General features: G+C 37.5%; 6 protein-coding genes and 1 long non-coding RNA gene across 20 annotated transcripts in view; 3 read left to right on the forward strand and 4 right to left on the reverse strand.

Annotated features, from left to right (window-relative positions):
- The window catches only part of LOC141432034 (transcription factor BCFI-like), a 70,544-nt gene extending 52,066 nt beyond the window's left edge, over positions 1–18,478 (reverse strand). For 4 of the 6 annotated variants that reach the window (XM_074093426.1, XM_074093418.1, XM_074093409.1 and 1 more), the window contains exon 1: positions 10,099–10,572. Coding sequence is in view for 1 of the 6 variants with exons in the window: in XM_074093465.1 (XP_073949566.1) it covers positions 18,218–18,260 (43 nt within the window). In the remaining 5 variants the exon portion in view is untranslated. Of the gene's footprint in view, positions 1–10,098; positions 10,573–18,217 lie in introns of those variants that run through there. The other 2 variants (XM_074093465.1, XM_074093473.1) reach the window with 2 other exon arrangements.
- A 6,554-nt stretch (positions 18,479–25,032) lies between these two features.
- On the forward strand, positions 25,033–48,732 carry LOC141432215 (thialysine N-epsilon-acetyltransferase-like). Of its 3 annotated transcripts, none has more exons than XM_074093736.1 (8): positions 25,033–25,266; positions 41,193–41,244; positions 41,724–41,929; positions 43,291–43,445; positions 43,754–43,898; positions 44,095–44,146; positions 45,207–45,403; positions 48,554–48,732. In XM_074093736.1, the coding sequence occupies exons 1-8, from the start codon at positions 25,192–25,194 to the stop codon at positions 48,728–48,730; spliced, it is 1,059 nt and encodes a 352-aa protein (XP_073949837.1). In that variant the 5' UTR covers positions 25,033–25,191; the 3' UTR covers positions 48,731–48,732. The 3 variants fall into 3 exon arrangements, with proteins under 3 accessions (XP_073949837.1, XP_073949845.1, XP_073949855.1); XM_074093744.1 differs by lacking the exon at positions 48,554–48,732 and adding an exon at positions 46,700–46,902; XM_074093754.1 differs by lacking the exon at positions 43,291–43,445 and having other exon boundaries at positions 41,767–41,929.
- Positions 48,733–49,224: 492 nt separating this feature from the next.
- Positions 49,225–65,304, reverse strand: LOC141441784 (uncharacterized; the record flags this gene model as incomplete). Its single annotated transcript, XM_074106965.1, has 12 exons — positions 49,225–49,522; positions 53,303–53,420; positions 53,505–53,656; positions 54,284–54,461; positions 54,571–55,028; positions 55,776–55,916; positions 56,001–56,172; positions 56,497–56,646; positions 56,882–57,175; positions 57,250–57,370; positions 57,668–59,052; positions 65,043–65,304. Coding segments are annotated over 12 exons (3,729 nt in total), but the record flags the coding sequence as incomplete, so codon positions are not given.
- A 4-nt stretch (positions 65,305–65,308) lies between these two features.
- LOC141432331 (uncharacterized) lies at positions 65,309–75,221 on the reverse strand. The gene is made up of 3 exons (XR_012451818.1): positions 74,972–75,221; positions 68,236–68,638; positions 65,309–65,396 (listed from the first exon to the last, which is right to left on the reverse strand). It is a non-coding gene; the product is annotated as an uncharacterized lncRNA (long non-coding RNA).
- A 4,496-nt stretch (positions 75,222–79,717) lies between these two features.
- LOC141432232 (uncharacterized) lies at positions 79,718–96,851 on the reverse strand. Of its 3 annotated transcripts, none has more exons than XM_074093782.1 (10): positions 96,678–96,851; positions 96,146–96,210; positions 95,621–95,690; positions 95,135–95,254; positions 94,298–94,442; positions 91,807–91,920; positions 83,215–83,321; positions 82,581–82,712; positions 80,698–80,756; positions 79,718–79,896 (listed from the first exon to the last, which is right to left on the reverse strand). In XM_074093782.1, exons 1-10 carry the CDS (start codon positions 96,686–96,688, stop codon positions 79,727–79,729), a joined length of 993 nt encoding a protein of 330 aa, XP_073949883.1. In that variant the 5' UTR covers positions 96,689–96,851; the 3' UTR covers positions 79,718–79,726. The 3 variants fall into 3 exon arrangements, with proteins under 3 accessions (XP_073949883.1, XP_073949875.1, XP_073949867.1); XM_074093774.1 differs by having other exon boundaries at positions 82,581–82,700; positions 83,215–83,336; XM_074093766.1 differs by having other exon boundaries at positions 83,215–83,336.
- Positions 96,852–104,033: 7,182 nt separating this feature from the next.
- LOC141432203 (proton-coupled amino acid transporter-like protein acs) lies at positions 104,034–117,404 on the forward strand. 2 transcript variants are annotated; one of them, XM_074093715.1, is made up of 8 exons: positions 104,034–104,231; positions 104,609–104,666; positions 104,751–104,901; positions 105,498–105,704; positions 107,709–107,984; positions 114,822–115,000; positions 115,394–115,557; positions 117,093–117,404. In XM_074093715.1, exons 1-8 carry the CDS (start codon positions 104,174–104,176, stop codon positions 117,341–117,343), a joined length of 1,344 nt encoding a protein of 447 aa, XP_073949816.1. In that variant the 5' UTR covers positions 104,034–104,173; the 3' UTR covers positions 117,344–117,404. The 2 variants fall into 2 exon arrangements, with proteins under 2 accessions (XP_073949816.1, XP_073949825.1); XM_074093724.1 differs by lacking the exon at positions 104,034–104,231 and having other exon boundaries at positions 104,615–104,686.
- Positions 117,405–125,469: 8,065 nt separating this feature from the next.
- The window catches only part of LOC141432187 (proton-coupled amino acid transporter-like protein acs), a 19,318-nt gene continuing 608 nt past the window's right edge, over positions 125,470–144,179 (forward strand). Inside the window, exons 1-9 of one of the 4 annotated variants that reach the window (XM_074093684.1) lie at positions 125,470–125,713; positions 132,391–132,457; positions 132,876–132,953; positions 133,168–133,318; positions 134,529–134,735; positions 136,629–136,898; positions 137,279–137,457; positions 139,779–139,966; positions 140,631–144,179. The exon at positions 140,631–144,179 is cut by the window's right edge and continues 608 nt beyond it. In XM_074093684.1, the coding sequence (XP_073949785.1) occupies positions 132,405–132,457; positions 132,876–132,953; positions 133,168–133,318; positions 134,529–134,735; positions 136,629–136,898; positions 137,279–137,457; positions 139,779–139,966; positions 140,631–140,908 (1,404 nt within the window). In that variant the 5' untranslated portion in view covers positions 125,470–125,713; positions 132,391–132,404 and the 3' untranslated portion in view covers positions 140,909–144,179. Of the gene's footprint in view, positions 125,714–132,173; positions 132,458–132,875; positions 132,954–133,167; positions 133,319–134,528; positions 134,736–136,628; positions 136,899–137,278; positions 137,458–139,778; positions 139,967–140,630 lie in introns of those variants that run through there. The other 3 variants (XM_074093703.1, XM_074093695.1, XM_074093677.1) reach the window with 3 other exon arrangements.

Here is a 144,179-nt window from a genome sequence, read left to right on the forward strand (position 1 = left end):
AAAAAACCAGTACAGGAAAGTACATTTATTTATTTGTTGTTCAGGTATCTAACGTCCACATACCAAAAAATTACGCAGTTTTTCAATAGGATTTGACTGAGGCGAAACTAATTTTGCTTCGCATTGTACACTAAGCATCATTATGGAGCTAAAAAAGTAAAAAACATAGTTCTTTAAAGCAATGAACAATGGGTGTACTAACCCGCTGGATACGACGGAAACGGATGTGACATACTCGTTTCTTGAGCCTGGGCTCTCTACACCCGCATTACAGTTTTGCTGCTTTTACCCAAATGACTAATGCAACAAACAAATGCCACATGTTACACGTCATCATAAGACAATGGCGATTTATTTCGAATTTGTGTAAAAAGCACTTCCGTGTTCTGTATGACGTCTACGACTACCTGAACCTTAAGGAGTAATAAGAGAGAATAAAGAGTTTGAATCGGTAAGTCGATTATAAATCCCCTTTTGTGGCTTTTGTTCCCCAATGTAAATTTATATGAGTAGGTAGGCACAAATAGTTAAAGTTAAATCCAACAAATAATTTGGTGCAATAGTGTAGCAATGAGCACATTTCGCGTGCGTCACGCTATATATCTTCAATTACTTATGTATAGCTCTATCTACTGGTTCCAGAGACGCCCATCAGGCTCGCTCGCTCAACGAGTGTGTGCTATCGTTCTATTTCTGGACGTTTATCTAAGGCTGCTCAATTGCTATGTTTAATTGCATGCTGTCATATCAATATTGTTAAGATATTGATTTAATCCAATTTTTTATTAATCATAGTATATTTATGTTAATAATTTTGAACTACAAAAAATGCGAATGGGCACATCTAACATCTTGTTAAATTCGGGAAAATAAATGTTGAAAGCTTTTTTTGTTTTTTCTTAGCAAAATAAATACTTAAAATAAAATTTTAATAGCCTTGCAACGTAGGTAGTATGAGCTAAACTATAAAATGTACCTTTTCATTTTAACATTTAAGACAAGTGGATACAATGTTAGGAAAAAATAGGCACATTTTCTGTTATTTTATGCCTTTCCATTTTACGTAATACTCAACATCATTTTAACATTAAACATAAGGCACATTTAGCCTACATGGGCCCTTTATTTTTAATATCACTGAAATGAACTTTTTTAACTAAGCATTTTTAACGATAGCCTCTTTGTTGCTTTAATAAATTTAAATATCTCGGGCAGTTGTGCCCTATAGGCTTATGGAACCTCCGAAAGGTTTTTACGTAGATGTCTAGAAAAAAACAGACAAATCCTGATTTTTCCTGATTCTGAATATACATTTAACTCAATTTCACAAAAAATGTTAGTTGTGTTTTCTTTTTGACGGCAGTAAAATAAAAGTGTGTGTTGTAATATATTTCAATTACAGTTTTTTTTAAACAAATTTATACGAAAGTATATGCGTTACTGATAAGAAAACAGCATATTTTTTAATTTTTTGTCTATTTGCCTTTTTGTTCTGGTTTATTTTCAAAGCATCGATTTTGACGGGACTTTCGCTGACATAGCTGATACTATAATCACAGGATATTTGTATATGAGAAAAAAACCGCTTCTCATATGCACCTGCGTCGTTAAATTCGCCTGAATAACATTTAGGTAACTGAATAATGTTTTGGTTCATTAATAGTTCGTGGATACACCTAAATAACCAATGAAAGTTGAAATCACATTACCTTCTCTTAAATAGAGCTCAGCTTAGGTTATAAATCGATCCTAAAAGGTTTTTTTTCTTTTATAAATAGAGTAAGTACACGACAAACTAGCAGACAACAGAGTAAAGTTACATTTTGCGACAGACTGAGAAAAAGACGAAATCACGGCATAGCTAGTTTAAATATTTATATATTAAACCTCTATTGATAAAACCTTTAGACCGAACCTAAACTAAAAGGTAGGTATTACGGAAACGATTGAATACCTAGTGCGTTTATTTTTAATAGATAATCTCGAAAACAAATACGAGTATTCATTGATTTTAAAATTTCTTTGGCTTATAGAAAGCAATATTATCAGCGAGGGGCATACATAACCTCTGTTTTATCCCGGGAATGTGTGAAGTTCCCACAGGACCCAGGGGAAGTTGTGGAAAAATACTGGTTAGTTTATAAAGAACGATGAATTCTTCTAAAAGTGCAAAACCCATGTTTCTGTTAACTTTAACTACTAAAAACCAATCTAGGTCGTTATAGTAAGAACGCTCAAGTATACCGATATTATTATGATCATCTTATCATAAATGAGATAAGAATGACAACAGTTTCTTGTCCAGGATCAGAGGGACGGATAAGGCGGTGGAGGGGATACCAGCGGGATGCCAGGGGGGGGACGCTCATATTTAAAATAAATACAGATACAAATATTTTTAAGCGCGGGGCCAGAGGTCGGCGGTCCAGCCGTTATCAACGCGCCGGCCCGCCCGCCTCGCCCCGCAATCCCCGCCAGCCAACATTTCATGCTGTGTGGAAAGTTACATATTAACTTGGCAACAGGCAGCCGCTACAAAGTACGCCATGTTTTGTTGGCTAGTGATCGTTACAAAATATTATCTTCGTAATAATTAGCTTGTGATATATTTATGATTGATTGATTGGTATTGGTAGATAGTGTCTAATTTTTTGGGTTTTGGAACCATAGAAGGAGACAACCAAATCCTTATAGGGTCATTGCGTGGCCCATCTGCCAAGGCTATTATCTTAATAAATACATAGTTAGGTACAAGTATCAAGTTAAATTTCACATCGAATAGTAGAGTAGGGCAGGGTAGGTCTCCTAAAACTGTAAATTATATTGAGTTTCTAATTTTACACGTGAGTATTACCACCAATCAAAACTTGAAGAGTATTTCCCATTAACTTACATAGTATTACTAGCTGTTGCCCGCGACTCCGTTCGCGTAGAAGTATGGAAAATAGTTTACGTCCTATTCTCAGACCTTCCAAATATACCTATATGTACAAAACATTTCATAAAAATCGGTCAAGCCGTTTCGGATGAGTTTGTTTAAAAACACTGCGACACGAGAATTTTATATTTTACACTAGCTGTTGCCCGCGACTCCTTCCGCGTAAACTTCGTTTATCGATAGCGATAAAAAAATAGCCCGCGGGAACTATGCAATTTTCCGGGATTAAATATTCCGATGTCCCTAGGGCTCAAATTTCATTTAAATCAGTTCTGCGGTTTAGACGTGAGGTAACAAACAAACAAACAGACTTACTCATCATCATCCCAGCCTATATACGTCCCACTGCTGGGCACAGGCCTCCTCTCAAAACAAGCGGGCTTGGGCCAGAGACTTACTGACTTTCGAATTTATATACATATTAGTGGGATGTAAAGAAACAAAACCGAATCGATCGAAAAATTCGTAAATCACGAATTGACGCCTGTGACGAGAAAGCTTTATATAATATGTCATTGTAGCTTTACTTTTACTATCTAAAATTCAATTTTCTCAAAAATGATACGTAAAGTCGCCATTACATCTTCAAAAAGTCTCCAGTAAGTTAATAATACCGGACGAAGATCACAAGTCTTCAGCAAGTAGAAAGGTTTTGAATTCAGAATGCAGAAGTGTCCAGTAAGTAGGTACGATACAAATCTCATAACATCATTGTACTCCTTGTAAAATATGTCATTTTTTTTAATAGCTACTGCACAGAGCCTCATCTTATGGTCATTAAAAAGGTTGAACAATAAAAGTATAATTGATTATAAATGTTATTATACCTTTAAGTATGATTTTATTAGAATTTATATTCTTTGAAACATAAATGTAAACAGATTAGTCGCAAATTCATTTAATTTAACAAATATTTATTCCAACTCTAAGAGGTAGACAGTATACGGAACGCTTTTATAAAAAAAAACAAGACCAGCGGCGTTCGTGCAACGAGGTTGCATACTTTATTAAAAAAGCGGGAAATTGTAACACACGTTTGGAAATGTTTTGCTGTTATGTAATTTAATATAAATTTTAATTTCACTATTATAATTAGCTTATTCATTATCAACATAGTTTTTTAATAATATCAATTTAATTTAAGATTGCAATCAACACAGTATTTTTTTTATTAGGTTGGTGTTATCATTGTTCTTGCGAATTAAAAAGTAAAAAAAAAGCTTAGAAAAAAGTAAATTAAGCGGGAATTTTGCTCATTACACATAGATTTTAAGTGAAATATTGTATTTTGTACCGAAATAAATTTTATTATTTATTTATTTATTTATTATTACGTTCGTCTTGTGTCATTTTCGAAATATTTTTATTAAGTGAATTTCTTATTAAGTAAAAATCTTATTAGGTAAGTGAATTGCCCAAGTATGAGCTCTGAAGATTCTGATATTGATATGGACGACACATCTGACATAAAAGCGGAGGCCGAATTAGCAAAAAACAACTTGCTGCTGCCTAAATCCAAAGAGAGATAAGTATATGAATTGTTATGAGAAATTTATCAAATGGAAACAACTAGCGGTTCGGCCATCAAACTTCTAGTCGTCCAGGATGGCTTACTTACTGGTCTCTGCAGTAATGTACTATTACGGACAGTGGCGTATTTACTAAGAGCGAATCTATAGACGACCACCACACGCTTCAATGATTACATTTTAAGTCTACTTTTTGCTTATGCAAAATTATTATAATCTATTGCAATGTCATAGGATCGCTAATCATGCACTACAAAATGAAGTTAAGTAAAAACCTTGTAAAAAAATAGCATCATGACAATGTGTGAAGCAAAAATTAAATGTAAGTTATAGTAATTTATAATTGATATTTTATTGACTTGGACACCCTCAACTTGCAATCGTTTGGTGTTGAGGGCCTCAACACCAGACGATTACAAATACATTACCAGCTTAAAAGGCTAAGGTAGAATACCGAATACCTCATGTTCAGGCAATTTCTTCGGTTTTCTTATTCTCCCCAGCAGCACAAACACTGCTTCTTGGTGGCAGGATTAGCATGCAAGATGGTGGGAGTAATCCGGAAGAACCTTGCACTGAACATGGTTCTACCACCTGTTTTAGTAAGGAAACCACAATTTTATGGTTCCGTCGCTTAAAAAAACGAAAACCTAAAGGATCACTCGTGTCAAAATTTTAAACACGGAAGCTACTATTGGGGTGCAGGTAAATTAAAAAAAAGTCAAACTATATCGTGTGATATGTGAATGGAAGAACGTGTAAATGTTATGTTTTTTATGACTTTCAGATAATTTATTTTAAAGTTACTAGGTACTGGCCCTGAAATTAAATGAAAAGAAAGGAAAAGTATAGAGTATTCAAAGTAAAATAGGAATTCCGTAATGTCTAAGAAAGTAAGCGGCCCTCCTCACGTGAGTTTTATTCACACTTGTCCGTTTATTTTCGGAAATCTGCCACAGTGTTTTAAAACAGTAATAACCTAAATTAATATACAAATAAACTTCCATTATAATTCAAACATGAAATTGTTTCATAGAACCAAAATAAAGACACCTTCATGCTCTCTTCGGATTCAGGCGGTAATGTGATTCAATACAATGTACTGAAATGCACAAGTGTACAACAGAACGTGCAGTGGCAGCGCGCGTGTCGCAATTCCACCGTCCGATCGATAACCGAGATCGACGTCACGTACCTATATGTTGGTGATTTAGAAATAAGCGCGTATGCAGCCATTGGCACGTTCGGAACAACGGCGACCGGCGACCACGCGACTTCACCAGAAGGTTCTAGCGTGCTAGCAATAGCCGCTGAGCGACGTCGACAATCATCATGGATAACACTAAACCAATTTTTCAAACTTTAGCGTATAACCAGTTTCGGTCTGAGAATAATATTTCATGACTTTCTTCTTTTGCTCTTGTTATACTTACTACAGATATTCAATAATTTTACATTTGTGTTTGTAAGTTACCGCGACCGCTTTTCCGTACTTGTACCTACTTAGAGGTAAAGTTGGGGTCGCGAAAAGCACTGTAGACAAGGAAATATGTTTTAATTTCTCTCTTTTTCTTCTTCTTCAACCTTGATCTACCCAATGCTGAGTAAAGGTCTCTTCCATTTTAGACCATTCTGTGCGGTCGTGAGTTTTCCGCATCCAGTCCTTCCCAGCCGCTCGCAACAAATCGTCCGTCCATTTAATTTATTGGGAGTCAATTTCAGAAAACGAGAGCTCGAAAACTACGATAGTAATCGCAATATCTGCGCATGGCTATGGAATGGTGGCCCGTTATAGTAGATTGTTGCACCAAGCCGAAAGTTATTTATTATTGCACCTAGTGCCGATTTGGAGCCCGAGCCTCTGCGAGGGCTTTAAAAAGCACGGGGGCAATATAAATTAAATTCCCTTGTTCCCCGTACATAACCAACTTCCATTACCAGCACTGGGAGAGGACAAAATATTCCTACTCCAAAACCGGGTATTGTACTATGAATTATTTTTCCTTGTAAAAAACCAACGTCATGGGCCGGTAATGTACGAGGAAAAATAATTCATAGTACAATACCCGGTTTTGGAGTAGGATTCTTTTACGCCTTGTACAGAACTGTACATTTTTACTGAAGCTTATTTTCACAATCGCGGTTTTCCCCAAGTTTAATCGACTCAGAAACATAGGTAGGTTTAGGTAATGTTACGTTTGCATCGGCCCGAAGGGCCAAAACTACACAAAAGCAGCTCCCGCGACAATGTTTCTGTGTCGATTAATATTGGGAAAAAACGCGATTGTAAAAATAAGCTTGAGTAATGCTTTTTTACTGAAGCTTGTTCTGTACAAGGCATTAAAGAATCCTACTCCAAAACCGGGTATTTCACTATGAATTATTTTTCCTCTTACATTACCGGCCATGACGTTGGTTTTGTACAAGGAAAAAAAATCCTACTCCAAAACCCGGTTTTGTAGTAGGAATTATTTGTCCTCTCCCAGTGCTGGTAGTGCAAGTTGGTTATGTACGGGGAACAAGGGTATAAATATAAATTACTTAATGCGAGGTGCAATCTACTTTTGTTCTAACTATTACATGAATAGTAGACGAAAAACCGGCCAATAGCATGTCGAACATGCCCAAAATAGGGTTCCGTAGCCATTACGAAAAAATTAAGTAATATTTTCTAAGGATTTCGTATTTTATTCGGAATCTTCCAAGTTTAGGTATATTTTATACCTTAGGCTGCTATTTACTCTTAAACTACTAATAATTATCAAGCAAACTTAGCCGTTATAGTTTTCCTTGAAAGTTTGATATTCTTACTACCATCCTGAATTTTTTCAAATTTTTCCACCCACCGGTTTAGATTTAAGAGGGGGGGGGACGCTCGATTTTAATGAAAATTTGCACTTTAAAGTTGAATATTTCGCAAAGAAATAAATGAATCGAAAAATCGTCTTAGCAAACCCCTAATGGTTTTAAAAGACCTATCCAACGATACCCCACACTATAGGTTTGGATGAGAAAAAAAAACACCCCCAATTTACGTCTATGGGAGGTACCCTAAATTTTTTTTTTAATTTTCTATTATACCATTTTGTCGGCATAGTTTATATATATTCGTGCAAAATTACAGCTTTCTAGCATTGATAGTCTCTGAGCAAAGCCGCGGACGGACAGGCAGACAGACAGACAGACTTGGCGAAACTATAAGGGTTCCGTTTTTGCTATTTTGGCTCCGGAACCCTAAAAAAGAGGTTTCGTACCTCATTTTCGGCTTCATTCTACTTCAGGAGTTAGAGAAATGTGGCACTCGATGATTCCATTTTTGTAAGTTTACGGAAAAATCGCAAGGTTCCCGCCTATTTCTCTTTTTTTTAATTTCTTACTTTTGTTTGGCAGGGTAGATTGCAGATATTTTTATCCGCGATCTGAAAAATTTCGGATGAGAGCCAGGTTGGCTAACCAAACACACTAAGCTTTTTTTAAAATATACAACTTCGAAAAAGGAAACTATTATTAAATCATCAGGATGTTTTTGGCGCTAAAACTCATTTTCTTCCAACTATGCTTTAATTTCACCATAACTGTACTAAATACCCAGAAAAAAGCGAGACTTTTTTGAGCTAGAGCAAAAAAATCAATTATTTATTATTCAATTTGTTTACACGGTATTATGAATAGTAGATATTGTACAACCAGAGCATAAAACGAGCCATTTTACCCAAGACGTTCATATAGCCACCCGAGCCGGTACGGCGAGGGTGGATAACATTTCGAGGGGAAAATGGGTTTAATTCTCGAGTTTTAAACTCTTCTTTTCACTTCGATTGCAAGGAAATGAAATAGGTAGCAACAGTGAAAAAAATTGTTCACTTACTATGTACCTTTTATTTTTCACGCACTGCTATAAAATTATATTTTTTTAGTTTTATTGATTTATTTTTAGTTTTATATAAATTAAAAATTATTAGAAAACATGTAGATTTTTTTTATTTGTGGCTGTTGCACCTGATTAGGTACCGTGGTCTTATAATCAGCCGCCTGGAAATTAAACATCCTCATTCGTTTTTAAGGTTTGAGTAGTGAAAATGTCAAAACAGGTTTCTAGTTATTTCGACTTGTCAGTCCACGGCTTACATAGCTTAGAGAGTCATATTATCTACATCCATACTAATATTATAAATGCGAAAGTGTGCGTGTTTGTATGTTTGTGTGTTTGCAAGTTTGTCCGTCTTTCACGTCGAAACGGAGCGACGGATCGACGTGATTTTTGGCATAGAGATAGTTTATCGGCCAGAGTGACATAGGCTACTTTTGATCCCGGAAAAATGCACAGTTTCTGAGGGAACAGTGCGTGATAACCGAGTTCCACTTGTAGTACATAATTTGACGTGAATTATACGAAGTTGGTAGTACGACAAAGCTCATTGTAAAATAAAAAGTGAATTTAGAGGGTACCTCGCCTTATTGACTTTATTTTGTTCTCAAATGCTTCGTAGCTCCATTACTCATATGAAGAACTTAAAAAGTTCTAGTTTCGACATTTGTGGTAACCACGTAAAATTCAATTGGTTATAAATATTTAAATGCACCTTATGTGCACTTTATTTCAACTAGGTTAAGCTAGACATGATATAAAATGAATACCTAATATCATTATTATTATACATAGTGTGCTAGCCGGAGCTGGCGGGCCGAGCGAGCGGGTGAGGAGAGGCGCGGGGCGGGAGGGGGTGATGGTGCGGCAGTGATCTCCGGGGTCAGCGCGGGCGCCGCTTATCGCTGAAGCGCCTGCTCCCCGCCACAGCCCCAACTGATCGACTAATAACAAACTCATATTATAAAAGTATAAAACAGTGTGCATAATCATTTCACGCGGTTGAACAAATCATTTTAAAACGTAGAATTTATTGCAGCTATTGCGGCGGGGGCACGAGCATATTATTACCATGGAAATTAACCTGTTATACGCAAATGCGTGTGCGTAATTCAAGGCCTGCCCTTACGCAGATTATTAGGTACCCTTATTACGCTAAATTTGGGATAAAATTAAAATCCTTTATTTCACAGCATCAAGCATCAAGCAAGCATTTAGGATTCTAAACACGATCTATTTATTTGTATGTACGTAGTATTAGTTTTGTTGAGTTATAAGAGCTTGATATGTTACTTTGTTCATAAAAACCTATTTAATTGGGTGATTGACTGAAGGTTTTTGACGATTTATTAGTATTTTATAGTTTCACCACTAATAGTTTAGTAGTTATATAATTATGGTGAAACTGTCCCAAGCAGCATCAGCTATCTTCAACATCGTTTAGATCGTTTGACATTACATATTTCAAATACAGTATATCGCAGTAACCACGAAATCAATAAAACCCATGTTATTATAGTTATTTAAAAAATGGACACTTAATTAATATTGTTATCGTTGGCTACCGGAAGCACCCGCGCTACTGCTCCCACATGCCGCATACCGCGAGACGGCCGCGTCGTCGTTGTTCAATATTGCTGCCACTGCCACGAGTCCACACCCTAATTCCACTAAGCAACTGACTGTGAATATTGGATATGTACACGTACCCTTATTTGGAATGTGTAAAGTTGCGTTTTCACGAATCACTTTCGCCTACTTACCCTTCAATAATATGCTGATGACGATAATTCCATGCTTTTTTAATGCATAACTTATGTGGTGAGAAAGTTACAACATTATAATTAAGATCATAGGAGTATTGTTTTGTGGCATTCGGTGTAAGTACTATTTATTTCATTTAATGTAAAATTTTCTTCTTGTTGGGGATTTCGTATGCACTCGTTTCCAGGCAGCGACAGCGCGAGCGGGCATTAACGCAGGTGGTACTGCAAAAAGCGGGTCAGCGGCACTAACGCGGTCAACATTCGCTAACAATAACAAGGAAGCTGGAGCTAGCTCGCGGCCGCCGCTGCAGCTCGCCAACCGGCCTCCGCATCATGTTCACGACATATCGAGCCATAGCTTAGGGTGCCCGTCGATTGGGGTGTGCCGGATGTTATGGCTAACTTGTCCGACACGGGAATCTGCGCACAAGAAGCGCGATGCGAACAGGGCGCGCGCGAGCCTACTGCCGTTTACTGAGTTTGAGCGATTTCGCTTTATCTAATCGCCGGATGATAAAACGCACTACTGCCGCCTGCTTTGCCACGCCTCTAGTCGAAGTCACCGTTGCTAACCTTAATTTCACACATTTTGATCACAGTGGAGGGTATATTTCTTCCCGCACAATTCAAAAAGCGAGGTGGACGTCGTGAACTCGAACTAGTGCACAGGATATAAAAATAGTATGCAAGCGTAGAGCGATAAGAAACCGCTGCTCGGAACGTATATAAGGGTACCGAAGGACGGCGTGCGAACGTGCACTCTGCGGCCCGTGCGCAGTGCAGAGGTCGGCGCGCATGGCCGCGGCGCTTGCGACCCTTCGGCCAGCGCGCTCCTGCGCAGGCACTAAAGTCGCACGCCCGTTAAACCTAGTCGTAATAAACCTAGACTTCGATGCAAACAATGAATTGCGTTTTCGTGCTCACCGCTCTTTCAGTTCAAACGAAGTGTAACTTTAAAGAAGGAACTGAATGCTTTATGCTGTATATAACTAAATTATAATATTTCATGCGAAAAACACAGCCCGATCTGATATACTGCTTTGACAAGAAATGGAAAAATTAAAAATATTTTTCTCCAATGTGCTCGAAAATGTCCGCCTAACTGTCACAAATATAGTACGCGCAGTTCTTCCTTAAAAAATGCCACAAATTAAAAAAAAAACCATTAACCTACTATATATACTTTTTATTTAAATGCACATTTTCACTACGATAAGTCAATCCAAACAACCAAATATTCGTGAAGATCAAATTCCCTTCTACAGATTTTTTCTTAAATTCCTAGGCAGAGATTTAATTTAGATATGTAAATTTAAATAATTATGCCAAATTTGAAGTCAGATCGACTGCAGTTACTGAAAGTGCGTCAAATTTAATTTGCAATTTTTGATCCGTACTATAAAAGTAAAAAAAGCGTAAAAGCTTGTAAAATGTGGTTATTACACTTATGATTCACACAATTAACAATAACAACGAAAAAAAATGCAACATAGATTTTGACCCGGTTCAATTCCCAGGTATGTAGAGTTAAATTATAGGTAATGGCATTTTTATAAAATCTAAGATCAAAGGCTCTCTCTAATAGTTTCGGACTTCTTCCTACTGACCCATTTGGATTGATCGTCAAACTGCTCATCCACGAATTTATTTTTCCCGGCCTCGGCGATAATGTATTATTTCTAAATATATAATTTGGGAACCCTTTATTTTCTTCATATTTTGACGCACTGACTGGAAGAATTCAACGCGCTCATTTAAGAAAAAAATCTGTGTATCTGTAAGCAGCTAAGATGTCTCACTCATATTAATCTGGAACTTTGCTATGTGGTCTAAGTTATCTAACTAAGAAAGGTATTTTTTTAGTCTCGCCATGTCCGGGCGTTTGTCTGTTTGTCCACGGCTTAGATCTTACACTGAGTACTAGAAAACTGATTTTGGCGTGCGTTTCAAAATTTGCAAACCATTTATTCGTAAATTGCCTAATGGAATACGTGTTGTATGTAATATGCTAAAATCAGCGTTTCAAATATCATATGCTAAAAAATGGTCCGCAAGAATTTTCAGAAAGTCATTTTTATAAATTAATTAACATAAAAATAAACTTATAAACGAACATTGAAATTTAAAAAAAGAATAATAACACAGCTTTATGAGTTAGTTAAAAACTAATCATACTATATTAGTTCAGTGGAAGTGTAGAATGCTTCCACCGTCATAAATTAATAAAAAAAAATGTAGTTTGAAATATACATTTCAGTCAAGTATAAACGCGTGCCTAAAAAAAAAATAAGCGGTTTTTTATTCAAGACTGAATTATAAACAGTCTATTTCTAGATTGCTACAGTCAAAGTGCCAAAAATATCGACGTTGTCATACAAGATTTTTTCAAAGTAAGTACGGTCCCAACCATTAACAGCCTTATTCAAAAAAGTTACAGCCTCCTTTAAGTCCATAAAGCCCGATGTAAAAACATATTTTTAAACTCTGGCCGCGCTAATCATCGATCCTCTGCTAATAACGATTTGTAGACCATCTTTATCTCTCTGCTAAAGTCACATAGGCCGCCACAATTAACACTTTTGACTAAGAAACCATAGGTTTCAAATCATTTATAGTAAGGCAGGCCGCAGATTAAAAAAACAGAAATTTTTTTCAGGAAGCGTTTCAAAATCCTCTAAATTACAACAATAAATATGAAAAAAAATAAGGATGATTAACATAATTATATTTTACAACATAAACATGGGATCTTACAAACATCTCACTTACTACCTGGAATGCTGTCACTGCTGTCAATTAAAAATGTAGTTCTGAAATATACATTTCAGGTCAAGTATAAACGCTAAATAAAAAAAAAATAACGCGCGTTTTTTAGTTCAAGTCTCGAACTACGAAACGCGTGCTATTTCGAGATTGCTAGCAGTTCATAAGTTCCCAAAAATCGACGTTGTCACTACTCTCCTCTGCCACAACTCTCCTCGGTCTTCCCTAACCATTAAGCTTTTGGATTCCGAAGGCAAGCTCACGTCTGCCGCCCCCAAAGTTAGCTCACACGCATTCATGCCATGCTCTGAAAGCAGAGCGGTACCGAGGGCATGGTACTGCTTCCGTTCCCATAAGCTCTATGGGATTTCGATGTTAAAAGTCAAACCGTAACTCAAAGGAAAGCCTCCTGTTAAGTCCGCATACGCATACCGTGACTGACGTTTCATCAGCCAAATATGTGGTCTACCAGCATAAAGTTGATAATCGTTTGCATTTAGGGCATTTTAGGCAAAGCTCTGCGCAGGGAGCGACACTAGCGCAAATCCACTTCAAAACCATGATAACGTCAGTTCTCTTTATATCTTGTCGCCATGACCAAAGAGTATTAGTACCTATAGAAATCGTGATATATTTATTAGTAACCGAATAACATGATATTTTACAACAATAGTAACGAAAGAAGTATATTACCAAAATTTTAATTGAAATAATACGATGTTATGGCATTTAAAATACAAAAAAAAACTATTCACGGTTTTGTGCTATTGCTGCACTCTGACGGGAGAAAATTTCAGTAATTGCCTGACCTTGTCTGTCAACTTGAATGTTCGACTGTAGCGACATATATTCATTTGCTGGGAACTTGTTTAAAAATCGATGGACCACTTATTTGGCTGATGGTACATTCAAGGGCATAAATATATGTACATTACCAAGGCGTCAAAAATATCTCTACACTTTTATGACACTAACCATAAGGTCGATGCATTGACGATATTGATGTATATTTGACGCTACGGCTGTAAAGATATCTATACCCTCGACTGTACGCGCGCGTAAACTATTCGATCTGGTAGTTATAATTGAAATTCCTGGATTTTACAAAATTCCCCTGGGAAATCCAAAAATTAATATCGTGATCTTCATTGAGGTTGTGTTAAGAACAACAACTGTACAAAATTTCATGACTCTAAACCCAGCGGTTGAAATTTCAAGATTGTATCCCTATCCCGTGGGAATATCGGAATACAAGTACCTAACCTATGTGTTATTCCAGACGTCCAGCTATCAACATACCAAATTTCATAACTCTAAGCCCAGCGATTGTTATTTCAAGATTTTATCCCTATCCCGTTGGAATATCGGGATAAAAAGTAGCCTTTGTGTTATTCCAGAAGTTCAGCTATCTACGTACCAAATTTCGCTCAAATGGGTTCAGCCGTTTTAGCGTGAAGGAGTAACAAACATACACACACACACACACACACACACACACAGACACACACACACACAAACTTTCGCATTTATAATATAAAGTATTAATAAAGGAGGAAGTAGGATTCCTAAAACGTCGCTAACCGAATTATTCGATACAAAAACTATGAACTCGAAAACGAAACGATTGCCATCTATTTAACGATATTTTTTGTTTTTGGTTGTTAATTAATTGATATAAATATATAATTGTAAATAAAATTAATAATTACCTTTTATAATATCCAATTTGGTGCTGTCGATGTCGTTCGGATGTTATGCGCGCGTACATACATTTCGGTGATTAATTTTTATTTATATAGAAGAGAAGATATATATATGTAAAAGAAGAAGATAGATATACCTAAGGCGTCCACGGACTGGGAGACGAGCTATCGGTAGGCCTCCAACAAGATGGAGCGACGACTTAGTTAAGATCGAGGGATCGCGGTGGATGCGGAAAGCACAAGACCGGTCTGAGTGGAGAACCTTCGTTAAATTGATCTTTGAGCAAAAACTATTTAAATCCATACTAATATTATAAATACGAAAGTGTGTGTTTGTGTGTTTGTATGTTTGTACGTCGGTCGCGTCGAAACGGCGTGACGGATCAACGTGCTTTTTGGCATAGAGATAGTTATCGGCCAGAGAGTGACCTAGGCTCTTTTTATCCCGAAAAAAGCACAGGTCTCGAGGGAACAGCGCGCGATAACCGAATTCCACGCTTATATTATGTACTTATATTATACTTATATTATGTTCCTGATCCACTTACTAAGTTGATAATAATAAAGTTTTGATATTAATATGTGTTAACTAGATAAACAATACAGTTCTAATATCTATATCTACTGTGAAACTTTTATTAAGAAAATACAAAATATCCATAGGACTAAAACTACTATTAAATTAAAATAACTAAAACTAAAACTTTAATTAAAAAAGAGAGGTGGGCCTCTTGGCATGGTGCCCATCACGCAGGCAGCATTCCCGCGTTGAACTGCGATTTAGATTGCAGAAAGCTGCCGGCGCGAGGGTTGCCTGTTGCCTACCTATAGCTGAGCTCCCTGTGTAGCTCCAGCGCACCCTTACCCCAAGGACCTAGAGTCTCGACGCCGAAAGCAAAGAAATGATATTGGGCGCCGAGACAGCTACAGTCAACTAGATTGTTTTAAGGATTTAAGACTTTTCTTATCTTATATTTATATACTAATATACTCGTACTTTTGGGCTTTTTAGTTCTGTAGTTGTTGATGATCCTTCAGATCTAACTAAAATGTTGTCACTTAGTATTTAATATTATTTTGTAATTTGCTAAAATAACGTATCTCGAATTGGTACCTATAGGTATTAGTTTTCAGGTTTGTACAAGTAGCACTGTTCTTGTGATTAGTTACTTATTCATTATTTACTTTCGTTTAGTTCAGAAAATGTGACTTCTTGTAACAGGTTTTTTTGGATGGATTGGATGTTAAATAAGTTAAATAACCTTACGTTTAAAATTTAAGTAGTCAGTTCATGTGAAAATAATCAGAAATTTAATTTATATTGAATCAAGTCGAACAAGTATGCATAATATTTGTAGTCACGTGTTGAAAAAATATGTACGGAAACGTGAAGAGCTACTTGTTTAAATGGTATTAGCATCGGTTTTGTTATTGAGCATAAAGCCAAATATTGGTAACATTCCCTCTTAAAAGTGAATTTGAAATCTCGCTTGAAGGTATTTTTTAAATTGTATAAAATTAAGATTATCTTTATCCGCGTCAACATGTTTGATTTCTTAACTTAAAAACAAAAGCCAAACTTAAACCTAGGCACAATCAGTTTTATTTTGAACTGGGAGAATGATCCCATGATAATCTCTAGCTGTACATTTCGTTTGAAGCTGCTCCCTGTATATTTTACCAAAACAACTTTCATGTACCTAGTAATACCGGTATTAGTTAAATGAGTCGGTATTAGCTGTACACAATTTATAAAATCCTCATCACAAGATTTAACGTAACGAAGAGTGTTTAATTCTAGTTTTTAAAACGCCATTTCATTTGCAATTTATTTATTTGTTTTCGTGCATGCGGAGAACCGAAAGTTTTGTTATAATCACTAAATTGAATTAATGAAAACCAAAATAATAACCAATGAACTAAAATAATTTCTTTGCTCATCCGCAAACTATTGAACAGGTACATTTAGTATCATCTCCCTTGCTACGGCTTGGGTCTAATTTCAGCAATAACAGTTAGGATTAATAAAACACGCCTTTACAGTAATTAAATAAAAAATCAAGGTAGTTTTATAATTATGACGATTAAAATATTATTAATATGTTCTGGGTAGTTTTGTTTGAGAAAAAATATAGGTGGGTTAAGGAGTAACAGTGACAAATTAAAACGTTTGTTGTGGTTTATTAGTCTAACATCTGGTAGTACGGTGTATGGTTGTATTGCTCTGAAGATGAGCTCTGATTGAGTTCAAAACGCGTCAGTGTATTGTGGTGGTGGTGATAGATGGGTTTGTGTGTGTTCTTACAGTGTGGAGGTGGAGGAACTGCATGAACATATCTTGCATATACTAAGCTATCAAAAGGTCACGGATGAGCAAAGAAATTCTTTTAGTTCATTGATATGGACTTCGCAAAGTAACGCCTTATTAAATAAATTATTTAAAAATAATAACCGACCACGGATTCATGTCAGCAAAATGTGGGCTAAGTAAACTTATATCACACATTACTGTACTGATTAGAATTTGGCTTCTCGCCAAATTTAGGTTTTAATAATCTCAGTTTTGGTCTGGTAACAGCAGTGCAGTGCCCCGCGTAAGGCTTGGTACCTTTAAACGGTTCCACGCGCTTGTAAAAACTGTACCTAGAGCGCTTTTTTCACAATTGCAGTACATCTATTTGAAAAATAGCCAGCAGCACTTTTCAAGTTTTTTTCTGTCATCGTATTTTGAGCCGTTGTTTTTGCGGTAGACGAATACGAGAGGCGAAATTATTTAACAAACGAAAGCAATCGCATTTGCTATCTTATTCTATCATTGTCCTGCACCGTTTGATAGAGAGAAATGGTGAATATCATTTCGAGCATGTTAGACAATATCTATAGTCATGGAAATAGGTACCTTATCTTCATTTGGCATTAAGAGACTTAATTTAAAGACATACCTATTGTCAATGGCTAGTTTTTATAAAAAGCAAAATAATAGTTGATCCTGTAGGTGTTCACTGTTACAAAAAATTTAAACCCGAACTTGCGGCTTATTGCTCAATACAATTCAATAGTCTTATCTCAGAATCTTTTGCGTAATGTTGTAGACCAATTATAATTAATGATGTTTAATTTTGACGCTACTCGTAGAGGAGAAGAATATTATGATGAAAAATAAAATTATTATCAAGTACTCGTCCATAGCTAAAAACAAAATAGGGAGAGGGTAAAGTGATTCGATTATAGTCGTGTATGAATACCAAAACTACGCCTTAATAAACGTGAAATGAAAATTGTTACTTTTATGATATGATTTATTACGCTATTACATATACATACAATTATCTTCTTTAGTTAAAGTGGATGTTTTGTTTAAAAGAAAAATGAAAACAAATACTTGTAACATGCCAGATCTCTTCTCGTTCTGTGTCGAATACCCCACCGTAGAGACACCGTAGCAGCAGGAGCGCTACGAATTCGCTACGCATCAATGAAATGTGCAACACGATGTCTTAAGGGAGGAACATTATGGGTTTCGAGTAGATCACACCATGTCATCGCCTATAGGTACTTACGAGCAAACACTGGATCACTGAGGTTCCATGAGAGTTTAGTCCCGTGAAGCCCAGGAGACCTTCTTAATAATAGTTTGAAATGAAACTTACCGAAGTGATATTCGTTTTTAGTGGTCGTCATAGTGTTTTCCATTTGCAGTAATAATTATCGTCAATGTCGCAGATGGTCGGTACGGGTGCGTGCGGTCCGTGTAGGGGCGTGTGACAGCATCACCGGATGGGTTGGGCGGGCGGCGCGTTGATGCGGTGTCCGAGCCGCATCACTCGAGAGCAGAGCGGAGTGTCGCTGCCGCCGTACGTCGGTTGGCGCGTGTGCGCGGCGGTCGTTAGCGCGCGAGTCCGCGCCGGCCGCCGCGCGCGCGCTGCCGCCGCCCCCGCGCCGCCCGCGCCCGCGCCTCGACCGCTGCCGCCGCCCGTTGCGCTGACGCAACCGAAGACGTCGCCGACACGCCTGACCCGCAGGCCCCGGCCCTGACTATGCCGCCCCACACGTTCCCTTCTCGCAATTCCCCACACCCTGATCTGATCGGCAGTCTAACGTCTTTCACAGACATATTATAGAGGCGTAAAGCGTTACATCGATTTCACTGCTTTCTCAATCAATTCTCAATTATATGCCCTTAATAGAAACAATTTAAAATTCAAGACTGCAATTTCTAATAAGTTAGAAGGCATCAAAAGTTTTTATATACCCAGTAAATTAATTCGAGCGAATGGGAAGTTTGAAAGTATTCGGAAGATAGCGTTTCATCACACTTGCACGTAAACAGCGCCTTAACACGCAGGCTCACTTTTCTGCAATGATCTGAAAACCTTTTTTATTTATATTTGTGGTATCAAATATTTAGTTCATGACAATATGCTGATTCAAGTTCAAAGACGTGGCTTACCTTAGCTCAAATTTAAACTCTTGCTTTTGTTATCGTTTTTACAGATTTTTTTGGTACGAATTAATAAATTTGAATTTATTTGTTTTACCTAAAAAACTTTTATGGTTGTTTGCAATGCTTTTATGCTGCGGCAACATTTTTTTATTTGCTTTAAGAAAGGCAATGGCATCAGATTCCTTCTTTCCATACATTCATTACGTGCAGACACTCCTCGTTGGTAACTTTTCCAATATTAGTTTATTTCCTCACAAATGAGATGAAAAACATTTGTTTTACGAGCAGTAAAGGAATTAGGAGGTCGACTTAGGAAGCCCTCAGTCTTCGACTTCGAGCTTCTGGGTAGTCTCATTCGTAATTCCTTTTTACCGCGCTTGAGACACAATGACGTACTATTATAGGTTGTTAGCGGGTACACTAGGAAGGATGACTATCCCAAGTTTTGACCTCGAGAACCCAATAATTTAAACTTGGGGCGACAATAGTACATTGTGTCTTAAGGGCGGTAAACAAGGAATTACGAACGAGAGTCTATTAGAAGCCCGAAGTCAAAGACTGAGGGCTTTAATGAGTCGATGTTCGTAATTCGACATGCAATGTTTTTCATCACATTTGCGAGTAAAATTGTGTGTTTGTAAAAGAAAAACGAATATTTTTTCAAAAATTGGCGATACCGCAGACTACGCTCTCTCTCTCATCTCATTTTGTAATCATGGGTAAAGTGGCTGAAAGGAAAACTGTCGCGTTCGCGTGACTGCGAAATATCCGGGAATGGACTGGACTCACAAGTGGACCAGGGATTTTCAACCGCGCCAAAGACCGAGAGAGATATGCGGCGTTGACCGCCAACCTGCACTAGTTGGAGAGACACTATATGAAGAAGAAGAAGATAAAGATTTTTAAAAACAGAGAGAAACGATTCCTATTCATTGAATGGAACAAGAGAAGACCAAGTAACTCCGTGCTATTCCCAAGAGCCCTCCTACTTCCATGTAGACGGAAACTCTTAATTTTATCGATAAACGATATTTAAAGATCTTAGTAAGTAGTGCCGAGGGACATATTTTACCTACCTAACAAGCAGTGGTCGAAGCACGTCTGTAAACAAAATTGCTTACTCGCAAACTTATACGGCGCTCACACCGTTAACCATAACGACGACTCAGCAAAAGGTGGAAATATTTATTCTGTGATCAGAAATTCTTAATGCACATAACCTCCTGACCGATGCACATAACCTCCTGCACTTCTTAATGCACATGACCTCCTGACCGATGCACATAACCTCCTGCACTTCTTAATGCACATAACCTCCTGACCGATGCACATAACGTCCTGCACTTCTGAATGCACATAACCTCCTGACCGATGCACAAAACCTCCTGCACTTCTTAATGCACATAATCTCCTGACCGATGCACATAACCTCCTGCACTTCTTAATGCACATAACCTCCTGACCGATGCACATAATGTCCTGCACTTCTTAATGCACATAACCTCCTGACCGATGCACATAACCTCCTGACCGATGCACATAACGTCCTGCACTTCTTAATGCACATAACCTCCTGACCGATGCACATAACCTCCTGCACTTCTTAATGCACATAACCTCCTGACCTGATTGATAGACTATCATAAACGACATAAAGTTCGATATTCTTAAATCAAAAATTTGACTTGGGCGTCAGGAGGTTAATCAATTTATTGTTACTGCACAAAGTTTTTACGAATTTAACCTAAGTTTTTACGAATATTTTTTAATACTTATTATATTATATTTTTCTACAATTGAAACGATGGAATGAAACAGAGCTTGATAGAGTCCAAAATAAGGTAATTACGTATTACGTATTGAAGTGGCAATGGGCAGGCCACATCGCTCGAAGAACAGATAACCGTTGGGGAAGAAAAGTCCTCGAGTGGCGACCACGAACCGGAAGACGAAGCGTTGGCAGGCCTCCCACCAGGTGGACTGACGACATCGTGAGAGTAGCGGGAAACCGGTGGATGCAAGTGGCAAGTTGTCGTTCATTGTGGCGTTCTAAGGGGGAGGCCTTTGTCCAGCAGTGGACGTCTTCGGGCTGATGATGATGATGATGACGTATTACGTCTAAAATAAGTATGTAATTTGAAATTTTGTTTGTTTGTAACTTTATGAATAAGGTAAATTGACAAAATCAGTTTTATTTCAATAGAAATCTAAACGAAGTAGAGTAATGATTCAGAGAAGAAGACAATCAATTTGAAAAACAAAAATATATGTATATGTAATATATTTTTCACACCTCTCCTTCAGAAAAGTAACTTTTCCTCCCTGACGAGAGGGAGCAAAGTGCAACTTTTCTGTTCAAGGCTTTTCTAATATATCCTTCGCTACATTCTGGATTCAATGTACGCCCTCGCCGTAAATACACCATTTTGCTCCCTTGTGACACAAATAACTATTTCATCCCACTTGCTCGTAAACAGTGTCGTAACATGCAGGCTACCTTGGTTGCAACCCCCCCAAATAAAACCCTCGACCTTAATGTGCTTGTCATGAAACCCGTGGTCAGTAAATGTCTATGCCCGTACTAATTTTCTTGTCATGAAGCTCAAGGTCGTTAAATGAGTTTTCTCAAACATGACATGAAATATTAACGTTGTGTTACAAATAATAGGCTGAGAAGTATCGCGCTGCAGGCGCTGTGGCTCAGCTGCGTGCGCGCGGTCACTCCAGCGGCCTGCAAAGAGAGAGCTGGCCGGCAATGCGACCGTCTTTTGTTTCAACGCGCGCTCTGCGACACGCACGCGGCCCACCCACAGCACGCATAGCAGCACCAACAGCAGCCAGCGCGACACGCGCGTACACTACAGGGCGACCAGACTAGCGTCCCGCCAGCTTCATTTCTTGTTTTTATTTTTATTTTATTTCATGTAATGTTTGAGAAAAGCACTATGCAAACCTCAACCGGAACCTGGGGTTGCCGGCCTCTACAGTAATGTACTATTGTTACTGCATGGTGTGCTGCAGCGCTTGCAGGCGCGCGGTGCGCGCACGTCGGGCACATGCTGCGGAGGAAGAGGACGGCGGGGAGCTAGCGCTGCCATGCAAGAGCGCAGTCAGCGGTATCGGCAATTTTTGAAAAAATATTAGTTTTTCTTTTACAAATTTACAATTTCACTCGCAAATATGATAAAAAAACATTGTTTGTCGCACGGGCGGCACTAGAATTACGAACATCGACTCATCAAAGCCCTCAGTCTTCGACTTCGGGCTTCTAATAGACATACAATTTCACAACTGAGAACAATCAAATTCTTGTAAGGGTCTTACTATATTGTATTCCAATCCAATTTATGACAAGCGTAAACAAAGACGCCATTAACCCAACCATAGACATTTAGTGATGTGAGAACCTAGAACCTATTGCAAAATAATAAATCTGTTCAGTAAATCGATTATTTATTAATTGAATAGATCAACGTATTTTTGCCAATTTATTATTTACATTACTTGATTTAATTCCAAAGACTGTTTATTCAAACATAAAAGCAGTTTTTTTTTTAATTTTAAGGAAAGTAAATAAAAATCGCTCATTCATCCGCACATTAATCGTTTTTTAAAATGTCAAATTTTCCACCATCTCTACGCTAGTCTATGCTACTACAGATTATACACATGTTTCAATCAAGAAATAACGTCAGATTTTGACGAATATTTTTCAAACGAAAAATAAATATTGAAATCATGTGATTATTTGTGAAAAAAGTGATTAGACATCTAGTTAAAAGACACGAATTATAGATAAATATGTTATTGATTTGATCTAGTGGGTGTTTATACAAGAATTTTGATGAAATCGGTTTGTTTACACTTTTAATAAATTGGATAGGCAGTATATTATGTGTTAGATAGAGTCATGTGGGGTAACCGTACACAGTGGGTATGTGTACGCAATCACATACCTAAGTTTCGGCGTACACAGCGTACGTTTACCTTACATACCTCTATTAGGTTAGAACGAACTTTCGGTGGTTATTATTATTACACCAGAGCCGCATCCCGTCGTCGGTGTGCGCAGGGATTATATTCGCCAACCAAATTGTACCAAAGCGCATGCCGCATCCCCGCACGGAGATAATATGGAGTCAGTGTGCCAGATATCCCTTTACCGTGTGGTTTTTGTGTAAAAATTATACTCCGATTAATTTAAGGTTTGAATTAACGGTCAACTTGTAACATACGTTTCTCGGTATTTCAAGGGTGAATTTAAAAAAGAATTCAAGGGTTTACTTAATTATTGACGACTCTGTCCAATAAATTTTACTGTTATGCCACACTTCTATCCGGGCAGGTGCGGCGGCCTCTGCTGCTGATGAATATCTCAAACGGCGCAAATATGTCTCTAGGGCAACCCTAGGCCCATGGGGTCCAGGCGCGAGCGCGAAGGAACTCGTAAAAGAGATTTCTTTCTGCCTGGTAAAGACGACTGGCGAAAGACGAATAGGCAGGCAGCTATTTCCGTCAACGTTTGGGCTTGGCTATTCAACGTGGAAACGCTGCCTGTCTCCTGGGAACTATGCCGTCGTCGGACATTTTTGAAGATAGTTTTTGTTTTTAATTGTTAAGTTTCAGTATTATTAGATAATACAATTGGTAGAAACTTGAGTGTTGTTAAAATGTTGATGGTCATTTATAATTTTAGAAAAAGAAGTTTGATTAAGTAGTTATTTTTATATATTAGAACCAAAATGTAACGTATAGGTCATAAGGTTCGAATTTTAGTGATCAGTAGTTTTAGTGGTTCCGTACAAATTTGAAGGTATAAATGGCTCTATCCATGAAAAAAACACTGTTAACAGAGCCTTTTGCTTCTAAGAAAAACGTACGCAGTGTGGATTCATTTTACGTTGGTTTGGTTGGTACTCTCCTTGAATTTTTCTTGTTTGCAGCATAGCGGCAGTAGAAATAAACAACATTTACGAGTATAAACGGAAAATGTGGCAACATAAATAAGTTCCGTTTGCCTCCCTTCGGGTACGGAACCGTAAAAAAAGAGAACTACAGCTAGGTACATTTATTTCACAAGTCAAAGTGTGGGTATTAGTCGATCAAAACTTAATATTGAATTATATACTGCACATTTTATACGTGATTTACACTGTGCAGGGTTTAATTTCTTAATTTCCTTCTCATATTTCATTTGCTATTTACAGAACTTGACCTTATGCTGCCATCTACATTTCACATCCCTAACTAGTAACGTATAGTCAGAGCATAACTTACTAGTCTGTGTGCTTGCGGTCGGCGACATACTGGTATGTAGTACTCCGTGGGTTCGCAGTATTTCCCTCAGATAGCGCTTGGAAAGCAAATACAGATTCGCGTTCTATTTAGGATTTGTTGTTATGTTTCGCGATAACTCTGTGATATTTAATTTTCGTATAACATAGGTGTCGCGTTTTAGCATTAATTAAAATCATGAGATAGGTATATAAATTCAGTGCTGCCATCCAACAAAATAGCGATGTGAATTAAGATAAATCGACTGTATGAGTAACTGAGAGCCAATCATACGTAGCTCAGCAGAGCCAGCTAACCGGTTTGTAGCTGGGAAGTGTACGCGTACAATCAGCGACAAAAAAATGCGGGGTCCAACAGTTACTTATTTAGCCTGTTTCCTTTTCATCTTTATTTGCCATTTACAGAAGTCGATGTAATACTGCCATCTACATTTCACATCCCTAACTAGTAGCGTATAGTCAGAGCATAATTTACTTTGTGTGCTTGCGGTCGGCGACTACTGGTTTGTAGTACTCCATCGGTTCACCGTATTTCCGACAGATAGCGCTTGGAAAGCAAAAACTGTTCACGCGTTCTATATTTCGGACCAATAACCTTGACTATTAGATAATTATTTATTTTTCGTGTCAATAACGTGGGTGTCGCTTTTTAGAATTATTTGAAATCAGGACATAAGTAAATTTAGTGTTGCCATCCGACAAAATAGCGACGTCAACTGAGGTAAAATAAAAGTGTATTGAGTAACTAAGAGCCAATCACAATCACACGCAGCTCAGCGGAGCCAGCTAACCTCTTTCCTCACTGAGTGACTGAGTAGTCCTCAGTCGCTTTGGTTTGTAGCTGGGAAGTGTTACGCGTGCAATAAGTGATATAAAACGAATAATAATGTCGGCGACTGACAGCATTACCGTTCGTTTGGGGCGCCCAGAGGATATGTCGGTCGTCTTCGAAATGATAAAAGTAAGAAGTATCTATATATCCATCTTTTTACAATCTTTCGTTTCGTCCATAATAACAACCCAACAGTAAGTTCAATTAAATTGAAGTTTACTTAAATTGACCTCTCGTCCTTAGAACAGGGAATGGCCATAACTATTATTTATTTAAAAATAAGTGTTATTTGTGACAACCAAGATAAGAGTGTTTTTTTCCGCATGCAAGTAGGTCCTTAATTTTAAAATCCATCAAATTCATCAGTAATCTGCAACGACGACGAATGATTAAAACAGGAACATGCCACTACAACAAACTTCCCGTTGAACAGGAAATTGACTCCTCTGCAGGGCTTCAAATACCGGTAAAAAGTTGGTAACGTTACCTCTGTCAAACAGATTTAACGTTAAACAATGTACCGTTACTTTTACTATTTTTACCGGTATAATTTTTTTTACGTTATAAGCTGTTCACATAAAGTTAACGTTAATTTAAAAGTATCGTAAAAAGATTACTTCTCACTTTTACATTATAGCGGCGTCCCTGGTCATCATTCTGCTAAATCAGAACATTTTTTTATGCTATTAAATCTACTCAACAACGATATGTGTGTGCTTGTATGTACTTACCTAATTGGTATCAAAAAAATAATTAAGACTTGCTATTTTTTTACGGATTATATTATGAATTCACGATTATAATTTTGATCTCGACGTTTTGAGTCCATTTCAAGTCTCATGATCACGGAAAAAGTTAAAACAAAAATTACCGATTGAAGTACTTAATGTTACTTTTTTAACGTATATAATAATGTGAATTGGGTAACATTAACAAGCCCTACTATTAGCTACTATGTAAAGAAAAATTACCGTTATCAAGTAACGTTAATTGGGTAACGTTATAATTGAATACCGGTACAAGGTATTTTTACGATTTTACCGTTACGTAACGTTACTTATAATGTGAACTTGGTAACGTAAACAAAGCCCTGCTCCTCTGTCTCTGTAATGTTGCCGTCACAAGTTTTCTCCTACTTTAACCTGTCCTCTCCCAGAGGCACATATGTATTTGTGCCCAAATTCCTTTGATCCTGTTATCCTGGGAGATGACAGATTAAGCTTCGCGCTTGACTACTACCTTCTTATTATGCAGTTTAACACTCCCACTAATATTCCCAGTCATGCATAATGCAGGGGCCGATTCTTAAAATCACATTCGCGAAAATACTATCCCATCAAAAACATTACTCGTAAAAAGCTGCAAGTCTATCAATGCAGTCCTTATATATATTGCTGAAAAGTTTTGAGAAGCAATGTTATATCAAGTCGGTTATTTTTGTCAGTACCGGGGGTTGTCCATAGAATTAGATTTCCACCATCTTGCTTATTTTAAAACCGTGGAGAAGTACAGTTTATGGTTCTCAAATAAAGAGTCAGCCAAATTATTTTCAATACTCGTACACACAAGTGACTTGGTAATCAAATTGTATGATATTCCATTACTGTGCAGAATTTTATTTTTTAAATTCACGTTTTGACTACGATAAGTCAGTCTAAATAGCCTGACGATCAAATTCCTTCTTCCTTTTTTCTTTTTAAGTCCTTGTCTAAGATTTAATTAAAGGCGTTCACGCTTTTTATTTAATTAGCATTAGCACTGTAATTTAGTCATACAAAGCTTCATTGCATTTCAATCATTATTATTTCTAATGCAATGGCATTATAATGAGTCGTTTCGTGTACCTATAAAAAAAACAATTATCGCGGGAAAGTATAAGGGCAACAACTTTAAATTTTGAAGCCGTGCCCGAGCATTTAATTTAATATTTGAATAATTTTGCTTTATTTCCTCGCATTATTGGAAATAAGCACTACACATATGTCTCAGCGGAACGGACAATTCGTGGATTCGTATTTATTGAAGGACTCAGCTTCGCTTCGTCCGTCAAGCTCTACTCATCTACGAATTGCTTTTTCCCGGCCTCTGCAATAATGTACTATTTCTCAAACATACGTTCGGAAATGTATACGTCAATGTCACGAAATGGAGACATGAAATTTCTCCTTTATGGCTCCCTACAACATTTCTTGTCTTATGGTCAAAAGGAATGTAGGTACCTATGAAAATCCATTATTGTTCGTTGCTCTAACTTTTGAAATTTGCTTACTAACATTAAACTGACAAAGGAAAAATTACAAACAGGCAACCACCATAGACTTTGTAACCATAGTTGCGACATTAAAATGAAAAAAAAAAAGAAAAAATCTTTTTAAAAACAAACTATTATTACTTGTAAATAAAAATAACTAAAATGTTAAAACCAGATAAGAAATATATACCTACCGTTTTATAGGTACATTGTATTAAATCTTTGCGTTTATATCAGTCCCAATCACGAACAAATAATAAGTCAGGAAGCGTAACTCAGAACAAATTCCACACAAAAAGTGGCCATACCTAAAACCAAAACGACTTATGATTCAAATACGAATCAATTTCAAGGTTGCAAATAGAAGTGCTTGTTGATTAGTTAAAATTCAGATACAAAGTAGGGATTGGTTGGCTCGCGCGATGCAATGTCAAATACACAAACTGCATCTAGGCAACTAGCGTTCAGACGGATCACTTCTCACATCTAACGTTTCAATGACGTATATATATTGATAATGACAGCCTGTTTTTTAACGACTTAAAGGAAAAGGATGGGGTTATCAATTCAGTTGTATTTTTTTGGCTGTTACCTCAGAACTCCGTCATTTCATTTATGAACCGAATTGAAAAAAAAAATTCGTTTGTTTATGAATACCTCTAATTAAGTCCCATAGGCACAAAATCAGGATCTGATGATTGGATCCTAAGGAAATCGAGGGAACTCTTCAAATATTGTAGGGACACCTATGGTAATTTGGATATATTTAGTAGTAACTCGTGCATTTGCTCTTGAAAACCATCATTTGATGAAGTAGAACTAATGATAAAGACAAGTGAAGACCACAGTTGACCACCGGAGTTAGGTGCTATTCAATAACAAGCATTTCACGGGCGTAATTTCAATTATTTTAACACAGATGATAAGCAATTTATGCTCCTCGTAATGTAATGCATATGGTGAAATAGAACGGGTGTTGAAGCACCAGGACTCTTGAATAATGAACGTCTCTGCATCGGAAAAGGCAATCCTTCGCAAAAGGTGATGAGCAGTTGACATTAAACTATTGTATCTTATATTATTCACACTAAAAATCGTGAAAAATATAAAGACTGGTTGTACCTATTGTTTGAGTGATACAGGAAAGAAGAAAGTATGAAGAGGGGTGAGGAAACTGTCATTTACATTATGTGAGCCATAGACCACAGACTTGATTTTGCATAATACTGACTATCTCCAACTGATAAAGTATTTGAACATTTTTGAATATAATTTTACGACTACTTAAAAGTGGAAAGTGATCCCTGGACATCTTAATTTTGCATTGTTCCCGCCCTATTTCATAACAGACGTTAGCATGATAATTTAGAGCTGTTCACAATCAAAATTGGAAAATTTGACGTGAGCTCACTAAACTTGCACAATAAATGTCAGTCAAAATTAAATGACGCGCATGCGCACTTAAGCACAGGACACATTTTCTATTTTTGAGCATTTCTAAAAAAGTTTGTACATTTGATTTGCGACTCCGATTTGGATACAAATTTGCAGGTATGTAGAAATGTCCCAATTGGTTTGTATGGAACACATTTCATGGACAGATTTCCTTTTTTGTTACCAAAACTCTATGGATTACACCACATTACACCATTACACCACATTACCTACATAATTATGTTTTAAATAATAATGTGACACTGGTATTTAAGTTCAAAACTCGTACACGGCGTTAACGCGTTAAAGTTGTCCTTTTTTTCAAATAAATGAAAAAAAATTTTTTGCGAGATACACACTACATTCATCTATTTGCAAATCTGTCAAGAAAACAGTGTTGCTATTCTAAAAAACTTTAAAAGGGCTTGCCAACATCAATGTTACTTTTGTACCGAGTACCGTAATTTTGTAGTATCGCTCATGGTAGTGACACAAAAACGACTAACAAACTTTATGTTGCTCAAAATCACAAATAGTCATTATTATTTATATTATTTATTTAGGTGTCTATGGGCGGTGGTAATCTCTTACCATCAGGTGACCCACTTGCTCGTTTGCCATCCAATCGAATAATAAAAAAAATATATATTTATATATTTTTTAAATTCATTTTATAGAACAAAGGTTAGTCTTGCATAATTGCTGTAATGTTTTGCTAAATAACATAACATTTCTTCGGAAAAAAACATTTTATTTCAAATTTCACCAATCTCACACTACACGGTCCGTGACATTTTGGACTTGAAAGTTTTTTTAAAAATATTTTTAAGTTTTGTATGTCAAAAATTATATTCAAAAATAATACTAGATGTAATTTGCTACGTGAATTATTATACAGTTTACTGATTTTCCTAAAAAATATACTCCATTCTTACAACTCGCACAAAAAAACGTAAGAATAAAAAATGCCCATCTACCTGCAAATTTTTACTCAAATCGGAGTCGCAAAACAAATGTAAAAACTTTTTAGAAATGCTCTTTTATGACGCAGTTACAATTCCTTACTTATTATTTATTCGTAGGGCTAACTGATTCTAAACGGGTCACGCTGTCATTTTGATTTTATCTCTTTCCGACATATAGCTTATGCCGTAAGGATCGGTTTCTTCACTCGCACCTGTGTAAGTCTATTTACGCTAGTATTATTACGTTCATAATATTGACCGTCTTTAATTTAAGCTTTATTTATCAAACAAAACAATAAATAAACGTGAAACTTAAGTCATATAACTGTTCAATATAACGCTTAATCGGTATAATGTACCTAGTACTGGTACAATCTGCACTATTTCTTACAACTATTATAACAACCTACCTTTTCAACCTTAAGGCAGGTCTCAGTTCAGGTCTATTTTTTAACTGACTTCAAAATAGGAGAAGGTTCTATGTTCCAATGTTTGTATTTTTTTTATGTATGTTCGCCGATTACTCAGTCAATTGTAGACCGATTTTCAAAATTATTTTTTTATTCAAAAGGGTATTCTTTTGAGGGGGTCTGTATTATTTCCCATAAAATTTAAACTCCGATTTTAACAATCCATAACGTTATTCATCATAATATTTGCAAGTCATTATTATCTTAATCATAAGTCATAACATTAAACAGTATAAAGTGAAGTTCCGATTTTTGCAGGTCATAATTATTGTGTCATAAAATTGGTTAGTTTAAACATTCGATGTCCATATTATAGTATAGCATTCCATAATATTAAAGGCAATATACTAGTTTATAATAACTGTTGTAAGGTCTTTTTTCGCAGGTCATAATGACTGATAGTCCCCTGATAAGTTAGTTATATTCAATAAAAACACTCATAATAATTATAAGAATGAATTCAAAAATAAAATACATAATATTTTAACGACCGAATGTGTACCTAACTGTAGTTGTATGCATAATAATCAAAGTTCATAATAAACAATTTTTATAGGAACATCGAGGATCATAAATCATTTGTGAAGAAATATTATCCGGACTGATATAAAAAAAAAACCTAACATCGAAGGCTAAGGCGGGAGCTACGCTCCGCTTCGCTCCCGCCTTAGCCTTCTAAACCTAACCTATCCGAGTCGCTTCTGCTCCGAAGCGTCTTGCTCGCTCGCTTCGCTCGCTCGCACAAATCAAATTGTTTTCAACATAATTTCTATTACTCATATTATCTAAAGTCGTAGTTAAATGAATTAGCACTTTCAAAGAAATTATCTATATGCCTATCAATATTATGGATTTGGTTTCTTAGACCTAGACGGTGAAGTACGGTGAAATATATGGCTAAAACTATTTCTGAATAATTATCATTAGATCTTGGAACGTTATAGTTAAAAATTTATGACTTTTGTGATTATAGAATTTAATATTATGTGCCATTAATATTAGAGCTAATAAGCAATATACTGAACAAAAATTATGACTAGTGATGTTTATGTTTATAAATTATATGGATATCAATTTCTGACCTTCGAAATTCGGAACAAAAAATGTATGGGAAACAAAGGGATCCCCCTTTGAGGTGGTTCCATTGTCATCAAATCAAGATCTGATGATGGGATCCTAGGGAAATCGAGGGCAAACCTCAAATTTTATAGGCAGACCTATGGCGATTTTTGCATTTTTAGCATTAAAATAAGCATTTACATTCAGAAAGTATCATTATTTTGGTAAACTGGACCTGATGAAGAAGACCGTAGATGACCAATGGAACTCGTCAAAGCTTAGTAATGCTTGCTCGTCATGAGACAAACCGAAACGATCATGATTAATAACCTAAGCGACTAAGAAGGAGCTTTATGTTAATGATTGTTTCGAACTGATCTGATGCTGAAGCCGGAAGGTAGGCAACGGAACTCTGTTATAAAACAGCGGAAGTAAGCCGTGTTTGGGCTTCATGGAATCGTTGTGACATGTACTTTGGCTTCGAATAACTAAAACGTGAGAAATAAAGATTTTTTTTTACAAAAAAGTAAAACCGACTCCAAAAAAAAAAAAATAACAAAAAATGGAACCGACTACAAAACCCCTGAAAATATTTTTCTAGGTAGGTACCTAGGTACTAGATCGAAGTCGGTGACTCAGCACGACCCAGCAGGTTCGATTGAAACCCATAGTACCTATGTGGGTGAGGTAGACGACTATTGTTCCATTCCTGCTGGCTCGTGCTGAGGCACCGACTTCGAGCTAGTAGGTACCTACCTAGAAAAATATTTTAAAGGGTTTTGTAGTCGGTTCCATTTTTTGTTATTTTTTTGGAGTCGGTTTTACTTTTTTGTTGTTGTTGTTGTTGTTGTTTCTTTAAAAAAATATGGCTCTGTCCCATCGGAGGACATTTTGCAGTGTCTAGTAGTTTTTGCCGTTGTACGGTAAAAAAATTCTAGAAAACGAAATATGAGAGGTAATGATGGATGAACGATGACCTACTTTTCTGTTAAAAAAAAATATTACGTGGAATTCTGACACTGACTGACTGACCTAGTGTTACTAGGCAAAATATATTTCCTGAAAATTTAAACGAGATAAAACAAAAACTAGGAAAGAGAAAGCACAAATTCCTTACTAAACATATTAAAATTTTAAATTATTAATAAATCATTAATTAATACGTAGTTAAAATATTTTTTTATCAAACCGTTTAGACGTAATAAATTATTTAACCCTTTTATGAGTCAAAAATAAATTTTCTCTGGTTTCGTTGCAATGATTGACATATATCGCAAACCTTCGGATCGGACTTAAATTATAATTAAGTAATAGTTAATTTGTAATGTTTGTAATCATTTGTGTTTGAGTTTCAATGTTTGCAATTTACAATTCCGTAGACAAGTACAATGGCCTGCATAAGTGGATGGACACCTTACGTTCTATAATCGCTTGAACACGAGAGTTGGCGATTTTGTTAGGTGTTCACAAGAAATGAACTAGATGGCGCTGTTAAACAGTTATTATGATATGATCGATATTTTATCCCGTAACAGTAATGTGCTGATAGCTGAGTTGATCGGCTGCTTAGATAAACTCGTTAATGATCATGAGTTCGTATCCTACATATCAGAATTGTTTTTTTGTTCATTTTTATATTTTATAAATTTTCTATTTTATTTTGTAGATAACTGATGGAAATTAAAAAAAAAACTCTGAAAAAGGATAACGTTGTAACAGAAAATAATACACGTTTGAAGTTTAAAACATAAAAATTTATTCCTAAAACAATATTCTATTCATTAAATATTGACGCAGTTATTAATGTTATACTATATATTAATTAAATAACTGAAAACCAGAAAGTAGTTTGTTCAGAATCCAGAGTGGAATCGATTACACTATGTTTTAAATCAGGTTGTGTTTGAGTTTTTAAATCCTTTTTTTATTGTGCCCAATCTAAATATTACGAATGCATACACCAATTAAATGTTTTAGGGATGTTTCATACCCTCTTAGATAATTTAATACCTACTGGCCGTTTTGCTTCAGTTTGGCTTTCTTCTAAATCTGGCATTAAAAATTACAACTGTAAAGTTAGAAATGAAGTAGAATTACTTACTGATTACGTAAAACATACAATTATTTTGGGAAATAATGAAGGTATTCGAAAATAAACGCAAACAACTAACTTAAAATAAAATGAAAAAATATTTTCTGGGTGTCGTGTGAGGTTTTCAGTTATTTAATTAGCACCTGACCAAAAGTTGTATTTTAACATTTTATTGAGGTATTAGCTTAAGTATTCATTTCCGATTCTGGAAAGAGGATTGAAGCTGAACCACAATAAAAAAATAGTATTTGAAAGTATTATACCCGAGACCGGGTTATCATAAGACTCGAAAGCGTTATAAATTATAATAATTGAAGTTTTCCAGTTTTAAACATTTACTTATCAATAATTGATGGCGTAGATCCACTGTAGTGTGTAATGTGTTACTGACAGTTATAATAAGATTACAGTCATATATTGAACTTTCACACTTATCTCACATAAGTAAACAAAACTATCAAGGTATATTAAATGTTTTGTTCATAATATAAAATAATTACTTTTCATAACAAAGTGATACCTACAGGATCATAAATAAAGATAAATATTTTGGTTTATATAATACAGTGAGCTAGAAAATCAGATGCGGATATTTTGAGGATCGATTATTTGCATCGTCGTTAATTGGTTTCAATTACTTAAATTAAATTTAAAAAATACAGTTAATGTTAATGCAAGGATGATTATTTTTGGACGGAATGGTATTTTTGTATGAAGCAAAAAAAATATTACCACACAATACTTAAATAATTTATGTGTCAATTATGATTCTTAGGTTATTAATTACATACCCTGAAAATATCTGCACCTTATATATTTTATTATAACATAATTGTTTCAGTATATAACCCGGTCTACACGTAACTATCAATTTTATTTTAATAACTGGTGTAACCACCATGATTGTCGATAACTGCTTGCAAAAAGAATCGCATCGATGCAACTAGATTTTCACACATATTAGAGCCGCGAATACTGTCCCTTATTATTACACAGTGGGCTTCTAACGTAACAGAGTTCGCTTATTTTGGTTATCCCAACGTTGGACATGGTTATAACACCCATAAATTTTCAATGGGATTTAAATCCGGTGATCTGGCAGGCCAAGGAACGACTTTAATATTATTTTTGTGTTGTTCAAACCAGTCTTACACAATACGCGACCGGTGTATTGGGCAGGTTATCTTGCACGAACGTTATGCACGGCACTTGTTCTTCTGGATAGACAATTCTAACAGTGGTCTACCCGATCTTTGACGATGCAGCAAAGATCCTTCGTCTTGATACCGTCGTACCATAATATAACTGTTTTTATCTGTAACAATATAAATAAACATAAAATAATATAACGTAGATATCATTTTAATGAAGAAGTTGGTAGGATGAACGTAAACAAAAAAAAAACTCACATTAACTCCAATTTCTCTAGAAATTTCCGATATATTTTTTCCTTCTTCATATAAATTAATAATTTCACATGTTTTAACCATTTAATATTGCGATGAGAACTCATTTTAAAGAATAATTACGATAATAAGCAGATTCAACTTGAAAAGACGATCAAACGATGTTGCAAGCAGCTGAACAAGTAGCAAAATCTTTGTAATAAAAACTTAGCCTGGTAGTTTGAAGATCTTCAGTCTACCCTCTTTAAGTTTCGTTAAACACGCATGACTTACCGATTAATTTTAAGACGACCCGATATAGATCCGATTTTCATCGCTTAAGATAACAGTACGATGGTCAAGTGGTTCTGAACTTCGTTCTTCGTTCGTATGTCACAAGTTCAAATCCCACCAGGCGGTAATATTGAGTTGTGTTTTTGTAAATTTACTGCTAGATTTGGAGATTACTAAAGTTGACACTAATTCGCAACATGGGTCTTCGTAAATAAAGAATTTCACTATCATCAGCATCCCAGCCTATAGATACTACACGTCCCACTGCTGGTTCACAGGCCTCCTCTCAGAATGAGAGGACTTGGGCCGTAGTTCCCACGCGGGCCCAGTGCGGATTGGGAACTTCACACACACCAAAGAATTTATCGTTGGAATATTTTGAAGGACAAAAACGATAGTAATGCGAATAATAATATTCTCCTTCTCTTACGACAAGTACGAAAGAGACAGAAAATTTGTCGAGATTACAAAAACTAGGCAGAGGCAGGATAATTTAGTTACTACGGCAGCGAAATATAAATTTCCAACATGAATATAAAATAATTTTTTTAAGGTCAGTGCCAGCGCCATCTATTTAACCTTTTAATCAAAAATAAATTTTCTCTGGTTTCGTTGCAATGATTGACATATATCGCAAACCTTCGGATCGGACTTAAATTATAATTAAGTAATAGTTAATTTGTAATGTTTGTAATCATTTGTGTTAGAGTTTCAATTTTTACAATTTACAATTCCGTAGACAAGGTACATAGCTACTAAGAAAAATTCGTTAAATATCATTCTTATATCAAAAAATATTAGTTATTCGGCTTTTGACTAGAATGTTTAAATGTGCTCGCTACTTTTTTACTCGATATTATCACAGGATCGAGATAAAATCTCGAAATCTCATCAGTTCGTTATAAAGTCATGAAATTTGGAACTGTTGTTTATAATGCAATATAAGTGAAAATCAAGATGTAATTCCCAAGGGAATTTTGTAAGAATTCCGGAATTTCAATTCAACTGCTGTATCTAATGATTAACGTATGCAAAGCCGTGGGTAAATCTAGTAATAAAGAGATTTAAAATAAAAAATGTTTAAGTATTATCTCTGAAACGTCAAAATTTGACATCTGCCAAAAATTCCACGGAATAAAAAAATAGGGTATAGCTACGACGATGATCGAAGCGAGGAGGAGTGTTAAGTAGAACTGCGACCCTACAGTCGAGCGAGCGACGCGAGCGTGCCGCGGCAGCAGCGGCCGGCGAAGCGCCATAGCCGACTTTTTTTAGATATTCACTTAAGGCGCTTCAACGCACGATGCTATGCAGACGTCATAATTTTTTATATCTTACAATACATAATACCATAAATAATAATAACAAACATTCATTAAATCCAGTAAACGTTATATCAATTATTTTATAAACCGATTAAACATTGTACACAATGAAATTATCAATTTTGTTCTTATACCAAAAATTTATTATGCCGCTTAAGTGATTATACTCCACGAAATTATAACAAAAGTTGTTGTATCCGTTGTAAATATAACAAAGTATACGGATCATTACATACCCAAGAAAAGTAGTAAAAAAAGCTATGGGGCTGGGGCTGGATGGTGAATCCATTGATTAGCGTTAACCGCCGGTTAAATGTGATGCCGTCTCCGTCTACTCGAACAAAACAAATAGAGACGGCATCACACCTAACCGCCAATTAACACTAATCAATGGATGGTGAAACAGCCCCTAAATGTAGAATAATTTACTACGTTACAGAGCTATTAAATAAAACGTTGGCTCCAAACAATATTATTACTTGGTAATACTTATTACGTCGATTTCAGGATCTAGCAGCCTACGAAGGCTTTCCTGACGGACCAAAATTAACCGCGGAGGGTGAGTTGATACGACGTTATTAGAAGTACCTAATTCATTACGTTTACGTTAATGCACGAGGAAAGAGAACAGAGTCGAAACGGGTACACATTACATTAACCTTCAACGTTACAAATGACTCGATTCTCGACGCATGAAAATGTTTTTTACTTCAATTTCAACATCAATAACTCGGCTCCAACAAAGATAAGCATGCAAATTGCTTACCAGGTCTCATTTACAGATCTAGTGGAAGATGGTTTCAATAGTAAGCACCCTTGGTTTTTCGTTCTGCTGGCGGAGAAAAACGGCGAAATCCTGGGATCGGCGTTATGCAACCGCGCCTACTCCAGTTGGTCACGGCGTGCCTTCTATATCGAGGACCTGTACGTGCTCCCTAAGGCCAGACGCATGGGCATTGGCCTGCTCCTCATGAAGGCATTGTGTAAAGTTAAGATTGCAGCACAATATTATTCATTCTTTAGTCTATTATAGTGCACCATAATCCAGAAAGCAGACGATAGTTGCAACTTTATTATTATAAGTCGTAGTTTGTAAGTTCCTTAATGAAAATATCATCACAGCACGCAATAAATCTTCTTCTATACCTACCTATAAAAGGGTGATGTGACTAAATGACTGACAGACACCGTACAACCTAAAAGACTAGAAGTAATTTGAAATTTGGCAGACATATTCCTTGAGTAACATAGAGGTGCACTTAGAAAGGACTTCTAGAAATTCCCGCAAAATAGACTGCTAGTTAAAAATGTTTTTATTATGGATATTTCTTAGGATGCAACACCTAACTTTTAATTTAAACAACCTTTATTGTCATCACTAACGTCAAGTAAAAAACCGGCCAAGAGCGTGTTGGACACGCCCAAGATAGGGTTCCGTAGCCATTACGAAAAAATAAAGTAATAATTTTCTAAGGATTCCGTATTGGGTACGGAATCTTCCAAGTTTAGGTATATTTTATACCTTAACTTAAGGTGCTATTTACTCTTAAACTAGTAATAATTCTTAAGCAATCTTAGCCGTTATAAATTTTCTTGTAAATTTGATATACTTACTACCACCCTGAATTTTTTAAAAATTTTCCACCTAACAGTTTAGATTTTAGAGGGGGGGAAACGCTCGATTTTTAATAAAAATTTGCACTTTATAGTTGAATATTTTGCAAATCAATTGAATTCAAAAATCGTCGTAGCAACCCCCTAATGGTATCAAACGATACCTCACACTATGGGGTTAGTCGAAGAAAAAACACCCCTACTACGTCTATGGCAGGACAGGTAACCAAATTTTTTATTTTTTATTTTACCGTTTTACCGGCGTGACTGATATGTATATTCATTCATGCCAAATTACAGTTTTCTTGTACATCAGCAGACCCACTTGCTCGTTTGCCATCCAATCGAATAAAAAAAAAACATACTAACGGTCTCTGAGCTTAGCCGCAAACAGACAGGCAGACAGACGGACCGATTTGGCGAAACTATATAAGGCGGTTCCTAGTTGACTACGGAACCCTAAAAAGGTACTAAAGTATTGCACTCCAATAAAGCTGAGACCCCCAGGCCGTTGGCAATGCGCAATTGATTGTTTCCGGTTGCAGGCGGCGGTTGAGGAGGGCGTGCATCGAATGGACTGGCACGTCCTGAAGAGCAATGCGTCTGCGCTCTCGTTCTACAACCACCTCGGCGCCCGCGACCTGCGCGTCACTGAAGGTCGCACAATGTTGCGGCTCGACCGGGATCGCATCGAAGCCTTAGCCAGCTAGACTTCAACTCTACAGATTACCGTACCAAGTATTTATGCACCTGATACTTAAACTTTGTATTTATAGGTACAGCCAACAACTATGTAGAGTTAAGTAGATCTTGTTTTAAATGTAATGCAATATTGTAAATACCTGTTTTTTTTAATTTTTATTACACTTTTAAGTTTATTCGAAGAAACAATGTAAAGCGAAATGCTTGATGTTTGTAGCGTCACAGGCGACGTCAGTTGTGTTCTAGATGGCGTACATTGATAGCAGTATTTAATTTGTATGAAAAAAGTAAAATTCAAAGACTCCATTATTTTTAAAAGTCGCTGAACGAATGTTGTTCAGTTTGACGAGGACGATCTATGTTTGAATTTTTTGCTCGTATTACAGGCCACACCCGGTATACCGATACACTTGAGTTTGTAAACCTCACTATAGCGTCATTAAAATGTTTTTTTAATTTGTTTGTTTGTAGCGTACCAGGCGAAGTCAATTGGGTTCTAGAATGACGTACATTGATATTACTATTTAATTGGTATGAAGTGGTTGAACAAAGGTTAATGCCGTTTGAGCAGTAAAATCTACGATTCCATTTTTTTGGTCCTATTAAAGGCCCCACCCGGCATATCATTAACTTATTTAATAGTCTGTAATTTATTTAGCAGCTATCCCTGTATTAAGTAGAGTCTATAAAGTAATTGCAAAATACCTATTTTCTGTTTGACAGTCCTAGGTAAACCTAGTTAGATTTTAATACGTTAAGTTAGTTTTATTAAGCGATTTTGTTTTGTTTAAGTGGCGTTGTTTTTATTACCGCATAATAAATTAAAGTTTTAACTTAAGATTTTTCATTTTCCATAAGTACCTTCTACTCGTACAACAGAAGTAATGCTTAATCTTTCAAAAAGCGAGTAGCAGTTCTGTGTTTGTTTATCGATATAATACGATTACTAAGCAAGTGAGCATAAGTTCCTTAGTTTTTCTCCTTGCAAGACAAGCTTTGGGCTCGGTTGACCTATAGATACTAAGGAGCTGTTATCCATAGGACACGCCTAATCTTGGAAAGGTCATGTTTTTTGCTGAGGTTTTAGCCAAGGAAGCGATGTGACTTGAAAGTTTAGTTCAGTTTGATATTTCAACAAAGGAACTGAAGGCGGTCAGGTATTCGATCTAAACTAGGTACGAGTCATTTCGCGGTTTCAAATTAATAGCGTTTAAGTAATACACGTATGAAATATTATGTAGGTACCTACCTACTAGTATCCTCTAGTCTTCTGCTATTTATTCTAATGACTCAGTTAGTAACAAATGGCCGAAAAATGCGTTATTGCGGAGATTTTGTTTCAAAATAGATTACATTTCATTGGTCAGTAGGTATGGTACAAACATTTAGCCAAACATTGAACTTACCAACTTACAAGTAGAAGCAGAACAGGCGAAAAAGCGGCGGCATTCAAAAAAAGCAATACCATGTTTATTAGGGTTCCGTACCCAAAGGGTGCCAACGGGACCCTATTACTAAGACTCCGCTATCTGTCTGTCTGTCTGTCCGTCCGTCTGTCTGTCACAAACCTCTATCTCTTAAGCCATAAAAGTTAGACACTTGAAATTTTCACAGATTATGTATTACTGTGGCCGCTATAACAACAAATACTAAAAATAAAATAAAGTTACAAATTAAAGGGGGTCGTCGTACAAGAAACTTGTTTTTTCAGCATTTTTTGGTTGCTACGCGTTGTTAGCCGTTGCTAGGTTGTCACCTAGCAACGGCCCTATGCCATTTGAATGTTTACCCTTAAGTTAGCGATTTTAATGATGTTTTATAAAAGCTTCTTTATTTATTTATTTATTTATTTATCATACAGTTTAAAATTTATTCTCACTAGTCAAGCTTCTTATTATTTAATTACACAACATACGAAGTCTGCCAAATTTCCCGCGAATTAACTGCGCTGACAGCCAATTTTTTTGAGCCGCGCGCGGCGTCGTCTATGGTTTCAGAAGCAAACAGCCAGAACTAAAGAGGATGAGAATTCAAGTTGTTTTTATTCGAAAAAGCCAGTTTGATATTTGTGCGGAGTGCAGAAAATTTAGCAGACCGCAGTAAAATACGTTTAAATTGTATTTAAGGTCTGACTAACCAGTAATTCTCAGTATTTATGATACTTAAGTTCTACAAGGATTTCAAACAAGTACCCACTGGTGATGGCGTCACATGTTTTGACAGCTAGTCCAACAGAGAATGGGATCAAAGTGCGCCAAGCTACCTCAAACAACATATTTTTTATTGAAAGCCTTATCAGAGTGGGTATTACAGTTAATTTTTAATGTGTTGTACGTCAGCTATTAGCAAAATACGTTCTGTACAAGAGATAAAAAAAAATGTACCTACTGTAATTATAGGAATTTTTTAATTCGAAATCCAGATGTAATTGTGTTTTTTCATAACGAATTACGACTATTTTCAGAAGACGGCCGATAATAACGGCGTCCATGGGCACGAGCATCTGACGATCCAAAGTAAGTGTGTCGACAAACATGACTTTCGTTATCAAATACACTAGCTCAATGATAAAATATTTGTCATTTTAATCACATCATAAAATATGCAGATTGGATTTCAATTTTGTATCACAAAATATGCATTCGGTTTGGTAGTTGTAGTTTTGGGACCAAACATATTTTGCTTCCTTACTTTTTTTGCATTAAATATCTATTATATAATTATAGAGTTCTTTCTATAGCAGTTGCAGCGCTCAGAGAAATCAACAGGTAATTAACACGCTGTGATGAAGACCAGACACAATAGACTATCTTTTGTTATGATTTCAATTAACGCGTAGAGTCAACATGTTAATCGGAAATTATCAAAGTTTATCCGTACCAATTTATTAATTTGCTACTAGCCAACGTTGCACAAAAACATCCACGCTGAATTTCATGTAGGTACTTATTTTATTTTAGTGACAGAAATCAAAATTAAATTATTAATTTATCAGAGTTGCTAGTGGACTTGTTTGAGTGCAAACCGTCCTGGTGCAGCGCGTTGGTGGCGGAGCAAGGCGGAGCGTCGCTGGGCGCGGCGGTGTACCGACGCGGCTACTGGTCCTGGAGCGGGCGCACCCTCGTACTGGTCGGCCTGTACGTGCGTCCGCCAGCGCGGGGGAAAGGGCTCGGCAGACGCCTGGTACTTGAGCTGTGTCGCGTAAGTTTGGAACATGGTATCTTGATTTACTGAAACAGGTGTTACTCTAACTTTGTGGTTCTTGCGTCTAATTTGAACAATAACAATAGAATTAATAAAACATGCCTAAATAGTAAATAAATAAAAAATAAGGTAGTTTTTTGTGACGATTGAATCCTACTAATATTAAAAATGCGAAAGTTTGTGAGTATGTTTGTTACTTCTTCACGCTGAAACGGCTGCACGGATTTGGATGGAATTTGGTATACAGTTAGTTTATTAACTGGATTAAAACAGGATACTTTTTATTCCGATATTCTTACGGGATAGGGATTAAATTTCTAAATAACAACCGCTGGGCTTAGAGTCATGAAATTGGGTATGTAGATAGCTGGACATCTGGAATAATGCATAGGCTACTTTTTATCCCGATATACCCACGGGATAGGGATAAAATCTCGAAATAACAACTGCTGTGCTTAGAGTCATGAAATTTAGCATGGGTGTTTTAATTTAACGCAATGAAAACCACGATGTAATTTTAGGGAATTCCCACGAGAATTTAACAAAATCCCAGAATTTCAATTCAACTGCTGTATCTAATGATTTACGCGTGCGAAGCCGCGGGTAAACGCTAGTCTTATATAAATGTTGTGTTAGTTTGTTTGAGAAAAATAAAGAGAGTATTGGGGATTTACAATAACAAATTAAACTGTTGGTTTTGGTTCTTCGTTTTACATATGGGAGCTTGGTGAACGGTTGTGTGTATAGGATGAATTCTAGTTAAGTTTGAAACGTGTCAGTGTAGTGTGGTGGTGGTGATAGTTGGTTGTATGTTCTTTCAGTGTGGAAGTGGAGGAGTTGCATGAATACACATTTGTTGCATAGTTATAGCTATCATAAGGTCCCGGATAAGCAAAGTAATTGTGTTTAAATACATACTTCATTGATATGGTCAGCACGACAAGAATCAATTTTCCCACGAAGCGGCACCGCAGACGTAGGTACTAAGGAAAGATTATCCTCCGTGATAGCGCAGTTACGTCATTCGCTACGATATCGGTACCTTAACTTCAAAGTTTGGAAGAACCTTGTTTGCAATACGTGTGTCGGGACGCCTCTTATATTAATATTAGTTGTTTATATTCATCATCATAGTAGTATATTTTTTTTAACGGTCCTTTTACTCTTACTTTACCACCCATCTACTATCTTCTTATTATGTATAGTTTTTACACAAATTAGGGTTAGTACCTAAACATTTTTTGGCGTTGACCAATGACCTTGTAGGTAGCAGCTGTCACTAACCACCCCGTGACTCATTTGCTAGTGGTCTTTCTTTGGGCATAAATAATAATACTTTTTCTTACTTGTTGCGTCAGTTGGCGCTAGCAGAACACGCGCAGTTGGACTGGCTGCAGCCACGAGATCCTACCGCATTAGGATTTTTCGCTCAATTCCGGCCTCATAACATTACACTTGATGATCACTGCACGATGAAAATGCGCGTTGATTCCATTACCTTGGCTGCTACTAGGTACTTAACTTAATTTTAATTCCAAGTCATGGATCTGTAACCTTTTATGTATTTGCATTTTTCGTATAGTTAGTATTTTTATTAATAATATTAATTTAATTTCTACTTCCTATTCATCAATAACGACATTTTTATTGAAAAACAGACTTATCATTTGTTTTAAAATAATAAAAAACCCACTTTCAATGTCGGATTAATTAGAAACTTGGCGTGATGAAAAATGAGATCGTTAACAATCTCAATATAATACTAATTTGTTTACTTATATCATAAACATAAAATTATTCGGTATTTTTTTTTACTTACAGAACTCCAGGAACTGATTGTGTTAGCTCAGAGAGACGCGATAGAAGCGACGTTGTCCACAACCAAAGCCCTGATGCAAATCAAAATATGGTCACAGCTCGCTTGGCGCTGCTAGATGACATGGCCGCCATAAGTGATATGATTAATGTGAGAAAAAGTGTCTAAATCTATTTAAATTAAATTATTAAATTAAGTATTTACTAAAGTATTTGAATGCATTTAAAGGTGTAAAGTATGCATACATTCTGTAGGTATCGCTTGTAGGAGATTGGACTGCCTTTTTCGCTGTATTGTTTTGTGGTATTCAAAATTAAGGTTTTGTAAGAAATGTTTATATTTTTAGGAGTTGGCTGTGTATCAAGAGCACCCTGACGGGCCTCAACTTTCTGTAAAAGGTATCAAAACGTTTATGTACCGCTTATGATTGTACCGTCAAGGATTTTAATTCACGAACCGCCATGGAAACCTTTTAAAGAAAAAGTCATTACGATTTTTCTCATTAATTAGTGTGATGTCACTATAATGTTTACTGTGAAATTGTTTCATAGTGGCTCATGAATTAAAGTCCTTGACCGTACATTAAGAAGTATTTTGTTATGTATAATAAAATGGTATCCTACTCTTCCCAGCACACTATGAGGTTTAAGAGAAGTTTCCCTGTCGGCTGCGCGGCCGCGTTAGGTATTCGTTTGGGATATTGCTGTCTTTATCGCTCGTGACATAAGCGCTCGTAGCCGTCCCCCCCATGCCTTCCTCAACGACGTCCGTAATTTATATCGAGATAGCTGTAGGCTTTTCAAGATTTGGGCGGTTGAATTTTGGGTTTCGTTGTCCTCATATTATACGAAAAGTATAGCACAGAAATCAATAATATTTTACAATCAAGGTTTTTTAGATTTTTGTAAAAATGCTTTATTAGTCTGCAGCTCTCGTGCAAATTGACATCTTTTTTTGTCGACTTTTGAGCTCCTGTAAATCTGATATCACACATTTATATGTGAAAATCTGAAAAACCACAGGCATAGATAATTACGAATCCATACTTAGTTTACAAAATTTCATCTATTTCTGTTGCCAAGTTTTAAAATGAGACCGGGACTACTTTTGTATGGAGAATGGAACGAAGAGACTTCTCTTAAGCGATAGCGGTTTTAATAGTTCCGTTGCACTTCTAATATCTTCACTTTCCAAAATAACCATTTTATTCACAGCAATGAGGGAAATGCGTACTTTTGATACTAAAAAGCTAAAGATTCTAAGCTAACTACAAGTATGATCAAGGCATAATGTTCTAGTTAAAATTGATCTCTAGCTTTTTGTTCTCTAAGTAAGTATATTGTATCATAAAAAAATACACATTTTTCAATTAATGTTTTCTTTTCGTTACAATATTACAAAAAACTTTCTCGGCTCTATGCAAGTGTCTCAGTCAACACATCGATTTACTGTTCACAGACTTAGAGGAGGACGGTTTCGGCTCTTCACCGTGGTTCTTCGCATTTGTGGCGGAACGTGACGGCGTCGCGGTGGGCATGGTGATGGGGAACCGCGACTGGGACGGCACCCGGGGGCACTATCTGCAGAGCCTGTACGTGCGGCCGTCCGCTCGTCGTTGCGGAGTTGCCGTTCTACTGATCAAGGAGTTTTGCAAGGTATGTACTTTATAAGTAATGTTAGCAAAGAGTAAACGATTGTCAAATTATCACACTACGGTTGTTTAATAAAAAAAAAAAAATTAAATTACGGACTGCTGTAATTTGGAACAGAAGACGTAGGATCCAAAAACTAATTTAAATGCTTTATAGCCACTGACATATAGTTGTATATTAGCTAAAGTAATGTAGATTATATGTTGTTATATCTGGATCTACTTTTGGGTAAAAAAACGGTTTTTTTCCACTTAATGGCAATTGAGTAAGTGGGTCTCCTGATGGTAAGAGATCACCACTGCCCGTAAACTGAAGTAGTTATCTCAACTATCACTTATCCATTTATGCAGAAGGAAATCAAATTCCCTTACACTAAATAGGTTACACGGAACTAAAAAAAGCTATAATTTGAAAAGCAATATATTACCTGTAAACGTAGGTAGGTACCTTTTGTACCATTCAGAAAGAACCAACTGTACAGCTTTGTTTTAGTGCTTTCAAGTAGACTACCTACCTACCAACACAGCGAAGAATGAGACATCAATGAGAACAACCGACTGATACCCATCTGTTTTACATTTGGCAAATAGACTATATTAAGCTGAGAGCCAAATATTTTTTTATTAGAGACGGTTCCAGTTATAGTTAGGTATATACGTTGATCGACTCTTCCAGCCTTGACATTTTTTATACACATCTCTACTCTCTTATTCAACTGAGTTATTTTTTAAATATGGCTTTGTGCATCAGAGGACAATTTGGCCAGTGTGTAGTATTTTGCCATTATTCCTTAAAGAAAAAACGAAATATGTTAGGTTAGACTCTCCCTATAATATAACAGAGGCCTTATTATCTAGTCTAACACACTGTGATCGCAATCGTTTTCATCACTTCTGTATGTCAAGCGCATTAAAAGACGATCTTGAACGTCAGCGCGTAAGACAATACGGTCTCAGATTTGTTCTTATGAACAATATTAAATTATATACATACCACGTATCCATTTTGTTTTTCAAATATTGCTCCACATAATAGGTACGTTAGAATAGTAGATTATTGTCGTGGCCTGAAAGTAGGCAATTGCTGGCTGCTAATACGAGGCCAGTTTGCTATTCCAGCCGAGACGAATATAAAGCTTTTCTCAAAAATAGTGAAGAAAAAAACAAAATTAGAATAAACCTTTTCTCAACAAAATATAATTTAATTTTATTACAATTTTTTTTTATGCTTTTCCGCCTTTTTTTAATAAAAAAAACAGCAGATGTTTTTTTCCACCAAAAACACCACATGCTGTTTCAGATCCAATAAAAGAAGTCTGGACTTCCAACATAATAACTGATAGCAGCACTGAGTTGGCTGTATTGGGAGGGTGCGAAGTACTAGGTGAGGGTAATGAAATCTATCGCAGCGCTCATGGTGGCCAAAAGAAGAAATAATCTAGGCTCTGTCATCTGTCATCCTCATATGAATCTGTCATTAACAAAGCAATTTGTATAGGCTTAAACTACCTAATTTAAGTAATAGGATGTTTGTGTTATGATGCTATTTATTATTATTTCTGTTTTTTTCTTAATTCCTCTATGTCATCTCAGACATGTCCAGCAACAATTTTCCTTATTACCTGGATTTTTTTTGATGTGAAATTTTTAATGTATTGATACTAATTTAAAACTCATTGAATCTCCAAAATTATACTCATTTATCCTGGCTGCTATAAAAAAAAACCTTAATCGAAGGCTAAGGCGAATACGCTCCGCTTCGCTCCCGCCTTACTTCTGATTCAAAGTATCCAAGTCGCTTCTGTTCCGAACCGTCTTGCTCGCTCGCTTCGCTCGCTCGCACAAATCAAATTGAAGTATAACTTTGCAATGTAAAAAAATGCCCAAATGTTATTTGACAATTTGTTATTTGCCTAAGCCAATCATTTGCTACATAATTATTTGCCACATAAATGTGTGATGAAGTAAAATTTTGCAATGTAAGAATGTTGCGAAATAAAAAAAAATGTGAAGTAAAGTTATGCCAAATATTAGTTTGCCAAATGAAACTTTGGCGAAAGGTTGGTTGCTAAGTGAAATTTGGCGAAACATATTTCGCCGAAAAGGCAGTACACCCGTTATAGGTTTGATTTTTGTCACAATGTCGCGATGCAATTTCAAAACGTCAGAGCATCAGAGCTAAAAAAAGTTGCGGACGCTAGGTGGCGCTGATTGTCGTGCACAGAGCCAATAAGACTTGTGCCAACATTTCCATGGCCTTCATTTTATAAAAAGTTTGAGACTCGGCAATAATACCGCATTAATTATTTTAAAAACCAAAAGAAAAAATAAATAGCCTAAGTGACCGTTAAAATTTGAAATACAACGGTTCACTAAATAACCGTTAGAAGATTAATTTTAAAATTAAACGTTACTAATCTGAGTTTGAATTTATTTTAACACCGGTAAGCATCCGTTGCATAAAAGTAATAAGCATTAACATAGTTTCGGAGTATTATAACAACGGATGAGAGAAATTAACAAGTGTTAAAATATTAAGTGTTTGAAATAAAAGATTCCCTGGCCAGGGGAAGCCTTCAGTTCAATTACACAAAGTTAAATTATAAAGAAAATAATTATAATAAAATACACAGAAAAACACAAGAGTTAAATATCGGAGAACTTACCAAGTCTTGGGCGTATGGAGCTTTCGAGGGAGCTGTTTAGTGTAGTGTGAGCTGTTGAATGTGTGTTTTACAGCTGTGCTTCAGCTTTTAAGGGCGAGAATATTACAGTTAAAATTCTCCCGGTCACAGCTGATCGTCGACACCCCCCTTGGCCGGCAAAAACGGTCAAGGGTGAGTTGGTTATAGCTATATTTAGTCATACAAACTCGTGTAGTAAATGAGTGTAATAAAATGCCTACTTTTATAAAATAAATAAGTAAATAATAAATAAATATTAAATACATATTATTACGTAAATAAATGAGTCAAGGAAAAACTACGGTGGCGACCTCTAGAGTTCGTCCGTCATTCTGCTCAGAGATCCCTAATTGAGGAAAGCGCCATCTAGCTTAGACTGAGCTAACTAAAATGTCTGCGATCGCCTGTGTGCATCGTGACAACTCTTACGATCATTTTTGAGAAAATGAAGTTACTGCTTTATGTTACAGTTTTCACTGGCACAAGGCGTAGAGTACATTCACCTGAACGTGGCGAACGACAACGCGCCGGCGCTGAAACTGTACCGCCGACTGCGGGCCGTTGACGTGGCCGCCGTAGACTGCCCGGTTGCTTACCGAATCAGTAGAAGCCAGATAAAAGACATTGTATTACAATCTCAATTTTAACCACGTTTAATTCTTAAGCTACGTATGACTAAACAACTTTTTCACTGCCTTGGAATACTCTTTGTTTTTATTGTAGGTTTAAAATATGTACTCTATAGTGAATTGAAACTCTATTAGTATGGTAAAAGATATTTATTACTATAATAATGAAAAGTTTCAAAAATACACAAATCACCCGAGATAAATCACAATGTAAGTTGCAAGTGCTTTTGTAAAAAAAATAATTTTACACATGCTACTTCTAATGACTTCATTACAACAATACTTCAAATATCTATGAACGACCGGTCTAAAGGTAACGGAGGTGAGTAAACAGACCTCGTGGGGAGAGGAACGTGCTTACATACATACATACGTTAGACAGCTCCGTGAGAGGAGTCGACTACCAAAATAAATTATTGTCGATCAAGAGTCGAGCTGAGCTCGCCGCAAGTACGGAACGAATAAATGCTTCCGACAGTGCTCGAGGCCGGGGTACAGTGTACGCCGCTAGACTAGGGAGGACAAGACATAGGCGTGTGCGCGTCTTCGCCGGCCTGCTGAGTGGGGGCCGGTGCAGCAGGTGCGATCTGGGCTAACGAGAGTACCATCGGCGCATCTGGGCGCGTGCGGTAGCGCGCGGGCGGCAGTCGCGGCGCGGGCGGCGCCAGCAGCGCCAGCGGTTCGACCGACGGCGAGCGCGTGGTCGGCGTCGTCGGCAGCGCCCCGCGCGCGCCCGCCGCGACCGCCAGCGCATCGCCCCGCTCCAGGGACCACTGCCGTCTTAGTCCCCTCGGCCCACTTGCCAAGCATCTACAATAACATTCAGCGTTTATTTACATAAATAGTAATTTCATCTAAGTAAGAATTGACGTGAAGTTGAGGACATAAATAAAATACATATCTATTCAGCTCTCTATCAAGTCACATATTAATACACATATTATGTAAACATCTAATTTTTTTCTCACTTTCTTTATTTAGGTCTTGTATTATTTTTCCAAGTTGATGGACTGGGCATATGTTGCGTGACATGCAGGAAAAATGGAGCAAAGAAGTCACACAGTGGTATCCTAGAGATGGCAAGAGGAGCAGAGGAAGACAACATACGAGTATAAGATGGGAGAATGAGTTAAAGTTAACGGCAGGCCCGAGCTGGAGGAGGGTAGCCAGGGATAGAAAACAGTGGAAAATGTTAGAGGAGGCGTTTGTCAAGCGACACACTGAGCTTAGAGATATTCTATAACAATACAACGGAGGAGGATGAGCTCAGGATAAAAAGGCTAAATAGATAGATAGATGTAAACATCAACCTTATAGTTCGTGTCATACTTAGTACTGTATACGAATTTTTGACGCCTCAGTAATCCTACTATAATAAATAAAAATAAATAAATACTAAATAAATAAATATCACGGGACAATTCACACCAATTGACCTAGTCCCAAAGTAAGCTTAGTAAAGCTTGCGTTATGGATACTAAGCAACGGATAAATATAATTATATCTATCGGCGCATGTTTCACTGACTCTTTTGAGGCATTGTTTTGCGATGCCACGGATGATTTCTGTGCTGAGAACCTCTCCAACCTGGTTATTTGATGGTGCGGTCGGACTGCTGGACGACGCGATTAAGCACGTGCTAGAGAACATTATAAATGCTCGCTTGAGTAATTCACAGTGGTGTCAGGCAGCTCTTCCTGTTCGATATGGCGGGTTGGGAGTGCGGCGCGTGCGTGATGTCGGTCTGGTCGCGTTTTTGGCTTCGGCTCATGGTGTGGTGAATCTTGTTGCTCGCATTCTTCCTCTAAATGGCAACGGGGTCTCTTTACCGTTTGTGTCGGAAGCTCTCGCGGGTTGGGCATCAAAGTCAAAGTCAAAGTCAAAATATCTTTATTCAATTTAGGCTATAACAAGCACTTATGAATGTCAAAAAAAAATCTACCACCGGTTCGGAAAAACCTCTGCTGAGAAGAATCCGGCAAGAAACTCAACGAGGTATATATATTTTTTTAAAACAGATTTACAATATTAATAAATGATATGTATACATCACAAGTATTTAACACAACTTTATTTTTAACACAGTAGGTTCGCTATTTGAAGGGATCGCTAATGCGGATCGGAATTATTTCCAAATATCCCTGTCCATGATATAATCATTAACTTTATAATACGCCTTTGATATTAATGTCTTCTTGACAATAGATCTGAATTTTGTATCCGTTTCATTTGTAATATTTTTTGGAATTTTATTATAAAAACGTATGCAATTTCCCAGAAAAGACTTTTTGGTTTTAGCCAGTCTGTAAGATGGAACTTTAAGCTTCCCTGTGTTTCTAGTAGCCTTTGGCTTATCGACGTTAGTGGGAAAATCACATATGTTCTTCCTAACATACATGATTATTTCAAAAACATAAAGCGACGGCAGGGTTAGGATATCTGTTTCCTTAAAAAAAGATCTTAAAGATTCACGCGTCTTCAAATTATAAATTGCTCTAATTGCTCTCTTTTGTAAGATAAAAATTGGCTCAATGTCTGCAGCAGATCCCCATAAAATAAGGCCGTACGAAATAATGCTATTAAAGTAAGCAAAATACACCAACCGTGCCGTCGCCACATCGGTTAGCTGCCGTATTTTCCAAACTGCAAAAGCAGCAGAGCTCAATCTACCCGCGATTGCTGTGACGTGAGGTCCCCACTGTAGTTTAGAATCGAGCGTTATTCCTAAAAATACTGTTGATTTTACAAATTCAATAGTTTGACCATTTAACTTTATATTAGAAACTGAATTCGAGCTAGATGAATTTATCAACGAGAATTTAATACATTTAGTTTTCTTATCGTTGTGCGCGCGCGATCAGTGGCCGGAAGATCGTGCTAGGCAGAGGCAGTGGGACGATATTAGGTGTAAGCAAACTAGTGCGGGTTTGTTGTGCGATGCTTCGGGCTTCAATATTGCGCGACTCAAGACATCTGCTTCTCCCGAGTCGGGGGCGAGGCTGCAGGCTTTGCCGTCTCCCCAGCTTGGCACTTTGTTGGATAACGACTCTCTCCGGATAGCTGTTGCACTTAGGCTGGAATGAAAAGTTTGCGAGCAGCATCACTGCATATGCGGGGCGATGGTGGAGGAGGATGGTCACCATGGACTTAGCTGTCAAAGGTGTGCTGGCCGGTTCTCGAGGCATCACTCAATTAATGACCTGATTCACAGGGCAATGGGTGCAGCTAACGTGCCTTGTATGTTGGAGCCTCCGGGTTTGAGCCGTAGCGACGGCAAGAGGCCTGATGGGTTGGCGTTGGTTCCCTGGCAGAGAGGGCGGTGTCTCTTGTGGGATGCAACGTGCGTAAGTACCTTTGCGGCATCACACCTGAGTCACACGTCGAGGGCAGCTGGTTCCGCGGCTGAAAATTCCACGCGGTCGAACCGCCTAAAATACTCAGCCTTGGAACCGACGTACGACTTTGTACCATTTGCGGACGAGACGGCTGGCCCTTGTGGGGTGGACGCTAGGTCGTTGGTTTGGGAGTTGGGGCGCAGGATGAGGGATAGAGGAGGTGACCCCTGTTCCGGGTCGTACTTGGTCCAGCGGGTCTCGTTGGCCATACAACGAGGCAATGCCGCTGGGGTGATGGGTACGTTTGGGCCAAGTACGATGCGGACGGGTCTGGAGTAGTTTTTATTTTATTTTATTATTTAATTTATTACTATTCATTTTTTTTTCTCGTTTAGGTTTTTTTTGGTATTTTGTATAATTGTTTTTTTTTATTACTTATTATTATTTATTTTTGTAGTTGTAATTAATTATTTAATTTTGGTTGACATTGTTTGGTTTCTTTTGATTATTTGTGATTATTTTGTTATTCTATTTTTGACATTTTTGTTTTATTAAGTTAGGATTTATCTTTAGTTTATTAGGTAATGTGTATAATATAACATTGTAAATTTTCTATTTAATAAATGAATGATAATCTATTATATAGATAGATACATACTTAAATACATAGTAAACACCCGACACAACCCCCACCCGAGAACAAACATTCGTATTTTTCATACAAATATCTGCCCCGACACAGGAATCGAACCCGGGACCTCAAGCTTCGTAGTCAGGTTCTCTAACCAATAGGCCATCTGGTCGTCTCAAAATAATAATAATATTATAAATAACAATAATATAATGCGAAAGTTTGTAAGTCTGTTTGTTTATTTATGACCTCTTCACGTATAAAGTGCTGACCTAATTTAGATGAAATTCAGTGTACAGAAATGTAGTTTGAGTACTGGGGAAGGACATGTGAATGTGATAGTTTTTATCCCGGAAAATTTCATAGTTCCCACGGTAAAGCGATAAATGAATTCTACGCAGACGCAGTCGCGGGCAACAGCTAGTGTAAATATATGGGCATTTCTATCTACCGTTATACCCGTTATATTATTTCTCCGACTTCAACAAAATTTGGGAAGTAGACTCAGTCCATGACTCCAAGCCGCAAAAACAGGGTATCCAGAGGTGCCCCCAAAATATTGTACGTATGTGTCCGTTTTGTTATAATTTTTTCTTAATATTTTTTGTAACAAAACGCACGTACCTGTAACGAGAATATGGCGCGCAATGGTCAATGGGTGTGGCCGTGCCGGATACACCAGTAGAGGGCACCTTCGGGGGCGGACTGCTATCGGCGGAAACGGCGCCTGATCGCTGCCACGCTGTGAAATGATAAAAGGCTTTCATAATTCAAAAGTCCATTTTAAAAACGTACCTAGCTATTGTTATGAATAATGTTGATTTACCAAATTTATCTGAACTGGTTGAAGCATCTGAGCGCTGCCGTTGGACAACCGGCTTAGATTTTTCACTTAACGGAACGCTTTCCGTTTGCGCCGGAGGCGTCGTAGTCTCACTATCATTTTCGCTATCAGCCTCAAATAAAACTTCTTCGGTCCTGAGTGAAAAATAGTATAAGTTAGTGCAAGTTTCTACACATACAAAATAATAATTCAATTTAATTATGATTGTTTTTTGGAGTATTTTTGTATTTTTTAATTCAACTCCAAATTTGTTACTTTTACGGGTATCCCGTGAAACCGTATCGAAAATACAAACTGAGACATGGATGCATGGATGGATGGAATTCAATGAGGGCTATCGTTTTTTGTCTCACTAGATGGCGCACTGTTGCGTGAGGTTTTTAAGTATGGCTTTCAAAGTCTGTTATTACGGGCGTGAAAACAAATTTAAGATTAAAATCATATTTAATACACCTTAAAACCGTACCATAAAAATATCGAGCATGCCACAGTGTTGCATAGTCCCCGTTTTGTTCGGAAAAAAGGGAGGACAAAGGTTTCCGAAAGACAAAACTGTCTCAAAACACAGACATTCATTGCCCCGGAACGCATATTTGCCATAATTAAATTCAGATATTGCAAAATATTCACAAAATTATTTTAATTTTAAATAAACCAGCGTAGCTCACCCAAAAACTATGAGATTTGACATTTCGGAGACCTCACGCTACACTAGCGCCTCTAGTGGCGAATTCATACGCGATAGCCCCCATTTAACTTACTCAAGTGGTGGAGGTGTCGGAAGTGGTTTGTCAAATCCTTCTTTACCCAATAGCCAGTATGTGTGCATAGCACCTTTGCCTTTGATTTGGGTAAGACCGCGCGATCTTAAACGATAACCACCCGCAACAGTCAGTCGCTCGGCTGTCTTAGCGGAAATCTGAATGCGCCATGCCGCACCTAAAGATACAAAATAAAAGCCGAGTAAGAATGATAAGTAATTATATTTTGGTATCAAAACCTCCATTACCTACAATTTACTTCTGTGAAATATAATAAAATATCTCACCTGTAGATTCCATACGTGAAGCTGTATTAACTGTATCGCCAAAGAGACAATATCTAGGCATCGTCAGACCGACAACACCAGCGCAACACGGTCCTGTGTGTAATCCAATACGCAAATGCAAAGGTGCTGTTGGCGCGTGTCGAATGCGGAATCGGCCTGCGAGATGCAGGAGATGTAAAGCCATATTAGCAATACTCTCAGCGTGGTCACGAGCACGATTAGGCAAACCACCGACGACCATGTAAGCATCTCCGATTGTTTCGACCTTGTACACGCTATACTGTTCTATGGCTGCGTCAAATACAGTGTATAAGTCGTTGAGAAGGTCTACGACTTGGACTGGCGTGGCGCGCGCTGCTAGAGCTGTAAACCCTACGATGTCACTAAAGTAGATGGACACTTCCTCGAACTCCTCAGGCTCCACGCGTAAGCCTAGTATCAGACGTTCAGCAACAGAACTGAAAAAAAAAACGATCAAAAGGTTTACTTAATTAAGTAAACGGTAGTGCCCCCGCCAAGACGAGCCAAGCGAAGCGCAAGGGCACTACCTGCCTTTTCTTGATTTAAGTTACACGATAGGTTACGCAACCTATCGTGTACAATAAAGGCAAAGTCAAAACCTTTTGTCTGATTTCCGGAAGGGAGCGGGGGGCTTTTAATAACAAGGATAAGTATAAGATTGTCATCATGAATCGTAATCATATTAAATAAAATGTTAATGCTTGCTCGCATTCCTTATATAATATAGTGCGAGCTATCACCAAGGCAAATGACAGGGTTCAGCTAGACAACACAGTAAGTAGATATGTATGAAGTAGCCTTTCATTTTAGGTAGGTAAAATAAAAGAACAAACCAGTATTAGCAAACTTAAATAAATAGAAGGAGTCGCAGTAACGCGTCATGTACAGTCGAACAAATTGAATCATGATCCAGGGTGGAACCTTTGTGCTACTAATTTCATGTTGAGATCTCATACTTTTGTCTAGGAAATCATTTAGTGATATTGATTATTAAAAGGTTCCACCCTGGGTCATGATTCAATTTGCTCGACTGTACGTTATCCTGTGTTTTCCTCATTCATACATGTTGTAGGTAGGTACACGAAAGGGTTAGTTTTTTAATTAGAAGAAACCTTGGTCCTCATCGGGCCTATACACCACACCTAATTGCATTATTTCTATTGCGTTATAGGCAAGTTTTATACCCAGGAAGCATTCTGTTGAGAAGTTGTTCCGTCTTTTTCTTTTCCATGTCCAACTGTTCTGTCCGTTCTTTTATGAGATCTTCTAGATTGTTGCTATACTTTTCAAGCATCTCAAACATAGAGTCAACTATATTGATTTTTCTGCAAAAAAATTACAATTAGGTTTAGCCAATTATTATGTTTCATAACGCGTTTAAATTCTTTCCGGTATCAGTGGATACTTGCCGTCCACGATGCATATGGCGAAAAACATCATGCAGAGTATGGAAGTCAGGGCGAAGGTCTGGAGACTCACTCCAGCACTGTCGCATCACACTCACGGCCTCGGGAGGTGCCGCGCCCATAGACACCGACGGTCGGATGAGAGGCGGAGGGCGCATTACTTTTTCCACAATTTCTGCCATAATAATTAAACTATTATTATTCAACTACTAGCTTTTGTCCGCGGCTTCGGCTTCGCCCGCGTGGAATTTGGTTAGATATCACGCGCTGTTCGTGCATTTTTCTGGGATAAAAAGTAGCCTATAGCACTCTCTGACCCATAAACTATCTCCATGCCAAAAATCACATTGATTTGATGATTGATTGGTCGCTCTGTTTCGACGTGAAAGACGGACCAACATACAAACACACAAACACACACTTTCGCATTTATAATATTAGTGTGGATTTCGTAACTTAATGAGAATTAATGGTAGGTACGATTTCAAATATGTCAAACCTTCTGGTGTGAGTGAGAGCATGCAGTATGGCTCGCCGCGAACTATTACTTCTTGCATGATGATAGCAAAGGAGAACACGTCTCCTGGTTGCGAGCCACGCCCCATGCCACGCTCCTCGCGAAGGACCTCGGGTGAGGTCCACAGGAGCTCTAACAATTTGTTAATAGCATTAGAGTCTGGGGCACAATTGTAGCTATACAAACTAAGACAAAATTAGTATTTACTATGCTTAGCTACCCTTATGTACGTTTATTTATCCAAGCAAGTTTTGTTTAACATAAGCGAGAAAGTGAAAATAATAAGATATTGAAATCACGTCAGATCAGTTTAAACGATTAAACTGCATTAAGTTAAGTTTTATTTAGAAGATATTATACATAATACCTCTAGCCGATCGCACTGGCTGAGACCATCCCTGGGCACGATAAAAACTAGGAAGTCCATAGTCTGTGATGCGAAGCACCCAACGCGAATCGACGACGCAGTTGCGTGACGACAGCCGGCCGTGCTGACGCAGCGGAGACGCGTGCAGGTAGCGCATGCCTTTGACCAAATCAGTGAGAAGAGATAGTCGAAATGTCCAATCCAGTTTGATATCATCAGCCATCAACACATCTTCGAGAGAACCGCGCCCGCATGCGTCAAAAACCAGGGCTGGTCGCACGTCGCATAAGCAACCTGCCAGTTTATAATATTCGGTAAACGGAATAAACTAAATCCAAGACATCTATAGAAGCAAATAATGAGTTTACCTATAAACGGGTTAAGATTTTCATGTCGTATGTTCTGCATTACGAGCAGAACATCTGTCGCTCGTCTTCTTAGTTCTAGGGAGCTCGAAGCAGGAAGGTATTTCATATGCACTGCGTCACCCTAACAAAAAGTAAACGTTCAATCACGAGGTAACAAAGGAAGTTGTAATGTTTTACATGTGTGATCCGCGAAAGTATTTAATGAGTTTATAGTTCGTATGTTATAACATTCTATACACTCCTTCTTGTATACATGTATATGTAGATATTCTATTCATCCATAATACTTAGTATGTAAACGATTAGAAGTAATGTTGTTCTACTAGTGCAGGTGACATGCGTGGGTACATAATTTACGATTTCAACTAGAAAAGACACATAATATTATATTACCTTACTTTATTACCTATTATTTTACCTTATATCGTATTCGGCGATCAGGGTTGAGTCGGTTAACGCTACAAGTAGACGACGGCGCCGATGGGGCAGCAATAGGTGGAGGGATCGATCGCGGTGACTGCTTGAGTAAGTCAGGTTTCTCCAGTTCAGGCCCTCCAAATTCGTGTAACTGTTGTAGCCAACATGACAGCATAGTCTCCATTCCTTCACCTACACGTCGTCGTTCGTCAGCCGGAAACGAAAAGTCACCAACCATCAGAACCGCATCACCACGTCTTTTTCGAAGTCGGCGCCTGGTGGTCACGTACCGAGTAATTAACGCTGCAGTCGTCGCTACGAACAGTGCGCAACAAGCAAATACTGCCGGCAGTATTCCATGAACATACTTGGGTGACAAGTCATACTCAGTGGCTGCGTGTGTTAAGCTCCAATATTCAAAATCGCAAGTTGAATTCGACACTTTCACCGTTGTAACCCAATCTTCAGTATCGTCAAGGGAGCGCGAAGATGTTGACACAAAGTTTGTGATGAATTTCCACTCAAAAGAATCATTCTTGATAATAATTCTTTCATACAAGTAACATCTTATTTCACTGCTCTCCATTCGAGTCTGTTCCGCTTGTTCCTGGCGATTGAGACTTTCTAGTATTTCGTCATAAACTATACTCTCAAAAGATTCTGTTATTACTCGTCCGTGACCCGTTGTTAGTAGAAATATATGCTGTTGATAGGTACCCAATTGAAAAAGAAACGGATTAATGTAATTGAAAATATCAACAACCGGTGCCGGTGTGGCAGTAGTGAGGGGCGCGGCGCCTTCGGCGGTAGGCGGCTGGGCTGCGGCGGAGTCACGGCGTAGCCGGATGCGATTCGATGCGCGACCTTGAACTGGTGAGAGTCGCGCTATGTCCTCGAACTTGTTTTTTTGGAATGTTTGTTTTGCGGACCGAGTGTTATTATAAGACCAAGGAAAATAATTTCGGAACTGATTCTCTAATGTGCTATTTTTTATAGTGTTTACGACGTTTTCGGTCCGTAAAATGTCAGCCGACTCCTGCCGTGTCCTCTTTTTGCGATAAGGCCTCGCAGTTATGTTGTTTACGAGCGCGTAAGCTAACGACGACGGGAAACTTTTCTCATGGAGAGGCCGGAGGTCGCTCGATAAATTCGGGGTTTTTGAAATATACGTTGATTTGTTAGATGTCAAATTCTCTCGCGTTTGTGGGTAAGGCAAATTTCTTAGAGCTACAGTGATATTGTTTATAGTTTGGTTGGTGTTGGGCATGGCGAGGGGCGCGTCCTCGTCGGCGTGCAGCAGCAGCAGCGCGGGCGCGCCACCGGTCCGCTGCGCCGCACGCAGCGCCGCCAGCTGCTCCGCGCGCCCCGCGCCGCATACCACCACCACTGCAAATAGGTAACCACTAACTTTTCTATAAGGCCAAATAATTTGGACGTAAACTAATTTTTTAAAACAGTTGCTATGAGATTAAGAAAAAGATAATTCAAGTTGAACCTGTAATTGGTTGACTTTAAATGACTTAGCCAACATGCTAGCATTTACATTACCTTAGTACTTGTCAACAGTTTTGAGAATCGGAGATTTATCTGCAAAGTTAGCTAACTGCAAGGCAATAAGGAACGGGTAGGCTAAAAATTTCAAATAAAAATTATTATAGCAAATAGTATTTTTTTCGTAATTATACCGAGAATTATCTATATCAGATATCTTAGGTTTGCACGTAGTACAAAGTTTCGAAATTATTACGAATCGCCTCAGATTGGGACTTAACGAGTTCCAGCCAATCGCATCCCAAAAATATTTATTTTCCGATAATATCTACGGTATGAGTATGTATAACAGAACTTATTTAGCCTTTTCTCATCAAATAGGTCTCAAGATGTAAAAGAATAAGATGAAAGTTATGCTTCATAACCAAATAAAATCCACCCCAATGGCAGATGAGAAAAATACCATCTAAGTTGTTGACAAATGCGTGCGTCTGGGACATACTACCTATCTGTTTAGATAGGCTTAACTTTGAGGACGAGGTGAACGACGAAACAAACTAAGCTGGTACGCATTCGGGACCTTACGCCTCAATGTTATAGTCAATTCATGTGGTTTGTTGATATTTATGGAACAGAAACTCGGTCTTTCGGAATTTGGTGGAATTGCAGAACTTTCCGAAACCTTTAGAAACCTTCAGAAACCTAGGTAGTTTTCCCGGCTAAACGTAACTTAACTCAAAGTCTCATATTGCTAGAAAATTGTAATTTGGCATGAGAAGGTAACTACGGAACTCTGCAATGCACGTGACGCGACATGCACTTTTATACTTTTATTAAAATTTCGTACCTAAAGATGCAGAATACGAGTAGATAAATATTCACTTTTAAATATTATTATTTAAATAGTATTAAACATCCAAGACCCGAGAAGAAACATTCGTAGTATTCATGCAAATATCTGCCCCGCCCGGGAATCGAACCCGGGACCTCAAAGCTTCGTAGTCAGGTTCTTCATCTATGTATGAGGGGTTAAATTTTGTCAACAACAAAGTTACATAAGTTTGTTGTGGTTAAGTAAAGTAGTTATGTTACATTGTTGGTTAGGGAACCCACAGAGTACGATTCTGACTAGCACTTGGCTGGATCTTTCATTGATAAGGACTAGACGCTATATCTCTTTTATAATAAAAATACCTACAAAGACTGAGACTGGCGTAGATTGAAATTTCTAGCTAAACATGACTATTTAATATTAACGGGAACATAATAGATAATGCCTGTCTTGAATGAAAAAGAGCTACGAGTATATCAAATTACTAATGGATTTATTTATGGACAATACCTTACATTAAGGTTCCAAAATATGTATATGAGACAATATTGTATTATTTATCCGGGCAGGTTAATACTCGTACAAAGGCCTCTGTTATGCCTAGGTATTTGCTGGCAATAATTCAATTACGTTTATTCTAAAAGCTTTTTCTTTGTTTCATATTAGCCAAAAACAAAAATAATAATATACCTAATCATTTTCGAAAACCATGAGAATTGGGTAATGCATGTTAAGAAAATTGATATTTGGCACATACTTACATAGACACATTTTTTTCAAGGAATATTCTACGCTGGCAAAGCCGGGCGCCACATTTAATAGGTATTATAATTCCACTGCCTAGTTGTTCATTTGCATTCACGGCTAATCTGCTTGGCAATTTGAAAAACAGATATTTTGAACCTTAGATAAAAGGTATACTTATAAACTTATAGCCTCATCAAGAATCTTAAGTACCCAGGTAGGTCTAGTAGTGGAGGCTGGGAATTTTCAGTTGAATGGAATTTTCACAATAAAACCTACAACGGAGAAAGTTTTGAAATTTTTAGAATATATTATTTTAAGTAAGAATTCCTTGTTTCCCTCAAAAATAATTAAAGACTTTTTTTTTAAATGCCATTATACGACTCATAAAGATATATCTTTAGAAAAATAATTTCTACACAGGAGACTTTTTATCCCAAGACTACTTATTATTAATAAAAGCTGGTTTTAAGAAATCACCCCTAAAAAAAAGAGGTTTTTTTTATTATTAAGAAAACGAATATAATTAATTCCTGTACTCACATACAAATTTCAATAATGGTGATTTTTGTATTTTAGTATTGTAAAATTGTAATACACAAGACCATAAATTTTCACCTGGGTGACTTCAGCACTTTTTTTTTAATTAACGTTTGATTATTTTTCACGCCGACGCATTAATTCTACAGTCAAGATTAATTTAAAATATCATAAACTGGCAATTATCGAATCGAGTATAAAAAAATCTCCGATGGATATTAAGAGGAAATCCTGTAACAAAATAAAAACAATAGTGATACATGGCGCGGTGGGCGGGGGGCAACAGCGTGGCAGTAGCGCTGGCAGCGAGCGCAATGAAGCGCTATCAGCGTTAAGCGGCAACGCGTGGATAGCAAAATAAGTTGGTACGTTTAATAAGTTTACATAGGTAAGTAGGTTATCCAGTTTCTCCTACTAATATTATACTCCGACCAACGAAGGTTTTGTAACCCGATTAATTCTCCCGCCTATGAAACTTGGCACATGATGAAAATAGGTAATACACATTATAATTATACAATAATCCAACAACTTTTTTACGAGAAGTTAGGTATTTTTACCTTAATATGAAAATCGTTTATAGCTCTCTGTGAATAATTCCTCAGTCTGAAATTATTTTTGTATATGTACCTATGTACTACTTAGAATATGTATGTAAAAGAATCCAATTGTTTTTCGACTTCAGAGATACCGCAAATTTAACTTTTAACATTTTGCATTATAACTTCTACTGAAAAATTTATCTGCTGATTTTTATTTTTTAATATGCTTTCCTTGCTTTGCTTTGCTATTGTGGCAAGGGGTTTCGTCTCGAATTTTTTTAGTGTTTTAGAATGCATGGAGAAAATTAGATACAACAGTATGGGGTCTATTATTAATGAGCAGGTAAATTTAGTTTCATCTCCCTTGCTACGGCTAGGCTCTAATTTCAGCAATGGTAGTTAATAAAACATGCCTTGACAGTAAATAAATAAAAATCAAGTTAGTTTTGAAGGACGGTTAAAAAAATTATTAATAATTTGTGGGTAGTTTTGTTTTGTTTCATAAAACATATGTGGGTAATTGGGGAGTTACAGTGACAAATTAAAACGGTGGTTGTGGTTCGTTAGTCTAACAACTGGTAGCATGGTGTACGGTTGTGTCACACTGAAGATGAGCTCTGGTTGAGTTCGAAACGCGTCAGTGTAGTGTGGTGGTGGTGACAGATGAGTTTGTGTGATTTGTGTGTGTTCTTACAGTGTGGAGGTGGAGGAACTGCATGAACACGCATATTTTTGCATAAGCTTAGCTATCGTAAGGTCGCGGGTGAGAAAGGAAATTCTTTTAGTTCATTGATATGGACCTCCGCAAAGTAACGCCTGATTCAATAAATTGGTTGTCAAGAAGTTATGATTCATAAACGCTTGCTAGCAGTCTGCTAGTTGTTGAGCTGCTGATAGATGGATTAGACGCGTTATGTTGGCCATCTTGACAAATCAAAGACAATAAAAATAATAATTTAAAAAATCAAAAACCCGACTGCAAAAGTGAACTAAAAAGATCGAAACAAGACAAAAAAAAAAAAATATCAAAAGCTAACATAATTGAATGAAAGAAATCGATACAAGACCAATCAAAACAAAGGCAAACAAAAGGCAAACAAAGACAAAACGGAGGCATGAGATTGAGTGATAGATAACAAATGCATGCCTACGCCTGCATTTCATATCATTGCATTAAATTTTGAAGGACTACCCTGGACATGTTTTAAATTAATCTGTTTTGTTTGGTCTTGTATCGATTTCTTTCATTCAATTATGTTAGCTTTTGATACTTTTAATTTTTTTGTCTTGTTTCGATCTTTTTAGTTCACTTTTGCAGTTTTGGATTTTTTAAATTATTATTTTTATTTACGTCTTTTCAGTTAAATTATTTACAAGTTTTTTAAACAGTTTCCTTTTAAAATTTAAAAGCACGGATTCATGAAAAATTATCATCGACCCGATATTCAACTAACGAAATAAATGCGTCCGTTCGGCACGAATTCTTGATAGCTATAGAACGAGGCCTAAATTATAAGCTGGGAGATTATTCGAGCGTTTCAACCGCCTCATTTTTCTGATCATATTTTTTACGAATTGGCTGTAGATTTTGATGTCGTGTACGATTATTTTTTTATAGTTCTGTATTTCTACCAGATAACTAAAAAATTGTATCAGAATGACCATTTTGTAAAATAAATATGTCCAAATAAAATGAGACGGTTGAATCACTCGAACAATGCCCAGCTATTTATTAATCCAAACGGGTACGACGTAGCCAAATATTAAAACCCATCATTATAACTACAACTGCAGTGTATATACCTAGGTTCGACGAATAAAAATATTGATTAATTGATTGATGATGTTTCTACTGTAACAGCGTCGCCCTGCCTGACGGTGGAGGGAGTGCTCGGCGACAGTCGGTACAACCGCTTCCAGTTAATTTGTAGTTTGGGGTCTGGGTCGTCGGCGAGTGCTAGTAGTGCGTTTATACTCGTAGAGCTACCCCAGAAAACTTAGGAGGCTGATAGGCCTATAACTGGAGATTGGCACGAGGTTTACAGAGTTTGTGGTTGCTTGATCATTTCCGCTGTTTTCCAAACAGAAGGAAAATGGGACTTCGATAAGCCTGCATTAAAAGTGGTGACAAGGAGGCGGATGCTGGTCTCGGATAGTAGTTTGAGCACCCGGTTGGAGACACCATCGGTGCCAGAAACTTTGTATGGGGCGGATGCCTTTCAGCAGGTCTTTAATCTCGTCCGCGGTGCGAGAGGCGGGTCCGTCCAGCGGTTTGAGAGATATGCGGTAATAAAGAATATTACATACTTACATACAAGATACGCGCGAAAAACAATACCTCTCCTTGCAGTCGGGTAAAAAATGGCCTCATCGATAATTTAAAAAAAAAATTGACAGCAGTAACAGCAAATTAGCAGGAAAAAAGCGAGATGTTTGTTTTCCCGCCATTTCCGATCCGCATGTTGTTTAAGTGCAAAAAGCCGTAATTATGTTAATCATCCTAATTTTATTTTTTTCATATTTATTGTTAGTAAAGTAGTAAAGTAGCAGTAATAAATACCTAATTTAGAGGATTTTTAAATACAAATTCCTGGATTTTTTAAAATCTTTGCGTAACCCTCCCTTCACTAAAAATATCTTCGGTATGGTTTTTTGCTCTTGTCAAAGTCAGCTGTTCAAACTTGTGGCGGCCATTTTGAGACTTCATCATCATCCCAGCCTATATACGTCCCACTGCTGGGCACAGGCCTCCTCTTAGAACAAGAGGGCTTGGGCCATAGTTCCCACGCGGGCCCAGTGCGGATTGGGAACTTCACACACACCATTGAATTGCTTCGCAGATTTGTGCAGGTTTCCTCACGATGTTTTCCTTCACCGCAAAGCTCGTGGTAAATTTCAAATGTAATTCCGCACATGAATTTCGAAAAACTCAGAGGTGCGAGCCGGGGTTTGAACCCACGACCCTCTGCTTGAGAGGCGATAGGTCATACCACTAGGCCACCACGGCTTTTTTTTTGTGACTTAGCAGGGAGATAAAGGAAGGTCTACGGTCCTCTAACTTTAGCAGAGCCTTGATCGACTGATTAGCGCTAACAGACGTTTATAAATCATGTTTTTTAGCATCGGGCCTTCAAGGAGCCTTCAAGGAGGCTCTAACTTTTTATGAATAAGGTTGAAAGTGTGCAGAATTATACTAAATATCATCAAATACCTTATAAAAAACTTACCATGTGGTCGCCAAGCAAGTTCTTCTAGAGATATGGCTGAGCGGCGTGCAACTAGGCCTGCTGCGGTGAGAGCCCTGGCTACTTCGCGGAGTGCAGCCGCGCACTCCTCTGTGGCTGGCGGCAGCAGGGCCCGGCGCCAGTGGAGGGCGGTGGCGAGACGCGCGGCGGCGGCAGCGCGGGCCGACAGCGCGGCGCAGGCGACGGGCTGCGGGCGCCGCAGCGCGCGCGCCGCCGCCGCCAGCGCGCCGCACGCGCCCGCACCCGCCCAGCCCGCGGACACGGCGGCGCCGCCCGCGCTCAGTGCGCCCAGCGCGCCTCGGGTTACGAGCTCCCTCCACCGTGGCCCGCAAGTATCTGCATACAGATCATCATCATCACTTTAACTTTATTGAGAGAGCACAATAAATACGATTTTTTGCGATAAAATACGACGGATAACCATTATGCACTACATCTGTACATTTTGTTGGTGGAAACTCCTGTTAATGAGATAATTGACTGCCGAAATATGGCTAGATGACGTTAGAATCATGAGTCCATTTGATGTTACAGTCTTGCTTGCGATTAACTCATTTTGTTATTAAACCAATCAGAAACGTAACACAAAAAATGTTAAACTTGTCTAACAAACAGACCTCACGATTCGCGCCAACTAGCCTGTCACAAGAAATCTTCTTTGTAGTATGCTTTTTCTAAGCACGATAAAAAAAATGTTTAGGTGCATGTCGATACTCAGTTAAGATTCTTACATCTAACTTTTTATTTAGTTTCACCTGTTGTCTGTGTAATCAAATTTGAGCCACTTCTGGGGGTTAGTCCCACTTCGTCTAAAAAGCAACTGGTCTATGTAGCATGTGGTCTAAAAAGCAGCTGGTCTAAGTAGCTAGTGGTCTATGAGGCAACTGGTCTAAGTAGCAAGTGGTCTATAAGGAAACTGGTCAAAGTAGCAAGTGGTCTAAAACGCAACTGGAATCTGGTCTAAAACGCTTTTCGCCTAAAACGCATCTGGTCTAAAAATACAACTCGTCTATAACGCTACTCGTCTAAAACGCTTCTCGTCTAAAATGCAACTGGTCTAAAACGTTTTTAGTCTAAATCTCATCTCGTCAAAAATGCAAGTGGTCTAAAAATAAATTAGTCTCACTATCATACGTACGAAATCTTTTTTAGGAGGCTTCATTACGACTTAACACTAATATTATGAACGCGAAAGTTTGTTTGTTCGTTACAATCACGCGTAAACAGCTGAACGGAATTTGCTAAAATTTTGTACGCAGGTAGGTGGGTGCAAAATTTCAGTGTGTGTCTGCTAGGATAGGACATAGAATATTTTTATCCCGGTAAAGTGTTCCTGTGGGATAAAATTAAATTAACTTACAACGTCAAAAATCAATGGGAGTCAGACTGCAAGCGGAATAAACAATAAAATACACGTAATAAAGTTTGAATTTTAGATTGCTTACTGGCATGCATACTTATGTGTGATAGTCTGATAGGATAGCTTCTACTCGAAATATGATTTCTAATAAATCCTGTAGTTTTCGTTTTTAGTTTGATAATCAAGGGTGGAAAGTGAACCATTCCACCTGAGATATTTCAGGCGCAAATAGTTCGAGGGTAAAATGGGTACTTAATTTCACCCGAGTTAAACATTCTACTTTTCATTTCGACTGTGAGGAAAATAAATCTATAACTGGTTTATCTTCAACTCCGTGGCTACTAGTTAAAAAAAATACTTTCCACCCTAGAGATGAACCCGCAATTTACCACCAGGCTATCTTCCAATGAAAATTAAACTTTCCAAACAGAAGAGATGAAAATATTTAAATCCGCTTATTGTACTAATATTTTATTCTTATAGTTAAAAATTAATTGTTGATAGTCAATTATTTTATTCAATTAAATTTATTTCTATTCAACTACTATTTTTTTCGCTGTAGTGAGGTGAAAAATTGTGAATTTCGCTCGGCTGTAAAGTTGTTTAGCATCTCGTGCCTTGAAACCCTCGGCAATGCTCACGATTCCTTTTTTGAACCCCTCGCTTAGCTCGTGGTTCAATCCCAGAATCCTTCGCTTGCTCGGGTTTCAATATAAGCACTCGTGCCAAACAGTAACTTTCCACCCTTGCCTAACAAATAACTATTAGACAAGCTTTTATTTAACTTTACGATTGGGCTCAAGTTTGCTATACATGCGTATATTTGCTGACAATGTAATAATATGGTACCATAGAGCTGAACTGATGATGGAGTAACGAAACAATAAGATAGTCCTGCCGTGTTTGGGCTCATCACAATTTCCTTGATTAAGCAAAGGAAAGTATGCACAGTGGGCAATAACAGCTTGTTTTAAAAAAAAATTTTAGACATGAACGTATTTCTTTAACGTATGTTATATAGCTAGTAGATAGGCATAATATAGGTCTAAGAAATAAAATACTTCTTCATATTTAGACCAAGTGGCGTTTAAAACCGATTATCAGGTAGCTTAAGACCACTTGTTACTTAGGCCATCTGCGTTTTAGACCTATAGCTATGGTGTCTTAGGCCATTTAAGTTTTAGACTACTTGCTACTTAGACCAGCTGCTTTATAGACCACTTGCTACTTAGACTAGCTGCTTTATAGACCACTTGCTAATTGGACCAGCTTTCTTACAGACCACTTGCTACTTAGACCAGTTGCTTTATAGACCACTTGCTACTTAGACCAGTTGCCTTATAGACCACTGGCTACATAGACCAGCTGCTTTTTAGACCACATACTATATAGACCAGTTGCTTTTTAGATGAAGTGAGACTAACCCCTTCTGGCATACAGTATACAGGTCCGGTGACCATACACAATAATCTGGCAGTGGGATTCTGGTGGTTCGGGCACAATAATTGTTCCCGCAAAAGGAAATTCCTCAATAGTTAATGGCATCAACTGGAAAGGCCATTGTCGGCTTTCCATAGTAAGTCAGCCCTTACATCGAATGGGCTTGGTTTTTTTTCTTAATGAAAAATATTACTATGGAGACCTGACTAGGCCTTTGGTACGGAAATTTATGGATGACAATACAAGTATAGTCAACCAAAAGCTTGTAGGTACCGTTAAATCCGGTTTTTAATACATTTTACAAGCATTAGGTATTGAACACACAGTTAATTTTTAGAACCACACATAGTAAAGTGTTAAAATCAAGATCTCTACCTTCGTATTTGAAGATGCGGACGGGGCGCTGCGTTACTTTGGACTTTCCGACTGATAAAGCGTATTTTTGAAATCGACTCTCCGAGAACAGCGGTTCTGGCGTAGGCGCATTGCAAGCCGCTCTCAGGATCAGCAGGAACGAGGATTCGGTGGCGTTGGCGTCGGCGGCGGCGCGGGCGGCGAGCAGCAGCAGCAGCAGCAGCGCGGCCCGGCGCCCCGGTCACGCGCCGCCGGGCGCCGCGCGCGCGCTCCCGCCCCCGCTCCCGCACGATGGGCCCGGCGCTGTTTCGCGCTCCGCCGCACAAATTATGCGTTCCACGTAATTGCGCGAGATCAAACGCCCGCTGATCACTTCGATGACGTTCATAATGCGATCGATGCCTTAGTTACGTAGTATTCTTTTCTAAACGGGATAAAAATAATTATGGGTAAGAAACCAGTAATAATATGTAGGTAGGTATCCAATATGCATAGTTATTATCGCACGACATAAGAGGTATTTTTAATGACTTCAAAAAAGGAGGAGGTTCTATGTTCCAATGTTTGTATTTTTTTTATGTTTGTTCACGGAATATTTAGTTTAAAAATCCGATAGATGTCACTGGGATCGAATTAGATGGCGCTATCGTTTGGTTGCCTCAGATCCTATAAAAGAAAGAAGTTTTATTTGATAAACATACCATGCTACGAATGTAAACTGTGTGGAGTTTCATTGCATGAACCCTATAGTGGACCTCTTCTTTTTGGATTGTACGGGCATTGTACAATGTTTGTTCACCGATTACTTAGTCAATAGTGAACCGGTTTTCAAAATTATTTTTCTACTCGAAAGAGTACTCTTCTGAGATGGTCCCATTTTCACCAAGTCAAGATCTGATGATGGGATCTTAGGGAAATCGAGGGCAAACCTCAAAATTTATAGGCACACCTATGGCAATTTTGACATTTTTAGCATTAAGATAAGCATTTGCATTCAGAAAGTATCATTTGGTAAACTGGACCTGATGAAGAAGACCATAGATGACCAATGGAACTCGTCAACGCTAAGTCACAGAATAACAAGTTTACCCTACAGTAGGCCGACGCCTTTGAAGTTGAGCGATACCGCAGCCTGTATAGGTATTTAAGCAAGTAAGGAAGGGTTGTCACAAATTTAAAATTTGGAAGGTAGATGTCTTTTACGAATTGGTACATATTGGTTTTGCGAAATCATATAAAACAAAATGAATTAGGGGTTGGCATACTTACTAGGGGTAAGAGTAAGAAGTATCAAAATTATACAATTTTTGAAATAAAAAACTTTTTTTTCTATAAAATTTATACTTTCATAGATTAGTAACCGACAAATACTTTCAATTTCTAGACTTAACGGACTTAAAGTTCCTGTTATTGAATTTAATTACATTAAAAATAAATAATTATCTATAAGTATTAATAATTTCGTCAAGGGGTACGGTAGACTCGAACGAAATGCACATCAAATTGAAGAGCGCAAAAAAATATTCAATCCGAGTCGACAACTTGTAGGCGGAAAATTCGGATTATCGAGTATTTTCAATATAAACTTGAATAAATTACTAAGTATAATGGCGTTGCGAAGTAAACATGTCAAAGTCATCACATCAAAGTGGCGTTAGTGTCACGTCATCATGTGTCACAGGTTTGCATTTCGTTCTCCATTGTGACCTCTTAAGTGCCCCACACACGGTACGATTCGTCGATTTTCATCAGATCGATCGTACAGACGAATCGTACCGTATATGGGGCCCTTTAGGTCTAATTTCTTTGATTATGAGACAGAGACATCATACGTAGTCGGTCCCAAAGTTCTGTCACTGGCACATTATTTTTAAATTTAGAACATGATTTTAAGAAAATTTGATTGAATTCTATTTTTGAATGTTTGACAATTATTTTTGCAGGTTGTAGGACCTTGTGCAAGATCGGCCCGGATTGCTACCACCATCTTGCTCGCTAATCCTGCCGTGAAGCAGCAGTGCTTGCACTGTTGTGTTTCGGCGTGGAGAGTAAGACAGCCGGTGAAATAACTGGCACTTGAGGTATTCCATCTTAGGCCTCTAGGTTGGCAACGCATCTGCAATACCCTGGTGTTGCAGTTGTCTATGGGCGGTGGTGATCTCTTACCATCAGGAGACCCACTTGCTCGTTTGCAAAAAAAAAATTAAAACAATAAACAGTCATTCGCTGCAATTTCTCACGATGGAGTGGACATTGAAAGAAAACCGAATAGCTGTTTTAGCATTGCACCGCTGTGGTCAATCGCCAAGTACCATTTTCAAGTTGCTCAAAAAATTAAATATAACGCTTAGGTTTGTGTACCGTACTATTGATAGGTACAATGAAGTCTCCAGTGTTGAGGACAAGAAAAGAATTGACCGGCCTCGCTCCGTACGAACACCAGCAGTGATCAAAGCGATCAAAGCGCGCATAGCAAGAAATCCTGTCCGAAAACAGAAGTTGATGGCTTTGCAGATGAATGTCAGTAGAAAAACCGTCAAAAAGGTTTTAAACGAAGATCTTAGTCTACGAGCATAAAAAAAATAGAGTGGGCACTTACTTAATGCCCGTCTAAAAACAATAAGGCTTAAAAGATCCCGGAAGTTGTTAATGCGGTACGCGAAAAATCGACACCGTGATATCCTCTTTACAGACGAAAAGATTTTCGATATTGAAGAGAAGTACAATAAACAGAATGATAATATACGCTAGGAGCTATGAAGAGTATTCTCTGATCTTATTAGGGGCCAACTGAGGTTCATTTTTGCGAAAAAGGGGTCAAATCAGTGCAAAAGTGTACCAAGAGACTGTTTTGGATAAGCATGTCAAAGAACCCAACACGCTATTTTCGGGACATAATTTTGTGTTCCAGCAGGATTCTGCGCCAGCACACAAAGCCAAGACCACTCAAGCCTGGTTTGACCGTCAAAAAATCAACTTTATAAGACACGAAGATTGGCCTTCCTCCAGTTCGGACCTCAATCCTCTGGACTATAAAATTTGGCAGGTCTTAAAGGGGAAGGTCTGTGCTAAACCCCATAAAAATTTGGAGAGCCTGAAGTCATCTTCAAGAAAAGCAGTCGCTGAAATAGACATGAAAATGGTGCGTGCTGCGATAGACGACTGGCCAGATTAAGGGCCTGTATTAAAAACAATGGAAGTCATTTTGAATAATTTTAAGTAATTTTAATTCTTTATTAAATGTACTTTAAATTGGTATATAATTTATTAAAAACTGATGGGTACTTTTGTTTTTGTCATTATTTTCATTTGTGACAGAACTTTGGGACCGACTACGTAGTTATTTGGGCAAATAAGATTTAGGAGAAATATCTACTGGTGAAATATCGATACGTAGGTTAGCCGTTAAATTGTTTGTGATAATAATTAAGGCTGGGAATATACGTCAGATTTTTTGATAAGTACGACAGTCTTTACTGGCAAAAACATTTTTCAAACATATTATTACGAGTTTACATTTTACCCGAGCGAAGCCGGGTTTTCATCTAGTAATTATATAAATAGATGAAATCTTAGTTCCTTATTTATGCGAGATGAAGATTTGCACGCACTCACAGTACATTGTCGTATGCACCATAATAAATTTTATTATAAACTAGCTTTTTTCCCGTGGCTAGCCCCGCGTGGAATTCGGTTATCGCGCGCTGTTCCCTCGGGAACTGTGCATTTTTCCAGTAGCTTATGTCACTCTCTGGTGAGCTCTCTGGCCCATAAACTATCTCTATGCCAAAAATCACGTCGATCAGTTGCCCCGTTTCGACGTGATAGACGGACAAACATACACACAAACACACACACAGTCGGTTCCATTCGTGTTCTTCAGTGATTTTTATTCTTATTTACTCGTAATTAGCTACCTGCCTGATGTTGTAATAGTGAAGTCTAGCGAAGTGAAGATTTCTGGATTCTGGACCATATTGTTGTTGTAGAGAGATAAAATTATTTACAGAAAGACTTGACCCACAACTTCACACGAGCCTTAGGTTCGGCAGTGGGAATTACGGGATTTTCATAAATACTCGTACTCATAGGAATTTAAAACAATAGAAATTACGAGATTTTATCCCTATCCCGTGGGAAAATTGAGGTAAAAACTAGCCTATGTTTTATTCTTGATGCCCAGGTATCTATGGTTTTAGAGAACAACATGACAAACATGTCATTAATTTGTTACACGTCAACATTTAATTTTGTTAATCCTTCACGGTTGCGACGGTTACATATTAAAAATGATAAAATTCAATGATGATCTAGAAATCAAATTTATTGACTGTACCTAATTATTAAATTAAAAACATTTTTGTAAAATTTTCTGGTAAGACACATTAACGCTTTCCCCGTTTAAAAAAGTATCAGTTCTCATCTTATTAAGCGCCGATTAGCCGACGAGTCTATTTACCATATCTAAGCTCTACTACTTACTACCTACAGGAAAAATACCATATTTTGGCGGCAAAATATGTACTGTTCAATACTGTACACCAATGAAACTTTGTTTATAACTTTATTTTGGCACTAGAAATGAGGATCTGCCGAATTCTACCCAAATTTAGGGGTTCTACCCCCTCCCATTTTCTATGTAATTTTTTGCGCTGAATCGAATGAGACCATTACTTATCTTATACCTAGGATCAATATTTTGCGAGATTGAAGGGCTTTTGTTGAAAACAATATCGGGTTTGAGAAACAATATAGGCTTCTCAGGATGTCTGAGTGCAATCAGTATGTATTATCATCATCACATCCACATCTTGGGAAACTATTATTAGTAAGTGATGTTTAGATTTTTTTTGTGTATGTTTTCAACTAAAACCTCTAGGTACGGTTTCATTCGATTCAGCGAAAAAAAATACATAGAAAACGATACATCACTCGTCTAGTTTGTAAAATTTGCATTTTATAAATTTCTGCCCCGCCTGTTGCGGTTGCCTTGGTAGGAACCCTAAATTTTGGTAGGACTCAACATATCCTCATTTCTAGTACCAAGATAAAGTTATAAACAAAGTTTCATTGATGTACATTTTTTTGCTGCCAAACTGTCTTCAGCCTTACTTTATCTGTAGTATAGATATTACTTGTCTTAATGCAGGTGATTGTACTTGAATTCAACTGATATATGAACTGTGATATCCACAATAAACAAACCTATTCGTAAAAATCTCGTAAACTTTCTATGCAGTTCTAGGGCTCAATAATGAGGTATCCTTGAACTGATATGTCATAGCACCTGGGATAATGGAACCCATCTATGGTTATTAGGTACTTTTCCTTATTAAATAGTATGGATTTTATGTACAGTTTTATAAATAACTCAATGGTTTGTTTAGACTAGCTATCTAATGCATCAAAACAAGGTTTAATTAGCTATTAGCCCAGCGGTGAAATAGCGACGTAATTTAAAATAAGTTCTACTGCTACATTTAGATATTAGGTATGTAAATAACTGTAATGGGTCTTATTTTAGTTATGGCGACCGAGCTTTTTCAAGAATTCTTTTTCGTTAAATCGTGTTTTTGTTTGTAGCAGATAGTATTCAAATATGCATAAATAGTACAACATGAACCAAAAAAAAATATATACATAAGAAGAACATATTAAAAGACGTTTTGTCCGACCTTAATATCGTTTATTTTATTCATTAGAAAGATGGTAGGCGATCTTGACGTATTTTGATTGAAAAAAATATGTAACAATTAGCAAGGACATATAAATATGATCATTTTACTTACATGCTTTTGGCATCGTAAGTAATAGTTACTGTTTTTTTTGCAATAACCTTTCAGAACTATTATACTATTACTTTTACTATTTAACTGCCTATACTTATACGTATATATTTATTATTATAAATTTCCTTTAAAATTTACCCCCTTGCCGCTGTAGCGTTGTGCCTATTTAATACTTTTAAATGGACACTTTTGTATACTTACACAGAGTTGGTGCTCCTTTCCTCTACATTCCATATTCTCATAGTAAGCGACATTAGTTTTCCTTGTTAGGCAGTGCGATGTCACTGTGACATTGTCTGTGCAAAGGTTCCACTGAGGGTTATGATTTAGTTGGTTCGATAGTAGGTACTGTAAACTGTATAGTGAAAAAACTAATTTATAGAAAAACCGGCTAGAGGTTAATAGAGAGATTAGTGATTAACATTAATGTTATATTTTTGACCCGTAGGTATAACCTATTTTTTTTCTCAAAGCAATGATAATCTAGCTAACTTTGTAGTAAACACTAGATAAACCGGCGTTTGAAGCAAAAATAATTTAGTGACTTTTAACTTTTTCCCATCTAGTATAATATTAATTGCCAAATTAGACAATTAGTACAATTTAACCAAAATACCCTTTCCTCTAAGACGGTAAATTAAATAACTACTATGTATATACATTTTCTAAGCACTCCAGTTACGAATGAATACGTAAGTAAAACTTGTTTTGCTTTCAATATGTTTTAGGCAACAATATAAAATCAAACGTAATATTCATCAATATCTAAAAACTATGACAAAAATAAAACAATAAATAAAAGCAGCTTACAAATTTCGTAAAATAACAGCTTGTTTTTAATACATTCGTCACAGTGCACGTTACAAGAAAATAAATGCTATTTCAATTCGCTTTGCAAGTTATGGTTCTCTGCAGTTGGTTCAAATAAAATAATGAGCAATCAGAATGTGGAACATTTGTAAACTTACAGTATTGCTCATGCTCAGCCTCTGGTTCCAGGTCACTTTCGTTATCGCCTGATTGAGTTTGTATTTTATTATAATTTATTAAATTTATAACGATAAAGCAGTTTTTATTGAAAGTTTAATTAACACGTGGAAGCTTGATAGAAGCGTGCACGACGGTAGTGCAAGTGCGAATTGCGGAGCGTTGCGGATTGGTTACGAGAAGCGCGGTGCACGGCAGGGCGACGGATGGGCAATTCACCTCGCTCCCGGCGACGGCGCGCCGGCACTGGCCGTGGCGGGCGCGGAGCCGCGGAGCGCCACGCGCCGCCGCACGCCGCCGTACGTCGCCGCCGGGCGCGGGCCCGGCACTCCCCGCAGGGCCAGCGCCCGGCGCGCTTCCCTCACGCTCGACACTCGCTTGCTCACGCTCGCAACAACTCTCACTTCACTCGTCTTCCTTACGTACCTAAATCACCACTCGAGGTCCAAACACCACTTATACTAGCTGTACGAGTAGGTAATTTTCAATTGTTGCAATGCGTACTAAATACTTAGTTTTGACGGAACTGACTGCTAACGAAGGAACCGTTCCCGTTCAAGCGTAAGCCGTGTCAGCTAATATGCTAGTGCATGTGCACTTGTACATGAGCTGTCGTAGTAGGTACCTGTGGGCCTCTATCATCGAACAGAATGTAACCATGGTCATTCTGACCATGTAGTTCCGAAATTGAAAAGTGTTTTTTCACTAATAAACAATGTTTTAGTACTAATCCCATACGCTAGCCACATTCAGCCTAGCTAGCTTTATCTCCTACATGGAACAAAACCAATTTAGTCATTAGAGCATTGAAACGAAATAACTACAAGTTAGTGCTGTTCACTGTACCATGGCATGATTAAACGAGGTATCGATATCGATAGTTATATCTGCTTGTTGAACTCGTGTCATAAAACCACAATGGTACGACTGTTTCTTTTTTCAAAAAATAAAATTTTTACTCCATTTCCCAATACTTTTATGATATTGCTATCTAGTTATTCTGAAGACAAACGGGGTTCAGTTAACTTTTGAAGAGTTTAATTATTGTTCTTTAATAATCTCGACTCGCCTCGCTTCGCTCTCGCTCGTTCTCGCCTTTGCGAGAGGGATATAACAACAAAAACATGCTTTAAAAATGCGTTCCAAGTCTCGATTAAAAAGTAGTGAATCTCATAACAGCGCAGCCAAGCCTAGGTAGGAGGTATGTAAGTATATAAGAAAACGAATAATTGTGACTAAAATCTGGTCTGTTGTGGAATTCAATATTAGTATGATTTGTGCTGTTACAACCTATAATATACTTAGTGCTTGTTATAGCTTAAATTTAATAAAGATATTTTGACTTTGACTTACTTACTGTATTCTTGAATTTCATTTAATATTTAACAGTAACTTGCAACGACCAAGTCATACTAAGATGATAATAAGTTCTAGACTCATTCAAAATCGTATTTTGTGAATAAATACGTGCAATATAAAACTAACCAACTATCAGTATCAATGTACAACATAAAAGTCAAGTCCCTTGATCCCCACAGTCAACAATGATTTAAGCTTAGCTCAAAGCTCTACTCTAATTATGAAATGAAATGAGATTAAATCTCTTAAATTGCTAATTTCTATATTCTTAATATCCATGGTATGCACAGAGGGACAAGACGCAGAACTAAATTTTAGTATTTAAGTATTTCTCATTCGGAAGCTTTTAACTGCATGGTTGCCGGCGGTCGAGCATGCACGACCGCGGATAGTGGCCTTTTGAAAGTCAATTGAGAATCATCTCCGAGACGACGTCAATCTAGCGCCCATCCACGCTACGTAATGAAATTCACGACATGATTTACATTTTCCCTGCTACTCATCCTCTTTTTATTGGTATAATAAATAATGTGCGCCGCCGGCCAATTTTGTCAATCGCGTTGCTGCTGCAAGACATTATAAAATTAGTTGGTTTAAAACACTACAAGTCAAGGGGTATGCAGTATATATACTTAATGCCTATGCGTTAAAGCAATGAGGGCTATCGTTTTTTGTCTCACTAGATTTAGATTAAAATCATATTTAATACACCTTAAAACCGTACCATAAAAATATCGAGCATGCCACAGTGTTGCATAGTCCCCGTTTTGTTCGAAAAAAAGGGAGGACAAAGGTTTCCGAAAGACAAAACTGTCTCAAAACACAGACATCCATTGCCCCGGAACGCATATTTGCCATAATTAATTTCAGATATTGCAAAATATTCTCAAAATTATTCTAATTATGAATAAACCCGCGTAGCTCACCCAAAAACTATGAGATTTGACATTTCGGAGAACGCTACACTAGCGCCTCTAGTGGCGAATTCATACGCGATAGCCCTCATTCTTTGACTTTGTCATTTGGTGTAGCAAATAACGTAGAGGCAATCGTGTGATGGAGGAACATGTGTGGCGGCGCGGAGTCAGGGCGGCGGATGAGGGGCCGCTCGGCGTCCGGCGGCCGGCCCCGGCTCTGACAACCCGTTTGCTCCCGGCGACCCGACTACACCGGACGTCCTTATCGATCACTCTACTTTTTTAAGGAACGTGAATTCTGCTAGTGCCTATATCCGTTACTATTTACTAGTACGAGGCCTACAATTTGTGTATCGCATCCTTACAACATAACTATGCTTGCATGACTTAACCGCATCAGATATAAGAACTGCTTAGTTCCGTGTCGCATTCTTTAAAAACTGTTCTAAGGCGATTTAACGGTATCCGATTATTTGGCAACAAACGTTTCAACAAATATTGATTTAACAAACAACGTTTCGCAAGCTTTTTGTTTCACAAATTAAGTAATCGTTTTAAAACACCACATTTCACAAATTGATCATTTCAAAAACTTCATTTGACAATTCTTCATACAGTATATCATTGTTTGACAAACTATTCATTTATTATTTTCGTCGTTTCGCAAAACCACGTTTGTCAAATCAACGTTAGGCAAAAAACGTTTAATAAAATGTATCATTTGATAAACACTTTATTAACAATAATTTAATAAGTAAATAAGTAGCGAGTGCGAAATATTAAACTTTAAAGCGTTCCGTTAAATTAATTATTGCTTAACAATAAAGTCAATTGATTTTTTTTTGCCGTTTTTTTGTTGATGTCTAAATTTGTACCTATAGATTGGTACGGAACCCGACTCGCACTTGAATGGTTTTATAAATTATTTTAAAATAAGATTTTTTTCCCTCGCAGTATTATGTTTAGTCTGGACTAAAAGTGCAATAGATGAATTAGTATTATCGAAGGCCTCCCCTTCGGATCGACCATCAAACTAACTCTATTGCTTACTTTCCAGCTTCTACAACAAATGTTACCTGGAAAAATGGAATCAGATAGAATTTCATTATTTTTGATAATTTAAATACGGAGTCCATGATTAAAGAATTAAAACAAAAAACTGGCCAAGTAAGAGTCTAACTCGCGCACGAAGTGTTTCGTAGGTACTATTATCTATACAACATTAGACATTAACAAAAAATCGCAAGAACGTTTTTTGTATGGGAGCTCCACTTGTTGTTGTTGTTTCTTTAAAAAAATATGGCTCTGTCCATCGGAGGACAATTTTGCCAGTGTCTAGTAGTTTTTGCCGTTGTACGGTAAAAAAATTCTAGAAAACGAAATATGAGAGGTAATGGTGGTTGAACGATGACCGAGCTCCACTTAAATATTTATTTAATTCAATTTTAAGTACTCGTTGTTATAGCCGTCACAGTAATAGGTACATAATCTGTGGAAATTTCAAGTGTCTAACTATTACGGCTCGAGAGATAAGAGCCCTGGGGTATGGAACCCTAAAAAACCTCTTATAATGAACTTAAACTACATTTAAAAATCAAAATTTACTTTAGAGTTAACTTTCGTTAAAAAATAGAGATTTCATAGATTGTTGGACTCCTGAAGGCACAGCCTGGAGGTCAATTTTTGAAAGCACATCATTCAAAAAGACTTATCCATCAAAAGTGGTAAAAATCTATGAAATACTACAAAGCTACAGACTGTCTAAAATTTTAGACTAGGTACGTCACCAGCACCTATTGGTGACACAACAAGCGTGCATAAATATTTGATACGACTCTATTTCTAGGGCCGGAAGGACGTGTCAGATATTTTTGCCCGCTCCGCTGTGGCAGATATTAATGCTAGTGACTGTAGTTGTCAAGAACCATTTACGGTTAACCAACTCTTTGCGGTTAACCAAAGTTTTAATCGCCGTGGTGGCCTAATGGTTTGACCTATCGCCTCTCAAGCAGAGGGTCGTGGGTTCAAACCCCGGCTCGCACCTCTGAGTTTTACGAAATTCATGTGCGGAATTACATTTGAAATTTACCACGAGCTATGTGCGGTGAAGGAAAACATCGTGAGGAAACCTGCACAAACCTGCGAAGCAATTCAATGGTGCGTGTGAAGTTCCCAATTCGCACTGGGCCTGCGTGGGAACTATGGCCCAAGCCCTCTTGTTCTGAGAGGAGGCCTGTGCCCAGCAGTGGGACGTATATAGGCTGGGATGATGATGATGAAAGTTTTAACAGCAGGATAATGGAGTAATGGTGGGAGGCATTTCAGGCATTTTCTCAGCAGTGGTATTAGTTGTCATACTTTTTCAAGAGATATGAAATTTTAAATGGATATTTTTCATGTAACGTAAATAAATAATGACCAAAATATGTAAGAAAGTAGTTTATTGCTGAAATCAAGTAGTTATTGCTTGTGCTTGAGTGCGGGCACGGCGTGGTCGAGCGCTCGGTTGAGTCGCTCGATGTGGCGCAACTGGCGCAGCACGAGACGCACATGCGAGTCACGGAGCGCGCGTGCGCCGCCCACCCACGCGTCCGGTGTGCGCGCGCGCTTCTCGCCCGCACCGTTTGCCGCTGTACCAACACCGATCAATATATTGTATACATAACGGGAACGAATAAAATGACCGCCAAAAATACTTCTGAGTACAGTCACCAGCACCAATATCTGACACAACAAGCGTGCATAAATATCTGATAAGACTCTATTTCTAGGGCGGGATGGACGTGTCAGATATTTTTGCACGCTCCGCTGTGGCAGATATTAATGCTGGTGACTGTACCAGAAAATTTACTTACTGACCACAAAAACAAAGGAGCTCCAAAATTTTTTTTTAATTATAAGAGTACCAGGCGGTGATCAATCACCTCGTTACAGTCTTAAAATGTTCATAGTTTATACTTCGTTTTCTTAGCATCAGAGATAGGCTAAACAATCTTGAAGAGTCTTGATACTGAAAAAAGTTTTTTTTTTAAATACAGTAACTATTACTTATAATAGGTACCAAAATAATGTGAATGATCACATGACCTTGCTAATTGTTACATATTATTTGCTTTGACTTATTTTTCAAGCGTCTTTCAATAAAAAGATACGTCAAGATCGTTTACCTTCTTTCTAATGGTAGAAAAAACGAAGTATAAGTAGGTACAGATGTAGCGCATAATGGTTTTCCATCAGGATATTCGATGAACCGTTGTCGGCTAAACATGGGTCACCCCCGTAGTGATGCATTTAAAATAGTAATAGTAATTTCTATCTAACACGTATTTACATAATTTAAACAACAATCCAACGTAAATAATATATGACTTTAGTACGGCTTCGGATTTTGACTACCTATTGTACTTATTTAATATTAACTAGGTACTTACTATTATTTTTTGTTTGTAACTGGCTGTGTGAACCCATGATTCCTTTATCCACGCTAGATCTGCAATAATGATAACAACCGTCATATACTTATTGGCTCATTCGTTTTACAATAAGACTGCAATTAGCCATCAATTTATTTTAACAATCTATTTAACAATCAAACTTTGAGGAACAATAAATTATCTAAATTCCAGTTATTTGAAAATGTTACAAAACAAAAGTTTCTAGCTTAGTTATGCTAGTAGAATCGAACCTTGAATTTATAGCCCCATGGTTAAAGACATCCTGTACCTATAATAATTAATAAACTAAGACTTTGAATAATTTATATCAAAACAGGTTTGTTATTCCCTTTCAAAATGTATGACATAAAGGAAAGCAAGCCTCTTCAAGCTTCATTTGTACAGCAGATAACCAAATTTACTGATATTTGGCAACGAATCCATTCGAAACACTAAGCCGAGGATCTACCTACTCGTATTCTTGAAAGCGGTCAAAGTCGACTCCTTTTTGAAACCAAACAGCACACAAGGCACTGTCTGGGAGTTAAATACCTGGTGTTACTAGCTCAGAATAATTGATAGCACAATTACCCCCCTGTTCCACCTATAATAGGAATATTTTTCCTTTCTTCTCCACCGGTAGGGATATCTTTCCATGTATTTCTACTAAAATCTACGTTGGTAGGGACATGTGGATTTTTTTCCAACCATCCATACTAGCTGACCATGTGGTAGGGACTTGTGGAATATTTTCCACCCATCGCGATGCTAGCAGTACGGTTCTGGCACTTCGCCGGCCGCTGCCGCGGCACGCTCGCTTCGCTCGCTCGGCTCGTGCGTTGTTGGTCGCCATTCTACCTAACACTCCTCCTCGCTGACGCTCGTCGTCGCACCTAACTTCATTTTGATAGCTAGTATATTTATTATAGTCAACTCAGTAAAATCCTACCTGTCGTTTGGCGATTTTATCTACGCAGATTACGAAACAAAAATCGACTGAACATCAAATCTACTTAACAATATGAATGCCATATGATAACTCTGCTTATTGTGTCTCGACGAACAGTTGTTCGGTTTACTGAAACAATTATGAAACAAACAATCTACTAAATGTAAATCTGCTTCTCGCTATTCTTCCTGCCGACTACTTGGCGAAACGAATAATAGGCGTAACGAAATTATATACCAAACGTTGCTCAGCCAAAAGAAAAATCTGCCAATAGTTGTCTGCGAAACGAAAATCTGCGTAATGAAACTCGGCGAAACGACAGGTCACCCTATCAGGGGGGATATAGCGGTAGCGATAGATGTAACAGGGGCAACCTAATGTCAACTCAAACATTACGTACTAGTCTATTATTTCATTTGAGTGGTGTATGTAATTAGAAAATATACTTGATTTACATATCGTGTATACCTAAATTACTCGCTGTTGCGTATCGTTTCGTAGTGTAATGTTCAGAGGCTAATTAATATGGATTCAAAGAGAAACTATGTTAAAGCCAATATTTATATTATAATATAATATAAAACAACTAGCAGTACAACAACAGTAGCTTATGTGGTTATTCTTATCTTAACCCTGAATAAGATCCCATATTTTGGAGCATACTATACCACAGAATCAAAAGCAGCTATCGAATACATACCTGACAAAGGATATTTTTAAAGCCAGTAGTAGGTATTTTCAATAATTACAATGAATATTGTAACTAATAACTAAACGAATAAGGTTGAATTTCCAAGTCAATGCATATGGTCGCTAAATCGCCTCTACCTTTTTAAGGACTTGAATGTGATTAGTCATTATACCATATCTCATGTGTACGATGTCATAGACGAGCATATTTTAATATACTGTGCTAATAATGACAGCTTACGTGAATAAGTGCGTTTGCACGGCCACGCTGCGGGTGACGGGTAGCGGCGGCACGGGCACCGCCTGTGCTGAGATGGAGGCATCGACAGAGGGTGCCACTTCAGCACCTGCTACTGTATTACTGAAAATAATACTATTACCTCGTAATTTATCAATAAAGACATTAGTCGCCCAGCTCCTATGCATTTTGGTGAGTGGATAGAATCTTTCAGAGAACAATAAAATATGAAATGTAGAGACCCAAAAAATAGGCTTTTGCGCCGGCCCTATAGTGTCTCCATTTCGATTCATATATTTTCGGCATAGTTCCCCACCGCAACTGCGTCCACTCCACATATATTTAGATTAAAGCGCCTATTAAATAAATTACTTTATTAAATGAAACAAATACAAAAATTTCGGTTTCTTCTATTCGGTTTCTTATTATTTTTAACCATTGGCTCGGGCAGTAGGCAAAGCCTTTGAAATGTTACCAACATAGTTAATTATACAGATCTTAGCAGCCATTTTTGAAATTACCTAAGGTACAATTGACCCTATTGGGTTAGCAAACAAAAGAAGGCCCCTGTAAGGTAATTTGTATCATATTGCTTTAGTTGCGGGGCCCTTCTTTTGTTTTTAGGGTATAATAGTACTTCTCTTGCTCCTCGCCCAGAGCTAGCAACGGCAGTGCGGCGACGATGTCTCTCAGGAGGTGGCGAATGTAGCGCCGTGCACCGCGCCCCGCGGCTCCCTCCACTTTCTGGCAACACCACCTCTGAATTAAAAATGTCTTCATTCAATATGCTCTGGCCCTATACCACGAAGTGCAAAACTCGAACTTCGTATGTTGCCGTCCCGCTGACGCTTATGTCATTTAATACGCGAGTGAATGGGACGGTGCGATACGAACTTCCCTCTCATTCTGAGGGGAGGACTGTGCCCTGCAGTGGGACGTATATAGGCTGGGATGATGATACGAACTTCGATTTGCGAGTTTCGTAGTAGCCCATCTGGCTACAGTTTTTACCATAAAGAATACCTACATTCACAAACTAATAAAAAGCGAACGGTTCAGAGCATACAATAAAGTATGAGGTCCATAGCTGTAACTTACAATAATATGCTAACTTTTGCTATTTTTTAAAAAGGTATTTCACGTCTTGTTGTTTGTTGCGTTTCGATTCTTAATAAATTCATTTCGTCTTATGTCATGCCAGTAAGGTTTATTTAACTTTTCCTTATTTGTTCTGTCTGCACTTCCCTTTTGCACATGACTACTATCATAAATCTAAAATTATCTGCCTGCTTAAAATAATACCCCCATCACCTAACACCTTCGCTCTAAGTAGAATCAAACATTAATTTAAATAAGCAATTTTTTGCATTAAAAATCAGTTCAGGTAACTTACGAATATATTCTACAATAATCCACCAAAATTTATCACCGCGACGGTAAAATTTTATAAATAATAATCTTTAATAACTCTGTTAAAATCAGGCGAAACTGCTATATGCCTATTTACTTCATAATTTATTAGTTTAATTTATGTTCTTTGCAACACATGTGAAAACCACTTATTTTTTTAAAAGAACTTAAAAGAAGGTTTGTAGTGGGGTGGATGCGAGATGCAATGAATAAAACGTTAAATCACTTGGAAAAAACTATAATTTACACAAGTAATACACTCGGTAGGTCTTTAGTAACAAAGCACAAAAAATAACGTCTTACGATACGAGTATGTGGTACAATTTCTAACAGCACGCAACGGGAGCGGCAAGCGGACTGGCGGCGTGTTGTAGCGCGCGCGCTGGGAACGAACCAATTGCGTACGAGCGAGAGCGACTGATTGACTTCCCGCGTGAGAGACTGAGACAGATGTCTGCGCGCGGCGCGCGGGAATTATTGGAACTAAACTGGCTAACAGAAATGAACGAGAGCGCGAAAGCGGCGAGTGAATATTTCGACCGTTTAAAAAAAAGAATTTAATGTAGCAGCGGGTTTACTTCCTACATACTCCCCCTTTTGACCAGAAAGGTGCCCTCACCACTGGTCAAAGAAAACAGAAAAAAAAATTAATTCTTACGAGGCCGGCCTCTTCGTCTTGCCGGTGCAACTGGATGTGGAACCTCGAGTCCTTCACCCTCTCTAGCATGGTAACGCCTCAAGTCGGAAATGTGGTACTTCCCTACTATCTCATGAGGCTTTTCGGGAAATGCGACGCCGTAAGTAGTAGGACTCACTTTCTTACTAACCACGTAAGGCCCATCACGTTTTGGAGCAAACTTTGACGTCACGCCTTTTGAAGCACTGCTAAGGACGTGAGATTTCATAAGCACCAGATCACCAATAACGAGTTCATCGGGTCGACGACGAAGATCTTTGGCAGCCTTTTGAATGTCCTGCTGTTTCTCGATGGAGTCCTTACTTGAACTGAGCGTATCTGCAAGCTTAAGCAGGTAAGGTGTGATTTGTGGCACGTAGTTTTCCGCCATGATCACAGCACGGAGATCAGTTTGTACCTCCAGTGGCGACCTTAGCTCACGAGCATAAGTTAGGTATGCAGGGGTCTGTTCGGTAGATTTGGTCCGCGAGGAGTTCATAGCGAAACGAATCGAAGGCAGAGCCTCTGGCCATTTGTTATGATGATCCTGTACGAGGATTGCCAGCTGCGTTTTCAAATCGCGGTTTTTGCGCTCAACCGGATTGGCCTCTGGGTGATACAACGGCACAAGGTTTTGCTTAACGCTCAGCGTGAACATCGCTTTTTGCATGACTTCTGCAATGAACTGCACACCGTTATCGGAAATAACTCGACGAGGGAAACCAAAACGTAAGAAAACTTCCTCAATCAAGGTTTTGGCACAAACTTCAGCCGTGGCGTCAACGAGAGAAAATAACTCTACCCATTTGCTTGCAGTATCTTCGACGATAAGCACCCATCTTTCTCCGTTGGCACCCTTCGGAAGCGGTCCAAAAAGGTCAACAGCTAACACTTCGAACCGTTGTGCCGGGACGGGAGTTTGCAGCAAACCGGTAGGTTTCTCATTTGACGGTTTAAACCTCTGGCAATCAATGCACGTTTTCAGGTAATCAGCTACGAACCGACGCATGCCCGGAAAGTAGAACCGTTGTGAAATGCGATGCATGGTTCTATCCAAGCCTCCGTGACCCGAGGTAGCAGCGTCGTGGCACTCAATCATAACCTGCTTTCTTCTTTTTTCAGGTATTACCAGTTGCGGCTCTTCGGTGTCAACATCGGTATAGCGGTACAGGACTCCTTTACACATATGGTAACCTCTTTCAGTCCACCTGTTAATTTCTAATTCATCTTTCCCTTCCAGGCCATGGATGATCTTCGCTACTTCAGGGTCGTCGAGCTGGTCGTCACGCAGAGCGACGGCTTCCCATCGCGGAGCTTCGATGATCACCGTGCAGATTCCGCAGGAATCACGAGCCTCATCTACGCACGGAGGGCGACTAAGTGAATCAGCAATAACGTTAGCCTTCCCTGGCGTATAGTCGACTTGAAGATCGAAGGATTGGAGCTTCATCGCCCAACGTACCAGTCTTCCTGTCGGCGACTTCAAAGTGAGTAACCACTTAAGTGGCTGATGATCGCTAGCCACACGCACAGAATGTCCGTCAATGAAGCCACGGAACTTTTCAACCGCCCACACGACTGCAAGAGCTTCCCGTTCGGTAGTAGAATAGTTGCGCTCGGCAGGTGTGAGGAGACGGCTAGCATACGCGATCGGACGTTCTTCGCGAAGACACTCCCCCTGCAGCAAAGCCGCACCCAGAGCATAATTGCTGGCGTCGGTTCTGAGGACGAACGGAAGAGCATAGTCAGGTTGGATAAGTATCGGTGATGACGTGAGTAGTCGTTTCAGTTCGTTGAATGCGTTGACCTGAGCTTCTTTCCACAACCATGGCTGGTCCTTCTTGGTGAGCATCGTTAACGGCTGTGCAACTTGAGAAAACCCTGGAACGAACTTCCTAAACCAGGAACACGTCTGTAAGAAACTTTTTAGGTGTTTCACAGAGGCGGGTTCCTTCATCTCTGATATCGCGTTGATCTTGTCTGGATCCGGTGATATTCCTTGAGGTGTGATGACGTGCCCCAGATATTTGACGCTTTCCCGCGCAAATACACATTTGGTGCGGTTTGCTCTTAAATTGAAAACACGTAGGCGGTCGAATACAGCACGTAAGTCTTCCAAATGTTGCGAGAAGCTGTCAGATATTAGGATCAGATCGTCGATATACCCTAGAATAGTCAGGCCTTGAAGTGATGCACCAGAACGAAATCTATCTATTAAACGCTGGAACGTAGCCGGTGCGTTCCGTAAGCCAAAAGGCATGCGTTTGAACCTGTGCACTCCAAACGGTGAAACGAACGCTGTTTTGTCTCGATCCTCCTCCCTGACTGAGACTTGCCAGTATCCCGAGCGAAGGTCAATAGTGCTCATATAGCAGCTTTTCCCTGTGTACTGCAACAAGTCATCAATAACGGGCAGTGGATAAGAGTCACTCTTCGTTACGGCGTTGAGTTTTCTGTAGTCCACGCAAAACCGAAAGGTTCCATCTTTCTTCGGCACCAAAAGAGCCGGTGCAGCCCATGGAGACTCGCATTCTTCAATAATGCCGTCTTTCAGCATCTTTTCTATTTCAGCTTCCATGATGGCTTTTTTGGCTGGCGTAAGTCTATATGGCGGCGCAGCGATGGGTTTGTGGTCGTCCGTATCAATGCAATGTTCTGCGAACGGCGTTGGACCTCCCCCTTCTCTAAAGATGTCATCATATTCCTGCAATGTTTCAGCCAGGATCGCCTTTTGGTTTGATGTCAACATGGTACCTTCGTCACAACGAATAAGATCCGCGGTCGCATACCCTACATAAGATCTTGATGTCTCACACTGGAGAGGGTGAATTACCTTAGGTCGATCAGATGAAAACCACATACTATCAGGAATGTTAATAACCAACCGCGCCTTTCGCAAGAAATCGATTCCCAATAAAGTGTCGTTATTAGCCGCGTCAGGGAAAATAACGAACGTGATAGGTATCACTGAGCCCTCGAGGTTAACTTCTACGTCAGCAAGTTTTACATCAATGTCGCGCACTACACCGTCTGCGAGCTTTATCGTCATGCAACTATCACGAAAAGGGTGCTGTAATTTACGTAACAACGCGTAAAGACTAGAACCCGCGATACTACGTTTAGCCGCTGTATCCATTAAACCAGTACCGCGATAACCGGAAATTTCGAACCGAAGAATGGGACGTCCACCGGTACCATTATTCGACAACGTAGGTAAATCACGTGCGCGATCCGCTTGCAACTCGTCACCGTGTTGAACATTCTGTGATAAACTATTCTTAGATAATATATCAGTTTTACAAATACATACATTCTGTTCTGTATTAATCTTTGGCACATCACATACATGTTTATTCTGACCTAAACTAATCTTTGACTGTTCAACACTGTGACACGTCTGTTTAGGTTTATTCTTTGACACAATATTAGAACTACCAGAAGATTGCAGAACATTATCAAAACAGTGATGCATCTGCTGTTTACTACTCTGTGATACAATACTTTTACTAACAAAACAATTTGAAACACTATCGACACCATGATGCATCTGTTGTTTATCACTCTGTAACACAATATTTTTACCAACAAAACAGTTTGAAACATTATCGACACCGTGATGCATCTGTTCTTTATTACTCTGTGACATATTACTTTTACTAACAAAACATTTAGAAACATTATCAACATTATGATGCATCTGTTGTTTATCAATCTGTGACACAATATTAGAACTGCCAGAAGATTGTAGAACATTATCAAAATAGTGATGCATCTGCTGTTCATTACTCTGTGACATAATATTGGTCAAATCATTATGCGTTAAGTTATCACTTTTAAAATCACTATCGAACGAACAGAATGAGTCCTTATGGTTGCAGTTATCGCAATTTGCACGAATTACGCCTTTGGCGTTGCACCCATAACAACGGATATCCGTATGATCGATTTTGTTTTTCGCTTTTAAACAATCACTACGCTCGTGGCCAGTTCTACGACAGTAAACACAATAAAGTTTTTTACCTTGAGTCGTAGTCGGGCTTACCGCCGTATTACGGTCCTTTGCAGGCGGCGGGGGCGCCGCGCTCGGCGCGCGGAAGGCCGGGGCACCCGGGGCCGGCGCGCGCGTGGTCGGCGCGCTCGCGGGGAGGCGGGGCGGCGGCGCGCGGAGCCCTGCGGCGCTCGCGGCCGGCGCTCGCGATCCGTTGCCGCCGCGATAAGTTTGAACGCACGTAACTTCGTTCTCGTTTGAACACGGAGCGCGCGGCAAACACGTCGGGGCTTCGGCGAGCGATTCCTCAATGTTTATGGCTTTTTCGAGTAAATAATCAAGGTCACTTACAGATTCTCGCGTCAATCGTTTTCTTATTCGTTTGTCGAGTAAGCCATAAACTATATCGACCTGCATTCTGGCATCAACGGGATATGGAATCTTGGTTATTAAGGCGCGAAGTCGCTCAATAAAAACTTCTGCCCGTTCTTCACCCTGTTCCGATGCGTAGATTTCTCTCAGCAATTTGTGAGGCGGCTTCGGCACACCGAACCTGGCACGTAGCTTCTTAAGCGCGTCGTCCCACGTCAGGATCGTGGCGCGGACGCCTCGGTACCACAGCGCGGCCTCTGCCTCCAACAGCATGGGCATTCCTCGGAGCGCGTGCTGGTCGCTTACGTTGGTAGCTTCTTTGTACATCACTACGCTGTCTATGAATGCTTCTAACACGTCGGGGTCGCGACTCGCTCCAGTAAACCTAGCGGTGCAGTTTGCAAAGTTAGCATTTTGTGAAAAAACAGGACCCGCACAAGATGGCGACGGCGATGGGGCGGATATCTTGTCTTGGGAGTTCGCGAACGACGCGGCAACGAGGCTCTCAACCAATTGACGGTTGGACTCTGCTTGAGCCTTTGCGAACGTCGACAGGAACGAAGCGAGCTGCCCCTCGGACATCGTGGAGTCGTCATCACAATTCTGCGTACTTTTGCGACGCGGCATTTTAGAATAGACAGTCAGTTACACGTTATACACCACATACACATAATATTGTTCACTATCCACTTTTCACTGAGTTTAGTTCGTGAGTTCGATCGAGCACGATACCTAACTACGCGGTTCGCGGAAAAAGGTAGATACTCGTGCCTCTAGTTGTGCGCCAATGTAGTGGGGTGGATGCGAGATGCAATGAATAAAACGTTAAATCACTTGGAAAAAACTATAATTTACACAAGTAATACACTCGGTAGGTCTTTAGTAACAAAGCACAAAAAATAACGTCTTACGATACGAGTATGTGGTACAATTTCTAACAGCACGCAACGGGAGCGGCAAGCGGACTGGCGGCGTGTTGTAGCGCGCGCGCTGGGAACGAACCAATTGCGTACGAGCGAGAGCGACTGATTGACTTCCCGCGTGAGAGACTGAGACAGATGTCTGCGCGCGGCGCGCGGGAATTATTGGAACTAAACTGGCTAACAGAAATGAACGAGAGCGCGAAAGCGGCGAGTGAATATTTCGACCGTTTAAAAAAAAGAATTTAATGTAGCAGCGGGTTTACTTCCTACAGGTTTCATATTTTGAAAAGTATAAATTAAAAATTAGTAACGATGGTGGTATAAAAGGTAAGTATAGTTAAGGTTTTTAAGTATAAATAAATAAAGAAAAATATATCACGGGACAATTCACACCAATTGACCTAGTCCCAAAGTAAGCTTAGCAAAGCTTGTGTTATGGGTACTAAGCAACGGATAAATATAATTATATAAATATAAATACATACTTAGATACATATTAAACACCCAAGACCCGAGAACAAACATTCGTATTTTTCATACAAATATCTGCCCCGACACGGGAATCGAACCCGGGACCTCAAGCTTCGTAGTCAGGTTCTCTAACCACTAGGCCATCTGGTATGTCTTTTTAACGTGCCTTGAGACTTTTTGTACTTATTTTTGCTGCTAATATTATATCGGTTCAACAAAATACGTAATTTCCAATCATATCTATTGTTGGATTTTAAATGATAATTATTTGAAATCCAATTTCTTGATAATATGTGACTTAAAAATGTTATTCTATTTTTCTCCTAATAGAAATTAGACGATTTACGAAATAATCACTAAAGTGTTAGATATATATTGGTGGATTCAGCTTGCAGGTCTAAAAACTGAAATATCCAAATGTATTTTGACAGTAAATTTACTGATATGATAACATTTTTGCTCAAAAAATGACACCTATTTTAAGGTACAATTTTTTTTACCATCTTCCGGAACCAAATTTAGGTGAATTCGAAAATATAGGTTCTTAAAATTGCACGTAAAAGCCGTATACAAAAAATTTGCCTTATATCGAATTATTTCAAAAAAACTGTAGAATGACCAAGCTATAAGCAATCAGCTACTCTTAAGACTAATTTTAACCATAGAATCCCTACTTAACATTATATTAATGAGCAAAAAATATTCAGTTCAAACATAATAAGCGCGACCCCGGCGACTGCTGCTAAATTATTACTGCTAGTCTAGACAGAGATAATTTTAGTGTAAGTAGGTAAGAGATGATTCGAGTATCTAGTTATATGTATTTTAAATCAGTCTCAAAATCTGCTAATTTCATAGTCACATTATATAAATCTAAACAAATCTTTTTTAGGTTTAACTATAATTAGAAACTTTCTGAAAGGATTTTTTCAGTAAAGTTATAAATAATGTAACTTAGATAAACCTCAGAACGTTCCTATTTTAAATCAGAAAAGCGTCGGCATAGGAAAATTCCCTACGTCAACAGTGGCTGGTGTGTAAGCAGCACTTAGTAAAGTTAACAGTATATTGTTGTATTTTTATGGACAATCGAAGCTTAAAAATATATAAGCCAACACAGTTCCATTGTCAAGAGATTATATGCTTGTCGAACTCCTTGGTCGAGTTTCTAAGTACGAGCACCTGTGCTGCAGCACACGCCGTAAATGTGGTGAACCTGTTTACATGGTTTGCGTTAAATAAGTGTGCGGAATTGTGGTAATACGATGTGACGATCGATCACGACGTGTGACGAAGCTTGAGCCCAGCCATGATATTCAAAACATACAAATAAAACGTGAGGAAGAAAGTTTGTGAGCCTGTCGGAAATTGTATAATTTGAGGTCTTACAACACGTGCGCGAGAGGGGCGAGGCGGGCGCGCGCGCGGCGAGAGACCGCGCAACAGCCGCGGTGTCAGCCACACATGTTCCTCGCTCTCTAGCTCGAGATTTGGCCACACAGCCTGGAAAATGTGAGGACTATAATGAGGTCAGATGACTACATACTAGTTGCGTAACAGATTCGACACACGCGTTTGACAACTGCTAGATTCACCTACTGCCGGCTTCAACGGTGTTTGGAGCTGTCGCTGAGTACATTTTCCAGTGACAATTAATAAAGTGAATAGAATCACTTCATGTCAAAGATTGAACTAGGGAAGTAATCGTATAAGGCCGCTTGTAGACGTCCGTTGTTTTCACTGGTTTCGTTGTTTACCATTTTAAGATTCCGTGTCTGTTGTACGGTTAAAACCATTAAAATTACAGTGTCAAGTACAGATCGATTATACATATGTATTGCCATTGGACACTACAGACGAGATGACGCTCCGCCGCAACGTGGTATATGTAAAAAACTTAGGAAGATGACCTGTTGTACCTACAGGTCAATTCACAAGAGTAGGCACGAATGGATTTAATGGGTGAATGAAAGTATATATGTGTTACCTATTTGAATACACTTCAATCAAATAAGAAAATGTCATGCTTCTGTCATTTTCCAACAAAAATGTCTATGTGACATTACTTTCGTTCAATCCATTCATGTCAGCTCTTGTGAATCGATTTGTACGAGTATGTAGTAGTAACGTGTCAGTATGATATGACTTAAGACCAATATCAATTCTGTGCACTACTACATACAATACAGGTCATCTTAACTTTTTTACCCATAAAAATGTCATGAAATCTATGTTTATCGTAGCACAACACTCCCACCCTTACATAATTTAAGATGGGATGAGCCTTTGCATCTATTTCCCCTCTGCCAATGCTAGGTATATGGCCATTTGGCCGTCATCGTTTATGAAAATCAAAGTTGGCCGCGACAGGTTGTCATTTTTGATCGTCCGTACCGGTGAACGGAGCTCGTAGAAAATGGGTATATGGTGTAGTTATTTCGTGCAAAAAAGGTCAGCAATGACTAGCGTTACAAAAGCCGGTGCTACTTATCACACGTAAGTGATTTAATCATCAATTTACGCTACCAGAAAAAGAAATTACTTATCAGATTTAATTTATAACGTAAATGACAGAATAACCGCTACTATAGGCACGTGGGTAGTAATAGGACACAAACGAACTGAATGAATGAACGAACCAAGTGAATGAAGTTTATCCTGCGGTTTATTTTAAGTTTAATTTACAGCTTTTTGTGGCAGCTTGTTTCGAAGTGTTAACAAATGAAAAAAGAAAATGTATTGTATTGTGAATTATAAAATAAACGTGTTCATGAAAATTATGTTTGTAATTAATTATTTCTTGTTGTAATTACGTTTTAATCTACTGATAGTGTACAGTCGCCAACATAAATATATCTAAATCTATGGAGATCGGAGTCTCATCAACATCTCGGCCTATAATTATACCTCCCACTGTAGAGCACAGGCCTCATCTCAGAACTTTATCATCATAACATAACTCTACTGTAACGCTTACGCGTTTAGAAACATACAACATATTTATTTCATAGGAATTTGTACGACGTTTGATAGGTACCGCTATGGCCACTAGCACCTAACAACACTTTTTGACACTGCCTAGGAAATTCCTAGCTTTGCACACCTAGTAATGGTTTATTAGATCAATTTCCCAGAATCGTTATTTCCTAGTAGCAAAATTTCCGTTCGCATTTCTTCCCGAATGCTTTTTTTCCCACTGTGGTTTTTACTGAAGCTTATTTTCACAGAAGCGTTTTTTTTTCAATCATAATCGACACGCGGAGCTCCTACTTTTGCGTAGCTTTGGCCCTTCGGGCCGATGCAAACTTAATAAACTTATAACCTAACCTAAACCTACCTATGTTTCTGTGTCGTTTCTGTTTGGAAAAAACGCGATTGTGAAAATAAGATTCAGAAAAAAGCGAATGGTTTTTTTTTTATTTTTACTATGTTCTTTTTATTTTACTTTTATTTTATTTTATTGTAGTTTTACATTTACGATGTATTGGGTTATACCTGAATAAAATAAATTATTATTATTATCATTATTATTATTACTATAAAAAAGCATTTGGGAAAAAATGCGAACGGAAATTTTGCTAATAGGAAATAACGATTCTGGGAAATTGATCTAACAAACCCTTTACACATGCCACATCACTAGTTCGTGTGTAAGTGTTTGTTTAAAAATCAGTGTGATTACGACAAAATGTTAATTGGTGTGCGTTTTTTTACATTTGATATGAGTGTGCGGCAATGCGTACAAGTGTGCTATACGTATTTCCTCGCCCTCCGGACGATTTGGCAGAAAAATTTGCAGGTAAAGGAATCTACGTCAGAGGCTCATCCCGTCTTTAATTATCTAAGCTTTTATTTAAATGGGTTATTCCGTAGCACGGACCTTCAAGTCATGCCTCGCCAGAGTGTCACCGTTGGGCATTGTTGGCGGCGCGCCGATGATCAACACCTCTATAGGCGCTGAGGGGGGGTGGCAAGAAAAGTACGGATCTACTTTCCCAGCACAGGCCGCCCAAAGTTCTTCCTCCCTAAGTTAAACAAGATGGTACCTATATAATTCTGAAAAATATAATGTCAATACAGTCTCAACTAAAGTACTCGATGAGATGAACGATAAGGTTAATATTACAAGTTTCGCCACCAGAACAGTTCCGCCATTTGGTGGTTTTAGAGACAATATCTACGATATTTGCGGATTCAAAGTTACACGATATACGCTATATCTATGCACATATGGCACAATCTATACTAGTATTATAAAGAGGAAAGATTTGATTGTGAATTGACAAAGCGACAGTTGACCTACAGTACTGTACTGTGTAGGCTTCCTAGCTATGCTGCGTGAATATTAGGTATAATTCCATACCGTTCAATGTTTATTGTTCAGACTTCAGTTAATAGTCTAGTCTAGAGTGTTCCGCAAAGTGTGTGCCACGGCACACTGGTTTACCGTGGTCATTAGTTGGGTGTGCCCCGGAAAAATAAGGTTATCTCTCATAAAGCTAAATAGACGGATGGAAGAAAACTACTTACGCAGATGTAAATCATTTATGATGTACCTTTAAAACTTTTCGTTTTCCTAGATAACACAAAAACTTTGCGGAACACTAGTCTAGAACAATACAAATTTTGTTACGGCTGCATGAACAATGTGCGCTGAGGCTAGATTTTAGCTTGTGCTAAAATGCGATGAGATGAAATAATTTATATTGATAGTTACGATATTTCAGCATTGGTTGTGACATAGACATGGTTAAGCACGTTCATGCTCTCAGACTGTGTACGCGGCGGGGAAGCTGACATTTTACGTGGGCGCATATTTGGAGTACTTGTTCCAGACCTGTATTTCAAATGCAAAATTATTATCAACAAAATAAGTCAGTTAGTTTTCCTATCACCTATTTTTTTATATTAAAATATTTCAGTAAACACTTCACGCTGGCAACTCACTTATACGTAATCGCGAGTTCAGCTTTACGCCTCAAAATAATTTTGCAGGAGTTTGAAAGCGCAGATATATTTTGCACGATCTGTCGAAAATGTGATTCTCCTTGGATTCATCACTGGGCAAAAACTCACTGTACTTAGGGTAGGGAGGTCCCTTCATTAAACCTACTTGAATAAAACAATTATCTTATTTTGCTTGGCTCCATTTTGTAATCTAAGGAATACCCAGGAATATTATACAAAGTAGAAAAACTCTCACCGGGCCGAGGTGGATCGTGGGCGAGACTTGTGTGCCCACGGCTCGGGAGATATTCTCCTCACGTTTGCGCCTGCACAAAGTAATTTAATTTTAATCAAGCTAAAAACGATCCAATGATGGAGATATGTAAAATATCATATCAACCTTAAAATACTCAGGGAAAAACTTCACATTCAGTTTAGGGAATTCAAAATTTACATCACCATAGTAAATTTAATCACTGAACTCCAACTCAACTCTGCTTTTCTAATACACAAGTGATGCTACACCATCAGCCAAATAAGTCGCTTACTCATTTTTAAATAATAGGAACTTGTTTAATGAATATGTCGCTAAAGTCGAACTTTCAAGTTGACAGAAACGTCTATTGGCATTTTGCATTATCGTTTTATAACATGCAAACGATTATCAACTTAAGGGTGGTAGACCACAATATTTGGCTGATGGTACCTACTTAAACAAAACTTATTCATGGAGAATTATTGTATAGTAATATACGAGTATAATTAATTGGACTCGATATACCTGTAACGTGAGACCACCATAACATTTTTTCGTGCGCTGGAAGGGTAACGTCACTGAATTTGGATCTGCAAAGCGATTTATAATAACGACAATATAGAGTTCAATTTAAATTAGAGTTCAATTCTCGCTTCCAAGAATCCGAGACCAAGCCCAGAGAAACCACATGTGAGTTAAATCGTGTAATTATCTTTCTTGCTACAAAATCAACAATCGGTTTCAAAAGTCGCTCCCCAAACCTTACATTTCAGACCACAACGCTGCTGATCCTGGTGTGTGTGTTCGTGCTTGGAGTGCCTACCTAGGTCCACAATACTCCACATATGAACCGCAACCACGCGGTCTCATAACATAATATTCCCTAATCCCTTTACAGCTGCAAAGTAATTAAAAGCCTTTTAAGCTAAGTATTATGTGGATAAACGAAAACGTCTTTGTACTGCTGTGTTTGGTGGAATAAGGCAGCTTATATTTCTAGTTATTTTACTACAAGCTACACGTTCATTAATTTGTAAAATATTGGTAAATTGCTTACAAGACATCCATTACTCTGTTTATGTGGTATGTCGAATGTTAATTTTATAATGGATTTATTTTAATTGATTAAACACATATCAAACAAAACAGTTGCAAAACAGTTTTGACACCAGGATTTGACTTAGATGTGAACATTATTGGCAGAAATTGAGATGCCGGCAGACTTCTTTACCTGACGTTAACGACGTTGACTTTTTATTTTTATCGTTCTCGTCGTATTTGCCATGGACTAATCAATGAAGGTTGGACACAATCTCAGAATTATAAAAAAATGTTTGTTTTTTGACGTAATCCGTTATAATGCGGATTACTCGTATTTGGACAGAAACCAAAGACAGAAACTTAATTCACCGGATTCGCATTTGGCCACTATCGCAATTCGACAGCTCTCATGTCGACAGAATCACACTTTGCATGCAACGCATTTGTACAGAAAAGTAAAAGGACAAAGTAGCATCTGGCCATTATCGCGATTCGGCAGATCTCACGTCGACAGAACCGCACAAAGAACCGCACTTTGCCTGCAACGCATCTATACAGAAAAGTAAAAGGACAGAGTAGCATCTGGCCATTATCGCAATTCGGCAGCTCTCATGTCGATAGAATCGAACTTTGCCTGCAATGAATCTGTACAGAAAAGTAATAGGACAGATTCGCATTTGACCGTTATCGCGATTAGTTCATACTCATATCGACATAAACGTAATAACGTCTGTCCTAGTTCAAATTGCTTAGCAACTGTATCAAAGTAATTAAAATTTAACTCGTGAAATACTTGTTATTGAGTACTTACTCCTATGGTCAACTGTGGTCTTCATCATCAGTTCCACTTCACCAAATGATGATTTTCAATAGTAAATACACGAGTTACTACTAAATATTATCCAATTTACTATAGGTGTCCCTACAACATTTGAAGAGCTCCCTCGATTTCCTTAAGATCCAATCATCAGATCCTGATTTGGTGCTTATATGGGACCTAATTGAAGACGTTCCTAGACGAACGCAAAAAAAATCTGAGGTAACAAACATAAAAAAAATACAACCGAATTGATAACGCCAGGAAGGACACTTTCTGGCGGGCGCTATCTATTTCACTATGAAGCATCTTTTCCATCGTGGCATCTATTTCTCTAGATTGAGGCCCAAACGACGAGTGGAGAGGTAGGATCTTCGTAGAGGAAGAATGACGAAATTATGAACTTTTTGGGAGAAACCAAAGACCGCGTTGAACACTGGGTCAGTAGTTTGAGAGGTATATAAGTAAAAGATTAACTTAATAAACTTATTAAGTTCTTATAGTACATTCTGCATTAAGGGGCGTAAGAAGGGGATTACTCTTATTAGGGGATCCAAATAAGTTTATGTCGTAATGCGTTCTGGCCAAGTGCGAATCAGGTAAAATGCTTTTCAGGTCAAATCCGAATCTGGTGAATTACGTTTCTGTCCAAATACGATTGCTTAATCGATTTGTAGACGCTTTTAGTAGTAGATTTAATGTTAAAATGGAAAATGCACTGTAAATCAAATTAATGAAAGAAAATAATTTATTTTAAATCACAAGAATCCATATCATGTCATAAGATTGTAAAATGTTATTATTACTATTAAGAATAATTAATTAAAATTTCAAGAGACTATAAATTACAAATACATTAAATTTTAATTTTTAATATTGGATAAAAACAAAATAAATAAAATAAATAACATAGAATTCATATCAACTATAACTGTAAGTACCTTTCTGTTGAGTATTTCCACCAAATCCAAGCCTCATGTATAGAGCCGTGCGGGTAAAAACGTATTTAGATAGTAATTGGAATAATATATTTGTTACTTCCTATTGATTATGTTAGTTATGAAATAAATGTTTCTTATTCTTATTATTTTTCTTAAAAAAACCGGCCAAGAGGGAGTCACACTCCGCCGCGAGGAATCCGTACAAATGTGTAGGCATATAAATATCCAGTGTTATCAGAGTTCGAAACCATTGGACCGTTTGACTTTAAATTTAGTAGGTACACTTAGAGGCTGATTCACCCTCACCACCCATAGATTAACTTTGACTGACGGATAAATGTGATGCCGTCTCCTCGACCAAAACAAACAGAGACGGCATCACATTTATCCGTCAAATAAATTTAATCAATGGATGGTGAAACAGGGGGTTAAAGTATTTAAATCGGTGGGCTAAAGAAGAACATAACCACTTTTTAAAGGTAAATATAAATTTATATATAAAGATTATTATTTTTTTAAATAAAAATAATGTTGTGATTAATATTATAAATGTGAAAATTTGTAAATCTGTTTCTTTGTTACTTCATCACGTCTAATTGCGTCTAAAACATTCAACCGATTTTGATGAAATTCGGTATACAGATAGTTTGAGTCCCGGAGAAGGACACAAAATAGTTTTAATCCCGGAATATTGCATAGTTCTCGCGGGATAGCGATAAACGAATTCTACGCAGACGGAGTCGCGGGTAACGGCTAGTATCAAATAAAGGAGCTTGTTGTAAGAATCCTTGGCAAGAAAAATTGGCTCACTCTGCATACAAAATTACCTATTACTACACAGTCTGTTCAACATAGGAATGGACAGAAGGAAAATAGGCTCTTTATAATGCACGCTTTAGGAAGTCATTTATAAAATTGTTTTTTTTTTAAGTATTCTTTCTAAACTTATTTCTAATTAAAATATCGAAAACGTCAATATTAGTTTAAATTATTCATTAACTAACTGTTGCTCGCGACTTCGTTCGCGTAGAATCCGTTTATTGCTATCCTGTGGGGACAATGCAATTTTCCGGGATAAAAACTATTCTATGTCCTTCCCCGGGACTTGTATTATTTGTATACCGAATTTCACCTAAATCGGTTCAGCGGTTAAGACGTGAAGTGGTAGTGGTATAACAAACTAACATACAGACTTACAAACTTTCGCAATTATAATTAATATTAGTGAGATTAACTTCGCCATTTGTCATATCATAATTTAAAAACAATAAAAAAAAATATGATTGGTTTTTTGGAGTCTTTTTGTATTTTTTTATTTCAACTCCAAATTTGTTACTTTTACGGGTATCCCGTGAAACCATATCGAAAATACAAACTGAGACATGGATGCACAGAAAAACCAGAAAAAGAGACCAGCTCTGGGAATCGAACCCAGGTCCTCAGCAATCCGTGCTGCGTGCTATAACCCCTACACCACCGCTGGACAGGAATCTAGACACGAATTTTTCCTATGCATACATATCTCAGGTTGCTTATTTCTACTACGCTACTTATGCAGCAGCACTAGCGACATCTATGTTCCTCTCTCATCGAGAGACGTCACACTCTTTCGGAACCAACCGCTCACCCAGACAAGAGATGTCGCTACTAAGCAATCAAATGATTGGTCCAACCATAATTTTCAACCATAACGTCCCATAGACGTAAAGTGGGGGTGATTATTTTTCTCACCCAACCCTATTGTGTGGGGTATCGTTGGATAGGTCTCTTAAAACCATTAGGGGTTTGCTAAGACGATTTTTCGATTCAGCGATTTTTTTGCGAAATATTCAACTTTAAAGTGCAAACTTTCATTAAAATCGAGCGTCCCCCCCCCTCCAAAATCTAAACCAGTGGGAGGAAAAATTTGAAAAAAATCAGGATGGTAGAAAGTATATAAAACTTTCAAGGAAAACTAACGGTTAAGTTTGCTTGAGAATTATTAGTAGTTTAAGAGTAAATAGCAACCTAAGGTATAAAATATACCTAAACTAGGGAAGATTCCGTATAAAATAAGAAATGGCTACGGAACCCTATTTCGGGCGTGTCCGACACGCTCTTGGCCGGTTTTTTTTAAATTTTTACCATCTACGTATCCTGTAAATATAATAGGTCCCCACGACGCTCGAGTAGTTAAATTCCCATTTAGCCTGTCTTGTTCCCCTGCTATGAACGGTTAGAGCGTTTTCAGATTATCCGATCCGATATCGATATCGGACGATATCGGGGCAAGTAAAATGTAAGAAATACCTATGATCCGATATCGAGTCGGATAATCTGAAAGACAGGTACATATATTCGAATTCAATGGAATTAAGCAATCTGGTAAACAAATGTGGTGACTGACATTGACACTTGACTGACGACTGGCTGACTGACTGACTGACGTTGGCTCTAGTGATGTGAAAGCTCTTTAAGTTATTTCTCAAACATGCTCGGAAATGTATGCGTTAATGTCACGAAATGGAGACATGAAGTTTCTCATTTATGGATCCCTACACCTCCCTACATAACTTCTTGGCCTAGGCCATGAAGTATGTATGAAAATCCATTATTGTCCGCTGCTCTAACTTTTTAATTTTGCTTACTAACATTAAACTGACAAAGGAAAAATTACGAACAGCCAACCACCACTACTCTGTAAGCATTTGCGATACTGCGATGCGATGCGATGCGATGCGCGAAGCGATGCGATGCGATGCGAAGCGATGCGATGCGATGCGATGCGAAGCGATGCGATGCGAAGCGATGCGATGCGATGCGATGCGATGCGAAGCGATGCGAAGCGATGCGATGCGATGCGAAGCGATGCGATGCGATGCGAAGCGATGCGATGCGATGCGAAGCGATGCGATGCGATGGATGGATGGATGGATGGATGAAATATTTCCTCACATTGTTTGAGAAAAGCACTATACAAGCCTCGGCCAGAACAGGGATTGCTGGACTCGTTCTATGCGGCCTCGTCTACGACTCGGCCGTCTACCCCGAACTCGTCCATCAATCCCTTACTTCATGGCCTCTGCAGTAATGTACTATTTCACGAAGTTTTAGAATTATATCTTCAAATATAAACATACCTAACGTTTTTTCCATACAAACTTTCACTCCCCTGTATGCCCCTTTAAGGGTAGAATTTTTAAAATGGTGCAACATGTATCCACTTTTATTTTTTGACGTATATTTTCCCCAAGGTTTATGATGGAGTATTCTAGAATTGAAAGGGTCAGTCAAAATATGGATCAATTTAGATTTTTTTGCTGCTTAAGTAGCATAGTAGAAAAAAGCAACCTGAGATATGTGTGCATAGGAGAAATTTGTGTCTTGACTCCTGTCCAACGGTGGTGTAGGGGTTATAGTACGCAGTACGGATTGCTGACCTGGGTTCGATTGCCAGTGCTGGTCTCTTTTTTCTGTGCATCCATGTCTCAGTTTGTATTTTCGATTTAATTTAGAAGACGCATTTTTAAATTTACATAAGACAGGGAAATGAGAGTAGACACAGGGAAGTGATTACAAATGATTTTTTGGTCCAAAAATGGACTCCACAATAAATATGATATTACTTAATAAATAAAAAATATGAAATCTACATAATATTGTGCTATAATACCATTTTATCATCCAATTAGAAAACAATATAAACCTTAATTAAATAGTATCACTTAACACAAATAATTAATATCTACGAATAAATAATAATTATGCATTGTTTGAGTATTTAAAGGTTAATTTATTAATTAAAAAGGAACAATTGAGGTTACACTAAACTATCCTTAAAAATAAATTAACTATATATACAGTTCGCCCAAGTCTTGTCCCTGAGGAAGAGTGCCCATAAGGCTGGCTGCATTGCCGCGCTGGATCGTGTTTGAGTTAATTTAAATTTTCGGTTCTTTTATCTTTTCATTGTACTCGTAGTGTCTACTCTTGTTCTGGTATTTTGTCAATCGTTCAAAGGTTAACTGGAAGAGATCCCTCTAAGAAATAAGTTCGCCTTTGTACATCTTATTATCCTGTGCTCTGTTATTTTCATGTGCTTTATATACAATAAAGAGTTACAATACAATACAATTACAATACAAATTAATAGGTCCGCATAATTGACAAGATTTCATTTTTATAACACCTGTAAATTACTACAGCAATCGAAAGAGTTTTGCTTCCTGAACATGGGAAAATATTTATTATAATTGATTTCTCCATATTTAAAAAATACAAAAAAATTAAAAAATATGGCTGAATTTGCCAACACTACGACAGAATAGATAAAATATGTTTCCGTTGCCTTTTTCATCAGAAAAAGGAGTTGTTATAATTTTGACAACGTCTCTATGCAACGTCTACGTCAGATTTACGTGATCTTTTTTTTAAGAGACTATACAAAAGTAATGGATCTATTGTGTCGTAGTTTTGGAGTTAAGCCCTTTTAGAATAAGCACATCTTAAAAAATTTAATAAATTAGTTAATAGTTGTAGCGAAATTTTAAAAATATCAGCGTTTTTCTCTTTCCAAACAGAATAAAGTCAAATTATAGTCTTAGAAATATGAAATCTTGTCAATTCTATGACCAGAGTCAATAAAATTCCCCAATTTGCAGAGCCAGCCATAATTATCGGTAGGAAAGGTTGATTCAGTCAAATAATTAATTTGGTAGGTACAGCACTAAATTTCCAGAGACTAGAAAGACTTTGGTGATGAAAAAATGATCATGTCAATTTGACAAATATAACGAATTTTCGTCGTCCAGTTAATTCTATACAATATAAATATTTACATAATTATTTAATAATACAATGATTAAGATTGTTTTTTTGGAATCTTTTTGAATTTTTTATTTTAATTCCAAATTTTTACTTTTACGGTCATCCCGTAAAACCTACATTGAAAAAACAAACAAGCTGAGATATGTGGTGCATAGGGGAAATTCGTGTCTGTACCGTTGTCCAGCAGTGGTGTAGCGGTATAGCACGCGGCACGGAATGCCGAGGACCCGGGTTCGATTCCCAGTGCTGGTCTTATTTTTCTGGTTTTTCTGTGCATCTATATTAATTTCAGTTTGTATTTTCAATACAATGATTGTTTAAAACAATGGTGGGTTCATTGAGATGTGAATATGATTGGGATTGGCGTTCAAATGTAAGTAACTACGGAGTAATCGTGAAAAATTGCTTTGTTTACACGATTTTTTTATTCCATTTATTTCATACACTTACTTACCCCCGATATCAGTATTGACGTCCGATACCGATATCGGATCGGATAACCTGAAAACGCTCATACAGTAAGATTTTAAAATCAAAATAGTTTGTTTAAAAAATTTAATACAATAATAAATTTGATATAAAAGTATTATTAACCATCTTATAGTAAATTTTACATTCTTGTAACTGATAAACTAACGAAAAATCGACATTAGAGAGGTAGAACCTCAGAGGTAGAATGGTGGATGAACGAACACAGCACGAATTCAAAAAAAGGTTTTTTTATTAATTTCCTTATACTCGTATTCTATTATCTACGTCTAGATTTTTGAACGCTGTCAAAACAATTATTGAATTGTCATGCGATGTCATTTGAAGTAGCTCTATCTCACAGCGACGATTTTTTCAAACGAAGGAATATTATTTCTAGTCTCTTTAAAACTTTATGAGGATGCAAAGTGCATAAAACCGGTGGATTTCATTTAAAAAAACAATCAACTAAATATCACCATGTTTATTTACGAGTTTATGGGCGGTGTGCATGAAATTGCAACACAGGGCGCCGAAGGTAAACGGCTGATGAATTAATGATCATCACTTTATAGTTAATAAGTATATTAAAATATGCCTTTACCCGCGACTTCGCTGGCTTGAACTTTTATATCTGGCACTTTAATTCTTGTCGGTAGGCCTCCAACAAGATGGAGCGACGACTTGGTTAAGATCGCGGGATCGCGGTGGATGCGGAAAGCACAAGACCGGTCTGAGTGGAGAGCCTTGGGGGAGGCCTATGTCCAGCAGTGGACGTCTTTCGGCTGACATGATGATGATTCTTGGATTTTACAAAATGTCCATGGAAGTTCCCAAAATTACATCGCTTACACATAAAAACTTTCACAGTTTGTTAGTAAGATTGATAACGTGTAAGTATACCTTTAATTACAGAAGTAGAGGAGCCAGTGTACGATCCACATCACCACCGGCATGTTGAGAAACCAACCTCGTGAGTCATAATTGCTAACAGTGAGTAGGTATAACATACTTTTTGTCATCTTTTTTCGTTGGTGTGATAAGCAAAGTATTGCAGGTATTCAGAGACCATGATGCACATGTTGAAGGGCAGCATCGGCGCCGGGATCCTGGCCATGCCGGACGGATTCCGTCGCATGGGAGTCCTCTACGGCACAGCGGGACTGCTTCTCATCGGTGCATTTGCCACGTACTGCATCCACATGCTTGTTAGTCTTCAATTTCATTGTTTCATTTTACTCTTTATTGTACAGAGGAAATACAAAAAGGTTACACAAAAAAAAGTGCAAGGTACAAAGATATGCCAAAGGGTGTTTAAGTGGATAAAAAAAAATAAACTCATTCCCAACAAGCGTAGCGTTTTATAATGGAAAAGCCAGCTTTGCACCAAATGCTTGCCTACTGAAATTTTTGTACCATAAGCCGTTATGACAAGTTTTATTATCTACCTAATTTTCGGCTTCCTGTCTTTCTTATTTTCTGAGATATGTTTTTTTATTTTTTTTCTCAACTTTGGATATCTTGTACTATGGGTAGTAGGCAACGGGTGAACATACTTATATAGATGAATACATACATAAGTACATATTGTTATCAAACGTAAAATACCCGAAAACAAACATTCGTATTATTCATACAAATATCTGCCCCGGCGGGGATTGAACACGGGACTTCAAAATGTTGTTATATTTAGTGAAAATATATCTTGACTTGTTATATCGATAATTTTACACCCGTGGGACATATATAGGTCAAGATGATGAATACCTGAAGTAAATGAGCTGTCAATGATATTAATTTTCAGATTACGGCACAGTACGAACTCTGCAAGCGAGCTAAACGAGGCTATATGACGTACCCGCAGTCACTCTATGCTGCGCTTGCGACAGGGCCGCCGTCCCTCCGGGGGCCTGCCAGGTGTCTGGCAGAGTTCGTTGACGTGGTCCTCATCATCTGGCAAGTCGGCTTGTGCTGCGTCTACGCTGTCTTTGTAGCGGAAAATGTTAAACAAGTACGTAAAATAAGTCTATTTTACGGTTTGAAACTGTAAACATTTCGTGAAAAAATCCTTTGAGTTGTCATACAAAATGACAGATATTAGATCTTGAAGTGGGTGCCAAATTAACGCTCGTGACTGTATTGATCCAAACAGCATACACATATAGACTAGGCTAGATCCATACATCCATTAACCCTTGCATTGAGGTGGAAACTGAACCTTTTTAATTTAATGCTTCGTCACAATGTCCATTGTAATTATTGAAAATACAATTAGCTTTAAAAATATTCTTTGTCAGGTATGTATGCGATAGCTGCTTTTGATTCTGTGGTAGTATGGTCCAATAAATGGGGCCTTATTAAGGGTTAAACACACATTCTTCCTAGATCACTTTTCTGAGCAAGTAGATACGTATATTTTATAATCTATTGAAAGAAAGGCTAGTTTTCTGACTAATTTACGGGCGGTTTTACGGGCGTCAACATACCACGCACGTCGACAGTCTACGACTTCAAGGTTCCAATATGATCTCGTATTACATAATTCCTTATTTACTGCCCTTAACACACAATGTAACTCGTATCATTGAGTACAGTATTGAAAATAACGTTTCAGGTTTGCCGCGTCAAACAATTTATGGATTCCATTTAACTTTTAGATGACACGAATCACAATGACACATTCTGTAGCACACTTAGGGACTGTTTCACCATCTATTGATTAGTGTTAACTGACGGTTAAATGTGATGCCGTCTCCGTGTATTCTTGCAAAACAAATAGAGACGGCATCACACCTAACCGCCAGTTAACACTAATCAATGGATGGTGAAACAGCCCCTTAGTGTCACTAAATTTCTGTACACAGTCCAGGCCAAAATAATAAGTACCCGCGATTAAAAAAGTCTGGAAGTACATTCAAAGGGAGGCTTTTATGATATTACGTTACATTTGTTGTGTAGATAAATAAACTTTCCGACTGTCGCGACGTATATACTAGTCGTAGTTTTCTTTACAAACTTTGCCTTCCTCCCCCCTCTCCAGTGACAAGTACGCCTACATAATGACCTATTTAATCATTAAAACCACTTTATTCAACCAATAAACTTATTCCTCACTAAACTCTTTCCATGTAGTTGTAGTCCTATTTTCTCAGTAGACTGCATCTGCTTGTACACTTAAATTAGTGTTATAATCAGATGCAAAATCTACTCGATCAATTACTTACTGTTTTAAAATTTAACTCACAATCACAGGTGACCTGTCGTTTCGCCGAGTCTAATTAGGTACGCAGATTTTTGTTTCGCAAACAACTATTGGCAAGACTTTTCTTTTGACCGAGTAACATTTGTACAATTTCGTTACGCTTATTATTTATTTCGCCGAGTAGTCGGTAGGAAAAATAGCGATATGCAAGTTACGTTTAGCCAATTGTTTGTTTCGTGATTGTTTCAGTTAACCGAACAGCTGTTGTCGAAACACGACAAGCAGAGTTAAGTAGATGGCATAAAAATGTAGTTAGGTGTGGCGAAGAGTGTCAGCAAGGAGGAATATTAGGTAAGATTGCGACCAATTACGCCAGCCAACGCAACGCCAGAACCAAACTGCTAGCATCGCGACTTAAGTTGTTTTGACTTCAATAAAATAAACACAAATGCGAAAAGATTTTCGAGCGTACGTTCAAAATGAGAATATATGTTAATAGTCGTTCGGCTTACTGACTCATACACTAACTAAATAATCTGCTAATGGTTGAGTTACGAAATGTTAGTCTCCGAAACAAATAGATCTACGGACAAATCCATCAGCGTAGGTACCGTTACTCGGCGAAACGTTGTCTGCCAATCAATAATCTAAAAAAAAATCGTAAAAATTGGCGGTAAATCATTAGGTAAACACAATTGCACTTTATAATACTTTTTCACGTATAGTTATTATTTATTTATTAAACTATCAAAAATCTAATACAGCGCTTGTCACTTTTGGTGAATGTTAAATATAAGTGTGATATTTTTTCAGGTGTGCGATTTCTACAACTACGAACTTCCAATAAGAATGCATATTTGTGCTTTGTTTGTTCCACTTCTTATACTCAATATGGTGAAGAATTTGAAGTTACTGTCGCCTATATCCTCTTTGTCAAACTTAATAACACTACTAGGTCTCATTCTAGTATTTTACTATTTAATTGAAGATGATTTCGATGTCGATGATGAGAAAATGCAAATTAAAAGCCTCATTGACATTCCTGTCTTCGTTGGCACAACGCTTTTTGCTCTGGAAGCAGTGGGAGTGGTGTGTAAAATTCTTGTAACATTCTTATTATACTCCTACTTACTTTTAGTGATCTTAGTAAAGTAACGGCTTGACGTAAGTAATACTGTTAAGAAGAATATTTTGAGTTTTGGGACTATATGATAAATGAAAGCAAACGTTAGGATATTTGAACACATAACATTTGCAAACCAATGTATGTGGATGTGAAGTCAAAGGCGTTTTAAGGCACATATTTGTCTCTTTTATTTAAAGTATCTCGTTGTATTGAGTTTAGGTGTAGGTATTTTTTAGTAAGTTTATATTTGTAATTGTTATTTGATTAATAATACTATCTACAAATTGGATTTAGTGTAGGTAAGTACTTACGTGTCATTCATAATCATGCCAGGTGTCCTTAAATCGTTTCGGTATATTTCAGCAGCTTATTGGGGTAGTTCAACTGAACACCACTGTAAAGGTTTTCATAGATTTTTTTATTCAAAATATTCAAAGCAGAAGGTACACTTTATACACCGATCAATATATTGAAAGTTTGAAACATTTGTCAATCACAATTAAAAATATAGTTTAAAAAATAAATAACACGCCTTATTGGTAACTGAACTAAAATATAAAAATAATTATGAAAAACAAGAATAGTATACATAATTAACAAGAAAGTATAATATGTTATTGTGAAAAAAGCGTGGGGTGCTCGATAACAGCTGTTAAAAATTGTTACGTCGATATTATTGATATTAAAAATATGATAGATATACAGTCAGCAGCTGTCTGACACAACAAACCGTGCATAAAATACGTCTCTATTCCTAGGACCAGTAGGACGCGTCAGATATTTTTGTATGTTCCGCTGCGGCAAATAGTAATTTAGGTGACTGTATTCCACTATAACATAATAATATCACAGACCTATATCAAGACTCGATATAGGTCTGTGAATAATTACCGTCACGTAGAAGTCACGTCAAGTGGAATACAGTCACGGTTAAAGGCTATTTTGATTTAAGCGCCATTTTTCTGCGTCGTTTAAGCAGCGTTTCCACCAATAATGTGCGAGGATGTGATAAGAGGAATGTGTTTTTCATTGACCAATAGAAACGTTTCATTTACCTATCCTCGCACAGCACATCTCTGGTGAAAACAGCTGAGCGGAGCGAGGCGAGGTAACTGTAGCGTTTCTATTGGTTAATAAAATATTCCTCGCAACACATTCTCGCACATCTCTGGTGGAAATGCTGCTTTAAGTCGGGTTTGAGGTGACTCTGAATATTTTTTGGCGATTGGCTCCATCGCCGATTTGGGTATCATTTCTGTTTACGGGGTATCAAGTGTAGCCAATTTGGTCGTTTTTTAACCGACTTCGAAAAAGGAGAAGGTTATGAATTCGGTTGTATTTTTTTGTTTGTTACCTCAGAACTCCGCCATTTATGAACCGATATAAACAATTTTTTTTCGTTCGTATAGAAATGCCTCCAATTAAGTCCCATAAGCATCAAATCAGGATCTGATGATTTGATCCTAAGGAAATCGAGGGAACTCTTCAAATGTTGTAGGAACACCTATGGTAATTTGGATATATTTAGTAGTAACTCGTGCATTTTCTCTTGATAATCATCATTTGGTGAAGTGGAGCTGGTGATGAAGACCACAGTTGACCACCGGAGCTACTACTCAATAACAAGTATTTCACGGGCTGAATTTCCTTTAACACAGTTGCTAAGCAATTTATGGTCGTCGCAATATGGTGAATGGATCGGGTAGAAAAGCACCAGGACACCTCAATAATGAACGACTCTGCATGGAACAAAACAATATTTCATAAAAGGTGACGAGCAGTTGACATTAAACTAATGCGTGAAAAAATATATTAAGTATAACAAAAAAAATTACCGACTAAAAAAAACCATGAAATAAATTTTCTACACGTTCGAAGTCGATACCTCAGCACGAGCCAGCAGGAGTGATTGAAGCCCAATATATAGAGTAGTAGACTTGTGCTAAGGTAGAAATCTAATTTTCTTGGTTTTTCGTAGTCGGTTCACTTTTCAATCGATTTCAAAAAAGGAGGAGGTTATCTATTCGGTTCTTTTTTTTTGGTGAGTTATCCTACTACTACTCCGTCATTTATGAACCGATTTGAATTTTTTTTTGCGTTCATTTAGGAATATCTTAAATTAGGTCCCATAGCACCAAATCAGGATCTGATGATTGGATCTTAAGGAAATCGAGGGAACTTTTCAAATGTTGTAGGGACACCTAAGTAAATTGCATATATTTAGTAGTAACTCGTGCATTTGCTCTTGAAAATCCTCATTTGGTGAAGTGGAACTGATGATGAAGACCACAGTTGACCATCGGAGTTATCACTCAATAACAAGTCATTCACGGGTTGTTTTTTAATTACTTTAACACATATCGAAAATACAAACTGAGACATGGATGCACAGAAAAACCAGAAAAAGAGACCAGCGCTGGGAATCGAAACCAGGTCCTCAGCAATCCGTGCTGCGTGCTATAACCCCTACACCACCGCTGGACAGGAATTTAGACACGAATTTTTCCTATGCATACATATCTCAGGTTGCTTATTTCTACTACGCTACTTATGCAGCAGCACTAGCGACATCTATGTTTTTCGCTCTCATCTAGAGACGTCACATTCTTTCGGAACCAACCGCTCACCCAGACAAGAGATGTCGCTACTAAGCAATCAAATTATGATTGGTTATTTGGAGTCTTTTTGTATTTTTATTTCAACTCCAAATTTGTTACTTTTACGGGTATCCCGTGAAACCATATCGAAAATACAAACTAAGACATGGATGCACAGAAAAACCAGAAAAAGAGACCAGCGCTGGGAATCGAACCCAGGTCCTCAGCAATCCGTGCTGCGTGCTATAACCCCTACACCACCGCTGGACAGGAATTTAGACACGAATTTTTCCTATGCATACATATCTCAGGTTGCTTATTTCTACTACGCTACTTATGCAGCAGCACTAGCGACATCTATGTTTTTCGCTCTCATCGAGAGACGTCACATTCTTTCGGAACCAACCGCTCACCCAGACAAGAGATGTCGCTACTAAGCAATCAAATTATGATTGGTTATTTGGAGTCTTTTTGTATTTTTGTGCATCCATGTCTCAGTTTGTATTTTCGATATGGTTTCACGGGATACCCGTAAAAGTAACAAATTTGGAGTTGAAATAAAAAATACAAAAAGACTCCAAATAACCAATCATACTTTAACACAGTTGCTAAGCAATTTAATGCTCCTCGTACTACTCGTAATGCATATGGTAAAACGGGTGGTGAACCAGGACTCCTCAATATTGAACGTCTCTGCATCGAAAAAAGCAATCTTTCGTAAAAGGTGAAGAGCAGTTGATATTAACTATTGTATCTTAGATTATTTACCTACACTAAAAAGGTTGAAAAAAAAATTATAGCAAAAAATAGAACCGACTACAAAAAACCATGAAAATAATTTTCTACCAGTCTGAAGTCGGTCGGTGCCTCAGCACGAGCCAGCAGGAGTGATTGAAGCTCATTACATAGTGCGTAGGTGAGGTAGATGACTAAGGTCTACTCCTGCTGGCTCGTGCTGAGGCACCGACCGACTTCAGACTGGTAGAAAATTATTTTCATGTTTTTTTGTACACGGTTCAATTTTTTGTTATAACATTTTATTGTTATATTTTTTCAAAACATGGTACTCGTATATAGTAGATCCACAATAAAAAACACTAAAAACAGTTTTTTTACTATTTGTAATTTAAGCCATTTATCCTTGGATGGAAAGAAATAGTATCGACATTTGAATTGTTTTGTTGACCATATAAAATTAAACATAGGATGTTAATTAATTTTTCTCAAACATGCTCGGAAATGTATGCGTTAATGTCACGAAATGGAGACATGAAGTTTCTCATTTATGGTCCCGAACACCTCCCTACATAACTTCTTGGCCTAAGCCATGAAGTATGTATGAAAATCCATTATTGTCCGCTGCTCTAACTTTTTAATTTTGCTTACTAACATTAAACTGACAAAGGAAAAATTACGAACAGCCAATCACCACTACTCTGTAAGCATTTGCGATGCGATGCGATGCGATGCGATGCGACGGACGGACGGACGGACGGATGGATGGATGGACGGATGGATGGACGGACGGACGGACGGACTGATGGACGGACGGACGGATGGACGAAAGGACGGACGGATGGATGGATGGACGGATGGATGGACGGATGGAAGGACGGATGGATGGACGGACGGAAGGATGGACGGACGGAAGGACGGACGGACGGACGGACGGACGGATGGATGGATGGAAGGACGGATGGATGGACGGACGGAAGGATGGACGGACGGAAGGACGGACGGACTGATGGGCGGACGGACGGATGGATGGATGGATCGATGGATGGATGGATGGACGGATGGATGGATGGACGGATGGAAGGACGGATGGATGGACAGATGGATGGACGGACGGACGGACGGACTGATGGACGGACGGACGGATGGACGGAAGGACGGACGGACGGACGGACGGACGGACGGACGGACGGATGGATGGATGGATGGATGGATGGATGAATGGATGAAATATTTCCTCACATTGTTTGAGAAAAGCACTATACAAGCCTCGGCCAGAACAGGGATTGCTGGACTCGTTTTATCCGGCCTCGTCTACGACTCGGCCGTCTACCCCGAACTCGTCCATCAATCCCTTACTTCATGGCCTCTGCAGTAATGTACTATTGCTTCAACCAGAATTTTTAATGGATGTAATATCATAAATCATTTTGCCTTGAACATTTGAACAATATTTTTCTCACGTGAATCAATCTCATCTGAACTAGTAAATAAAACTCTTTGACTTATGCTAATTTTCCTTTTTCCTTGACCAGTTTTTAGTCTTGTGTCACTTGAATCGTTTATATTATAAACTAATACCGTACTAAAATCGGTTTATTCTTTCAACCAGCAATGAATAATCGCGTTTTAATTACAAGCAAATGAACACAAATCAACACGGGTAGATATTTGAGATTAAAGCAATTATTATTAATTATATTTCAACACTGTGTAATTTGAGTCATTTTTAATCCCCGACGCAAAAAGAGTTGTGTTATGAGTTTGACCGCTATGTGTGTCTGTCTGTCTGTGGCACCATAGCACTTAAACGGGTGAACCAATTTGAATGCGGTTTTTTTTATTTGAAAGCAGGTTTTCCAGCGATGTTTCTTAGACATGTTTTATCAAAATCGGTGCAGCAGTTTTTGAGATATTAAACTTTGAAGTGACAATGTCGGGGTAGTCCAACTTTTTGTTGGTTACGTCAGGTAATTTAGTTTGATATGCTTTTAACAGACTATTCTAACAAGCTCAAACACTCGTCAGATCAGCTTGAAGGCAGTTACTATATTATTGCACTGTCATTAGGGCAATAATATAAAAGCGCGTAAAAATCATGAAAACATTTATAAATTGGTGTTCAATCGAACTATTTAATCTGCTGAAATATTCCGAAACAATTTGAAAACACCTTGTATAAGTAAATAAATATCCGACCGAGATAAATCTTCTTACTGGCATGCGCTGCAATAGCGATGACTATCCATACCTTATTGTTGTGTAAAATATCGGAAAGTTCATGTTCTGTCCCACCCGCGGACATAACCCATTTTATCTGTCCAGACCAGAGGCATTCGTGAACGCAAGCAGTAACGAACATATTGCTTTGTGGTTGTGCACCTATTGTATGTATGTAACTATTGCTCTATGGGGCTTTTGCACGGTGGTTTACTTATACTCAGCGCTGTATATAGATTCTAAAAAAACTAATCATGTGTTGCCAATAAAATGAAAAAGTTTTGCATCGGTAAGTTTTAACTTTTCTAAATAACATACATAAGTAATTTATTTATATATAATTGTAAAGTTAAAATTAAACGCAAACGCATACATAAATAATTTCATCTCAATATTCATTTCACCTATAGATATTTGGTAGAAACTGTTTTCTAGTAGAAAAGTTCATATTACAGTGGTAATACTTCCGGTTTTAACAACATTTGGATACTATTAATCTCATAATTTGCGTACGGAGAAATATTGACAACAAATCACTGCAGTAGGTGTCACCGGAGCGTTGGAGATCGTGTATTGATCATGTGATTTAAATAGAAGACAGAATGATGCAGTGAGATGTTTCAATTGATGATGTGGTCGAACCTTTTATAATTAGTACGGATGAGGATGAACTAAATTGTTCGAAAATTGAATAAATATTTATATCACCATTATTGCTGTTTTTATTACTAATAAATAGATCGTAACAAAATAAAAAGTCGCAGTGTAAAAAAATAGTTTGAATATTTGTCAGTCAAACTCGCAAAAATGGCTCAATTGATTGTAATACATTTTGGTACATGGATAGTTCAAAACCAAGGTATTAATTTGCAACACACATTGTACACAATATGGTATGCGTACAATATAGAAACCATCAAAAACTTGGGATAATCTTTACACTTAAATACCAACAAAATATACTCAGGGGCACAAAATTTGGCCCACTCTCCATACAAAATTACCTATTACTGCATACATTCCAGGGCCAGATTTTTTGCCGCTCAGTATATTATTATGACTATTTTTTATTTTATTGATGTGTATGGGTTGGTTACATCTGGAACGTGACAATGACTCTTGCGACAGTGACGTTCGGCCGTCTTTGGTAACTTTTTTGGAATCTATATACGGCGTTGAGTTAGGTGTGAAAGGTTTGGCTAAAATTTTAAGAATTCTGTTACTCACTAAAATATTTTTTATTTACAGATTTTAGCTTTAGAGTATAATATGGATCACCCAAAGAGATTTCTTGGATATTTTGGACTCTTTAATATTGCCATGACAATGATTCTGGCTTTATATGCACTTGTTGGAGTCTTTGGTTATTTGAAATACGGTGACAATATAAAGGCGTCACTGACACTCAATTTACCTCAGGAACAGAAGTAAGTACGAGTACCTAGGTATGTGGTAAAACGAAGAAGTTTTTATACAATTTAGATTGCGCTGAAAATAAACAAGATACATAAAAACGCCGAACTTGACACAATTAAGTAAACACCACTTAATATTTGTTCTCTATCGTTTGCCCGAATTTCATATGCCCGAATGTATCGTTTTCTAGAATTTTCATTTGCCATAAAGTAATTTATTTCTGAAATAGTAATTTCTTCAGAGTTGATATTAAAGTAACCTAACCTAACCTACTGCATTATATATGATGAAATTTTTAAAAATCCTAAAAACAGCATGGTTTTATATATTTTATGGCAAACGTTGGTATGGCAAGTGAAATTCGGGCAAGTAAAGGTAAACACTTAATATTAGTTATTTCACAGAAAAGCGCAAGCAGCAAAACTCATTTTTGGACTGGCGATATTTTTAACTTTCCCCTTGCAAAATTTTGTTGCCTATAATGTGATTTGGAGTAGAATAAGTCACAAATACACTACTGCAGCAACATGCGACTACTTCCTTCGAATCGTGCTCGTCGTCATACCCGGTAAAACACCACTAAATGTGTATAGTTTTTGTTTCTACACCTGATGAATGTTTTGATTAATTAATTTGAATACTTTTATTTTGTTTATTTATTTATTTAAGTTGTATAACTTGGTTAAGAGCTAGGTATATATAGGTATCAGTCTTTTAATAGTGTCATTTAATTGTTACGACTGTAATGTGTATCTATTGTTGTTTTTTTTGGGTTCCATACCTTAGGTGGCGAAAACCCTTGTAGGAACATCCTGGCTATCCGATTTCGATGATGTCCGATGGTGTCTGTCTGTTCGTCCGTCTGTTTAGACCCTTTTTAGGGTTCATCCATCATCATCATCATCATCTCTCGGAACAAGAGGGCTTAGGCCATAGTTCCTACGCGTGCCCAGTGCGGATTGGGAACTTCACACGCACCATTGAATTGCTTCGCAGGTTTGTGCAGGTTTCCTCACGATGTTTTCCTTCACCGCAAAGCTCGTGGTAAATTTCAAATGTAATTCCGCACATGAATTTCGAAAAACTCAGAGGTGCGAGCCGGGGTTTGAACCCTTGACCCTCTGTTTGAGAGGCGATAGGTCAAACCACTAGGCCACCATGGATGATTTTTAGGGTTCCGTAGCCAAAATGGCAAGGAAACTCCAACTAAATTTAATATTAAATATTCAGCAGTATCAGTTGAAGCCGTGAAAAAATTTAAATTCTAAGTCATCGCATTCGAAACATACAGTCATTAAAAAACATATTTCCATAGATTTTCTATAGAAACTTGAGATACAGTGTAAAGGTAGCTTCTTTATTGCACACCTAATGAAAAGCCTGAAAATCTTTATTTTTATTGTCTGGCATTAACCAATCTAAATTGACCCCACACTGGTTAGAAGCAGAGCTCTGCTGACACTGGATATTCATAGATACCTATAAATTTGTACAGAGCCCTCGATGCGCGAGTCCGACCTGCACTTTGCCGGTTTTTTTTTCTAGATAAAAAAACAGATTTTTCAAATAGAGAATGGTAATATTTTAATGCCTTTGTGCATTGCACTTAGTAAAATAAAACCGGCCAAGAGCGTTAAGTATTTCATATTTTGTACGGAATCTTCCAAGTTTAGGTACCATATTTATACATTAGGCTGCTATTAGGCTGCTATTTACTCTTAAACTGCTAATAATTCTAAAGCAAACTAAGCCGTAACAGTTTTCCTTGTAAATTTGTTATGCTTACTCCCACTCTGAATTTTTCAAACAGTTTAGCTTTTAGAGGGAGGGGCGATCGATTTAAATGAAAGTTTGCAATTTAAAGTTGAATATTTCGCAGTCAGATCACTAAATCGAAAAACCATCTTCGCAATCTCGCAAATTTTAACAGACCTATTCAACGATACCCTACACTATAGGGTTGGACGAGAAAAAAAACCAGATATCTGTGCAAATTTAGTTAGACAGACAGACAGGGCGAAATTATAAGAGTTCTGTTTTTGCATTTTGGCTACGGAACCCTAAAAATCAGCCCCTAATAAGAATTTCTCCCATGTCCCTTAGTTGCGGTGGCAATAGCCGTGCCGTCGCTGGGGCCTGTCATTTCATTGGTGGGCGCTTTGTGCTTGTCGCTGCTGGCAGTCGTCTTTCCCGCTCTAATGGACATGTGCTTATGGTATCCAGACAAATATGGACCTTGTAATTACAAGCTTTTCCGAGATTTAATTATTATCTTATGTGGTATATTCTCCTTAGTTTCCGGAGTCTACACCAGCGCACTAGAAATGATACATGAAATTAACAAAGGAAGTTAAGTTATTGTGGTTAAGTTATACTATGTATGGATTGTGTATAAATAATAAAATAATTAATTGATAATAAACATGTTTAGATAAAATCTTTATTTTGCTCATCATTCTTATTCATTTCAATTATGTTTTAATTAAATTTCTTTTTGTGGCTAGGATAGAAACATATTTTTTGGAAAATAATTAAACAAGGACCAATTATTTCACGAAAAAAAGTTAAATATATAAAATAAAAATAATATAATCATAATTTAGTTGAATGACCCCTAAATTGATTACTTAAACAATAAAATTTGGCACTTACTCGTATTGTATCAAAAAGTAAAAAGTAAAGAATTTTTCGGTTTTTTTATTTTAACTTTTTAGTTTACCTTTTAATTTTACCTATTAAGTTTAAATCGAAAGTTTGTTTGTTACTTCATCACGTCTAAACCGCTGAACCGATTTAGATGAAATTCGGTAAGTATTATATAGTTTGAGTCCCGAGGATAGTTTTTATCCTAAAAAAATCATAGAAAACGCATAGATAACGATAACCGATAAATACGAATGTACGTAACGGTGTCGCGGGTAACGGCTAGTATTAAATAAATTCACAATATTATTAATTGTAATAAACTACCTTTCCTGCCTTTTACTTGTGCAGGCAATTTAATATTTTAATGGTTTGTCATTCCGAACTATTTGTAATCTCATAGGTTAACATTTAAAAGTAGCTTGACCCCAATTATGTATATTTACGTACCGGCCGCCTTTTTTTGTTTCAATATTATCTGTGTCGGCCCTTGAAAAAAAATGCAAATCAACATTGGTATGTTCCCTGTCCCCCTCACATATCTCATGACGTATCATTTACAACATGTTTACAGACACTGTGCCCATGAGGCACATATGCCTCATGCGTGACTTTTGTTATGTATGTCCATGAGACACATGTGCCTCATGGGCAGTGATGTAAAAAAAATCTAAATCTTAATTAATCCTTATCTTCGATTTTTTTTGTTCTAACTATGAACCACAAGTAAAATGAAAATTAATATTGAGATGTCATTAATACTTTTGGCTATTACCTACTTAAACATAACTATGGGGAAGTTCAAAAAACCGATTGCTTCGGGACAGGAAACCTGTTGATGTTGATTAGTTAGTAACATATTGGCGTTACATACCTTTCAAACACTTCCTTTTAAGCTTGGCCGCAGTCCGATAAAACATAAGACAAAACGGTAGGTTAAAATGCGGTAGGTACAGTATGTTAAGCTGTTTGCGGTCAAAAAGTAGGAAAATTTATTGGTAAATGCCACTAATAATTTTTCTTTGCTTTAGATATTGAAAACTTGTACTACATGATTAGGGTTGGTATGTAGGTACTCAGAAAACCATCTTACTAAGAGACTCGATTAACCATTCAACAATAATATTAACCGAAGTGTCCGAAGTAGATCCGTGGGTTGACCTTATCATCATGGATAAGGTCAACCCACGGATCTACTTCGGACACTTCGGTTAATATTATTGTATATATATACATACATATAATAACAGAATGATTTAATTTATTCTCCTTTATATCAGATCATTGAGCCGTGCGTAGTGTTTATTCTGATTATACAGGTCACTGAGTTCAGTACACTAATGTAACCAGAAGGACCCAGGAAGGAAACAGGAGTTGTTTACTATAAGAGTAGGAGCATGATGAAATCCTAAGTCAAGATGAATATCGGCTGGCAGGTCCCGGCACCCTTGAGATCAGAATGGTAATTCCCTGATTAGAGCTACATTTTGATTAGGGTTTAACTAAACAGTATACTGTGTGTACAGTTATCACTACGTACTTAATAGATATGTTATGTCAAACATAAGGATCCGTCCAAGCAAACTTCTCACAAATCAAGATAAGTTAACTATGTTTTAAGATTCGCATTTTATTCAGTAATGTAATGAGATGACTATACAAATATACTTAATAGGATGTTAACGAATAATAAAACTAGTTAAAACAGAGGCAACAATATTGTGACTGAAACTTATGCCATGATGGAAAAGATGCTTCATAGTGAAATAGATAGCGCCCGCCAGAAAATGTCCTTCCCATGGCGTTATCAATTCGGTTGTATTTTTTTTTATGTTTGTTACCTCAGAACTCCGTCATTATGAACCGATTTGAAAAAAAAATTGCGTTCGTCTAGGAATGTCTTCAATTAGGTCCCATATAAGCACCAAATCAGGATCTGATGATTGGATCTTAAGGAAATTGAGGGAACTCTTCAAATGTTGTAGGGACACCTATAGTAAATTTACTCGTATATTTGCTATTGAAAATCATCATTTGGTGAAGTGAAACTGATGATGAAGACCACAGTTGACCATCGGAGTACGTATTCAATAAAAAGTATTTCACGAGTTAAATTTTAATTACTTTGACACAGTTGTTAAGCAATTTATACTCTTCGTAATGTATATGGTAAAACATGGATAAAACGGGTGGTGAAGCACCAGGACTCCTCAAAAATGAATGTCTCTACACCGGAAAAAGCAATCTTTCGTAAAAGGTGACCAGCAGTTGATAATAAACTTTTGTGTCTTAGATGTAAGTGTAAATACACTAAAAAAGTGAAAAAACATATACAATAATTTTCTACCAGTCTGAAGTCGGTCGGTGCCTCAGCACGAGCCAGCAGGAGTGATTGTAGCCCAATATAAAGTGCGTAGGTGAGGTACATGACTATAGGCCCACTCCTGCTGGCTCGTGCTGAGGCACCGACCGACTTCAGACTGGTAGGAAATTATTTTCATGGTTTTTTGTAGTCAGTTCAATTTTTTGTTTTAATTTAACCAGCGTACAATTTAGTACATTTTTCGTACATTTTTTTGATGTGAGTTTGAATTCCATGCGACACCATGTCACCGCCAGGAAGTATGACGCGGTAAATTAAATCGTTCTCAATTTTTCAAAGCAGTATGCGTTTCTGTTGAACTAGGACAGACGTTATTACGTTTATGTCGATATGAGTATGAACTAATCGCGATAACGGTCAAATGCGAATCTGTCCTATTACTTTTCTGTACAGATGCGTTGCAGGCAAAGTTCGATTCTGTCGACATGAGAGATGTCGAATCGCGATAGTGGCCAGATCCTACTTTGTCTTTTTACTTTTCCGTACAAATGCGTTGCAGGCAAAGTGCGGTTCTGTCGACATGAGATCTGCCGAATCGCGATAATGGCCAGATACTACTCTGTCCTTTTACTTTTCCGTATAAATGCATTCCAGGCAAAGTGCGATCTGTCGACATGAGATCTGCCGAATCGCGATAATGGCCAGATACTACTCTGTCCTTTTACTTTTCCGTATAAATGCATTCCAGGCAAAGTGCGATTCTGTCGACATGAGATCTGCCGAATCGCGATAATGGCCAGATACTACTCTGTCCTTTTACTTTTCCGTACAAATGCGTTGCAGGCAAAGTGCGATTCTGTCGACATGAGATCTGCGGAATCGCGATAATGGCCAAATGCTACTTTGTCCTTTTACTTTTCCGTACAAATGCGTTGCAGGCCAAGAGCGATTCTGTCGACATGAGATCTGCCGAATTGCGATAATGGCCAGATGCTACTCTGTCCTTTTACTTGTCTGTACAGATGCGTTGCAGGCAAAGTGCGATTCTGTCGACATGAGAGCTGTCGAATCGCGATAATGGCCAAATGCGAATCCAGTGAATTACGTTTCTGTCCAAATACGAGTAATCCCTAATATTTAAAACATAGAGAAAAATAGATCGCGATGATGTTCCGTGCGTCTCAATAGTGAAACAAGTTCTATTATCTAATGTCTCTGAACAAACAAATGCCTTCTTTTTATGTAATCCAGATGATGAAGTTTACTTTTGTTGATAGCAGTTATATAAAACTACATATACCAAACGTAAACCATGTGTCCATTATACATATTTTCCATCATGCTTTAATTTGCAGAGTAGCAAGTTTATTTTTAATTGCGGTTGTTTTTTTTACTTTTTAATTAAACTCAGACTGAGATTACTTTAGTCCTGATTGAAAATTTGTATTAAAACTGTTATATGTAAAAGCATTACACACCAGATATATTAAACGTACGCTTCCTACTGCATTTGAAGGTATGAATTTCCGCGGGATACTTAGGTCTCACCGCTTGTGTGACTTGAGCACTAGTGCGTCTCGTAAGCAGTGTGACTCTTAGGTGCTAGGAGGGAATACTTAACACAACGCGGTGGCGCGGGTTCATGTGTCCGGTTTAGGCGGATTACCGTGTAACGTCCGGTGCAGCGGTGATACACCTCTACGTGGGTTCCTCCTCTAAAGGAAAAATCAGTACCTAAACCATGTCTATAACCTTAGATCTTTCATATTTCGATATTCAAATACGTGCCCTTTTCATCTCTAGGCTGGAAAGTATTTTATTTTTTATTTTTCTATTAGCCACGGAGTCGAAAATAGTTGAGTTACGTCAATGACACTTTTCTCACGTTTCGGCATGGCCATCTAGATTATTCTAGGTGCACGTCGTGACCAAGGGGTTATATACAACACTGGAGGTTGAACGCCGAACATCCGTTTAAAACAAGAAATTTGATCTTTATTACGTCGCGAACATATTTCATCTCTTTCTATATTTAGGTTAAGATGTGAAAGAAATATAATAATATAATAATAATGTGAAAGAAAGCGATGGAATAATATATAAATAAGTAATAAAGGTGAAACTTCTTCGTTCGGCGTTCAACCTCCGGTTTTGTATATAAGCTTCTTGGTCGTAACCAACTCGATTTTTAACCCCCGACGCAAAAAGAGGGGTGTTATAAGTTTGACCGCTATGTGTGTCTGTCTGTGGCACCGTAGCTCTTAAACGAGCTTAGCAGGTTTTCTAGCGATGGTTCTTAGACATATTTTATCAAAATCGGTTCAGCCGTTTCAAGGTCATCAGCTCTTTTGTTCACTGCGGTAGGAATCTTAGACGCATAACGGGTATTTACTTTACTTTCAAACATATTTGGGACCCAAAATTTGAAACACCCATATATGCTATATGACTACGCAAGATTATGAAATTCTTGGCCTGATGCTGCAGCCAGGAAATCCAGAACAATAGTCGGTACACTCTCTATAAAACCATAGCAGATATATCGAGTTTGGATTCAGATTGTTTTTTGGAATCTTTTTGTATTTTTTATTTCAATTCCAAATTTTTACTTTTACGGTCATCCCGTAAAACCTAAATTGAAAAATTTAGGGAATTTTATTTTCAATTTAGGTTTTACGGGATGACCGTAAAAGTAAAAATTTGGAATTGAAATAAAAAATACAAAAAGATTCCAAAATACAACCTATATTTGATTGCTTAATAACGATATCTCTTGTCCGGGTGAGCGTTTAGTTCCAATGGAATGCCGAAAGTTTCTCGATGAGGGCTACGGTATAGATGTCGCTAGGGTCACTGCTTAAGTGGCTAAAATAAGAAACATATATATGGCTGACTGAGATATGTGGTGCATAGGGGAAATTCGTGTCTGTACCGTTGACCAGCAGTGGTGTAGCGGTATAGCACGCGGTATGGAATACCGAACCTGGGTTCGATTCCCAGTGCTGGTCTTATTTTTCGGGTTTTTCTGTGCATCTATATTTCAGTTTATATTTTCCATTTGTGTTAGGATTCATTTTGATCAGTATTTGATTCTACATACAATGCAATTGTGGCAACAGGATGAGCTGATGCTGCAGCCAGGATATCCAGCACACTAGTACACTTTATAAAAAATAATAGCTAATATGTCTTGTTTGGATTCGTTTTGATCAGTAATTGATTCTACACACCATGCAGTGGTGGCAACACGACGAGCTGATGCTGCAGCCAGGATATCCAGCACACCAGTATACTCTTGAAAACATAATAGCAGATATGTCGTGTTTGATTCCTTTTGATCAGTATTTGATTCTACATAGGTACAATGCAATGGTGGCAACACGATGAGATGACGCTGCAGCCACGATATCCAACACACTAGTACATCGAAAATACAAACTGAGACATGGATGCACAGAAAAACCAGGAAAAGAGACCAGCGGTGGGAATCGAACCCAGGTCCTCAGCAATCCGTGCTGCGTGGTATAACCCCTACACCACACCTACATACACCTACTAGTACACTTTAAAAAAATATACCAGTTTAAAAAACATGAAATAAAAAAACTTAAATTAAAATGTTATAAACCCCCGACACAAAAAGAAACGCCTGAAAAAAACGCCGACAAAAGAACACCGCCAAAAAAGACAACTAAAAAGTAAAAAATAATTATGCACTACCTAGCTGTTGCCCGCGACTTCATCTGCAAAAAATTCGTTCATCCCTATCCCGCGGGGACTATGCTGATTTCCCGCAAAATTAGCCTAAGTTAATTTAGTATATGTACCTAGTAATATTTTTATTATGTAAGCGTCGTCGGTGTCGGGGAACCGCTAAGGTTAATATTTTATAAAATACAACATAATTGCAATGTACTTTAGTTTCCTGTCATATTTAAATGACCAGCTGTACTAGCAATTTCATATGAGTACCTGTATATAGTTAAATAAATATTTAATCTATTACAGTGATCAGGTTTATTAAAAAGTTAATATCATCGTAGGATAACCACAGGTATGACCAGCCAAAATGAACTTATCAAATAGTATGACGGACACTTAAAGATTTTATTATTATTATTATTATTATTATTAAATGCCGTCCTTGACATTACGACAAAAAGTCATAATGTGTTAAAATTAGAAAAAGATAAAGAAGCGAAATAAGTACGAAGTGTAACAGTAAGGTTTATTTTGTATTGATGGTTATTCTTTACATAACTTTTTATGGTAACTTTGAAAAGTTTTGCAAGTCGATAACAGAACAGAACCGCATATCACGATCGCATGTCATCGTCAATACCCGAAGCATGCTTCTAAAATCCGAAGGTTTTTTTAAGCGCTCACGGAGTGTAGGTACGTGTGTACATGTCTACTCTTTTTTTCTGATTTCCGGTTTATCGTTCAAAGGTTCACTGGAATTGGAAGAGATCCTTTCAAGCGATAAGTTCGCCTATGTACATCTTATTATTTTGTTATTTGTTAATTTCATGTGTTTTTATGTAGGTATGTACAATACAGAGTTTACAATAAGTACAATACAAATATGAAAATATCACTAATTTAATATAAAAATTGATTGACACTTCGGGTGCCGTAGTGTTCTAATTGAGATCAAACTTTTTCCCGATGGAAAACCATTATCTGTGTTCCCCACTATGTTAATCTGCCTCGCTCAAATATATCCTAAAATCAGCCCTTGGGCTCTCTTCACTGTGAGAGATTATTTACGTTTATGCTTCTGCGTTTGCTCCGTACACTATAGTAGTTACGGAGCTCAAAATGATCTACATATTATACGACTCTACTGCCAAGGTAAAACAGAGCGTTTAGATCATTTTGAGTACAACAACTGCTTATCTACGTCTGCTGCTGACTGTACACACATGTAAGAAAACATACAAGTGCAAGTCGAACTCCCATAGGGACTAGTCGAGTAGTAGTAGTCGAGGCGAGTAGCCTGGAGCATTTGAAACATGTACCTACTAGAATAAAAAAACGTTAAAAACTAACTATTTACCTTTATATAATCTTGATAAAAATTAATTAGGTAAATTAGGTAAACTTTTTATAATTTTATGTTGCATGTTTTGATATTTTTAATGTTTATTTCAAGCATTTTATCGCGCATTTCACAATTGCTTACGCTTCAAAATAAGAAAAACTTAAAAAGACTCCGTGCGGTAAATTTTAACGCTGTTTTGCAGTCTAGTTTAACGAAAAACCCCCTTTCCCTTCCTTTCCCTTGAGTCCTTTACCTCTTCACAAATTATGTTTTATCTGTTTCTTTCACTGTATTTTGTTATGATATATTATTGGCTTTGTGAATTCTTTTATTTTATTTATTTAAAACAGCGATCGAAGAAGTAAGGTGATGCCACGTTACATGCCGCCGCCGCCGCCGCCGCCGCCACCGCCTCCGTCGCCGCTGCCGCCCGTGGCTCGCGGCTGGACCTGCAGCCCGCATCAAACGCGACGCGCCGCATCGCGCTGAGTCGCTCGCCGCGCGACGCCCGAGCTTGGTGTCCGTATTGTTAACCTACTTATATTCTTCCCATGACAGTTCACTTCTTTAACAGTGTTACATGTAGACCAACCGTTAGTACTTCAAAGTCACTATTAGCTACAAACAATTCCTGTACGGTTCAAATAAATTAGGTAATCTGGACTCAATGAATAAAACTGCAAAGACGATACTATATTAAACCCCGCTAACCTGGTGAGTGTTCCAGTTTTAAATATTCAGTGTTGTAAATATACTTGTTGTTAGTTTTATTTATTTTTATAGAAACCTGACAAAGCTTTCGATTGCGTAAGTTTTCTCTAAACCTAGTTACAAATTGTTGTATAGGGTGGTATTTGTTGTTGATGGGGTTTTCCGCTTAGTAACCGCGACGATGCACAACGAAGGGAGGGTAGCGGAAGAGGGAGGATGACGCGGCGGCGGCAATGCGCAGGTCTGAGCAGCGGACATGCGTCCGCGGACTCCGGCGCGGCGCCCTCTCGCACACCAGCCAGCGCTTTAGCACTAGCACTAACACACTACTAGTATGTCTCGCGGTCAATACATTCAAAACAGAACTTACTACCAGTTAGGTAAAAGCAAGGCAACAGTTTAGAGTTGACATTTTTGATAAATCATTGTATGTCATCAAAGCAGATAACCCGTCTGCCTGATTACCTTTTTTATTTACAAAGTATGAATGTAAAAAAAAACTTCAAATCGTCTGTAGATCCATAAAATCGCAACTACTTGTTAATCAATGTCCTCGACATTTTAGTATGCCCACGTGATTGGGTGTACTTAGGTACCTACTCTAAAAAAGTAGACAAATAAATACTTAATAGTATTTTTTCACATTTTCGTTTTTATTTGTTTCTCTTTAAAGCCGCAAAAGTGGGACTTATGACTAACTTGAAAATATTGCTTCTTATACGGCCTATCGCTGATGAAAAAAACAGGTCTCACTATCGCGGCCTTTTAGAGATATACAACATTTTGTTCTAAGGTCAAATGATACAACTTAGGGTTTTCACAAAGGTCAAATATTTAAATTTTTATAGTTTTTTTTCAACGTTTTTATCACAGTCGCAGCCCTAGTAGGTAAAGGGTAAACTTACAGACGACTCCACTGCGAAAAGTTACTTATTTTATTTATGATTTATGAAAGTAATTTCATAGATAAATATACACTACAATAACTTTCAAATAAAAATACTAGAGATGAAACGGATAGTGGTTTGGCCGGATAGCCGGATATCCGGCGTTACGTACAATTAAATTAAGCTAATTCGAACATACATGCACATGACACTACGTGCAGGTTGCAACTTGTAGAGTATAATTAATTAACTTAGGGGCTGTTTCAACACTCATTGATTAATTTAAACTGACGGATAAATATGATGTCGTTTCTGTTTGTTTTGTTTGAATAGACGCGAGACGGTATCACATTTATCCGTCAGTTAAAATTAATCAATGGGTGGTGAAACAGCCCCATAGAATAATAAACTAATGTCAATAATTGATAAATTCATAAATAAATACCAGTTTTTAATCATATCTACTTATAACTTTTTTACCATCCGATATCCGGCCGAGTACGCAACTATCCGGTATTCGGCCGAATAGTAAAATAGTGGCCGGATATCCGTTGCATCTCTAAAATATACTTATCAATGATGATACGAACACTAACACTTCTCGTAAGCAATAAAAATGATTTATACAAACAAATCATTTTCGTTGTTTAGTATTAACGTGCAATCAACATCGTCGATGGACTGTCTTCCTTATCACTACTGGATAGATTCTCATCATCAACTTCTGCCGAATGCGAAAGCGAATAGTATTTATCTACTGAAGTCATTTCTTAAACGAGCGCCTTTTTTTAAATGTCAAAAAGTTTGCTTAGTATGAAGACAATTTGTATTGCAATACCGAACTATGAAGTGAAAATTTCAGCGATTACATTCTTTTTTTAGAGATTTCGGGTATATACTTTTGAAAGTTTGAATCAAGGGTAATACATTTTTCTAGGAGCACGGTTTTGCCCTCACCACTTAAATAATTTATTGAATCCGGCGCCACTTTACGAAAATCCATATTAAAATACAAACAATTAATTTGCTCATTCACGACCTTAAAACAGCTATATCTAGTAAGTAATCTTTTTTATATCTGTTGACTATGCAATTATATTTTCGCTCTAAATGAGACTGTTAATTGTAATCCGAAAACCATATCGCTCAAAACAAAATTAAAGTAGTGAAGGTCAAACTGAGTGACAACCCTAACACCATTTTTTGAAACTTAATTCCTTCTAAATTCCGCAATAGTGAGACGTGGTCTTTTAATTAGTGATAGACCTAGTTAAGGGCAATCTTCCTAAATTAGTCACAAGTCCCACTTTTGAGTTTTTAGGGAGATAAAATAAAAACGAAATTCTGAAAAAATACATTTATTCTGTATCCAAGGGTGCTTTTTCAAAAGTAAAACCTGAGAAGCATGTGTCCCATGATCCTTTATCAGATTGCATTTATCGAAATTACGTGTCTTTGACATTTACGACACCAGATTTTATTTCAAAAAAATTCATGGAAAGGTCACGTCTAGTTCATTATTTTTTTTATAAAAAACTATTAGGAATTGGCACGCCGATATTCTCGTCATGCATTCCAAATGCATCCCTCCATCGATTTTCACTGAAAACAGCATAGGGATTTATTTTGAGGCATATGGAACACTGTGCCACGTTACGAAATAAATAGTAATCACAAATGTGTGCTATATCCGGATATGGCACAAAACAATGCTTAAACTCAAGTAAACAATGTGACAAACGATATGATCTTTTACAATTTTGTGCCATATATCCACTCTGAATCAACTAATTACCATTTATATTTATATTGATTACTTAAATCAATCAGTTAGAACTGCATTTCGAGATAAACTGTGCAATTAATTTGTGATGTTGTGGAAGAGCAAGCGAACTTCAGATTATGAAAGTAAATAAATACTGACTGACTTATTTGTTTTCTTACTTACAAAGTCAGTGCCAAAACTTTTAATTCTACAGTTGTAACAATATTTGAAAATAAATTGTAACACTATTTTTAAATGCACATACGACTCTGATGGTTACGATTTTACCAAATCACCTTCTAACATCGTGACCGAAAAGGAATAAGAAATCAAAAATAAACATTTTTAATGTTGGATGAAGTTTACCACTAATGCCGAATGAGAAAAACATTAATAAAATTACAAGTAAAAAAAATATCGGTCATTCTAACTATGTTGACATTCATGCCCACAGACGATTAAACTTTTTATAAGCTTTTATTTAGTTTCACCTGTCCCGTTGTCCGTCTGTCTGTCTGTCTGGCTGTCTGTAATCAAATCTTGCAAGTTAAATTTGACCGACTTCCAGTAGCCAGAATGACTTGAAATTTGGAATACTTGTGTTAATTGCGTGACAATACAATAATCTGGTAGTGACATCTTGGTAGTCCGGCCAGGATCGTCTCCGCAGGATGGAACTCTTCAACGGTTAATGGCATCGACTTGAGATTTGGCAAGTTTGCAAATGTAGTTTGAGTACAAAATAGCTTGTATTAAAAATTATTTTTTTACCTAAAAACTTATTATGAAGTCTTACTAAAATAGAAAATTTGACATTATATCTACGATGTAAAAAAGCTCTAAAATTATTAAATTTATAATGGATGTGGTACAAATTAAATTAAAACTAATGAACCGTCTGGTGCCATATTCAAGTGATTGTGCAATATCATACATTAAACGATAAACAACTGTTCATTAAAAATGGATATAGCAATCGTAAATCTGCAAAAATCTCATTAATAACACTATACTGAGTGTATGTTGATTGTACTAAGAATAGTATAGATGTGTACCTTTTTGACCATTTAGTTTAAATTTACACTAAAATATAACTTAATGTAAAATTAAATATTTTGCTTTATTTTGCTCTCTTGTAAACCAAGGTATGAGGCGTATGCCACAAACGTATTTTCACCCGACGATGTGCTGTACGACGATAGGTAAATGAAGCATTTATATTGGTTCATGAAAAATACATTCCTCGCTTCACAGCCTCGCACCGCTCCTTCTAGAAAACAAATCGTTACTTTGTTCGGAAGTGCCATTTATCGTCTGGCTCAAGTGGAAGCCAACTGTCATGCGAATAATGAACAATCAGGGCATCAGACACCTTTGTCGGTTACTAGAAATAACATTGGTCGCCGCCGGCGCCCGGCGCAGGTTCCTGGTAGCGGCCACATTTCAGTAATTCCACCGAGTCTGCTATCCGCAAATAGCTGAGTTACGAGTTACGGCAACTATTATGCAACTCCGCGACCTACGAGCAAACTAGGTTAATTTTATGGGTTACCACAAAAACAGAGGACACGAATAACTAAATTTCCAAAATATTAATAAACCTAGTTACCTACTTAAAAGTAAAGCGCTTTTGTACTTTATCATAATCATAATAATATATTAAGCAATAGTACTGGGAAAATTACTTGTGTCAAAATGAGTAAAAGTAACAATGCACCTTTTATTTTTTCAAGAATCTGACCAACAATAAAATTCACTCTGATCTCACGTGATGGAAAGTGGAGATTACGCTTAAAATGTAACACAAGTTCAGTAGGTAACGGCCTACCTATTAACTATTAGATGGCCTTGAAGAGCACTAATTTGTATTTGTACGGAAATACGGACGGGAGCAAATTCCATTCCTTAGCAGTTCACATTAGAAAATATGAAGCGAACTGCATCGTGTGGACCAATATAATATGTATCTACAAGCTTACTTAGATTGTAGGTGTGGTACGGTCTAGCAGCACATTTATTAACTATAATACATATTTTGACATTATCTTAAGATCTATGTACACAAATGGTTGTCTGGAAGAGATCGTTTTAAGCGATAAGACCGCCTATTGTCTACCCTGAATGTAGGTATGTGTAATATATAGATTTATTGTACTGATTTGTGGTGTGCAATAATAGTTATTTGTGCAACACATTTGTACAATTTTTCACATCAGCAGCGAGAACATCATTTAAATGTAACATAAGAGTAAAACCCCATATACCTACCTATTTATAAAACAAACACATTTTTTTTAATATAATCCGATTATTAAGGAAAAAATATATCACATTTAAAACCATAAAAAAGTGCCCAGTAGATACAATATAAATCTCATACTCATAACATGAATTGTAATTTGAACTTAGACCATCTTGTGCTATATGTCACACTTATTTATTAATACTGCAAAAAGCCTCATCTTGGGGTCATTAAAAAGGTTGAACAATAAACGTATAATTTATTATAAATGTTATTAAACCTTTAAATATGAATTTTATTAAGATTTCAGTTACATAAACATAAATAGTTTTGTTTAAAATTCATTCAATTTAACAAATATTTATTCCAACTGTAGAGGCAGTATACGGAAATCTTTAAAAAAAAACAAGAGCAGCGGCTTTCGTGCAACGAGGTTGCATAACTACCTACTTTCGGGAAAAAAATCATTTTGGAAATATTTCGTTGTCATGAAATTTATTAGGTATTATCGATATATTTTTAATATCAAAAATTTAATTTAAGATCGCAATCAACATATTTGATCCTATCTCTCGCTTTTTTCGTGTTGAAGTGAAATGACAGATCAAAGTAAAGTTCAAATATTTGGAATTCAGTGAGTAGACCCAACACTGTAGGTACTCAGCATTTAAAAAAAAAACCTACTTTGTCTCACGGAGTGAGCAAAATGCGATTTTGCTCACTCATTTCTCATAGCAAAACCTGCCTGTTTGAGGTGCTGAGGTGCAAGGAATATTTGTATTGTATAGTGTTGTATATTTACAGAATGTACGTCCGTATTTAAGTATTTATAACTGAAACATTTTTGCTGCTTTGATGTAAAACCCGTATAATTTTGTAACCAACAATTATTGTTTTGTATTCATGGTGCTACATTCGCTGTGAGCAAACAACATTAATAATCATATATCACACTGATACAAGATGATTGAAGTCAATGAGACGCCGCAAGAGAAATCAAGGCTTATTTATATTATGAAAAGCACGCCTACTTGAAGACTGATGCCATAGCGTGTAATTGATAGTACATATAAGTAGTGTGTTTTTATATTTACTGTACTGCATATAAAATACCACCTTTGATCAACTAAATACCTACCTACCTATTATTAATTATCCTAACTATATATAGGACTTATTCATAAACCCAGAAAATTTCACTCGCAAAGCGTGGTATAACGGCAAAAGTCTCCCAAGTATGTTTTGAGTAAAAGCAATGAATATTAGTAAAAACTGGTAAAAATTCGAAGTTAGCTATTAGGCAGATTAGGTATTTGCATGAAGCCTAATCTTTTGTGTAGGTACTCGTGGAAGGGACGTGGTGAAATTATAATAGGTATTTCCCAGTATAAACAGAAAACAGATATGATCTTGTGAATTGCTCCATCAGTCAGTGCTCAATGCACAGCACGGCATAAAGTAATTGAGTGGATTGCGTCAATCGAAGGTTTGCCTCCCGAGCGGCGTTCCCTGCGGGACGCCGACGCACGTGAGTTATCGGGACACGCGCATCATAGCTTGCCTTATTCAATGAGCCTATGAATAGAGTACACACCAATGACACTAACTAGCGCAACTGACTCCGCGGCTGGTGCTCGATGGGGGACATCCTGAACACATTATCGCTGTGAGCTACCGCCTCCGCGACTCCGACTACACTCTCCCGACAACTTTATTGTTAAGTGCACGCAAACCGTCGCAAGTGTTAGTGTTGTTTATAGCAATTCAGATATTTTATTTGTTGCAGGTGCAAATAACACAATGGACGAGAAAGCAGAAACCGTACATTTGCAACCTGTAGCTGAACCGGCGAAGTAAGTACCGTTATTAATATGACTATTCGCAAACTTATGCATTTGTGTTAGGTGCATAGCCGTGTCATTTTAGATAACTTGTAAATAAAACTCTTAAATTTAATATTTTCCCATGATTTGAAGTAAACAGTTATGTAGCTAACCTTTGGAACAGCGCAATTCTTCTTCAATAAGTCAGTACAATTCTGACCTTAAATGAAACGGTATCAATTGATGTTGTGATTCTCGAGAAGATTTCAGTTGGTTTTAATCAATTAACTGCAAGAACAAAGTCATAAGTGGATGCACGTTGAAATGACAATGCGACTTCATAATGATGCACTCTGTAAATAGCTGATCTGCAAATAGTTTGTCTGCTGTGCAATAACGTCGTGTAATCGTGTTGCAATAACTGTTGATAACCTGAAGTTATTTTCAGAGACGGCATTCCTGCAAGTTTTGCTGATGATGAAGATTACGATCCACACTTGCATCGCCAAGTTAATAATCCCACAAAGTAAGAAAAATACGTAAATTACCGGCTTAAATAAATATTTTAGCATGACATGAAATCTAGGACACGTGCTTTTGGAAACTTCTTAAAGTCTTCTAATATATTGTCAACCTTTTAAATAGTTTCTGACAAATTTTACTGTTTAAAGTAAAGAGAAGGAACTCTTGTGTGTTATTATCGCCTTAACTGTTACAAAAATAGTAATGTTCTTTTACAGTGACTTCGAGACGCTAGTACACTTGTTAAAATGCAGTCTGGGCACAGGGATCCTGGCGATGCCACAGGCGTTCGCACGATCCGGCTTGGTGACCGGCATCCTCGCCACCGTTATCGTTGGCATCATTGTCACCTACTGCTTACATGTCTTGGTTCGTATTTACGTGGTTTTTCTGATACCTATAAAATTAAGGACCATGAATCGCATTACAAGTCATATGAATTATAGATTTTGACTCTTGCTTCGTCTTTCCTTGTAAGTTACTATGTAGTAGTCAAAGTTGAAAGTACTTTTGTGACCATTTTTATACGAGTAATTTGTAGGTATCAATAAAAAATCAATAATAATTGCTGAATGTATTTACTATTAAATCATTTTCTTTCTGATACACCGACCGTAGAACTTACTTAAATGGTATGTTAAAAGAATCACGGTTCAGTTGGTTCAGAACGGCTGCCTATTAGGATAATTATTTTTATGTGGTGTTTATAATTATCAAAACAAGGTTTGAAAGAAAGAAAACATTTCAAAATACAGCCGCGCTAAACTGAGGCGGAAAGCCGTGAGTAAACATTTCACCTGAGTGAATATTTGAGCGTTTTGACCGGTCATTATCATCCCACGTTTACCACAACGAAAGGAAAAGTCGCAAGAAATTTGATTACGCTAGATTTGGCATCGGTGTTGCCTTTAATTTTCATAAAAAATTAATGCTGACTATTATCTCTCTTAACATAAGTACATGCCGAAACGGTAATAATAATAAAAACGCCACAAAACCACTTACCCACCTAATAAAAACAACTTTTTTGTTTTAGTACAGACAATCGACTTGGTGTTGTAGCTATGCTATTGGTATTGTAAAAATGCGTCTCGTCCCAACATTGGATTTTAATAATCATGACTTTTTTTAATGAATAAAATGAAACATATTGGAGGTTCCATGCTTGTCAAAGATATTAGGAATTATAAGTACCTAACTTTATGTTGATACGCTTTTGAGAAATTGCAATCACAAATAGGTCAGCCAGTACTTATTTTTTTAATTTTTCTTTTATTGGGAAACAAACAGCATAAATATTACAAAATACAGTAATACACATTATTATCAAAAAGGCCAAAAACAGTTTCCACTAATAGGTTTAACAAATTAGTTCAGAGAGGAGAGATTAACTAGATATAAAATTAAAGTTAAAGATGTAAATATAAAGATATTGAGAATATATGCAACGGTATTAGACAAATCATATTGATATAGAGATAAGTAGGAATCAATTTGTGTATTTATCAGGGAGAGAATTTTTTTGCTATTATCAGTTGTCAAATGTTTAAAGAATAACCATGATGTGGTGTATCAACAGGTCCGATCTCAGTACGACATTTGCAAGCGGCTGCGCGTGCCACTGCTAACGTACCCAGAGTCGATGTCAGCTGCTTTGGCGGCGGGACCACCCTCTCTTCGCGCGCTAGCTCGGCCCGCTGCGCTCGCCGTCGACATCTTCCTTGTAGTTTACCAGCTCGGCATCTGCTGCGTCTACATCGTTTTCATTGCGGAGAATATAAAAACGGTACCTACTATACTGCTGTTTTTGAATACCTAAAATATATTCGGGCAGATTTTGACACCACCTAAAAGCCTAAACGGTAGGTAGCCTAAAGTGATTAATTGAAACAGAGTACCTATTACCGATTATATAGATTCCTAATAGTGCATTTTACACGTTTTATTAGCTATAGATTCCGTCTATAAATTAATGAATGAGTTCTACTACTTGTCAGGGATACCTAGTGTGACTCCGTGGATAATTCCTCTTCGTGACAAATTTGGCCTATTCCGAATTTTTACTCAAAATAACAAATAGGTATTATTTAAGTAATAACCATTTCTTGTAAAACTACACGAAGTGCAATACCCGGTATATGAGTCGGCAACCGATCGTAAAATCCGACAGATCACGAAATGCCTAAGCATATCATGAAATAGCGCCATTTCATGATATTCCTAAATGTTGGCCAGGCATATCACGATGTTTGCCTGAGAAACAATAGAAACAGCAGATCGATTAGAGCGCATTCGTCGATATTCCTAGCTTTATACCGGGCACATCGTGATATGCCAAAAAAAAATTAGGTAAGTACAGTCAAGTGCAAAAATATGTATCTATTCGAACCACTCAAAAATATGTTATCACGGCTTTATTACGTCGGAATAAGAGTCAGTGGTAAGTACATATTTTTGAAATGTTGAATCCATACCAATATTATAAACTAATATTATAAATGCGAAAGTGTGTGTGTTTATAATTATGTTTGTGAGTTTGTATGTTTGTCCGTCTTTCACGTCGATACGGAGCGATAGCGATATGGCATAGAGATAGTTTATGGGCCAGAGAGTGACATAGGCTACTTTTTATTTCGGAAAAATAACCGACTTCCACGCGGGCGAAGCCGCGGGAAAAAGCTAGTGAGTTCATATTTTTGTGTATATTAAAGTATGTATATGTGGGTATATGTGAGTATATTAAATTGTGACCACAACGCACGACCCGGCGTTGTGGTCACAATTTATACAACCACTCCTCGCTTCGCTCGTCGTAAGTCAAGTGTAAAAATATGAACTCACTAGCTTTTCCCGCGGCTTCGCCCGCGTGGAAGTCGGTTATTTTTCCGAAATAAAAAGTAGCCTATGTCACTCTCTGGCCCATAAACTATCTCTATGCCAGCAAAGCGAGCGTGCCGCGGCAGCGGCCGGCAAAGTCCCCGAACCGATTTGGCATTGTTTCATGATATATGCCTAAGAATTTCATGATCTGCCTAAACGTCACTAGGTAAATCGTTAATCGGTGAGTTTTGAACGATATGGCGGATGTCCCTTAGCCAATTCATGAAATGGCGCCATTTCACGATATGCCTAGGAATTTCGTGATCTGGCGGATTTCACGATCTGCTGCCGACTTTATACGGCCGATAAGCGCATTTGCACCAACTCCGACTTATTGCATTTATTAATGGATAGGAAAAACACTGTTCACCCTGTGTTACGTAGTTAAAGTTAAATAACCTTGTGTAGGTTTTGTAGATAGGTACCTATTTCAAAAATTATGTAAAATTCTTTTTAAATAGCTACTGCAATGTTCCTTTTTAATGAATCTTTCCTAGATTACCTAAACATCATTAGTTTGATTTACACGAGTTTTGCTTGTACCTCTATAATATGCGTCAGTTATAAATTTGTTCAATGCCACCATTTAAAGCGAGGTCGTTGCGTTGCAAGAGACTTTAAGTGGGCGCTTACGTACCGCCACTTGGGTCGTCGGATGCCCTACTCATCATTAATGTGTCAATATAAATCAGCAATAAAAATGTTTTACTCAGATCAATTGCGGTTACATACAGTTATAATTCTTCATGTTCTTATTTATTGTTATAAATTTATAACAATCAATTTGATTTGTTCACAGATGGTTGATCCTTACTACACCATTGCCATCGAAATCCACATGCTAATCGTTCTGGGCCCACTGATTGCAATCAACTGCATCCGAAATTTAAAAAAATTGGCACCATTGTCTACTCTCGCTAACTTGATCACCTTCGTCGGCTTGGCTGTGGTGGTATACTACTTGCTATCAGGCACAAAGTCCCAAGCTGAGCTGGACTATTGGGGCTCCTTCTCTACATTCCCATTGTTTTTTGGAACAATATTATTTGCGCTAACCGCTGTGGGGGTGGTAAGTTCACGGATGTTTTCACATTATTCACATACTTAGCGTCTGCATTTAGCTTAAGGTTCCGTCCAGCCAAGCGACAGTCTCTATTTCATCACAATTTTAGACTTGATCGTTTTGACTGTTTAGTTTAACACAATGGTTAAACAATTTTGACATTGTATGATGGCAAAGCAAAAAACTAATATGCACAGCACCAGCTCTCTGTTTATTATTTTTAAAACATAAAGTAAGTCAAATCAGACAAAGTTAAAAATACTTAAAAAATGGATATTATGTTTTGCCAAATACCTATTGAGGGCAATCAGCGAAATTTACTGTAGGTATATTATGTACATAGATTACACGTTAATCTTAACCTACAAGCAGTGTGTTTGGGGCAGGTGGTAGCGCTGGAGAACAACATGAAAACGCCGAAGTCGTTCGGCAAGCCACTAGGCGTGCTCAACGTGGGCATGGCTTTCATCGTGCTGCTCTACGTGACTATTGGCGCCATTGGCTATGTGTTCTGTGTCTCCGAGTGCAAGGACTCCATCACCCTTAACCTACCTCAAGGAGCCTGGTCAGTATTTATTTTTATAAAAGCAGCTTTAGTTAGATTTTCTTACACTGTTTCATTGCTAATCTTAGCCTGAATGAAATCAAAATACTTGTGTAAAATTGTGAATGTCAATTAAGGAACTTTATTGCTAACTGCTAGTGATAATTGTAGATAATTAGTTTGAAATAATAAATCACCTATGTACATTAGTCATATTTATTACGGGCGGGATTAATGGTAATCGTGGTCTACGTGCCGTAAAAAATATATTTAATACTTTGTAAGTCTTTAAATAATATTATGAATAAATGAACTTAATGCCAGCGCCATGCATGCATGACCATACTCGTAACGGTGGCTACAGCAAGTCCGTGTGTAATATACAGTTAATACAAAATGTTATGATTTGGTACTTTTAGTCGAATAGGCTTTCTACACCCACCTGTACATTGTTTTAATGCGATCAGTGGATTGTCACCATCGACTTACTTATAAATAACACTGAGCCTTTTTCTTCCAAGCAATCCTTAAATGTTAATTAAGTCATCCATGAGAATAGGTATAGTACCAAATAAACCATGGACTAAATCGTCCCATTGGTTTATTAGCTCTCAAACTGGATAACGGGTAAGTTTGTTATTGTAACGTCATTAGATAATAAATGTTCGCTTTCCTTTGGCGTTGCGTCCGTGGTTTACATTATATTATGAAGACTGAGCTGTGCATGTCGGTGCGGGGCACTGCTAGAGACGAGCAGTTGTTTTATTTATTTAGTAAGGCAGCTGTTGCTTTACCATTACTACTTTAGTTAGCATGAATTTTACTAAAGTCTAAGTGGAGGAGCTGTTTAGGTACATATTAGAATAAAGTAAAAATCATTAAGTAAGCATTAGTAAGAAGTTTGTAAGTTGATTGTTAGGCGTTAAATCTGAAATTAGTATATTATATGGTGCCAACAAATTAGGTACCAATATTTTTACATCTGATAGTACTCGTCTTTAGGCGTAGACGTAGAAGTTTATGTTACTTTAAAAACACGCTGTTAATGAGATAATGAATATCCTTTGACTGTCTTGATTGTCACGAGTAACTGGCCACTTCACTTAGATACATAAATGGGGTGCCCCTTGAATTTTCGACAAAGTAATTATCAAATTTCATTTCATCGAAAACGATATATCGAATATTCAATACTAATATTTTCTCTTGGAGTAATTTCACTTCATCGAATAGTCATTACATATTAAAACAATTATTAGAACAACAGTACAAGGATTATTATTTGCTTAAAAATACATTTCATCAACTATTCATGAGACAGAACAACTAAATATCGCTGTTTATTTCATCGGCGTATTATTATAAAACACTTTTATTTCATAGTTGATTACATATTATTATTATAATAATATATTCTATTAGTTTTAGTAATTCAAGATTGAATTCTGCATCTTTTGCGTATTTTTTAGCAAATTTGAAGGCTTGTATTCTTCTGAAAAATAAAATAAATATAGTTACTATTATTATAAAAATAATTTTAGTTAGGTTAAAACTGCGACCCCAACAAAAATAAATTGCTACTAAAAAAGTACATTACAACTGCGACTTCAAAAAAATCATTGAAGTTGTGAAATGATAAATATTAAAATAATATTCTAAGATGTAACATTTACAACATCTAAAAAAGTATGAAATAATAAAATATTTAATGAATATCTTCGAATTAAACAATCTCTTAAATAATAGTTCCAGAAAATAAAAATCGGTGATTTAAAAAACTCATTCTAATCATTCCAGTTAATGAATATTCGAAGAAATGAAAAAACATGAAACGTTGACTTTTAAATGATATTCGATTTAAAGTATGTCGACATTTCAAGGGTAAACCTCATAAATGTCAGTCACATAATGCTTAGGTACTAAAAGTCTTCCCGCCAATCGTTGGCGGTTATGACAAACGACGGTTCACTTGACAGAAAGTGTTAAATATCTTGTCACTCAAATGCACAGGCTGATTATGTTTGGGCGGAATGATTATTTATTTATTTTGTTCAGGAAATTAAAACAAAAATATCGTATAAAAGTTTTCTTAATTTATATTTAAAGTTAATTGTTTTGATCTAATTTAACATCTCTTACAATATTAATATGTTATCACCTTGTATATCTAAAAATAATCTTTCACTATTGAAATGCTACAGTATCCCTGATTAGCCTATGTCAATATACCTTTTCATATTGTTTTATGTACGTAATTGAGTCATCCATATTACTTACTTTACACGAAAACGGAATTCGTTCCGCAGCTCCATCAAAACACTGGAACAAAGTGTGTGTTACAGGTTAGCAACCAGCGTGCGTGGTTTATTCGCGGTGGCCATATTCATCAGCTACGCGCTGCAGTGCTACGTGCCGGTCGATGTGGTGTGGTCGGGCTACGTGCGCCCGCGCCTGATGCGCTCGCACGCCACGCAGGGGAAGCTCTTGGTCTCTGAGTATGCCCTCAGGATCGCTCTGTGCCTTCTTACTTGTAAGTTGGGAGAGCAACTAATAAGAAAAGTCTGAAAAATGCATGAGTCCGAGTGCCCGACTTTTTATAGAATGGGTGGTTTGGTTTCGTTTGCATTTTTTTTTCTAATTACTTATTAAAAAAAAATCATACGCCTTTTGGTTCTTATTTAATATTTTGCTTTCAATAGTGGCTTAATTTATGTACCTATACATTGGGAACTCTAAGTTCATCATCATCATCATCATCTCAGCCGCAGGACGTCCACTGTTGGACATAAGCCTCCCCCACTCTAAGTTACTTAAATAATAAAAGGTGTTACTATAACCAATGCTAAAATTAAGACGGTTGACAAACAGCAATACATTTTAGCGACAAAAGCTACTTATTGCCACATGGTAGGCGTTTTTATTTTCGTAATCTCACTGTATACTGATTTGCAGTGTTTAATATATATATTATACGTAAATACAGTGTTGCAAGTACTATTTAGAATCTCAAAATGAATAATATGATTAATTTGATTTCTTGTTAGGTATAAGCTGTTCTATCATCCATCTTTGCCTTGGCGTAGGTTTTAGGAACACCGTAATAGTGTGTTTTACAATATGAACCCAGTAGTCCTATCATGATTGAGCCACCACGTACCCAGGATATGATGACTATAATTGCTCTGTTTGTGCAGTTGTATTCGCGGTGTCTGTCCCGCGACTGGGGCTGTTCATCTCTCTGTTCGGGGCGCTGTGCCTGTCCGCGCTGGGCATCTGCTTCCCGGCCCTCATGGACATGTGCGTGTCTTGGACGGAGTCAGTGGCCGCACAAGGCGGTCTCCTACGCCGCATCAAAGACTGGCTGCTCTTCCTCTTCGGGATCCTCGGCCTCGTCGTCGGCACCTACACAGCTCTGCTAGCGATTGTGCGTTCCTTCCAGACTGTACCTGCTGTCCCTTCCACCACTAACTAAAGTTCGTTCCGCACTGAAAAAGCAAAGTTGTGAACATTAGAAATAGACTGACAAGCTTCCTTACGGTCAGACTAAAGTTTGTTAATTGGCTGAGATTCGAGCTTTGCCCGTCCTAAAATCTTTAGTTAGCAATTATCAATTGTTTATTGATATGTTTTATATGACATAGTTTTATGTTCATAAGTCTTAATAAGTAGGATTTGAGAGATTTCACAATTTTTTGATATTTATGAAATAATTTGATGTAGAGTTTATTCTCTCATGCCACGACTTATTGTTTGCAGCTTTGATCTTTTTCTTAACATTCTTATCTTCAGTTTTTAATTGTAAAATAGGTATAGAGTATTGTGAATAGTGATAAGCCCCCGCCACAGCTAGCTTTTATTGTAAATACCCTACAGCTAAGTTAGACTTTTTTTAAGTATTGCAATAAAAATACTGTGATCCAATATGTTATTCATGACATAAGTATACGTTTGTATTATACTGACAGGTATATAAACTATGAGTAACTGCGGGAAAGTTATCTTCAAAGATGTGTTGTTTTGCTTAGGTTCAGATAATGCTTAATGCAAAAAGTTACAATTAGGTAAGCATAATTTATTTTTCATTACACTTGCTCATAAACAGTATCGTAACATGCAGGCTACCTTGGTTGCAATCCCTCAAATAAAACCCTCAACCTTAATGTCTTTGTCATGAAACCCGTGGTCGGTAAATGAGCCATTGCCCGTACTAATTTTGCTGTCATGAAGCCCAAGGTCGGTAAATGAGAGTCAGTACCCGTACTATAATGCTGCTGCACGACGGGGAGCGGCGCTGCCAAGAGCGCAGTCTACGGTATCGCCAATATTTGGAAAAAATATATTTTTTATTTTAGAAATATAAAATTTTACTCGCAGATGTGATGAAAAACATTGTATGTCGCACGGGCGATACTAGAATTACGAAAATCGACTCATTAAAGCCCTCAGTCTTCGACTTCGGGCTTCTAATAGACTCTCGTTCGTAACGCTGACGCTTATTTACCATATACTTATCTACCACACCTACGTACTTTATATTGGGCTTCAATCACTCCTGCTGGCATTATTTTCATGATTTTTTGTAGTCGGTTCAAATTTTTAGTTAAGTATAGTTTTTTTCACGCTTCTTAGTGTAAATAATCTAACATACAATAGTTTAATATCAACTGCTCGTCACCTTTTACGAAAGATTGCTTTTACTGATGCAGAGACGTTTATTATTGAGGAGTCCTGGTGCTTCACCACCCGTTTTACCATATGCATTATGAGGAGCATAAATTGCTTAGCAACTGTGTCAAAGTAATTAAAATGTAACCCGTGAAATACTTGTTATTGAGTAGTAACTCCGATGGTTAACTGTGGTCTTCATCATCAGTTCCACTTCACCAAATTACGATTTTCAAGAGCAAATGCACGTGTTACTACTAAATAATATCGAATGTACTATAGGTTTCCCTACAACATTTGAAGAGTTCCGTCGATTTCCTTAAGATCCAATCATCAGATCCTGATTTGGTGCTTATTCGACCTAATTTAAGACATTCCTAGACGAACGCAAAAAAAAAATCAAATCGGTTCATAAATGACGGAGTTCTGAGGTAAGAAACAAAAAAAATACAACCGAATTGATAACCTCATTTTTTGAAGTCGGTTAAAAATAGATATCGTATGATGAAAACGGATTCGATAACGCACCCGAAAAGAAGCACTGTAACACGTTCTGAAATGCGTTAGTGTTTTTATTATAGTTATTACAAAATAACAACAATAATACTTATTTACATTTTGTTCTGTTTCATAAGTTTTTTCGTCGTTATTCACAAAAAATAACGACAAATAGGCAGATAGATATATGAGGTGCAAATTCAGAAAGTACCGGTGGGAAAAAAGTTTATACTGTCAATATTACCAATTCTAGTAATAATTATTTTATCTTTAAGTAGGTTTAGCTATTTGCGTAATGAAATGTAATAATGTTGCAGTTGTGGCTAACTCACTTATCAATGTCCAAAACCCTGGATCTAGAAAGCTGAACTTTTACTTGGACTTGGGAAGTCTCTCTTTTTATGGAGACAAGAACATGAATGTATTTTGAGAATATTTCCATGGGATGAGAATTCTGCGATTAAAAAAAAAGCCGCGGGCATAAGCTAGCTAGCATATAACCAGACTCTGATTTATAACAGTGTTCAATTTGTTTTCTTCCATCTGTACCTACTATTTTTCTCGCTGTCGTGAGGTGAAAAATTATGTGTTTCGCTCGGCTGTAATGTTGTTTAGCATCTCGTGCCTTTGAAACCCTCGACTACGGTCAGGATACTTCTCGCTTCGCTCGTGGTTCAATCCTAGAGTCCTTCGCTTGCTCGGGTTTCAATATAAACACTCGTGCCAAACAGTGACTTCCCAGCCTTGCATAGCAAATAACTATTGTGCATTGTAAAACGTCGAGAAATATACTCAGCGGCACAAAATTTGGCCCATTCTTCATACAAAATTACCTATTACTGCATACATTTGAGGGCCAGATTTTTTACCGCTCAGAATATGTTTTAAAAATTGTTTTCTTTTTAATTACCTGCGATCCACTAAGTGATACGTCTTTTTTAATATTATGTAAGTAGGTAGGAACAATATGTTTCTATATTTATTATTTTAAGATTAAAGCTTTGCCGAAAACTTCAGGTGCTGAGCGGCGTCCACACGACTTGTTGATTGATGGCTTGGTTTGTGCAAATTTTGTACAAAATACATTTATCAGTGTACAACTGGTCATTAATGGGCTGCGCAGACACACTAGACTGCACCTAATTACATTGCGACAAAACTTCATTAGCAGACTATTCATTTATATAATATACCTACATAATTGGAGATTATAGGTACCTAATTTGTGATTATTTGGCTTGAATGAGAAAAAATAAGTTGAAAAGTTGGTAGGTATATAAAATAATAAAAATTGGTCAATTTTGTAGGGCTAACACGCGACTCTTAGAAAATGACGATGAATGGACGTTATTTAGTATTGCTGGTTTTTGTTTATTAATAGAGTTCAAAATTGTATTTAAATGATATTTAAACTAAAAGTAAAATACGCCTTAAGACATTGCAACGAAAGTATTAATAAGACGGGGAACAAATCATATGGCTATTTTGGCATTTTTAGCATTAAGATAAGCATTTACATTCAGAAAGTATCATTTGGTAAACTGGACCTGATGAAGAAAACCGTAGATGACCAATGGAAC

This window comes from Choristoneura fumiferana, chromosome Z (genome assembly GCF_025370935.1).
Source record: "Choristoneura fumiferana chromosome Z, NRCan_CFum_1, whole genome shotgun sequence".
Taxonomy (NCBI): domain Eukaryota; kingdom Metazoa; phylum Arthropoda; class Insecta; order Lepidoptera; family Tortricidae; genus Choristoneura; species Choristoneura fumiferana.

What these genes read in the sequence shown, in the direction of transcription:
- LOC141432215 (XM_074093736.1), top strand. Translation starts at nt 25,192, where the DNA reads ATGTCGGCGACTGACAGCATTACCGTTCGTTTGGGGCGCCCAGAGGAT. An exon ending in TCGTCTTCGAAATGATAAAA is followed by an intron (nt 25,267 to 41,192) that starts GTAAGAAGTATC and finishes GACTATTTTCAG; the next exon opens with AAGACGGCCGATAATAACGG. An exon ending in TGATCAAGGAGTTTTGCAAG is followed by an intron (nt 45,404 to 48,553) that starts GTATGTACTTTA and finishes TTTATGTTACAG; the next exon opens with TTTTCACTGGCACAAGGCGT.
- LOC141432232 (XM_074093766.1), bottom strand. An exon ending in ACAACCAATGCTGAAATATC is followed by an intron (nt 94,443 to 95,134) that starts GTAACTATCAAT and finishes TGTTTAACTTAG; the next exon opens with GGAGGAAGAACTTTGGGCGG. An exon ending in GTGCAAACGCACTTATTCAC is followed by an intron (nt 80,757 to 82,580) that starts GTAAGCTGTCAT and finishes TCATTATTGCAG; the next exon opens with ATCTAGCGTGGATAAAGGAA.
- LOC141432203 (XM_074093715.1), top strand. Translation starts at nt 104,174, where the DNA reads ATGTTTATTTACGAGTTTATGGGCGGTGTGCATGAAATTGCAACACAG. An exon ending in CTCTGGAAGCAGTGGGAGTG is followed by an intron (nt 107,985 to 114,821) that starts GTGTGTAAAATT and finishes TTTTATTTACAG; the next exon opens with ATTTTAGCTTTAGAGTATAA. An exon ending in CGTGCTCGTCGTCATACCCG is followed by an intron (nt 115,558 to 117,092) that starts GTAAAACACCAC and finishes CATGTCCCTTAG; the next exon opens with TTGCGGTGGCAATAGCCGTG.